This window comes from Panulirus ornatus, chromosome 49 (genome assembly GCF_036320965.1).
Source record: "Panulirus ornatus isolate Po-2019 chromosome 49, ASM3632096v1, whole genome shotgun sequence".
In the NCBI taxonomy this organism is placed as follows: domain Eukaryota; kingdom Metazoa; phylum Arthropoda; class Malacostraca; order Decapoda; family Palinuridae; genus Panulirus; species Panulirus ornatus.
The window spans coordinates 6687204-6831382 of NC_092272.1; the positions used below are offsets into that span (position 1 = coordinate 6687204).

At 38.0% G+C, this 144179-nt stretch overlaps 4 protein-coding genes and 1 long non-coding RNA gene across 12 annotated transcripts; 4 read left to right on the plus strand and 1 right to left on the minus strand.

Annotated features, from left to right (window-relative positions):
• The first annotated feature begins 13189 nt into the window (after positions 1–13189).
• On the plus strand, positions 13190–64972 carry LOC139764370 (uncharacterized). The gene is made up of 13 exons (XM_071690910.1): positions 13190–13731; positions 16086–16204; positions 16842–16937; positions 19573–19740; positions 24447–24571; positions 24703–26186; positions 37039–37170; positions 40391–40472; positions 43314–43423; positions 46682–46816; positions 49160–49371; positions 50181–50326; positions 53885–64972. The coding sequence occupies exons 1-13, from the start codon at positions 13366–13368 to the stop codon at positions 53959–53961; spliced, it is 3252 nt and encodes a 1083-aa protein (XP_071547011.1). The 5' UTR covers positions 13190–13365; the 3' UTR covers positions 53962–64972.
• A 1312-nt stretch (positions 64973–66284) lies between these two features.
• Positions 66285–83548, plus strand: HisRS (histidine--tRNA ligase). 6 transcript variants are annotated; one of them, XM_071690911.1, is made up of 11 exons: positions 66319–66345; positions 67829–68044; positions 73798–73878; positions 75122–75229; positions 75725–75799; positions 76914–77109; positions 78090–78223; positions 78470–78727; positions 79838–80152; positions 82410–82559; positions 83018–83350. In XM_071690911.1, the coding sequence occupies exons 1-11, from the start codon at positions 66334–66336 to the stop codon at positions 83174–83176; spliced, it is 1704 nt and encodes a 567-aa protein (XP_071547012.1). In that variant the 5' UTR covers positions 66319–66333; the 3' UTR covers positions 83177–83350. The 6 variants fall into 6 exon arrangements, with proteins under 6 accessions (XP_071547015.1, XP_071547012.1, XP_071547017.1 ...); XM_071690913.1 differs by lacking the exon at positions 66319–66345 and adding an exon at positions 68452–68675 and having other exon boundaries at positions 67902–68044; XM_071690914.1 differs by lacking the exon at positions 67829–68044 and having other exon boundaries at positions 66285–66345.
• Positions 83549–83751: 203 nt separating this feature from the next.
• On the minus strand, positions 83752–90442 carry LOC139764373 (uncharacterized protein C1orf50 homolog). The gene is made up of 4 exons (XM_071690917.1): positions 90287–90442; positions 88375–88487; positions 87230–87448; positions 83752–85844 (listed from the first exon to the last, which is right to left on the minus strand). The coding sequence occupies exons 1-4, from the start codon at positions 90324–90326 to the stop codon at positions 85680–85682; spliced, it is 537 nt and encodes a 178-aa protein (XP_071547018.1). The 5' UTR covers positions 90327–90442; the 3' UTR covers positions 83752–85679.
• Positions 90443–93101: 2659 nt separating this feature from the next.
• LOC139764266 (uncharacterized) lies at positions 93102–98700 on the plus strand. 2 transcript variants are annotated; one of them, XR_011716335.1, is made up of 3 exons: positions 93102–94015; positions 94362–94416; positions 95627–98700. It is a non-coding gene; the product is annotated as an uncharacterized lncRNA (long non-coding RNA). The 2 variants fall into 2 exon arrangements; XR_011716334.1 differs by lacking the exon at positions 93102–94015 and adding an exon at positions 94061–94097.
• A 13504-nt stretch (positions 98701–112204) lies between these two features.
• On the plus strand, positions 112205–139544 carry LOC139764374 (fatty acid synthase-like). Of its 2 annotated transcripts, none has more exons than XM_071690918.1 (38): positions 112205–112358; positions 112637–112780; positions 114764–114917; positions 116078–116230; positions 116364–116537; positions 116810–117017; positions 118062–118293; positions 118482–118616; positions 118822–118917; positions 119621–120115; positions 120396–120632; positions 121716–121908; positions 122235–122464; positions 123302–123428; positions 124217–124391; positions 125504–125602; positions 125780–125936; positions 126310–126486; positions 126696–126906; positions 127148–127332; positions 127660–127998; positions 128140–128415; positions 128719–128915; positions 129023–129365; positions 129728–129901; positions 130475–130654; positions 130862–131060; positions 131194–131374; positions 131777–132017; positions 132599–132742; positions 133023–133191; positions 133395–133537; positions 133863–134031; positions 134406–134609; positions 134775–135052; positions 135216–135644; positions 136354–136503; positions 136759–139544. In XM_071690918.1, exons 2-38 carry the CDS (start codon positions 112700–112702, stop codon positions 136894–136896), a joined length of 7473 nt encoding a protein of 2490 aa, XP_071547019.1. In that variant the 5' UTR covers positions 112205–112358; positions 112637–112699; the 3' UTR covers positions 136897–139544. The 2 variants fall into 2 exon arrangements, with proteins under 2 accessions (XP_071547019.1, XP_071547020.1); XM_071690919.1 differs by having other exon boundaries at positions 112299–112362.
• The last annotated feature ends 4635 nt before the right edge of the window (positions 139545–144179 follow it).

Sequence of the window (144179 nt, forward strand, 5' to 3'; positions counted from 1 at the left end):
ACCGCCAGGTATCCTAATACAATCACCTCAATCGATAGCTACTTAACCAAGTCAACAATCTTTGACTCCAAAATGCCCTGCATCTGTCCATTAATTTCATAACTTTGCTTCGGCTTTTTCCCAAAAACAAAAGCCAAGTAAAAAAAAGTTTTGTATTGTGAAAATCATGCATAACGAGTGCTTCAACCCACACTATAGTTAACCGGGCATAACGAGTTGTAAATATTTGTTTTCAGTTACAGGAATTTCACTTTTTTTGGAAAAAAAAAGTGTTCGATTTTCCATTACATGCAAAATTTTACTATAGCATTGAACAGACCGGATCCTGAACTGCTTACCATATAATTACAGCAATAACCTTCCCAAAACCATATATGGTTATGTTACAAAACCCATCCGTTACAACAATAACCTGTCCAACTTCAATACTAACCTTTCGAATCATAAGCTCACACATACAACAGTATTCATGTTCCTGTTATGTGAATATATCAGTGATAAAACTTACTTCATTTTATGAAAGAATAAAAATAGAGGAATATGAAAAGGCAATCATGACCAATAAGACCAAGATGAGGAAGATTATGACAGGCTCAAGAACAGTTAGCAACAAATAATTTCTAACAAAAAAATCTCATTGCTATGACATCCTTACTTCGACATTACATTCCCAAATTCACCAATTAACAGCTTTAAACTACGACCTTTGTTCTTTAAAAAAAAAAAATACTCATTACGACTGAAGCAATTAACTGCTACACCTGAGACTTATAATCATATAATGTAAATTGTGCATCAATTAACAATGGTGTAACGAACTGAAGATAAAAAATAGCCCCACTGATACTGCATTAACTTCATACTACAAGCCACATCATTCAACGTTTACAGGATTCAAGAGTTTGCCATTTCTGCAGGTTAAGCTTTCCCAGACCTTCCTGATGGGATGGTATAATCAACAGGCTGCCAATATCAACATGACCATAAACTGATCAATCCCACAGAAGAGCGTGCACGAGACGGATGCACTTACATCTGAGATTTCTGCATCACAACGCTGATCACCTAACTGCAATGGCTGATATATATATATATATATATATATATATATATATATATATATATATATATATATAGAGAGAGAGAGAGAGAGAGAGAGAGAGAGAGAGAGAGAGAGAGAGAGAGCAATCACTTACCTGTAAATGCCGATGTACAGGGAGTTCTAATATCAAAGGGCCCCATATCAATGTGTAAATGATTACTATATGTGCTACTAAACGAAAGTTTTAATGTAACCTTGCATATGTATAATATCTACACTCCTTTATGTATGTGCATACACACATACAAACATACAAATACGTAAGCCTAAGCAAAATACCCATCTATCGACTAACCCAGAGGGTAGGATGAACACCTGGGTAGGTGTGGGACAACTGCCGAGGCTAGGATTCGAACCCATGTGGGCCCGTGCTGACTTACGGCCAATAAATCTCACCAATACACCATGGTGGCCCGTGCTCGTGTGTGTGTGTTCGTACAGTTAGATACATTCAAGTGTTAGCATAGCAAAGATTCCGTCAGTGATATAAATGAAATAACCGGTATCAAAGAAGTTTTATGAAACTTAGGAAGACGCACCTACAGCAAGCTTGCACTTAAATCATATATATCAGCCCGAGGGGTGATAATTTTCTGACCCCTCATGTTGATACTGTTTTCTCTATCGTTATTCACTTAGTAATATTTCATGTATTTCTAGTAAGTGAGGCAAAAGTATCAACCACTTTGCGCTGGAATGTTATCATACCTAAAGATCTGGTTTACTTTGTAAAATACACAAAATCACATACCAAAGCCTCCGCGAGGCAGTTTCACGGATTCGAGTCCCGGACAGGACAGCCAACTCAAAAGCTGTGTTGATGTACACAAGCTGTGTGGCACTAGGAAAGTTAAAAGAAAAAAAAAACTAAAGGTGGTGATGGGGCTAACAGAGTTGGCTTCCCCATGCTATATCCGATACCATCGTTCCCTTGAGTCCCTGATAATTTCACAGGTTTCATCTAAAAATATACACTACGTATGTAACTCAGCAAGACGCATTACAGAATACCATCAAAGTTCTTCAAACATAAAAGAAAAACTAATTTTCTGGCATAAGGTTTTCAAAACTACACACACCTCACGTGCAGCTAAACACACAACCGCCCTACGCTCTCGTAACCAACCAATGCCAATTCATCTTTAAAACAACAAAAACGCGCATTAGCAGTCTTCTTTGTAAATAAACTTTCAAAAGATAGCAATCCTTTTCATGGTGTGTACATACACCAATGTTTTCACATAAAGTTTTATACATTTGACACTGATTCAAAGCAGCAATATAAACCATCTTCCTGCACTTCATACGTCCGCCTACAAGAAAAATCCATCAGTAATCGTTTACCTATAATGGCAACGCATGTCAGTCCCCTAATCATGACATTTCCAAACAACCCAAGTAAGGTCACAACTCTAAGATCTGCATGAAAACATACCAATTCCCAAACTTCACATATGACGAGCAAAGTTCATTTGAGATACATATAGTTTTCCTAAATTACAGATTTCCAAATCCGTAAATGATCCACATGCAAATACAAAAACTAACGCAAGTGCATGATTTGGATACAAGGAATTACTTGGAGCTCCAAGACCTTGTTTCTCAGCGGCCATTGCTGGGTACTCTTGGGAGTAGTGCCCGCCACATCACTCACCAGCGGCCACCCCGATGGAATTAAAGTTTCATCCACCGAGGACCCTGAACGATGCCACTGCAGCAAGGAGGGCATCGAGCCGACTGTGCCATTCGATGACGTGAGTTCAGTCAAAGGTGGATGTTGTGAGGGCGAACTTGGCCAATTGAATGTTTTCTCTATGGTTCATGGATGACGTCCAATAGTTAGGGTACATCAGGTAATCTGCAGAGTGGCTCTAAAATGCTGATAATTTATATGGTGCGAAGGTAATCTTACTAAAAACCATAGCAAAAATCTTATGAAGCCATATTTTACCGGTATAACCAATAATGACTCCACTATGCGTCCTCTCCCATGCAGAACTAAGTTGTACGCAGACAACTCTCTGGGCGGGACATAACAGTTTCGTGTACATTTTATGATCTTTCACTACCCACATCCACACAATTAAAATCTTAACTTATGGAAACGACTGAAAGCACAAAGGCTGTACTAATCAAGAGCACAGACGGGAAAGATGTCATAATTTTCACTCAAAGAATGTAAATATCCACAAGAGCACCTTCACGAATGTGCTTCTTCTTCCTTGTTTCCGTGGCAATATTCAGAAAAGTTCAATCATGTAATAAACAACAATTACTTCAATCTGAGAAGGCAACTCATTCTCAAACGTAAATCTCAAGAGTTCTGTAGAATATACAGGAATTATAATAACAAGTATATCTTAAATTCTCGAGCAGAACCATGGTGCTAAAAAAGCACGTCAACACTTAACCCGCATTACCACTTCAAAGATCGAGCAAGGAGATCGCGTCCTGCTCTGGTGACACGAGCTGATCAAAGCTGGCGTCATATTGCCACACCAAACATTTTCGATACATGACAGCCGGAGTGCAACCGAGCACAGTATAAACAAGGTCACAGTTAAGCCAGTGCATGTGACAAAACATAATTCTTCAACCCCATTTTTGGTATTTAAGCCAAGTAACTTTACTCGAGGGTTGAAGCGCACAATGAACAAAAAACTTTTGAACGAAGGCAAACTTTCAAAAATTTCATAAATCTTCCTTTGACAAATCGGTTTACATAAATTTATACTCTGAAATCTTTATAATTCTATATACAGCTACATTCAATGTAACCATCAAGCTACAGTAAGGGCACTGCGCAAGTCACAAAAGCCACGAACGTTCCCATGTTCATTGATAGCAAGCGTGATAACTTGCAACCGACTCGCCATCGATACATACTACCGCATGTGGCTCGTTGCTCACAGGAATGCAACAATAACCTTCTTGAAGTAAAATGAAAACTGGTTTCCTGACCATATCACTTTTGGATTACCTTTTTCAGCTTTTCATCATCTCGTCTATGTGATATATTAGTGGTAAAATTTAATGTTTTTCGCAAATCATGTATCAACGTTGAAGCAACTTACATTCGTGATCCCTCTACATCTGTAATCCTTTGTTTGGAAACATTGTTCATAGGCACAAGTGGAGCTGCAAAAAAGCGGGAGTTTCCAAATGCCCTTCCAGTTAATATCACATTTTTCTACCACGAAGAGCTTATCACTGGGATACTCAACGCCACACGAGTGCACATTTCTTTTGGCTGATCATCATTAGTTTACCCGCTATCTACATATACAGCCATTCTGCCTGGGTAGGTAAATAATGCCATCATGTCTGCTTCTTTCTGTATCGTATTGTTAAAACAAGTTTCTGTCCCAAGAACTAGTGTATTATCTTCAAAACAAATGACTTTTAGCTCTGAATTCTGTTATCAAGCTTTGCACATTTAGATATATTTAGCTTCGAATTGGGTTATTAAGCAGCTTGGACAATTAAATATGTAGTAATTATTTTTCACGGTTTACTTATAACTGTTTCTAAGTTTTTAATGCCCTTATCTAATGTATAGTCATTACTTCGAGATGTTTTCTCTAGAATCTCATATACCAGTTTTCATAGCCACAAGTGTCTTCAACACCAACAACAAAGAGTGTTTTGAAAATTTGGTGCATCATGTTAAAATTTTCTGACCAGAAAGGCCTTCGGTATAGTGTACTTTTTTCATTGTCTACCTTTCTCCATCCATTTTCATTAATTCCACCATTTCTATGACATCCTATGAGAAGTGGTCTCATGATGAGAGTTTGCCAAAGGTGGGGCTAGCATAAACTGCTTGCAGCAGGAAAATTCAGAAATGCAAAGAACAAGTCGTGTGAGTTATGAGGTGTCAAGTATCAACTGTAAGATAGAATACAATATGTTTGTGGGCCTTGTGGGGAAGGCAGAAAGAAAAGTCTGCTACCTAGGCCAAAGAATAAAACTTGACGGCTACTGAAGTGCTGGCTCACTGTGCAGCCATCACTATCCCTCCCAACATCCACGTGGGTAGTACAGGTAGAATCTCACTGGTTGGCTGCAGCCTTCCACCTACTACCTACCAGTGAAAGGATGGGGAGGAGTGAGAGTATCACACCATTACAGCATCTTTATGCTGTTGTCTCCACTTTTGCCACTGTATTTTAAAACCTATATTCTAATTTATACTTTATACTTCCTTCCATAAAGGCCACTGAGACTAATAATAAGATCACTTATGAAATATCCCTTATGATATTTAATTCTATAAACTTCCTTAAGTATGTGCAACACTGCCAGGAAGTAAGACTGCTTCTAATTTTTCATACAGAAGCTTATACAAAGGTAATGAATATAAAACTTAAAAATGCAAAATTCTCCCCTTTTCATATTAATAAACTAATATCAATTCCATCTAGTGTGGAAATTATAATTTACTTGTAAGTGAAAATACTGACAAAATACTACCTACATGAATATGACTATGTGACAGCAAGTCCACAACTCATCAATCAGGTCCATGAAAGTAAAGTTGAATAGCAATTGTGAGGCAAAATCACATAATCACATTAGTTTGCAGCAACAGTTGTCATGTTTTGCCCACTCTTATAAGCATCACAAAAAAAGGCCTTCACTCTTTATCAAACAGCAGCAAAAATGTTAACTCAAATGGTAAAAATGTAGTTTCTTTTTTCATACTTGTTCATCATTTACCATATTAGCAAAAAAACAGTAGGAACAAAGAAAAGGCCTCAAGAGTACTGCACCAAAACTACAGCTCCCTACCCATAACCGTGCCAACAAAATTTTCTCTGATTTCCCTTGGCAGCTTCAAATACCCCGGTTTAGTTAAATGACAGCACATTGCCCCTTGTATACCACATCACTCTAATTCACTCTATCTCATGCAGGCCTGTCATTGTCCTGCATTGTTCAGGCTCTGTGCACTCAAACTCTTATTCACTCCATCCTTCCATCTCCAATTCAGACTACTCTTTCTTGTCCCCTCTACTTCTGACATATTCATACTCTCTGTCAACCTCTCCTCAATCTTTCTCTCCATATGTTTAAACCATTTCAGGACACCTTCTTCAGCTCTCTTAACTATACTCTTCTTATCACCACACCTCTCTCTTACCCTATCAATTCTTCCTCAATCAACCCTCCTCACATCACATACTGTCCTCAAACATTTAATTTCCACCACATTCACCCTCTTCTGTAAAATTCTCATCTATAGTCATTGCCTCGCATCCATACAATACCATCAGGATTGCTACAGTATACTTTCAAACATAGCCACCTACACCCTTCAAGATAGTGTTATCTCTTTCCATGCATTACTCAATGTTTCAACATCCTTTGCCTACTCATCCACACTGTCTCACCTCAGCTTCCATGGAAGAAAGCAGTTGTAAAAATTATACTACTTAACCTTAATATACCTGAACATTTCCAAAAAAAATGGTTACAACAAGACCAACAAAATCCAGTGTGGCAAGAAGGTGTACAAATATGTCCCACATTCACCAGGACTTGACTCTATGATTAACAATACAAAACTTTGAAGACTTCCATCAACAAGAGAAAGATAGTAACTGGTACTTGAGTCAGAGCTCAAATAACACAGGAAAAACTTGGTTAAAAAGACATTCTCAAGGAAAAAGGATTATTCAAAATATGTATGTAAGCAGATTGACTGAAAATTACTACAAAACATGGTCAAAATGAAACCTATAAGCCAGAGGGTGAGTTCCACAGAATGGCCACAGGATAGTCATCCGTGCATTACACCTAAGTAGATCACTAAGTGCAATACTTAGCTTAAAGATACAAACAACAGATCCAAGAAAACTTGTGGCTCTCACCAAGGAAGGTACACTCATCCATGCTAAAGATATCACATCTCACCTCATCCATACCTGCAATGAACATCACCTGTCCATGTCACAGTTGTTAGTGGTAAGTCACAGGAAGCTGTACCATTTAACTTAGTCACAGCAACCCACAAAAGCAACATGCATCATTGCTAAATTAATAACTGGGTAATGTCTCCTGTGATAGAGAGATGAAAGTGGGATAATGATACAGATTTAACAAAAACCTATAGGAACAAACACAAACAATTACCTCACCACAGCTGTGCCATTAGCTGGGCATGCCGTAGAAAAATGAGTGATGTAAGTGGAAATACAAAATAAATGCCCCTCCAATGCATGGGGTCACAAACAATACAACCAACTGTTTCATTACCTGTACCACCTGGAAATGCTCCAGTAAGAAGATTTTGGAAGATAAAGGCTGAAACATTAAACTGCAAGCAAGAGAACCACATGCACAGAACCTGCCCAGTGCCTTCCCTAATAAGATACCTTGGAACTCCTACTGTGGGGATGGTATACCGTGGATGACATCCAATGGGACTCTCAGGCCTAAAACATAAAAATTCCATTAAAATAAATTCCCATTATCTGAAAGAAAAACTAAATAACCTGAAAAAAAAGATAGTAAAGCACTTAAGCCACCTTCATATGGTTTAATACCCCTCTAATGAAAATCATCTGACCTAGTACCCTAACCTCAAAAACTGAATCAAAAGTAGAAATTTCTGTGGTATAAATTTGTTACAGTGCCAGTGTGGAGGCAGCCATGAAAGCCATTAACTATTCAATCTTGAAACTAAATTTCAACAGCCTGTATCATTACTGCTAGAGCATTCTAGCATGGTTTACTTAAAAAACTACACACTGAAGAAAAACGTGTTAAAAATAATCCCAAATAATTTGAAGGTGGTCTCTCACAATACGAAATAATTCATTTTTCAGTAGTAAGAAAAGCATAAGTTTGATCATTTCTGTAGTTAGGTGTACTATTTGATTAAAAAAATGGAGAAATTCATGGGAAAATCTCTAGTCATATTTGACATCTCACCACAAGTGGTTTTACTCAGTCAAAAAGTTGACTCTTCTGAACAATGTACCACTGGTATAAGTAAAGGCGACCGTTCGTCTATTACTGTAGAGAAATTATACATGCTCATTCTTTGTAACTAGATTTTCCTGAGGTGAATGCTGTGCACTAGTCCTGCCTTTTGGCAAAATGGTAGGAACAAAAGATAATAGTAGTAAGTAGGAACATTATACAGGAGCATTAAGGAGAAACATTACATGGTAGACACATGAAGTAGAAGTAGATGGCAGAAACGTTAGGTAGAAGCCTCTGTAAACACTGTGCAAGAATTATGCTCTTCCAGAGGCCCAATAAGGTTGAGGCACAAAAGGCTCTGGAGGTACTATGAGTTCACCAGTTGTAGCGACTCCTGGCATGGCTATCCCCTTGAAGGAGTTCCCAAAGGATATCGGCATTGGAAATAAAGATATATGGTAGGTGCAAATGTGTTTGTGTGTGTGTGTGTGTGTGTGTGTGTGTGTGTGTATGCAGGTAAAACAACATGGAAATGAAAAATACAGTGTCAAGCACTTTCATCTACCACAGTGACAATGTAATGTATGAAAGCAATTTTCTTGTTTCCTTGTGGTTTTACCTACATATCATGTCAACATATAACTTGTATACATTCTGCACACACGCACATATATATTCATACTTGACTGCTGTTTCCCATGTTAGCAACATATCGTTGAGAACAGATAAAGAAAGACCTCATCCATTTACACCTATTATCTAGTTATGTTTGATGCACCAAAACCATAGCTCCCTATCTTGAACCAGGCCCCACAGACCTTTCCATTGTTTTCCCCTGACACTTCACATCCCCTAGTTCTGTCTACTGGCAGCACATTGATCCCAGTATACCACATCATTCCACTTCGCTCTCTCCCTTGCCTTTCACTATCCTGCATGTTCAATCTCTGATTGCTCAAAACTTTGTCGCTCCATCCTTAATTTCCAATTTTGGCTCCCTATCCTCTTTGTTTCCTCCACCTCTGACATATAAACTCTTTGTTAACCTTTCCTCGCTCATTCTCTCTATATGTCCAAATAATTTCAGTACACCCTCTGCAGCTCTCTCAACCACACTTTTTATTACTACAGATCTCTTACCCTTTCATTAATTACTCTATCAAACCACCTCACACCAAATACTGTCCTCAAACATTTCCTTTCCAACACATCCAACCTCCTCTGCAACGCCTTATCTATAGTCCATGTCTTGCATCCTTATGATACTGTTGGAACTGCTATACTTCAAACACTCCTATTTTTGCCCTCCCAGATAATGTTCTCTTTCCATATATTCTTAGCACCCCTAGAACCTTCATCCCCCATATGACTTGCTTCCACTTCCATGGTTCCATTCACTACCATGTCCAATCCCAGGTTTCTAAAATGCTTCACTTCCTCCAAGTTCTCTTCATTCAGACTCATGCCCCAACCAGCCCCTCCAGTCTGCTAAACCTAATAACCTACCAATGTGTAGGCAAGAAAGAATTCAACGTCCATACTCCATACGTGTTGAACAAGGCAATTAAAGGTGAAAGCTGTAGGGTGGATACCCTCCTTCTTGGGAAGATAGTCAATTGTTGTTCGCCAATGATAAAGCTCTAGTGGCTGATTTGAGTGAGAAACTGCAGAAGCTCGTGACTAAGTTTGAATAAGTGTGAGAAAGGAGAAAGTTGAGAGTAAATGTGAATAAGAGCAAGGTTATTAGGTTCATAGGGTTGAGGGACAAGTTAATTCAAATATATATATATATATATAAATATCATCCCTGGGGATAGGGGACAAAGAATACTTCCCACGTATTCCCTGCGTGTCGTAAAAGGCGACTAAAAGGGGAGGGAGCGGGGGGCTGGAAATCCTCCCCTCTCGTTTTTTTTTTTTTTTTTTTTTTTTTTTTTTTTCCAAAAGAAGGAACAGAGAATTGGGCCAGGTGAGGGTATTCCCTCAAAGGCCCAGTCCTCTGTTCTTAACGCTACCTCGCTAATGCGGGAAATGGCGAACAGTTTGAAAGAAAAGAAAAAGATATATATATATATATATATATATACATATATCATTTATCTTATTTATTATTCTATTTATTTTGCTTTGTCGCTGTCTCCCGCGTTAGCGAGGTAGCGCAAGGAAACAGACGAAAGAATGGCCCAACCCGCCCACATACACATGTATATACATAAACGTCCACACACGCAAATATACATACCTATACATCTCAATGTACACATATATATACACACACACAGACATATACATATATACACATGTACATAATTCATACTGTCTGCCTTTATTTGTTCCCATCGCCACCTCACCACACATGGAATAACAACCCCCTTCCCCCTCATGTGTGCGAGGTAGCGCTAGGAAAAGACACCAAAGGCCCCATTCGTTCACACTCAGTCTCTAGCTGTCATGTAATAATGCACCGAAACCACAGCTCCCTTTCCACATCCAGGCCCCACAGAACTTTCCATGGTTTACCCCAGATGCTTCACATGCCCTGATTCAATCCATTCACAGCAAGTCGACCCCGGTATACCACATCGATCCAATTCACTCTATTCCTTGCCCGCCTTTCACCCTCCTGCATGTTCAGGCCCCGATCACTCAAAATCTTTTTCACTCAATCTTTCCACCTCCAATTTGGTCTCCCACTTCTCCTCGTTCCCTCAACCTCTGACATATATATCCTCTTTGTCCATCTTTCCTCACTCATTCTCTCCATGCACCCTAGCCTGAGACAGGTACCCATTTTATCACACAATCCCTAGGGGTGGATGAACTGCTGGGTTGACTGTGAACCAACTGCCACAACCCAGATTTGAGCCTATGTGCTCGACCCTGGGCAGCCCGTGAATGCATCATGGTCAGGAAAGCTAACCACTACACAATGGATATGTAACGTGGTCTAATGAGAAAATGTACCTTATATACCTCTGGGAAGTGTGGTTTCAGAAAGCCTAGTCGTAGATGTATGTCTGGTGGGATGGTGTTTAAAACTTGAGTTGGGAGGGCAACTGCTTAGTGCTCGTCAAGTCATCTCAGTTCGTACATGATGTGTCAGTGTTCCGTGTTGCGTTTGTTTGGGTTGGGGGGATCTGTGAGTTTAGGTTGCTAAAGGGTAAAGTAGGGGTGAATTCTATGATTTTATATGGGTGTTGGTAGTCAGGTATTGAGTGGCTTGGATTGAAAAGGTCTACTTCTGTTGCTGAGAGTTGAGTGCAAAGCATAATGAGGTAGGATTACATTGGGAGGATCTTTGTTTAATTGTGTAAGTGTTAAGCATTTGTGGCTGCTATGAAGCTACTGATTATTCTGAGTGCTTTGATTTGTGTAGTTTCCAACTCTGTTACATTTGCTGTTGACATTATAGATGATCAGGCAGGTGAGGCATAGTTTAGATTAAATTGAATGGTGTTGGTATAAAATACTAAAGGATTTTTTTTTCTTGCCCAAATGTGCTACCATATAGTGTTCTGCAGGCAGTTAGCTGGCTTAGCAGCCAGCTATGAAATTGGCTAACCTCTTTTTAACATTGCTGTAGAAGGTGCCATAAAGTCTCTTGTGTGAGGACATTACGGGACAATGTCAAATGCTTTGTTGACATTTACACTCTTAGACCTTTTAATACTGTAAGGGATGGGCGGTGTGTCTGGTTGAAACCCACCTAAAATATGTTGTGTGAGGTCTGCGAGTGGTATAGTAGTGGATTTATTAGGTCTCGAGGAATGATGTGCAGGTGAGAATGGGATACTTTAATTCAATTGTGCATCAGTTTTTTGAAGAGTTTGAATGCTGAAGGGTTAGGTGGCAAAGAGTGGTATAAGGTGGGGAGTTGGGAGGTTTGGAGGGCTTTATGATTATATTTTTTGTGTAGTTAGAACTGACTGAAGATATCTGTAGCTAACTGTTAAGAAAAGAGGATGTAACATCTTTGTACTGTATTTTACATCTTTGAATGATCATCAAAGGGGAATACAGCCACTTATAAGTAGACCAGTGTGCTTTCAATGTATTCATCAACGTATGTAAAGGCTGGTAAACACAAGATTAAGAATACGGTTGTGGTATTAAAGCTGATTATACTAATCACAGTCTCACAGTGTTGCAAGACTAGATCCAATGCAAAATGTGTCTAGTGAACGATCAGCATTAAAACACAACTTCAATACAGTGTACCAGTATTTCTTCTCCAATCATTGAAAAAAAGAATTCCTAAATATTTGAAATCCTCAAACCACTTAACTGCTACCTTCTAATTCGGTTAAGAAAATAAACCTTGGTTGCTCAAATCACAAAATCCCTCTTTAGAACATTCCCACGGGTTGAGTTCTGTTTTCCCTCTTAAGTTCTATAGCGACAGAAAATACTAGAAACCCCTACACAAGGGATCAACATATACTGGACTCCTTCACAAACACTTAAATGATACCACAGAATGTAATTTCACACTTAATTCCTTCTTTACCCATATCCAACCTCAAGTATCATCCGATTACAAGGTAAATGTCAAGCTTGTTATTACGACAAAACAGAAAGGTACAACTTCTGTAACAGCCATGACAATCAGTGACAATTCAACCCATGAACATGCACGAAGTATAGGTATTCAAAAGCCAATATATTACAACTTCCAAGAAAACAAACCACAAATCCCGAGAGGAAATACAAAGTCAATTATGTGAACTACTACCCATGGACACTGACGCGAGTCCCAACCAATGTGCGGCGGATTTTAGTATGTCACTTGACGTCATCGCAGATCTTTTCTTGGTGCATCATCTACTCCATCAAACACGCTTAATACTCCGTGGACAAGTTGTAAAACATAGTTTTCAAGACTACTTACCTTCCCCTTGCTGAGTTGTTGTCATTGCCCTCTCGAGCCGCCTTGCTTGCCTGAGGCCTGTTGTTTTTCGCCTTTTTCGCCCGTTTCTTCTTAGCAACGGCTGCAACTGGAAAAAACATGAGATAGTTACCACCTTCAAGGATTTAATTGCTCATATTCACATGCATTTTCATACCATATAAACTACTTACTGCGGCGATTCATTTCGGGCTTGGTACTCATTTTCACTCGCCACTGGCCAAATTCAGCACTGATTAACTTGGCCAACAGATGGCACTGGCGGCCCTACCAGAAGAGGTTATGAATGCGCACCCCTATCCTCTCACCCTTCATAACAAATAAATAATATACCTCTATAATGTTCTTTAAGACCAAATGGTTGAAGCTATGAAGTACCAGAATCATTCTTGTAAACGTTAAGAAGGTTTTCACAGAGAATAAACACATGCTTAGCACACGCTTGATTATTGACGTTCTTCCTCAAATGAAAGAGGTATTATTTTTCATAGGAAGTCTGTTTGTCAATCCCAGATGTCTTGGTATGAAGTTCTTTATTCAGTTTTGTCAGCTGACAGTTATAGTATCCGTGATTTTACATTATCATTGTATTTGGTGTGGCGTCAGCCAACGGCTGGATCAGCTGTTCAACATGACAACAAAAGGAGCGGCGGCGGACAGGGGCAGCAATGAGACAACGGACGACGCCCACGGTTTATTGTTAATAATGCCAAATAGCGGGTATTCCGCGAGAGTTCCTGGTCTTCGACAAAATGGTAGACATCACCTCATGCAAAAATTGCACTTCAGAGAAGTAAGAATACATATGTTGCATAGAATTATGTATAATTCTGTAGCTTCTTCCCCTGTCCCTTTATCTCCCACTCATGGTCACCGCATCCTAACCTCCTCAAATACTGTATTTTTCCAGTTTTCCCCGTGATCGACCGTTGAGATTAATGTGAATTAACTGCTCTGATAAAAAGAATGCTTCCTTTCGTAATTAATGTGAAAGTAAGGCGTATTTTATTTTAAGTCTTTTGAAAGATTGCTTGTAGTATCTGACATCTTTACTGTAGAATTATGATAACTTTATTACATTTCCCTTGGTATATTCAGTGTCACAATCTGCCAGTGGTATAGAATGTAAAACAGAATTTTTTTTATGTGATTCATTATCGTGAAGTTGTATGTTTGTCCTGGAAGCTTGCATCCTACAGTCCTCCATACGTATGCTTAGTAAGATAGATTACTGACCATTGATTTTATGTGGTGGTAAATTTGGCATCAGATGCAAAGAGTGTCATTTAACTGTGCTTTAACTGTTCCTGGAGTTCATAGACTTATCTTGAATGCAGAATGCTTGTATGTTTCAGTATGGCAGTCCCACTTTAATGGAGTTTTGCTGAACCTCAACATTTGAGAGCCATGTAGAAGAATGGTCTTGCTTAACATTGGGCAAAAGAAAACTAGGTATTTGACTAGACTGGACTAACAGATCAAGTAAAAGTGCTGACTCGTTAGAATGATAATCTCTTGTAGTATGAACAACTTTTCCATTATGGATTATATTTCATTCTTATTAAGATGAGGTTGTCATAGGAAATAGTATGGCAGTTCATGATAAGAGTAAGAGCTCACTGTTGAATTTTAATTTTCAGTAGATATGGCAAGGAACCTTCCACCACCCTCCTGAAAGCTTTTATAAGAATATTTTGCAGATATTAACTACCCTTATCATTCCACACGCCCATGATTTCATTTTTAATCATGAGATACATCTCAATCAGTAGTTTTAATTACCAGCCCTCATGTTCTGTTCGAAAGGCATGTGTTCACATACAAGTAGTGACTTTTCTGCTGTTTTTGAGCTGCTGGCACAATACTTAGTGTTTAAAAGCATATAGCCTTCAAGAAAACCTGTCCTTGTTTGGTTGCACGTTAGTCTTAGGGAGGAAGAAGCATGAATGAGGTCTGTAAATGGGTCGATTAAAGCTATTGCAATATTCTTAAATTTCATTGAATCTCATTCAAATGTCTCCTCTGATATTGAAATGAGGAACCTGGGATGGAGATTTTTGGGTTATTACAGGATAAGTAGAACAGTTGGTTGAGTTTGAGTGTTTGTAAAAGACTCACTGACATACAATACATTGGATGGATATATTTGGCATTCTTATATTTCCAGTCTTGTTGAATTGGAAATTATCTTATTAGAAGGTGCAAAAGAAACATAGTGGAGTGCCATTTGAGATGTACTTGGGAAACAAGTTGCATCTCAGAAGGCTCATTCTTAGGGATGCTAGTATATCAAGTCTATGTTAATGAGTCATCAAAAGATCTGGGATCATACTTACAGTTTTTTGGTTGCCTTAAAAACTGTTATAGAAATGGGATTGCGAAGCAGAAAACACCAACCTCAACCTCCGTCACAACTGCCAGCAAGAAAAAGATGAGAAAAATTGTTGTGCATTATGGGGACCATACTGCTGTGGAAGTTTTACAGGAAAGCATGCTCTGGAAAAAGTTCCATATTAATTTAAGAAAATCTGCCTGGTTGCTGGATTCTGAAAAAAGACGTAAGTAATGGTGAACTGGGAATATTTATGTAAAGATCTTTGATTATAAAATGTGCAGGAATCTGATGAAGTCTTTGTAGATACACAGAGAATTTGCAGAAACATATGAGAAGCTGCTTAGATTATTCAGAAAATATGCGGAAAAGGGATTACCGTAGTGCCAAGAGAGTGGAAGTGGGCTAATGTTGTGCCTGTTTTGAAGGAAGGAGATACGGAAAATGCACTGAGCTAACCAGTGCCTTTTATGAATTTAGTCTAAAGCATCAGTAAAGAATATCAGAAAGCATATGGAAGATTACTTGCAAGGCAGCAATGAGAGGAAATATGTCTTGTACATCAGACCTTCTGGATGTCTATGATCTAGTTTGCAGTAGCCTAGATGAAAGAGACTGATTAAGGCATTGACATTATCCCACATAAGAGTAGTAATAGAGTTTTTGATGAATGGAACAAAATGAAGAAACTGTTATAATGAGGCCTATGATTGCAGAATTTGCTTTCAATGATCTTCATATATAGGCATATTTGCGTGTGTCACATCTGCTATTTCCAACATTCACATTGACAAAAGACTATTTTTTCCTCATAGCTTTATGGGGAGACAAGACAAACCCGCACTCGTCCCAGGCAGAGAATGTTCTATCAGTTGCCACACCGCCTGGCTTTCTCCTTGGCTCATGTGGCTCCTCCATCTGCTCTTGCTGCAGGGTAAGTGCCTTATATATCTAGGATTCTTTCTTGGGTTAAGTTTGTTTAGCTTACTGTGTATTGGAAAGTTATTTTTTTTTTTTTTTTTTTTAATACTTTGTCGCTGTCTCCCGCGTTTGCGAGGTAGCGCAAGGAAACAGACGAAAGAAATGTTATGTTGTGGTGTATTATATTTTTGTTGCATAATGAGTTGTTAAAACTTGTGTTCTAATTTTTACAAGTTATACTTCATTGAACTATTATTTTTCATGTTTTGCCAAAGGCTTCATACGGCTTTGTATAATATTATGTTCTTGTTGACTTGAAACAATGCCAGATTTTATACTGTGATACAGTAGAAATGGTTTAGAAACATCACATGTTATCACGATGTATGAAATACTTTCTCTTGTAACTTGTTGATCTATACCTGCAGTTTCAGTGCACTAGATTTCTCCATCAGTACCCTTTTCACTCATGCACTTCCTTAAACAGACCATCCACCTTGTCTCTCTCTTTTTTTTCTCAAGTTTTCACTCGCCTTACTCAACCCTGCTTAGATATGCTGTTTTAGTTGTTATTGCCTTTCCAAAACATTCCAGTCCCCCATAGATTTGTAAGTAATAATCCATAACATTTTGTTCATGTTTCTTAACAGGCATGTCTTCTTGGGGTTTACGAAGTGTGGCCAATTTGTCCTGTCTTACACTCACTCCTGTGACACTGATGACCACACGCTTCAGATGATACATAGGTTGGTAGAGCTGCTTTTCCTCAAAGAGATCATTGATCGTAGTACCTTGCTCGTATTTTCTTTTTTTACGTATAAGTATAGATCAGTAGAAAGCACATTATAGGGTGATTGAGATCCCTTGTGGGAGGAAAGCTGCTAGCAGCAGTGAGAAGTTTACTTTCAAGGATGTAATGCATGTATATGTGAGAAAGAGAGGAGGCTGAATCGTTCCATGTGAACTTGGTCTGTGGCAGGGGTGTGTGATATTACTATGGTTGATTAATGTGTTTATAAATGGGATGGTGAGGGAGGTAAATGAGAGTCATAGAGGGAGAGGGGTAAGTATGCAGTCTGTTGGGGATGATAGGGCCTGAGTGAGTCAGTTGACATTTGCTGATGATACAATACTGGTGGCAGATTCAAGTGAGAAACTGCAGGTATTGATGACTGAGTTTGGAAGAATGTGTGAAAGGAAGAAGCTTAGAGTAAATGTGAACAAAAGCAAGGCTGTTAGTTTTAGCAGGGTTGAGCAACAGGTTAGCTGGGGTGTGAGTTTGAACGGTAAAGACTTGGAGGAAGTGAAGTGTTTTAGATACCTTGGAGTAGACATGGCAGTACATGGAACCATGGAATCATGGAAATGAGTCATAGGGTGGGTGAGGGGGCATAGGTTCTGGGATTGTTGAAGGATGTGTAGAAAGAGAAAATGTTATCTGGGAGGGCAAAAACTGGTATGATTGAAAGTATAGTAGTTCCAAAAATATATGTATGCAAGGCATGGGCTATAGGTAAGACTGTGCAAAGGAGGGTGGATACGTTGAAAATGAAACTTTTGAGGACAATATGTAGTGTGAGGTGGTTTGATTGAGTAAATAGTGAAAGGATAAAAGAGCAGTGTAGTAATAAAAAGAGTTTAGTTGAGAGAGCTTGAAAGGGTTTGCTGAAATGATTTGGCCATATGGAGAGAATGAGTGAGGAAATGTTGATGAAAATTATATATGTGTCAGAGGTGGAGGGAATAAGGAAAAGGGGTGACCAGATTGGGGATGGAAGGATAGAATGAAAACTGCTTTGAGCAGTCAGGGCCTGACCATGCAGGAGGGTGAAAGGCATGCATGGGATAGAGTGAATTGGTATGGTGTAGTACACTAAAGTTGACATGCAGTCAGTGGACTGAACCAGAACTCGTGAGGTGTTCAGGGTAAACCATGAAACGATCTGTGGGGCCTGTCTATTGATAGGGAGCTGTGGTTTCAGTGCACTATACATGACAGTTAGAGAATGTATGTGAGTGGGAAAGTGATCAATTATGTAAAAAAGATTATTATTCAGTGATTGTTGTTATTGTTAAGGATGCTTACTTTCATTATTATTTTCTTATATTTGTTCCATCCTTAATGTGTTAGCAAGGTAAAGCAAACAACAAGACTCTCTGGCTGTCGTCTATAATGCACCCAAACCGGATCCCCCCATCTGCAACTAGGCCACGCTGAACTTTCCATGGTTTCCCATGTCTGCCTCATATTCCCTGGTTCAGCCCATTGACAGTATGTCATCCTGTGTGTGCCACAACACTCCAGCTTGCTCTCTCCAATGCACATCTCACACCCTCCTGCATGTTCAGGCTCCAGGATATCAAAGTCCCTTGCATTCCATCCTTCTACTTCTTCCTCAATTTCCTCCTTTTCCTTGTCCTTTCCACTTCTGACATGTATACCCACTTACTCAGCTACTCCATATGTCCATACCATTTTACCACACCCTCTTCAGCTCTCTCATACATGCTACTCTCAAACCCTATTGTTTTCCATTCAACCATCTATCTTAACACCACATATTGTCCTCATGCATTTGATTTCCAACACATGTACCATGTTCTGTAATTATTTATATATTACCTGCTGTGCTGGGGCCTGCAGCCCCTTCCAACTCAAAACACCAGAGTAGGGGCCCACTGTTATAGGTATGGTCCCACCCATTATAGTTATGATGCTGGTTGCTTAAGATATGGTGTGAGTTCAAGATACAGTTTCTTTTGTTTCTGGCAGTGCTGGTTGTTCTTGAAACAGTGCTTGCTGTTCTAGGCATGGTGCCAGTTATTCTAGATAAGGTGCCAGTTGTTCTTGATATGGTGCCAGTTGTTCCAGTTTTGATGACATGTTCTGTGTCCTTGTTAATTGTGTAAGTAAGGCTTGGAAACCAAGGCCAGGATAACACAAAAATAAGGGATGAACAGTGAGACTTTCAAGTAATAGATGATCCACCAAGAAAGTATCATTTTCATCCATAAACTTTTCTTTAAAGGCCTATTTTTTTTATTGTGGAAACCATGTTGACCTTGAAAATTCATGAACTTTTGCAGCTCATAAAGGAGCATCATAGATTACAAGAACAGTACATTGAATAGAATTATGATTATCCCTGATTTGGTATCCTTATGAAAAACTTGAATATAAAAGGATATTTGTAGTTATGTAAACTTTGAGAGTCAAGAGATTTGATGATCATAGCAGAGATGTCAGATACTGTCTTCTTCATGAGATATTAGACATTTTATAACTTAATTGATCATTGGTAGTAATACTTGATTCATGTTGATATGTCATTTGATGATGTGTAGATTACCATATCATTATTTCTCATGTTTGCTTCACAGATACAGACTACATTGGTGGGTGTTTGTCCCATATGCTCCATTACGGAAGGTTGCTGAAGTAATGCTTTTTGGTGACCAGGATTTACAAGAGAGCTTATATGAGAATATCTTCATCTCTCTGTGTCAGTGGCCAAGAGATTTGTCGAAGATTCTTGTGTATGGGTGTAGGTAAGAACAAAGTATAACTGAATAATAGATATTTTGTAAATTAAATATTCTCAACTAAAATCTTGTCAATAACCAGAAAGATATATGAACTTAGGATCAGGACATGAAAAATATTTCAGGCCATGAACATCTGAAAAATAGTAATTTAGACAGAACACATGATGTAAAGCCTCAAAAATATTATAGCTCAGTACACATGATGTAAAGCCTCAGAAATATTATAGTAATCCTGTTAGTAATTATGAAGTTTAAGGGTATCACCAACTTAACCTATGGAAACAGAAAAAAAGCATATTAATGGACTCTAACTTTTAGTGGGTGTTATAGACTGAGAGCATGATTTTAACCTTTTTCTCTTCTACAGTAAGACAGTAATATGAGAAAGTGATAAAACAGTAAGCAAAACATGGAGAGAATGTACAGAACTTATGAAAACTTCTAACTTTTAGCTGTCAAGATTTACCATATTGTTGATGTTATGAGAGAAATATATGATTATTATGGTCTTGTGTTAACCTGCAGTTTTATTCACTTCCACACACATGCACCCCAGTGCATGCTAAACTTCCAGAAAACATTCTTCCCTATGTTGTTAGATATGAACCCATACAGAGTCTCATCTACATCAACTGCATTAACAGGAACAGGGCAGGGATTGCTTCAGCCATTTCATTATCTTCTAGCTATTTCACAAGTCGCTTCGATGCTATGTAAATCAGAGTGCTTGCTAAACCATTTAAAGCACCCATACTTACTAAGTACCAAAACTTTCCACTTCTAATCCTTTTCCATGTACTTTTAACCTTCTGAATCATCATATTTTGAGGTACATTGTTCTAATTTTCATCTTCATTTCATATAGCCTCTCACTCAGCTTGTTTTGGCTGTGCTTGATGATGTCACATTCTGCATGCTTGCTCTAATCATGTCTTCAATACCTCATATTGTTCTTACAGTCATGGGAGATAAATCAAGTGCTCTCCCAATATCCAATGCTTTTTCACCACTATATAAATATTTCAAAACATTTAATTTCAATTCCTTTGTAATGCTTTTCTTGATTTTTTCACAATATGGTTCGCATTTGTCACATGTTGGGCATTTTAACTTAACATTTGAGGGTTTACAACTGTAAATCACTATATAGATGTGGCTGAGAATGTACTCCACACAGACACAAGCAACACAGGGAGATATAAGGTAAGGGTGACTGCAGTGTAAACAGTGTTATGTGTACATCTCAGTGAAAATACATTAGTTCACTTGGCACCCGATTCAGAGCCGATATCATAACTACATGGTCTTAGGAACTTAAAAGCTGAACTTCACAACTCAGAGCAGATATTTATTCCCTAACTGGTAGTGAGCTTTAAAGCAAAACATTAACCAGAGCAATAATGTATGGGTTCTACCTGTATCTTTAAAGAATATTTCCTCATCGCTTTTACTCTTTTAATTGAAAATTTACATGTATGAATCTCGAAATGGACATCCTAACTGGTACCATGTTGCATTAGTGGTACTCATGAAATATATAGCATACTGTTGTATATGGGCTTCTCATTTAGATTAATGCATTCCTTGTGATTGTAGGGGCATAATAAAACATAACAGTTGAACTGGAAGGAAGTGAAAAAGGAAAGAGGTGGATGTAAGAGTTGAAATATAAGTAAGGAGTAAGGAATGGGTGTTGATGAATCAAAAGGAGTAACTGAAAGGAAAGTGGAAAGAATTTTAAAGAACTGATGAATGTGGGAAATGGCAAGGCAGTATTTATTACATGCATGGATATGGAAAATGAAAGGAAAAGGATGCAAGTGCAGGGGCCTATAGCTATCTATCTATATCTCTGATGTCCATTCCAATTGGAACTCCCTCAGAGGGGTTGCCATGGCAACAGAGTCTCCATGACTAGTGAACTCCAGTGCCACTTTTTAGCCTTTAGAGCTTCACCCATAACAGGCCACTGACAGATGGCAACTCTAGTGCAGTGTTTGCTGAGGCCTGTGGCAAAAAGGGCAATAATGAGGATGAAAGTAGGAGAGGCACTTAGAGTGGATAGGATTATAGCTGAAACGTTGAAGTATGGAGAAGAAAGCGTGGTAGAGTGGATGCACTTGATATGTGATTTTCCATGGAAGCAGAGGGCTGTGCCTGAGGATTGGGTGAACGCTATTATTGTTTCTTTATTCAGTGGCAAAGGTGCTGAGGATCTACATATGTAGCACTTATAGGAGAGTAAGTCTGTTAAGTATACCAGGAAAAATGTATGGAAAAGTGTTGATTGATTGAGTGATGAAAGTGACTGATTGTAGAATAATGGAGGAGCAAGGGGTTTTGGGAAAGGTTAGGAATGTGTGGATCAGATTTTTGTGGTGAAACTGGCTATGAAAAAGTATCTAGTGAAAGGTAAGGTGTTGTATGCAGCTTTTGTGGATTTATGGTGACCAAATATAAGTATTTAAGAGCTGTCTTGGGAAAAGTATTGAGTTTCAGCATCTCAAGGGGATACTCTAGTTTTACTCTAGTTTTGTGTGGATCAGATTTTTGTGGTGAAACTGGCTATGAAAAAGTATCTAGTGAAAGGTAAGATTTTGTATGCAGCTTTTGTGGATTTATGGTGACCAAATATAAGTATTTAAGAGCTGTCTTGGGAAAAGTATTGAGTTTCAGCATCTCAAGGGGATACTCTAGTTTTACTGGAATAGTATGGGCTATAGATAGGGTTATACAGAGGAGGTTAGACATGTTGGAAATGAAATGTTTGAGGACAATATGTGGTGTGAGGTGGTTTGATTAAGTAATGAAAGGGTAAGAGAGATATGTGGAAATAGAAAGAGTGTGGTTGAGAGAGCAGAAGAGGGTGTATTGAAATAGTTTGGACATATGGAGAGCATGAGTGGGGAAAGATTGACAAAGAGGATATATGTGTCAGAGGTGGAGGAACAAGAAGCAGGAGACCAACTTGGAGGTGGAAGGATGAAGTGAAAAATATATTGAGCGATCGGTGCCTTAACATACAGGAGGGTGAAAGGCTTGCAAGAATAGAGTGAATTGGAATGATTTGATATACCAGGGTTGATGTGCTGTCAGTGAACTGAACCAGGGCATGTGAGACGTCTGGGGTAAACCATGGAAAGGTCTGTGGGGCTTGGATATGGACAGGGAGCTGTGGTTTCGGTGCATTACACATGACAGCTAGAGACTGAGTGTGAATGAATGTGGCCTTTTTTGTCAGTTTTCCTGGCACTACCTCGTTGAAGCAGGGGCTAGCGATGCTGTTTCCTGTGGGGATGGATGAGGGCAAGGAAGTAGAATATTTACATGTGTGTGTGTGTATATATATATATATGTGTATGTATATATATATATATATGTGTATGTATATGTGCATGTATGGGTGTTTATGTATATACACCTGTATATGAGTGGATGGGCCAGTCTTCATCTGTTTCCTGGCACTACCTCACTGACGCGGGAAGCAGCGATTAATTATAATGAATAAATATGAATGATATTTTTTTATTATACTTAACCGCCATCTCCCATGTTAGAGAGATGAAAGCAAAACTAGGGAAAAGGGGTGCAGAGATAGAGTGTGGCGGTTAGATATGGTGGCTAGTGGGAAGCCTGCTCACAGATGATACTGTGCTGTTTGCAGAGAGTGAAGAGGAGTTGCGGAATGTTGTAAAAGTGTTTTATTATGTGTGTAAGTGTAGGAGATTGAAGGTAAGTGCAAGTAAAAGTAAAGTAATGGTGTTTGAGAGGAAATTAGTCGAAAGTATAGATTTTGTAAAACCATATAGAATGAAAGAAGAAAGTGTACTAAATTGTGATTTGAATATGGGGGAGGGAGACTGGAAGAAGTAAGGGAATATAAGTATCTGGGAGCTGTCTTGGATAAGTGTGGTGATATGGAAGGAGAGATAAGGGAGAGAGCAGTACAGGGTAGAAGAGTCACTGGGTCCCTTACCAGAATAATCAAGGGTAGAGGTGTAAGTATGGAAGTGAAGAGAGGGTTAAGGGACAGCATAGTCCTCCCAACCCTGATCTGTGGAGCTGAAACATGTAAGTGGAATGAGGTATAGAGGTAAAGAATCCAGGCTGGGGAAATGAGCTATTTGGAAGGAGCATGTGGTGTGACTAGATAGAATGAAGAAAGAAATGGAAGGGTGTATGAAAGAAGTGGTATGGCAAGAAATGCGAAGGAAGTGAATTGTAGAGTAGTAGAATGGGTGAAACATAATACCTTGAGGTGATTTGGGCGTTTGGAAAGAAAGCAAGACTGGGAGTTTACAAGGAGAGCGTACTATAGTACAAATAAAGGGGTTGATGTGAGTGGAAGACCCCCTGTGACATGGGCAAATACAGTGGAGGAATACTGGAGGAAGAGAAACAGGAACAGTGCATGAAATAGTGTATGTAAGGGAGGCATGTAAGGACAGGGGTAAGTTGAGACTTTTGCCATGGCCACCCCTTGATGGAAGTTCCTGAAGGGAACGGGCATCAGATATACAGACAGATAGATGTCTTGGGTAAATTTGATGATGTAGAAGGAGAGATAAGGGAGTGAACAGTACAGGCTAGATAGTCATTGGGAACCTTAACAGAATAATAAAGAGTAGAATTGTATTATTGTTAGTATATAGTTTGTGTAGGATATTTTTTTTCTTACCATCCTTTCCACATGGCTGTGCCATTTACAGTATGATTGAGGGCAGTGATGGAGGCAGTTCCCAAACTCGCAGGTGTTACATCACTATTACTGCAGTTCCCTCCCTTGACAACTGCTCTGCTTGTCATCAGGTGGCTACGTCTTATGAAGAAGAAGGTAGATACTGTATTTGATTTTATATGGTACATTTTGGTAATTATGGTCGGGCCCTTATCTGATTGATGCCTCTGTTGCACTTTATGTGAAGGATTTCTTAAACTGAAAATATAATACCTCTTCTTTTTCAGATCTGGCAGAGCGATGGAATAGCTGTGCGCGATTTAGTTGTCTTAAGCATGGCATTACTGTTCATACCAGTTTTGAGATGGTACCCCCTTTTCCCAAGTTCCTCCCTAGTGTACAAATGAAACGGAAGGGATTTGTGGTACTCAATGCTGGGAACTTTATCCATGTGTTGAATGTCGAACTAGAAAACATGGACAGAAAAATGAAAGAGGTGGAAGCAGACATTTTGGGTGTTAGGTTAAATGGCATGAAAGAAGACGAGGAAGAGGAAAGTGAGGATGATAGAGAACAGTGCAAAGTGAAAACCTCAAGAGTGTCAGGTGATCAATATAATGTGCCTAACCTAAGATCTGGCAAAGAATACAGTATGATGGACAGCTCCAGCAGTGATGTTGATCCTGAAGCTGATGGTCAGAGTAGTTGTGAGGAGGAAGAAGTTAATCAGTCAGGAAAAGATCAAAATAGTACTGAATCATGTACAAGTGGATTAAGAATATCTTTAAATAGTGGTGGTAGGTTTGGATGTGGTAGTTCAGTAACAGACAGGGATAGGGAATGGGAAATTCTGATAGGGAGTGTCCCCCCAAAAATTGAAGGAAGGACTAGAAGTGAAGATGTTAGTAGTGTTCTTGGTGAAAATGGAGGTATTCAGAAAAGTAGCTCTCCTGATGGACAGGGTGTATTTCATCACTGTGACAGTGAAAACTGTGATAATAAAGGCCATGGAAGTCTCTATGGACAGCAGAGTAATGGTGCTGCCATGCGAGGCTTTATTAGTAATCTCACGCTCAAAGAATTTCAGTTGCCTGATGACTCCCCATATCATTTTTATGGTGAGAGTGACTATTTTAATGACAACGACTCTGATGACTCCACAAGGTGCTCGCACATGAGTGAAGATTCACGTTTAGGACGTTCAGATCTCAGGGACGCTACAAGCAGTGGTGATAGATATAAAACTGGGACTGTTTGTAATGATGAGTGTACCTTTAATTCACAGCTTTCACAACAACAGGGTAGAATGTATCTGCGAAGCTCAAGTGAAAGTTCCTATAATGAGAAAACTCCAACAAAGCAAGCTGAAAAGGAATATGAATTTATAGATGAAATTACAGATTCCCGTCATGAAAAGCTGAGTGTGTTTCGTCGCAGACGTCTTGCTGATAAAAAGTATGAATTTTCAGATGAAAATGTGGAAAATGTCCCTCAAAAGTACAGCAGCTTCAGGAGCCAGAGTCGGAGATTTCTGATGAGCCCATCTCGTTCTCCAAGATTCCGCTCAATGGCAGTTCCACTGTCAGAACTCTCTATTGAGTTAGGAGAATCCTCTGGACTTCTGAGATCAGTGTATGAGAAACTTCTTAGTCCTAATTCTGGCAGTGGTTCACCAAATGATGTGCTTCGACCAATCAACCAGAATATCACCAGTCCCATTCTCTCACCTCGGGATGACCGATTGAGAGAAGAGATTGATCGATTAGAAAAGGTAAACCAAAATATCTATATTTGCAACATGCATGTAGTCTTATTTCATTCTTGTGACTTTTCCAGTTCATGTAGTCTTTTAACTTTATTTTTCAAACCATCTTATTGTGTTTGGGAACAGTGATCTTTTTGGAATAAGCAATTTCTCATTTTAGAAGTACATAAAGCTCAATTGAATGTCTTGAATTTTTAAGCCAAAGCCTATACCCCAGTGCATGAACTTGCATAGGTGCACAAAATCCTAAAAACAAGTAACAGCAATTAGAGCTGTAGAATAAATAGATTGGCAGTTAAACCTATGAGAAATCGAACAGGCAAAAATCATAAGGAAATCTCCAAAGCTCTACATCTTTCTAAAGTCATTTTAAGTATAACAAAGAGAATTGAGGCCAACACATTACTTATTCATCCTGAGTGTTCATTTTTCTGCAGTCACAAATCACAGTATCATGTTTTTGCTTCATATTTTAGTTGATTATTCAAAACAAATTTAGGAATGTGTATCATCTGGATCATTCCTATTTTAGTTGACTGCAAGGCAGGATGGTCTTTTCTCACACAGCTGGCATTTCAAGAAAAGGAAGACTGTGTGGAGAAAAACAGATGCACAAAATCAGCCAGTCAATTTATTTTAGATAACTCTCAGTCAACCACAGAGTACTCTCTTCCTTCCAGCTTCAGTCTGCTGATTTGTGACTTGCTTGTGTTGTAGTTAACTGAGAATGATTAATGCAGTAGCTGAATGTTTGAGTAAGTTATAGTGAGGTTGATCAAAACTACCAATGATGAAAATTTTTTATTGTGAACATGAGTTTTAGTATGAAAATAGGGACAGTGAGGAGCGTAAGTTCAGTATGGAATATCCACATTTTGTCGCTTCCTTATGCCAGGAATTATTTCATGTTTAACACCAGAATCAAAATTGGAAAGGCTGTTTATGAACGTCAAGTATGGTGATCCCTTTTACAGTTTTTTTTTTTGTATGAATTATCCATATTTATTTCAAGTTAGTATGGATTCAAAGGAGTATTTAGAGATGCATCCGCTATTTCTTATGTGACAGCTCACAACATATTGTAAATTAGGCAGTTTCCAAGATAAGGTAAAAGTTAAGAATCCTCCCATGGTATGCTCACCCTGCAGTGAGGGCCATCAGTTACAAACTGTCAGTTGGTTAGGCCTCTCACACTTACACTGCTTTACCCCAGCCAAAGTTTGTACCCATATTTTTACTGACAAGATAGAGGATAAACAGCCAGGAGAACTGCATGCCCTCTACTATGAGGTGCCTAGTTTGCAATATCTCTATGACATAAAGCTTTGTTCCTAAGGAACTGTATTTGCCCTTTTACATCTTTTCATTCTCATATCCAGCATAGATGCACGCACAAACCATGCTTACATATTATCCTTTGCAAATGTAACTAGGATAAGTTTGAGGGATATTACAAGTAGAAGACACCAAGAAGCTACAGACAGAAACTGCTGAGTAATATGTTGGCACAGTAAAAGCTAGCATGCTTCATTATTGAGGGTAAATGTCATTTACTTCAATATGAAAAAGAAATATAAATCAGTATGGAATACTTGTCAGAAACAAACACCATCATATTTCACAGGATCATTGTAACAGTCTCAAGAAGCTAACAATATGTGATGACCTCATTTTAAGGGAGCTCAACAGAGCAACTTCTAACTCTTGAAAAAAGATTTTAGGGGCAGGATTTTATGGACCCTCTACACAATGGATGCAAAGCTAACACTGATACTCTTCAAACTACAATACAATTGTGTGCTTACATTACCCTTCATGAAGACAGAATCACTTGAGTTAGAAAACATGCAGAGATCTGTAATAATTATTCTTTGGTGAATAGATAGATTTATCAAGAGAGTATTTGCAGTAAAAGAAAACTTTTTCAAGGAAACCAGGAAGGCATCTTGAATAAAGTATGTGGATAACATCAATCCCAATACCAAGCCAAAAACAGTGGAAGATAATATTGAAGTTGATTGGAAACTATTCCCTCTCCACTTTGCCTTGCCCTAATGAATGAGGCGTTAAAGTAAATGACTTTTCTGTTGTAGCTGACATTCTTGGGGAGTTTCTCATCAGTGTGTAGCATAAGCAGATATAATAGGGAGTTGCAAGATATTGGAAAAAGAGATCTCTCCCTTGTCTGTCTCCTCTCATAATGTAGAGGATTTTAATAAGCCCTTTCATATGAAGGAAATTACATTAGCTTTAGCAGATACTGGATTTGTTGCTCTAGAGAGGAGTGAAATACGCTATATTTTTAAACATTCTTAAAGCCATCATAGAATTCTTGTTGATTTGAGTAACCTAATATGGATGATTAGTGTACTGCCATATTTTCTTTTATGTTGAAGGCTCCAGCCACGGACAAAAGTCCACATCAAGGCCAGGCCTTAATCAAAATAAAGAGAGAACTATGAAGTGGAAATAGGAAAACAAGGGAAAGTATTTATGAATTTTAGGAAGTGAAAGACCTGTCTTTTGAAACGTGCCAGGTCATAGGTATTGGGAAAGACACAAGAAGATAGAGAGTTCCAAAGCTTCTATGTGTAGGGAAAGAAGCAGGTATCAAAACAGCCCACCCTTAAGTTGCCATTGGCCACACAATAATCATGTAATGCAGCAGCTTGCCGAGTATTGCATGGTCTAGCTTGTGGTGGAGGCATACAAGCAGCCAGCTCTCGGGAACAAAAACCAAAGTAAACCTTTGAAAGAGGGAAAGTGATCCAGCATTGTAGTGTAGGGCAAGGGGGTCAATTTTGGAAGTTATTCTGGGACAGTTTATAAGTCGGACCGCTTTCAACCCGACTCTGTCAAGTAAGAGTGCAGAGCTTGAACCACCCCAAATGTGAAAGCAGTGCTCCATGCAAGGACAAATCAATCCCTTGTATAAACGGAGCAACTGTTCTCAAGAGGAGTTTCGACATCTAAACAGGACACCCAGTTTAGAGGTAGGTTTACCTATATCTATAATGTGGGGTTTCCAAGGAAGAGTGGATATTACAGTAATATCAAGTTTGTTGATTGATTCAAGGTGGAATTCTAAACCGTCAAAAGAGAGGCGAGAGTTGTGAGTTTTTGATAGAGAGATGGGTAGAAATTGGGTCTTGGAGGCATTAAACTTAACAAGATTTTGTCTACCCCACTGAGATATCCTGTCCAAGTTTATTGAGGAAGCTGTGTGAAGACGAGATGCAGATCGAGTGAGAGAAGAGGGAGCAGAGTTGAAGGATGTGAATGAATGCAGTGTTGAGTCATCAGCATATGAGTGCATTGGATTATTTGTGAAGGAGAGGAAATCATTGAAAAAGTGTAGGTAATAGGACCGAACCTTGAGAGACACCACCGTTGATGATGAAAAGTGGGGAGGCTGATCCATCAACAACCACAGAGATAGATCGGCTGGAGAGGATGCTAGATATGAAGGAGCAAAGTGAGGATAGAAAGCCAAAAGAGGGGAGCTTAGAGATGAGACCCTGATGCCATACTCTGTCCGAAGCCTTAGATATGTTAAGGGCAACTACACAATTCCCCAAAATCTTTCAGGGATGATGACCAGACATTATTACATAAGATGGAAAAGAATATCACTAGTGGATCAGAGAGAAGATTGTGATTTTCAAGATGTTTAGGGATATCGGAGTTGAGGATGGATTCAAAGACTTTGGAAATGGTAGATATAAAACCAATAGGATGATAGAGGAGTCAGACCGGTCACTGTTCTTAGGGTTAGGATGTATCAATGCATGTTTCCAAGGAGAAGGAAAAGTTTTGGTTTTTAAGCAGAAACGGAACTAACGAGCAAGCTCAGGTGCAAGTTCAGATGCACATTCTTTAAATATATGGGAATGGATGCCATCAGGAACATAATCCTTGCTTGTGTCCAGAGAAAGAAGTGCTTTTTGGACAGTCCAAAAATAGATTACGAGAATAGGCATAGGATTAGTAAGAGAAGCATCAGGGGATGAAGGAATGTTACAGTCATCCAAGGTGGAGTTAGAGGAGAAACTGGTACCAAAGAGAGCTGTTTTGTCAACTGGAGAGAGAGCTATAGTACTGTCAGAAAGGAAAAGTGAAGGAAAGGTAGAGCAACAGAAGTTGTTAGAGATACCCTTAGCTAAGGACCAGATGACGAGGAGAGGTTATTGCACAGATTATTTGCTTGCAGTGATTATGGGCATCGATAAAAGCTTAATGGGAGCCAAAGGAAGGAGAGTTTTCCAAGACCAATATGCCTGAATGGCCTCAGAACAGTAATGGTTGAACCATGGATTGGATGAAGAATTTGTCTTTCAGGAAGAGGAGATAAATTCTTCCATTCTGCAAGAATAACCTCTGCTATTCTCATGCTAAAGCTAAATAAAAATCTTACCATTGTGATGAGCTACATACCAACTTCACTGACTAATATTCTTTGCAGACTAATGGTAAAAATTTTTAATGGTAGATTGGTTTGGAACTTTGAAAGAATTAATTGTATGTCTCCATTCCAACATTTTTTTTGGAAAGTTTTGATCTACCACAAGCCCTGTGATACAAATATTATGACATTCAAAAAGGATTTGTTAAGGATCATACAATAGCAGTGTTCTCTAATTTAGAGAAACCTTATGATACTAACTGGAGTTATGTTATCATAAGGCATTTCCATTGCATAGGCCTTTAAGGCAAACTGTAAAGGTTTGTTGGACAGTTTTTCAAAAACAAAAAAGTAAGGATGAAGGTTGATAAGTATTCAAGAGAATTTCCCCAGGGAAAAAAAAAAAGATATGCCATTAGTAAGTATGTTATTTGTTACCTGCTTCATTTGCTGCCGTTAACCCCATAATGCCTCCATACAGAATGAATTCTAGTTCAGCAACACCTCTAGAGATGTTTACGCACTGAGTTTCATTCCTCAAGGCACAGCTGTGTGCTAAGCCTGGGTGGTGGCTGAGGTGGTTGTTCACAATAATTTATCCCCACAGTCAGTCATCCTCCAGCCGGGCCAAGAAGAATACATTTTTAGAAGTTTTCTAGGAAGGAAATTTGGTGGATTTTAGCTAGACTTAGAGGACCAAGTAGATGGTCTTGAATTATTTGATAATGATGATTTGTCTTTGAATCATGCGGAGTTACTCTTCAGCTTTGAAAGTTGACCAAAACACTGCCAGAAATTTTCTAGCAAACATAGAGATAGCATTGCCAGTGCCCATCAGACCCTGACAGCACTGCATCTGAATGGTGCGCTGCTGTTAATTTTACAAACTTTTATAGTTTTTGAAATATGTTAAAAATATCAATGAATCACATTCATTACAACAAGAAAAGTTCTATTTGATAAGATGAAAACATATTATTAATGATAATCAGTAATCAGTTTTTGGACATGGGGAGAGAATGAGTGAGGGGAGGTTGAGAGAGAGGATATATGTGTCAGAAGTGGAGGGGACAAGGAAAAGGGAAAGAACAAATTGGGGATGGAAGGATGGACTGAAAATGATTTTATATGACTAGGACCTGAACATGCAAGAGAGTGAAAGGTGTGCACAGGATAGAGTGAACTGGAACGATTTGGTGTACGAGGGTTGACATGACATGTTGTCAGTTGACTGAACCAGTAGCTGGGGAAAACCATGGAAAGGTATGTCAGGCTTGGTTGTGGATAGGGGGCTGTGGCTTTGGTGCATTGCATTTGATGAGTAGAGTATAAATGCAACAACAAAAGAAAAAAATTGGTGTAGGTAGAATAAATGGTAAAAACACATGCAGTAGCAACTCACTTGACTCTCAAGTTTTACTCTTGCACTTTTTAGTACATTGTGGTGAAACATGAACTGAGCTTTTACACGTTATTACAGTGAAAGTAGTAGATGAAATATATATCAAGTGATTTTTTTTAATTGTATGGATATCTTTGATATTGTAAACTTGAATAAATTTTTTAAAGAACTTGAAAAATGTGACTTTTGGAGATTGGAGAGGAAAACTCAGTTTGATTTAAGAGGTTAATACAGGTGGGCAACCCAAAATCTAGAATGTAAAAAGAAGAATGGCTGTTTAGGAGTTAAGGTCTAGAGGCCAAAAATACACCAAGAGATGCTTACTAACTGTATTAAACTGTAGTAAATGCTCTCTTTGATCCCAGAAAGCAAAAATATGTAGAATTAATGTTTAAAGAAGGTCTAGAATCAGTGTTGAAATGATGTTAAGATATATTGAGTTTGCAAGTTGATTCTGTTATGGCTTTACAATGTTGATGCAACATTGTATCGATGATGTATCTTTTTTTCAGTAGGTCATTGATATGACTCTCTGTGTACAAAATTGATATGACATATCAGTGTTATTTAGTACAACTATCAGTGTTGTATCACTTGCACATCATTGCTATATACCAATTTGTCGAATCAGTTTGGAGGATGAATACACATTTTACATGACAGCTAAAGCCGAGGAGAATTAACCTACAGCCCCTGCATTATAAGCAGAAGCAACTAATTTGGTGAGTAAATAACAGCCTTTATGTATGTAATTAATTATTTATTTATAATTTCTATACTTGACAGGGCATAGGACCAAAGAATGGAAAATTTTGAAATCCAACGTGGTTTAGGTCCCATTCATAACAGGTTTGGGATATCCTTCCTGTAATGTTGCAGGCAATGTTCCAAGGGATGTTAAGTCATCCCTATTCAATGATGGTTAGGCTATCTGTAGAACATTATCATCTGATGTTGCTATAAGACATTTCTAGGTTGTTCATAAGATCATTGACTGGAGAAATAACTGCATTTTTTATTTCTCTGAACAAAAGACTAGCCTTACATTTTATAACACTAAGAAATCAGCCGTAACACATGCTCTATTGGAAGGCATTTTCATTTCAGTTGAAGAGGAAGCAGAATTTTTATATATGATTTTTAGAAGTTTGACAAGGTAATCCTCATATTACAAACTTTAAAAGTGATGTGACAGAGTTGCCAAACATTTAAAAGTGATGTCTGAGTTTACTACTTTGGGGGAGCTGATAGGAACACCATATCAAGGTTTTGTAATTTAATACACAAATTGAAACCTGGACTGTGGTTACCAGATATATTTGTCAGCCACTGATGACATCCTGAAAATAGTTAACATCCATAATCATTAGAACAAACATTTAGATCTTTTATGTTGAACATGCGTATGCAGAGTCTGGCAAGCTCCCTTTGAAGAACATGTCTTAGAGTATCACTTTAGTTTAAACATGTGTCATGAAACCCTACATATATGTTTTTGCTGTGGAGAGCTGAGAAAGATGACCAACATCCTGATTTCCTTAACCTTATTTAATGTAAGAATAAAATATGGTATTAATGAGAGTGATTTGGACATGAACTTAATTCAAAAAGTAGGCTTCCTTGTTTCCACCCATGGAAGGTTCCTGAAATCAAACTGCTGGAGATGGTTGAATACAACCAAAAGCAGCATTTCTTCTGTTATAACAAAAGAAAATTTCTTCACCTTGATGCTATATATGGAAACAGAATAGAAATATTTACCGATAGCTCAAAATGTGATGACAGTTTAGGTTTTGTTTTTCTTATTAAACCAGAATTCACATAATCAAAACACTAAAAGAATTTTCATTTTTACTGTAGCACTGTATGGTATTAAGGTTGCACTTGCATTAATTGAGCGGTACCCTAAAAGGAAATTTACGGTATACAGCATAACCTCAATTTAACGGACAGATGGGGGAAATGTGAGTCCGTTAATGCTGATTGTCTGTTAAATCTGGATGGTTTATTCTGATGTATAATACACAGTGTTTTAGATATCTGAGAGTGGATTTGGCAGCAGATGGAACCATGGAAGCGGAAGTGAATCATAGGATGGGGAGGGGGCGAAAGTTCTTGGAGCGTTGAAGAATGTGTGGAAGTCAAGAACATTATCTCGAAAAGCAAAAATGGGTATGTTTGAAGGAATAGTGGTTCCAACAATGTTATATGGTTGCGAGGCGAGGGCTATGGATAGAGTTGTGCAGAGGAGGGTGGATGTGCTGGAAATGAGAAGTTTGAGGACAATATGTGGTGTGAGGTGGTTTGATCGAGTAAGTAATAATAGGGTAAGAGAGATGTGTGGAAATAAAAAGAGTGTGGTTGAGAGAGCAGAAGAGGGTGTTTTGAAATGGTTTGGTCACGTGGAGAGAATGAGTGAGGAAAGATTGACCAAGAGGATATATGTGTCAGAGGTGGAGGGAACAAGAAGTGGGAGACCAAATTGGAGGTGGAAAGATGGAGTGAAAAAGATTTTGTGTGATCGGGGCCTGAACATGCAGGAGGGTGAAAGGCATGCAAGGAATAGAGTGAATTGGAACGATGCGGTATACCGGGGTCGACGTGCTGTCAATGGATTGAACCAGGGCATGTGAAGTGTCTGGGGTAATCCATGGAAAGTTCTGTGGGGCCTGGATGTGGAAAGGGAGCTGTGGTTTTGGTGCATTATACATGACAGCTAGAGACTGAGTGTGAACGAATGTGGTCTTCATTGTATTTTCCTAGCGCTACCTCGTGCACATGAGGGGGGAGGGGGTTGTTATTTCATGTGTGGCGGAGTGGCGATGGGAATGAATAAGGGCAGACAGTATGAATTATGTACATGTGTATATATATATTTCTGTGTGTGTATATATATGTATACGTTGAGACGTATAGGTATGTATATGTGCGTGTGTGGACGTGTATGTATATACATGTGTGTGTGTGGGTGGGTTGGGCCATTCTTTCGTCTGTTTCCTTGCGCTACCTCGCTAATGCGGGAGACAGCGACAAAGCAAAATAAATAAATATAAATATAATACACAGTGCAGTAATGACTATATCTTATAGTCACGTGATACACAGACATAAAATGAGCATTGTAAATTATAGTAGATAACATAATTTCAAGTATTGTTGCTTACCAGATGTATTTGATAAATGACTTATATTGCTGGGATAGATATTGGTGACCCAGAATGATTTTTACTGTCTGAGGAGCATTGATGATCTTGGGGCTTATTATTAGTATAGGGCTTTGGAAAGGATCATTGATGCTCCAGTGACCTGTTGCTGGTAGAGGATTATGCTGAAAGAGGATCAACAGCAGAAGCAGGTTTAAAAAATTGAGTTGAGCTTCCAGTCAATATGGACTACTGTAACAGGATTAGCTGACAGCATCCGTTGTTTCCGAAGACCATTGACTTGAGGTCCGTTAAATGGAGGCTTTACTGTACTCCAATTCCCAGTTGTATCAGACTGTTCTGAAGCATTCCGTAGTCCAAAAAGTCCATGATTAGATTGTAATAATCCATTTGAAGCATAAGAGTGCACCATATTGCTGGTGCCCTGGACATTTTGGTGTCAGCAGTAATAGAATAGCAGATGTTGAAGCTAAAGCAGTTATATCAGCAATTCAGACTTGAGCATTATTTTTCACATTGATTTTATGGGCAGAATGAATGATTGTTAGATGTACATGGCAATCTAGATGGTAAACTGAAGCCTGAAATAATGACAAACTACAGAGGATAAAGACTTTGGAATATGGCCTTCCTCTTTCTACAAGAATCACCATATGAGACAATTCTTTGTCAGCTATGTTGACCCACTATCACTGAAAGAGAAGAGACCTGCCCCAGAGTACGACATTTGCAATTATAGTATTCATTTGGAACACATGATAACAGAATGCCATAAGCATAGGAGTAGTCTTAAATTCAAATTTGAACTTCAAGGAACAACTGAAAGCAGAGACTGTTCTCTTGAGCGTAGATGGGAGAGTTTCATGAAAACAAGGCTAGACTTTAATTGAAATATAGAGTTTGATAAAAGGAAAAAAGAAGAGACAAGGAAATGTATTTACAAACTTTGTTGGGAGTGAAAATCCTGTCATTTAAAATGTACCTGGACATAGGTTTTAGGAATGACTTGTGAGGGTAGAGAGGTCCAGAGCTTTGAGGCATAGGGAAAGAAACGGTTATCAAAATGGGCCACCTTTGAGTTGCCAACAACCATACAGTATTTGTGATGCAGGAGCTTGCCACATATTGTGTGGCCTAGCAAGTGGTGAGGGCACACAAGCAGCTGGTTCTCAGAAGCACAAACCATAGTTATACCAATAGAAGAGGGAAAGTGAAACAAACACTTGTGGTGTAGGGCAAGAGGGTTTTAAAGTTAATGTGGGAGAGTTTATAAGTTGAACAACTTTTGACTCAACTCTGTCAAGTATGAATACTGACCTAGAACCACCCCAGATAAAAGAGCAGTAGTCCATACAAGAATGGATCAGTCCTTTTTATTAGACAACAAGGTATGTGCAACCTAGCATTAATATCTTGAGCATGGATAGGTGCATATGAATCTGTGGAGGAAATGGAGTGATATAGCTCATTATTTTTTTTTTTTTGCTCGTTTTATATACTGGTTGCAGTAAGCTGTAAACTCCATAAGAGAAGTGGCATATGAATTTATTGATGGTTGTTACATCTGATACATGTGATAGATATTTTTTCAGTGTACAATTAATGTTATGAGGCAGTGACAGTGACTTACTTTCTCTTTTCTTACAGGGTTGTACCATCAGGTGGTTAATCAGCTCTGAGAGAATTATTCTTGATGTAGTAATTAATTGGGTTACTCACAAACATATACAGTACTATGTATTACTTGCATTAGTATTTGATGCTTTTGCAATGACTTAATATTATTATATGAAAAGATTGTTATTACACATATAGCAAAACCAAAAAATTGTATTTGAAGCACATTTTATGCAGTATATTACATGACTTTTGTAATGAACTCTTCAACAGGCAGAACTGCAGAGATGGAGCTCACGAGAAAGTTTAGGATTGTATGCGCTTAGTCCAGGATGTGTTCAGAAGTCATCTGAAAAGTCATCCAGTATAACACCAAACAATGTTTCTGATGTTACACAGTCATTGGTAAGTTCTCAGGGTATACTGATATTTTAAGGTAGTCATATATTTACATGGTGTATGTTCATTTGTTTATTGTACCTCACCATATTAATGTTATCATATTCATATACATTTCAGTTATATTTGTATATAAAGGAGCATATGATACTACAGAGTGTGATTCACAGTTCATCTAATTTACTTGGGTGAAGAAAAACTGCAGTTTGCTCCCTTTAGAATAAAAAAGATGGAAAGTTGAAATGTGGCTTCCTTTTTAGGTAAAAACCTAGACTGACTGTACGTTAATGACTTAGAGAATGTATATGAAAATATATATATATATATATATATATATTATATTTTTTTTTATTAAAATATAGCAGGGGGCTGGAAATCCTCCCCTCTCATTTTTTTTTTTTTTTTTTTTTTTTTTTCCCAAAAGAAGCAACAGAGAAGGGGGCCATGTGAGGATATTCCCTCAAAGGCCCAGTCCTCTGTTCTGTTCTTAACGCTACCTCGCTAATGCGGGAAATGGCGAATAGTATGAAAAAAAAAAAGAATATATATATATATTTAAGAGTAAATGTGAATAAGAGCAAGGTTATTAGGTACAGTAGGGTTGAGGGTCAAGTCAATTGGGAGGTAAGTTTGAATGGAGAAAAACTGGAGGAAGTAAAGTGTTTTAGATATCTGGAAGTGGATCTGGCAGCGGATGGAACCATGGAAGCGGAAGTGGATCATAGGGTGGGGGAGGGGGCGAAAATTCTGGGGGCCTTGAAGAATGTGTGGAAGTCGAGAACATTATCTCGGAAAGCAAAAATGGGTATGTTTGAAGGAATAGTGGTTCCAACAATGTTGTATGGTTGCGAGGCGTGGGCTATGGATAGAGTTGTGCGCAGGAGGATGGATGTGCTGGAAATGAGATGTTTGAGGACAATGTGTGGTGTGAGGTGGTTTGATCGAGTGAGTAACGTAAGGGTAAGAGAGATGTGTGGAAATAAAAAGAGCGTGGTTGAGAGAGCAGAAGAGGGTGTTTTGAAGTGGTTTGGGCACATGGAGAGAATGAGTGAGGAAAGATTGACCAAGAGGATATATGTGTCGGAGGTGGAGCCTCTTTCTCCACCTCATCCAGGCCCCACAGACCTTTCCATGGTTTACTTCAGATGTTTCACATGCCCTTTTCTGTCCATTTTTTTTTTTTTTTTTTTTTTTTTTTTTTTTTTTTTTTTTTTTTTTTTTTTTTTTTTTTTTTTTTTTTTTTTTTTTTTTTTTTTTTTTTTTTTTTTTTTTTTTTTTTTTTTTTTTTTTTTTTTTTTTTTTTTTTTTTGGGGGGGGGGGGGGGGGGGGGGGGGGGGGGGGGGGGGGGGGGGGGCCCCACAACCCCGAACCTATTGTCCAATCCACATGTTGACCTCTCAAACTTGGGTTTTCCCCAATTTTCAAAATCCATTTACCACCGTTTTTCCCTTTTTCCCGCCTTTTTCCCTCAACCCCGGGCCCATTTTCCTTTTTTTTTACTTTATATCCTTTTTCAAAATATTATCCTCTTTTCCCCATTCCTTTTAAAATTTTTTTCTTCTTTTCACCCCCCAAACTTTTGGGTCACCCAAATCCTTTTTCCCCCTTACCTCTTGGTTTTCCCCTTTTTTTGTCTTCCCTTTGCACATAATCCTCTTTTTCAGTCTCTCTGTTACCTTACCCTCATGCTTCAGGAGACCCTTCTTTCTTGATGCAGTACCTTCAGCATTTAAGAAGCTGGCCACATCCATCAGTCAGGATCACAGGTCATAAAGAGTTGTGATAATGCGTGTGCATCTGTGTGCTCTGTATACAGAAAGTGTAGGGCAATTGAGTAGTAAGTGCTTGGGATATGTTGAAGCAGTGTTTGTTGTGTTGTGGTGATGTGTGGTGTCCAGAGAATGGGCAGGAAAGTGTGACTCATGCTTACCTGGCAAATGTTCGTGATGGGGTTTGGTTGATCTGTGAGTAGAGGTTACTGAAGTGTGAAGCAGGGATAGGCTTTTAATTTCTACTTGGGGTCGGTGATTGGTTATAGAGTGGTCTGGTTAGGAGAGATCTAGTGTTGTGTAGAATTGAGGACTGAGCAAGTTGAGGTGGGACTGTATTGGGAGGATCTTTGTTTCATTTTGAAGGTGGTAAGTGTTTATGGTTGCTAGGCAGTCATTAATTATTTTGAGAGCACTATTTCATATGTCAGAAGTGGAGAAGCAAGGGAAAGGGGGAAGCCAAGAAGGAGATGGAAGGTAGGAGCTAAGAAGGCTTTTAGATATAGAGGCCTAAACACGCAGGAAAGGGAACAATGTGCATGAAAGATAATGAATTAGATAGTTGTGGTATATTTGGTGCAACATATTGCCAATGAGTTTTACCACGGTATGTGAAGCATTCATAGTCAACTATGGATTAGTCCATGGGTGACAGGCACTGTTTCCGGTACATTATACAAGAAAGCCAGAGAGTGCATATGTGCAAATGAAGCAGTTGTACATTTCTATCTAGAGCCGCCTTGCTAAGACAGAAAAAGGCAGTCTGGTGCAAAACGAGACACTTTTAGAATGCCCTCATAATACATCAGAATATCACATTTCTTCATCAAAGTCCTATCGCTGCACCTTATCTGCCATGTTTTGGTAACACTTTCATTATCTGCCAATCTACCAAGGAGCTTTTGTACAGTAGACTTTCTTTTGAATGTTATTGATGTGATATGATTTGTCATAGCAAATTTTGAACTATTGACCTTTCTCACAAATAGAGCTGTTTGCCAGTACTTTAGACAACAGACAAAATTGAGGCCTGCAGTCCAGAATCGTATATCTGTTCTTTTTAAAAGCAAACAAGTTATGTACTGGCTTTAGGAAACTAGCTCTTTCAGGTAATTAGTTCCATGTAGTAAAAGACTTGCAATTGTTAGAAAATAATTTTGATTATGAAAGCATTGGTATGATTTCTTTAGTCTTACCAAATATTCATTGACAGGTGTTTTAAAAACAACCTGAAAGGTGACTTTGCCCTCTCATGGTTACTTTGGTTTACATTTACTGATATAATATTAGTAAACATGCGTTTATTTTATGATCATTTTGTATACTTACTGTTCTCTTATTTTTAGGAAACTTTTTTCCGTACCTCAAGAATATTAGGTGTATAACTTTTAATAGAAATATGTAATCTGTGTATGTAAAGGTAACATTCTAGCTTTTTATTCACTTCATTTTTGCAGACCTTGAATTGTGTAGTTGACTTCAACCGCCGATACATTGAGGTTGACGATGAGCTTGTATCCATCATCACAGACATAGAGGGTAAGGGCATGTCCGAATAGCAGACAAGCATTAACACTACTTAACTATTTACTCTGGAAAAGACTATAGTCTTAAGAAAGTTAATTTTACACCTATCCAGCTTTAGTCCTCGGTTCACTGCTATAAGAGTTTATTTAAATTCTTGATCATCATTTTGGACATTCCAGTTGTCATTGTCATAAATCTAAGTACAGAGATTGAAAATTCTATTATAGACTCCTAAATTACAGTCAGTTTAACTGAAATAGTCATGTCAATTGTATATATTTGCTCATTGTATTTGATAATTTTCCATCCACATAACTATTGTATACAGACTGATAACTTTTTACCGAAACTCCATGGATGTGCTGTATCTTCTGCTGAAGTCCTGTACAAGTTTGTTTTTATTGTTGTTTGTATGTATTTACTGAGAAGGGTGGATGTGTTGGAAATGAAATGTTTGAGGACAGTATGTGGTGTGAGGTGGTTTGATCACATAAGTAATGAAAGGTTGTGGTAATAAAAGACTTGTTGAGATAGCAGAAGAGGGTGTGTAGAAATGGTTTGGACATATGGAGAGAATGAGTGAGGAAAGGTCGACAAAGAGGAAATATGTGTCAGAGGTGGAGGGAACAAAGAGAAGCAGGAGACCAAATTGGAGGTGAGAGGATGAAGAGAAAAGGATTTTGAGTGATTGGGGCCTGAACATACAGGAGGGTGAGAGGCGAGCAATGAATAGAGTGAATTGGAACATTTTCATGTACCGGGGTCGACGTGCTGTCAATGGACTGAACTAGGGCTTGTGAAACATCTGAAGTAAACCATGGAAAGATCTGTGGGGCCTGAATGTGGATGGAGAGATGTGGTTTCAGTGCATTACACATGACAGCTAGAGACTGAGTGTGAACGAACGTGGCCTTTTTTGTCTGTTTTCCTGGCGATGCCCCACTGAAGTGGGGGTTAGCAGTGCTGTTTCCTGTGGGGTGGGGTGACGCTAGGAATGGATAAAGGCGAGCAAGTATGAATATTTACTTATGTATATGTCTGTGTATGTGTATGTATATATGTATATGTACGTATATGGGACATTCTTTCGTCTGTTTCCTTGCACTGCCTCGCTAACGTGGGAGACAGCGACAAAAGTATAATTGATGAATAAATGATATATATGTGCGTGTGTGAGTGGATGGATTGTTTTTCGTCTGTTTCCTGGCGCTAACTCGCTGACACAGGAAACAGGTATCAGGTATGATAAATAGATAAATATGTTGTCTGTATGTCATCCTCAAGTGTACTACTACATGAGTTATAGAACCTTTACACAAAACATCTTTCACATATGTAGATATTTTCAGTTAAATATACCACTCTGACATGTAGATTCCTTCCCTCATTTCTTTTCCTTATGATTTTCCTCACCCACTTTACTCAGTACACTGCATTCCCTTCAGATATGCTCCCTGCATTTAGTATCTCCACATTCCCATTGTACTCAATATCTTTGTCCCTTTTTTCGTGCCATGTGTAAATGTGTGAGTATAATAATCCTGTAACTGTCTGCCTGTCCTTTGATCATAGCCCGTAATTTTTTTTCAGGCAGGCAAGCTTTGTAAACACATGACATGTCATGATAAAGCTTTTTATGAATATCCCCCGTGAATTGTAAGTGAGCTTTAGGTGGCTTCATACCTTATAATTCAGAGGTATATCACATTAAGTTTCTGTTTGACGTAGCCACAATTCAATATACTTTATCAGACATTCAGACCTCAGTGTTACATATCCATTTGGTTTCCACTGTCCCCTTTTCACTTTATCTGTTTCCTAGCCTCTTAGAATTTTCTTAGTTTCTGCATTGTTCCCACTGCCTCTGCTGATACATTCTTTTGTTACATGTATTACACATACATGATTGCATCATTCCCACTCTCTGTACTTAACAGCGTATGGTTTTACCTTTTATTGCTTTAAATCAGAGCAGTTACCTGTTTTTAACACTCACCTCAGGCACCCCAGTCTATTTAGTCATCCTTGCTGATTAAGTTATTTCTAAAACATTTAAATCTTGTAACTTAATCTTCCATTCATCTAGCTATACTTCACACAGACTCCCTATTCCCAGAAACAACTTGTTTGTATTTGCATTCACGTGGATTTTTTTTTGTGTAAACAGTTTAACAGATTTCCAGATTTCCTTGCGCTACCTCGCAAACGCGGGAGACAGCGACAAAGCAAAATAAAATGAAATAAATAAATATAGTTTTCCAGATTAACAATCGCTATTTGTAACTTTTTTGTCATTACTGCAATTACCATAGTAACATCAGTATATAACAGCATCCTAGCACTTTTCTTCCTTACCCATTTTTCTTCATATACTTTGAGGAGCTTGCACCCCTGCCTTGTAGTCCATCCAGTTAGTTCTTGAATATGAATATTGAAGCCTTATAACACAACTCCAAACTTTCTGTGCCCTTAAAAGCATTATGCCCTCATTTGCTGCTACCTCTATAGCTTCTTTCAGTGTTAACTACACACCTTTTACCTCGAGCCGTGACCACACATTGCCCTCATGTTCATTCCATTTTTGATGATTTTTACATACAAGATGCTTACGTGAATTTGTTCTACTTTTAAGTGAATGACATATTCATTGTACATTGAGTGTACCATATTGGGAGGGATACTAGAATAAGCAGATATTTTTCAGTGAAAAGTACTACTTAATGGTTCTTAATTCTTGGAGGTACAGCACAACCTTTACTGATCACTTTTTTATCAGTACAGGTAACATTTAACTGTAATTGTAACGTATGAATGCATTTATGCATCATTACTGATCCATTTTTTTCACAACAGATGATGAATTGGGAACAGCAACTGGCTATCATAATGCATTACCCCTTGAAGTACATGGGTCAGGTTACACTCAGATGCATATGATCTCCAACTCCAAGGCTGAGAAACTGGTCAGTAATTTCCATCTTGATGTATTTTTATTTATTGTACTTTTCTTCATTGGATTTAGTTATGAGTTTATAGCATTATATAATTAGTTGATGGGTTAGTATCAATGTTCTGTTCGTTGAAGGGTCCCCTCCCCACCATTCCTTGAACCTTGTGAACCCAGGATTCCTCATTTAGTCAGTCACATCCACCGACTTGGAACATGACCCATGAAGTTTGATGATGCATGTTTGTCTGGGTAGGGTATGTGAAAAGCAGTTGAGCTCTAGGTATTTAGTGTATTTGGTATAGAAGTTGCACATTAGGCATAGGGTGTCCTGTGACATGTGGAATCAATGTTTATAATGTTGAAAAGATGGATAGTGTCCACTGCACAGATGAGAAAGTGTGATTCTTGTTGGTTTACAGAGTATATTCTCAGATGGTTGCATGTATAATAGACCAGCAAACAAAGCTCTCCTATGCACATCTAAGCCCCACAAGCACTTCCATGGTTTTCCCTCACTGTTTCATTGCACTTGTTCATCCAATTGTCAGCATGTCACCTCATGTAAACTGTCACTCCACTTCACTCTCTCCCATATACAGGCCCTGACCACTAAAAGCATCTTTCACTCCATACTTCCACCTTCTGCTTGTTCATTCCACTCATAGCATGTATACTTTCTTAGTTAGCCTATTTCTTACTCAAACACATCGTCTTATTTCTCTTATACTTACGTTTCTTGTGACTGCATCTATCTTAACCTGCCATTTTTTATTTGATTAACACTTCTCACAACACATATTGTCCTCATTAATTTCAGTTCATCACATCCAGCTTCTTTCTTACTTTTTGAACTAGGGCCCATACCATTCATTCATAGAACATTGATGGGACTACTGTACAATCAAACATTCCAGTCTTTGTCCTTACAAACAGTAACCTTTCTATCCAGACACTCCTGAATGCACCCCGGCCTTTAGCCCATTCACCCACCCCATAGATTACTTCAGCATTCATGTTTCCATTTGCTGCAGTTCCCACTCCTGGGTATCTGAAACAATCCAATTCTAGGTTCTCTCCATTCAAACTCACATGCCAACCATCTTGAGTCTCTCCTTTGCTAGATTTGATCATTTCAGTTTGTTTTCATTAACTCTCAACTCCTTTCTCACTCCCAAACTAACTCCTGCAGATTCACTTGAATTTGCTGCCTGATCTGTGCCAAGCTCAGTAAACATGACTCACCTCCCAGGACCCTCAACCCTCAACAGACTATAGACCTATCCCTCTCTCCAAGACCCTCACATTCATCTCCCTCACCACCCCATCCGTAAACAGATTAGATAGCCATGGTAATATCAAACATCCCTACTTTAAAGCCGCATTTACCTAGAACCACTTACCTTCATATTGTCCCTCTTGCTCACACACCATATTCTTTTGATAAAGACTCTTCACTGCTTGCAGAAGCTTTCGTCTCATACCACATATCCGTAACACCTTCCACAAAGTATCTTTGTCAGTTGTGTCATACACTTTCTCCAAATCCATAAATACCACATACAAGTATGTCTGTTTTTCTTAATGTTTATCAGACTAATTCTTTATAGCAAACACCTGAGCCACATCTTGTGCCTCCTGAAGCTATATTTCCTCCACAATTTGATGCTTTGTACATGCCACCACCCTTTCAATCACCACTTTCCCCTAGATCTTAGGTGCAGTTACAGCCTCTGTAACTTAAACATTCACTTTTGTACCCCTTGCCTTTATACCGTGGCATTAACAGGCATTCTGCCAGTCCTCAGGCACCTTGCCATGAGCCATACTTACATTGAAAATCCCAATTAACCAATCGACAACAAAGTCACCCCCTTTCCTAAAAAATTCAACTATAGTCCCATCTACTCCAGCCACTTTGCTGTGCTTCATCTTACGTAGGCCTCCACCAGCTGCTATCTCTTTACCAAACCACTTGCCATGACTACTACTTTGCAGATGTCCACATCCATAACATCTCACATCTGCCACCATATCATCTAACACCTTCAGCAATACTCCATCTCCTCTCCAGCTCATTTCTGCCTGTTACTCTTCCCCATTTGCCTCCTTCACCAATGTCATCATTTTTTCTCATATTTTTCACCATTAGCTTCCTTTCAAAATGTTCTCATATTGTCCTTGAAGATTGCTGATATTCACCTTAACCTCATTTGCCCTCTTTTATTTAGTTCCTTCATCTTCCTCTTGACTTCTTGCTCCTTTTGTTGTATATCCCCCAATCACTTGCACTCTTTGCCATGGAAACAAAGCCAGTACACATCCTGGTGGCTGTAGCCAGCTTCCTGAACACTGTTGGGGCCCTATGGAAGATAACAGGGCTCCTGGGGCAGGATGGTATGGGTAAAGGTATATTTATCCTTTTGGGATAGGATTGAAAGAATACCTCCCTCATATCTCGTATATGTTGTAGAAGATAGCTGTGAAGGATGGAAGCACGAGGCTTGAAAACTTCTCTTCTTTTATCATCTTTCTATAAAAGAGAAAGAAGGAACAGTGTGAAAATTTTTCCTGAAAGGCTCAGTTCCTGATACCTTGCAGAGGTGGGATAGGCAATCATGTATAGGAAAGAAAATATTATATCATACCCATGTCTTAGTACCACAAAATATGTTGCCTTTTCGAATCCCGTATGCAGCAGTTTCTTCACTCTCTTCTATTATCATTTATCCCAGTGCTGCTTCACTCCTAATGCTTTTTTAAGAATACACATGAACAGCAATGGAAGGTATTGTAAAGTGGACTACATAGATGATGTGGTAGTCCTCTGTTTAAGTGAAAACTTGTTAAGACTGCATTTATTAAATGTAACATTGAGGTGCAACTCCCATGGGTGATTGTAAACCTGTTTATTGCTTAACTTCATGAATGAATATGGTTTAGAAATATTTAGATTAGGATATTAGGGAGTAATCAGTAATCATATACTGTAGAAACATTGTGTGTGTGTGTGATGTTGGTATTGTGACTGAAGACATTAGTCTCACATTATGAGTCAGGTTAGGGTGCAAGATGAGTGATTAAATGTTGAAGTCATGTGATTATCTTTGTTCACTTTAGTAAACAGTGTTTGGGTAGAGGGTGAACTGAAAGTCTGTGTTCACTTCATACATACCATTTACTTGGGAATGAACTGAAAAATGATAGATAGTACCATAATGCTTGTTTTGTTTATAGTTTGAGGTGTAAGATATAAACATTTTCATTCTAACAGATGGCTCCAGGAGTTTTAGTAAGACAAGTCAGCTTGGATGTTGAGCAGTTTTGTCATGAAATGGCTCAAAGATTATGCACTGAATCTGGCAAAAAATATTTCTTTTGCAATGATTACAATGTGGAGATTGTTGATGTAAGTACCTATTATTTCTTCATTTTACTTAGATTTCCATTAGAAAAAGTGTTAAATATTTTAATCACATTTCTTCAAAGCCTCATTATATATGTTTTTTAACTTGCATATTATACAGATAAGTCCTCTTATAGAAGAAGGTTAGAGAGGAAAATAAATGTTCTTTAAGGCTGAAAAAGCTGGGGATTTAGATATAATAATGAGTCAGAGATGAAGGCTGGAGGTGAAACTACTGTTGGGTTGATCTATGGTGTATATAGAAGCTTGGAAAACACATCATGTCTCATTACAAGATGAGGATAGCAATTGTTCCGCCCTTTAAAGTTAAAAGGAGCAAAAGTGATATTAAGAGTTATCAAGTTATGAGTCTTCTTAGCATAGTTGGTTGAATACCTTACCATACTTTCCTGCCTCAGGACCCAATTTTGATAGGGCTACTACAGTGTTTAATAAGCTAACCATGTTACCATGATATGTGTGTGTTTGTGGGTTGAGTGCTTGACAAATGTGGGATGAGTGTTCACTCTAGAAGCTGCATCTTCGACATGACGAGGCCTGTGATATGTTGAGTCAATGTTTGTAATATTGGAGAGATAGTTGGTGTCCAGAATGCAGACGAGAAAGTGTAACTCATGTATGTTTGGGTAATATTGTTCCAGATTGGTGTATGTCAAGTGGAGTATAGTTTGATATTGGGGGAGGGAAGTCATTTACTCCTCCCCATGTTGGAGGCTCCTTTCTTTGACAAAAGTTCAAATCAAGGCCAGGCCTGAATTGAAATGGAAAGGGATAATTAGAAGGAAAAATAAGAAAAGAGGAAAATATTTTGAGGATTTTAGTAGAACTGGAAAACTTGCATTTTAAAAAGGGCTTGGTCATTGTTGATAGGAAAGACATGAAGAGATAGAGAGCAACAAAGGTTGGAAGTGTAAGGAAAGAAATATCTATCAAAACAGTCTTCCGTTGAGTTACTAACACTCACAGTAATTATGAGATGCAGTAACTTGCTGAGAAGTATGTGGTTTAGCTCATGGCAGGGGCTCGCAAGCAGCCATCTTTATCTTTGGGAACTTCCACAAGGGGGTTGCCGTGACAAAAGAGTCTCCATAACTGGTGAACTCAAACATTCAGATTTAGAGGGCGAAACTGAAGTAATACCTATAGACAAAAGGAAAAGTGAATGAGCATTACAACATAGGATAAATGGATCAGGTTGTAAAATTTGAGTGAAAGAGTTGATAGAACTATTAAGACTACCATGTCTAGTATAGTAAATATGTAGAGTAAGAATTTCCACAGATGTGAGACCAGTATTTTGCAGGGATGGTTCAGTCTTTTATATAGATTTATCAACTGCTCAGAAGAGAAAGATTTATAGTATCTAACAGGACTCCCAATATCCTATCAGCAAAATTATCTGTTTGTGTAATGTGAGGTTTTCAAGATAAGTTAGATGTTACAATGATATCAGGTATGTTCATTGTCTTAATTGGTGTTATTGTAAATCCATCAGAAGAGATATGAAAATTGTAAAGAGATTCAGAGAGAGAAATTGAATTGTAGAGGTATTAAACTTGACCAGGCTTCACCTACCCCATTTAAAGATCCTGTTCAAATGTGTTTGTGGAAGAGGGTATGTTAAGATGAGATACAGATTGAACAAGAGAGGACAGAGCAATTTTGGAATTAGTGGATGAATGCTGTGTTCAGTTGTCAGCATATGAGTGTATTTAGTTATCTAATGAAGAAAGGATATTGTTGATGAAAGGGAGGAAGAGTGTAGGAGGGAGAACTTTAAGGGACACTGCTGTTGATAGGAAAGTGAGGAGAGTCAGAGTCAGATCCATCCCTAACATTAGACATAGATGGACCATAGAGGAAGCTAGATATCATGGAACAAAGAAGAGGAGTAGAGCTTGAAGATGAGATCCCAGTATAATACCCTGTCAAGATATCTTGTTATAGCAAGGACTTCTGCATTGGATGACCAGACTTTAGCAAGATAGGAAAAGAATATTACAAGTGGATCTTTCCTTTTTAAGTCATAATGTTATAAATGTTTTTTGAATTTTGTGTTGTCTGGGGATCTGTGAGTATATGTTGAAAATTGGGTGTTTATTTAGACACAACATAAAATGCTTTTTTTTGTCATTATTAGGAGTTTAGCCACATGACTGATATGTTTATCATTATTTTGTCTATTTATGTGCTGTGGAAGCCTTTCTACATTCTCTGCTTGCAGTTTGTTCAGTGTTTATGGCATTATTCACTTTTTGGCTCACTTTTTAAGAGACTTGTTGATTGTAGGTTGTATATAGATCTAATGATTGATATTTCTGTCAGGTGTGTCCAAATAGTGGGGACATCGTGGCCCTGGCATCAGTGCTGGTGCAGGCTGCTACAGTGGTAAAGGGGCTAAGTAAGACAGTTAGATCTCCACTTAGTTCTCTGACTCGTCGTCAGTACAAAACTACAGCAACATTCATCTTTAACATGGATACCAAACAGTATTATCTTGTGGATAAGGAACCACTGCTTGAAGAAGATCCATATAGGTACCTATTTTATTCATGACTAATTACATTTGCTTAAATGTCCATGTAACAGCATATCATCATGATTAGAAAGTTTTAAGTTAAAGTCAATATGTAGCACTTATCTTAATGTTATAGAAATTAAACTGTACCAATTTTATATTTACCACTGAGTGGATAAGAAAAGTATTATTAGTAACCACTAGTATGTCTTTTTCATTTCTTTTACTGTTATCCCTTTCTTATGTGCTCTCCTCACTATAGCCCTTATTTGTTCTCTTGTTGTTGTTGTTAAGATTGTCAGACCTGTTGGTCGGACACGGGCCTTTGCCTGTTGGCAGCCCGTATTTGTTCTCTTATTCTTCTTTCATGAATTATAGCACTTATCTCTCCCTTTTTTTTTTCATCATGGTTTCAGTTACTTTCAGACACCTTAACATGAGCCATGAAGGACAAGTCTTCACCTGACTCTTTTCTCTTTTATTTTTGGAAATTGATGATACAAGAGGGAAGGTTTCAAGCTCCTGCTCGTCTTGTTGCCCCTATGAGTTGTTTCTTATGACAAGCAGGAGATATGTGGGAAGTATTTCTTCTTCTCCACGCTCAAATATATTACTCTGCATTTTTCTGTTCCACCATTAACAAGCCTTATAAGAGTTGTGTTTTACCTCTGATGTACTGAACACTCTGTCATCTCCAGTAGATTGCTTCTGGACTGTTGAATGATTATTTTCTGCTCAAACAGTATATTGTTCACATTCTTCTGACTGGTTCTGTGCTTTATACTGTCCCCAAAAGAATTTTTATCAGATATTATTATGTCTTTGCAGTATTGAGGCTATGGAAGGTGATGTAGGTGATGAACGGTGGTGGCTTAATGCCCGCCAAACAGCCAGACAGTTACGTGCCCAATGGGCCTGCCCAACGGATTACTATTCAAGTGTTAAAGTCATGACAAATGAACCTTTTCTTAAAGGTAAGTGTCTGTGTATGTATACACCATTTCCCCATTGTTCCATTTCCCCATTGTTCATTAGCATCGCCTGTCAAGGTTGTGTGCTAAATCTTACCTTCTGTGATGATATTTCTACATTCATTCCTTATACATTTTCTCTGAGTCGATCTTCTTGTCATACATTCATCTGCTTTAGTTCTATAAATTTTAGTTTACCATCATTTTTGCAACCCTGTACTAGGGACTATAGAAATATGAAGGCAAAAATGGAAGATGAAGGGTAAAATATAAGTTTCAGTGGAATGTAAAGTAATATATAATTATTATTTTTTGCAGAGTACCGAACTATATTATCTGTATCTCTGATGCCTGTTCCATTTGGAACTCCCTCACAGGGCTGGCCATGACAACACAGTCTCCATAACTAAAGAACTCTAGTGCTGTTTCTTATCTTATAGTGCCTTACCCTTAACAGGCCACCAGCAGAGGGCAAGGCTAGTGCTGTATTTGCAGAGGCTCCTCCCTAATGTTTCTAAGGGCTCTTGTACTACTATCTAATGCTCCTACCTCTTATTTCTACCTAATGCTCCTGCCTGAATGTTCCTGCCTCCTGTTTCCATCAACAAACATGCTTTTCATATGTAACACTTTACTCATGCAGCTCATTCTTTATAACTAGATTTTCTGCTGTGAGGACTATGTGCAAGCCCTTCCTTTTGACTGAACTCTACATGTCTTAAGATGATACCACCCCATCACCTTATCATATGATAATCAATATTACTTTGATGTTAAAGATATTTCCTTTTGCATTCATTATAAAAGCTCACTGTGCTCAACTTGTATGTTTGCTTTCAAGTATCTCTGAAAATAGCCTGTTCAAAAGGAAAAATGGTGTTCCTTTGTAATTTACTGCATCATTAATTATTCAGTGGGATTATAGGGATGATAATGGTTACCATGGAGTGTAATCCTTTATTTTTTTTATTTTTATTTTGCTTTGTCGCTGTCTCCCGTGTTTGCGAGGTAGCGCAAGGAAACAGACGAAAGAAATGGCACAACCCACCCCCATACACAATGTACACACACACACACGCCCACACACGCAAATATACATACCTATACATCTCAATGTACACATATATATACACACACAGACACATACATATATACCCATGCACACAATTCACACTGCCTGCCCCTATTCATTCCCATTGCCACCTCGCCACACATGGAATACCATCCCCCTCCCAGCTCATGTGTGCGAGGTAGCACTAGGAAAAGACAACAAAGGCCCCATTCGTTCACACTCAGTCTCCAGCTGTCACGCACTAATGCCCGAAACCACAGCTCCCTTTCCACATCTAGGCCCCACACAATTTTCGATGCTTTACTCCAGACGCTTCACATGCCCTGATTCAATCCATTGACAGCACGGCAACCCCGGTATACCACATCGATCCAATTCACTCTATTCCTTGCCCGCCTTTCACCCTCCTACATGTTCAGGCCCCGATCACTCAAAATTTTTTTTCACTCCATCTTTCCACCTCCAATTTGGTCTCCCACTTCTCCTCGTTCCCTCCACCTCCGACACATATATCCTCTTGGTCAATCTTTCCTCACTCATTCTCTCCATGTGCCCAAACCATTTCAAAACACCCTCTTCTACTCTCTCAACCACGCTCTTTTTATTTCCACACATCTCTCTTACCCTTACATTACTTACTCGATCAAACCACCTCACACCACACATTGTCCTCAAACATCTCATTTCCAGCACATCCACCCTCCTGCGCACAACTCTATCCATAGCCCACGCCTCGCAACCATACAACATTGTTGGAACTACTATTCCTTCAAACATACCCATTTTTGCTTTCCGAGATAATGTTCTCGACTTCCACACATTCTTCAAGGCTCCCAGGATTTTCGCCCCCTCCCCCACCCTATGATTCACTTCCGCTTCCATGGTTCCATCCGCTGCCAGATCCACTCCCAGATATCTAAAACACATTACTTCCTCCAGTTTTTCTCCATTCAAACTTACCTCCCAATTGACTTGACCCTCAACCCTACTGTACCTAATAACCTTGCTCTTATTCACATTTACTCTTAACATTCTTCTTTCACACACTTTACCAAACTCAGTCACCAGCTTCTGCAGTTTCTCACATGAATCAGCCACCAGTGCTGTATCATCAGCGAACAACAACTGACTCACTTCCTAAGCTCTCTCATCCACAACAGACTTCATACTTGCCTCTCTTTCCAAAACTCTTGCATTCACCTCCCTAACAGCCCCATCCATAAACAAATTAAACAACCATGGAGACATCACACACCCCTGCTGCAAACCTACATTCACTGAGAACCAATCACTTTCCTCTCTTCCTACACGTACACATGCCTTACATCCTCGATAAAAACTTTTCACTGCTTCTAACAACTTGCCTCCCACACCATATATTCTTAATACCTTCCACAGAGCATCTCTATCAACTCTGTCACATGCCTTCTCCAGATCCATAAATGCTACATATAAATCCATTTGCTTTTCCAAGTATTTCTCACATACATTCTTCAAAGCAAACACCTGATCCACACATCCTCTACCACTTCTGAAACCACACTGCTCTTCCCCAATCTGATGCTCTGTACATGCCTTCACCCTCTCAATCAATACCCTCCCATATAATTTACCAGGAATACTCAACAAACTTATACCTCTGTAATTTGAGCACTCACTCTTATCCCCTTTGCCTTTGTACAATGGCACTATGCACCATTCCGCCAATCCTCATGCACCTCACTATGAGTCATACATACATTAAATAACCTTACCAACCAGTCAACAATACAGTCACCCCCTTTTTTACTAAATTCCACAGCAATACCATCCAAACCTGCTGCCTTGCTGGCTTTTATCTTCCACAAAGCTTTTACTACCTCTTCTCTGTTTACCAAATACTTTTCCCTAACCCTCTCACTTTGCACACCACCTCGACCAAAACACCCTATATCTGCCACTCTATCATCAAACACATTCAACAAACCTTCAAAATACTCACTCCATCTCCTTCTCACATCACCACTACTTGTTATCACCTCCCCATTTGCGCCCTTCACTGAAGTTCCCATTTGCTCCCTTGTCTTACGCACTTTATTTACCTCCTTCCAGAACATCTTTTTTACCTCAATAATTAATTGTAGTATTGCAAAATTATGATATCAGATGGTAGCTAGGAAATTTAACTCTTTTAGGGTTTAGAATTGTATGGTTCACAGTGAACCACAGTGCAGGGAAATGGTTCCTTTGCTTATAAAGCTTAGTTTTCCATTTCAGTTTCCAGTTCCCTAGACTGGATGAAACTAAAAATTCAATCTAGATTCACTTCTCTCTTTGGAAAAACGACATACAGATATTTAACTCTCCAAGCTAGAAAATACTTGATTTACTCACTAGATGGTATAGAGGCTACGTAGCTCAAACATAGGTTTATAAAAGGTCTGAGGGCTGATTAATATCTCTTTTATCGTATTTTCTTTTATTACCATGTTCTTGAACCTTTCTTTCAGGTAAATCACTGAACCACATAATGGAAGGCCATCACCTAGTAGCACTAGTTTTAGGGCCACATCCACAAGGACTGTAAGAAACAGTTAACAACTTTGTGTAGTGCACTTGTCTGGAAAAATCTTTGAAATTTGCCTCATGCAGGTATTTTGTCCAACAGTTTGCAAATTATATTTTGTTGTGTAAACTATTAATGTTATGAATATGTTTGATGAGCTGTCTGCATACCTCCAAGGTGTATAGGAGATTGGTTATATTGTACATGCAAACATCTTTGCTGTTATGAATGTGGAATGTGAAATGGACAATGCTGATAGTAGGTGGTAAAAAGATATGTTGATTATTGTTCATTATTTTTTGTAGAGTTTACCTGTCTGTTACAGACAAACTGATCATTTTTGTTCCTCTTTGATTGTTTGTGTGAACCATCTCCAAACACATTTATCAAACAAAATTTCTGTTGAATATGGAAGAAATATAACTTGGCAAGATGAAGAAAGAAGACCGAAAATGTATGATAAGACTGCAGCTTATAAGCAAGATTTGGTATTTCAGCTGCCTTTTTTATACTCATGAATACTCAGGACAAGGACAAAATTAATGTTAAAGTGCATTTTTACCACTTACCACAACTTTGTTTGTGCTGTTAAAGAATACTAAAGATGGAGAACTAACAGTTTGTGCAAGATGTATGAATGGATTGATTTTGAGATCTTTTAGCCTGGAGAAAATATTACATTTGTCTCTCTAGAGTGAGTAAATTATGAGTGATACATTGAGATGATTGAATAGGTTAATGCATCCTGTAAGAAGAATTGTATACTAGTAAACAGATTGCAGATGTAGTGCTAGCAGTTGAGATAAATATCCCCAAGAATTTTGTTTAGAGCTAGATTGGATATACTGAACAGTGGAGAAATTGGATCTGAGAATATGAAGGGAATGATTGAAACCGTGGAAGATGGTGAACTGAAAAAAACATCAGAGAAGTTTTTGGGAATAGGTATAGAGGAAAAGCATAGGGAAGGTGGAAGGATAGGGCAAAGAACTCGAGAGTAGAACTAAATTACAGAAACTTCCAAAAGTGCCAAGATTTTTGTTTTTGAAATTTCTTCATTAGCCATTCTGTTGTAGAAGATGAGATTACAAGAGGGGCAAAAACAAGAATATTCTACCTTGATAATATGTATTTGTTACCAGGTGGGTTGTAAAGAAAGGAGACATACCAATAAGTAAGCAGCATCAGAGTTAAAGAGTTGGTTTAGAACTGGCAAATGAAGGATATGCCTAATCTCTGACTGAATACTCTTCACTTATTACTTATATATATATGATATGGGTACTGATTTTCATAACTATGGAGTTCCACCTTAATTTTTACTATCATTTAGCTTTGTAAACCTTTAATGCTTTTTGCTTATAGCTATTTCATGATTTAACTTGTTTCATTAATTAATAATAAAAAATTTCTCATATTTGCATATTTGATGTTTGTGTTCTTGTGGTTGTCTTTACTCCCTCTTTTCTGTCTTTCAGAATAGGCAGTTCAGAGACAGTTTTTCTTTACCTGTAATTCATCTCCTGTATTTGAAGTGCTCTTTTCGTTACCCTACATTAGGCTTATGCAGCAGATTTGTATTATTATCATTATTATTATGTAACTTTTATAGGGCTTCTCCACCTTCAAGGGTGTATTACACTCAGAAGGAGGGTAATTAAGAATTCCTTTGGAGTAAGATTCATGTGTTTCTTCAAGAAAAGTGAAGGTTCACAAGTTTTACCCCCATTACAAAGAGACATAGCACAGAAATCATAATAGGAAAGTCCAACCTCAGTTCTGGCTAAAGTTAGTGAATTTGCAAAGTATACCCCTCTCTTCCATGCCATATATGTGAATACAGTACCTGTTTTCTTGTTAATTTCTTCTCCGTCTTATTAAGTTTAGATATCTCTAATATCCCGTGTTAGTGAGGTAGCACCAGGAAACAGACGAAGAAAGACCCAACCACTCATAAACACATAGATACCTACACATGCATATACATATCCACATCCGCACACACTCATTTTCTAGCTTTCATGTGTACTGCATTAAAACCAGAGCTCTCTATCTACATCCAGGCCCCACAGACTTTTCCATGGTTTACCCTGGGCATTTCACATGCCCTCAGTCCAATGACAGCTCATCGTTCCAGTTCACTCTATACCATTCACACCTTTCGCCCTCGTGCATGTTAAGGCCCAAGTCACTCCAAATATTTTTCTCTCCATCTTTCCATCTCCAAATTGATTTCCCCTTATCCTTTTTCCCATTGCTTGAAATTAGTGAAATAGATTCATGGTGTTAGACAAATGTCTATCAAAAATATGTTTTATAACAGGTCACCCTCTTTTATACGGCTCCTTGTATGACACCTTAAGAAAAGGGCAATCCAAATCAAAAGCCAAGCTGTTGATAAGAGTGGGGTTGTTTGTGAATATCTGCCAAGATTTTGTAAAGGCACACCCCTTTTATGTGGGTATTCTCAATCATGAGTTTAGGACCCAATTTGTTGATAAGGAAAAGATCTTGAGATGATGTGAATATCCATATTTCTAGTGGAGGCAGTACCTTATGAGCATTCATTTATTTTCCAGTCCTTTCCATCCCTTCTACCCTTTTTATGAAGCCATTTAGGGGCTCTTTCCAGCCCTTCTACCCTTTTTATAAAGCCTTTTAGTGAGCCCTCTATAGCAAGAGACCTAAGAAACAGATTCCAATGAGTTTTGAGTGATGACAGTCAGTTGCACCATGTGCAGTCAGCACCATTGATGTCGTGGGACAGGACTTGTTACTGTGTTGTTGTTGTTGGCTGTCTATGAGTGAGCATTAGCCAGCCTCACAAGTAATGTGATGGTCAGAGCAGGTGAAGTTTAAGTAGAAGTATTCTTTTAGCAGCTATGACTTGCCTGTGAGTAGTTGCACCATCTCATGGCCATGAAGCTAGGCCTCCACTAAAGATATTTTTTCATACTTCAAAGCTTACAGAATTTTGCAATCTCATGTTGAAAAGGGTGTGAACTTGTCAGCCACTCACTTATGATAAAATGAAGTACATAACTGAAATTTTGAACATCTCCCCTTTTAATTACAGGGAATCAGTAAGGAAAAGGAAATAGTAAATACATATTTACTGTGAATAAGAAGAGTTTGCCTGATATTCTGCAATTGGTTGCCTTTTTAAAACAGCTAAGTATTATTGTACGTAATGCAGAGTATTACTTGTGTATATTTTATACAAAACTTATTGGTCCCACATTCACTTCTTTCTAGTGCTGCTTGTTGTGCTGTGGATTACAAAGTACTGTAATAGACTGCAGTATTTTATAACTTTGTTAGATACTCATATTGCATTTAGCTGGTATAAAAATTGAGAGCTTTTTGTTTCATTGATTTTGTTGGTGACATAACTGTGTACAGTGGAGGACAATAAGTATAATACTGTATTCACTTTTTTATGCTGAATTAGTGGTATAATATAGATGAAGATTATTAGTATAGGTTCTGTGATGGAAGGACTCACTCAGCACTTGTACCTAACAGCACTGAGTATTGTCTTGTCAGGCAGTTATGCAAGCTAAACCCAGTGCACTCCGCATGTGAGTGCCAAATGCCACACTATTTACTACTATGGCACTTCAAGGCATTACTCTAGTTTATAAGCATTCTTGGTTAATAGCTTATATGAAGCTAGATTTTATATTCTCTTGTATACATGTTTTAGTAGATATGTCACTCATCACCATGTTATATTACTAGTCTTCAACTCTGATCTCTTTTGGAGCATTAGTTTTTCTTCCAGCTTTTGTTCATAGTGTTTGATGCTAAATGACTGTGCCATCAGGTGATTGTTATGAGTTTGATGTGATCATATTGCCCAACATATTCAGAATTTTAACTCCCTAAATGCCAGGTGAATTCAGTATTGCAGTTCACTATAATAACAAAAAAGTAGGTCTTCAAAATTTTTCCCAGTATTCAAATAAGTGAGCTAACACACATTTTATAGCCATGAAATAACCCTAAACTTGGTGTAAAGTTCTGGTGGATGCATTGCACAAGTGATGAAGGTTGAGTGAGTGTGTGTTGGGGGGAGCCTTATAATGCACTTTCAGTAATGACTTTTATCACAGATTATGAAGAAAATACATTAAAATTAAAGAAATTTGACAAGCAAGTCAGCTAGAATAACTTGTATGTGTGCTATGGCTCTAAAGTTATGGTGCGAATATCCCAGCAGAGGTGATGGAGGTAGGGTGAAAGAATGGAGGTACAGTAGGGGGGTTAAGCCTTAAGTTGCAGTCTTTAAATGATTTTAATCACAATTTGTAGTTACTATTTAACTACATTTACACATACCTACATTTATGTGCATGCAGTAAACCCCCTTTACTCCAGACTTCATTGTATCAGAATTCAGCTTCTAGGAGACCTTTTGGACCCAACTGGATTAAATTTAGGACCTGATGGCCGTTTCCATAAAAGTCTGGAGAGTTAAGAACCCCTCAGACTAAGGTTGGGATGTAACAGAATAGTCTGTTAGTCACTGAACAGTCTGCACTGCTTTAAGTCAGGAAAACATGTGACAGCCTGTTGCACATCGCCTCAATGCATATTTACTTTATTACCATACAATGCTCTCTTTTCACACATGCACATAATTCTACATGGATATATTATGATTTAATGGTGCATTAGTATCTTTAGTGCATTTACATCTACAAAGATGATTTAAGTAGAAGTTTCCAGATGAATAAAGACATATGGTCAGTGCCTGTTCGTCTGCAATAAGCTCTTGTTTGGTCAACACACAAACAAACTCCATACCCATGTTTTCATGCTCGTGAAGTGTTTTTTATGGCACAAAGACCAGCTTTATATATACTCATTGCTGCAAAGTTGAAGATTATTGAGCATGGGGAGAATAGCTTGCATCTCATGCAAGCCCCCATTTCTTACCAGTAGGTGACTCAGGTGATCCTGGAGCTATTTCCCTCTGATTCACAGTTATTGCTACTCCCTGAATGCCTCCAGCCTTCAAGGAATATGGTACATATCCATTTCAATTGTGTATATTTATTAATGATCTATGGAGAAATTTGGGATGTTAGCTTCTAATAGTCCGCCTTCCCCCAATCAGCCCATTAGAATGGGGGTTTGCTTTATATATTTATGCTTTAGAATTGCTTCGAGAGAGTGGAGGCCTCTGAAATAAGAACCGATAGCGACTAAGGCAATTCTTGGCAGCCATACAAGTGTCAAAATATTTGTGGGGTGCTCAAAATTAGTCCACGAACATAAGCGTTCATGTAATGACTTCCTGTACCTACTATGTAAATTATCATAGGATGAGTCCTGGCATTTAAGGGTTAAAAAGGCATGAATTATTTTGAAAGTGTGACCATTGCTTTATCATTTTTTTCTAATAATCTAGACAGGTTTGTCACTTTGTATTTTTTAATGGAACAACTTCACACTTTGTTTACATTCCATACAACATTCATTTTTTTTCCAGTGACCTGACAGTATGTCTTGAAGTATTATTATATTTTGATAGCTTTTTTATATTTAAACATTATGTGTGACATGAATAGTATTAAAATCCTTTAAGTACTTTGGATAAGCAGTTTCTGGAATGTGAATATTTAAGAAATAGGGCTACAATTGATATTCATATTATTTTCTGTACTTTGCCTATCAGTCATTGTCATTGGGGTGTCCTTTTGGGATTGTTTTGCATGTATTTTACAAAGGATAGGCAGCATTCTTTAAACTGTCCCAATTAATTATGGGCAGTCTTTGATCATTATATTCTAGCGTTGAAGCAGCCATATTTCAAATGATACTGATTTTTATTTTTTGTGTGTGGTTATCAGAAATTGCCCTTATCTTGGGCCTGAACAGAGGAGAAATATATCCTTGTTTTTTGTTGATTACAAAGCATATCCTTTCAAGTAGTATTTTTATTTCATGATTCTCTAAAGTATTATGGGGTTATTAAGTGTTTTCTTGTCTCCTTATTCTGGTCTGCAGTTATTTCTTAACGTCTTGCATCATGGTAAATTTGTTGACAGTAAATAGGAGATACAAAAAGTAACCTCTGTAATTAGTTGCCATTTCAATAATGTATTATTGTATGAGATAGTTTGGATCTGCTTTTTTACTTCACTTGATTTAAGTTGATCAGAACAGATCATCAATGTCTACATATATAAGCTGTATTTATACTACAAAAGATGCCTGCTTTACCAAAAAAAACATGTAGTGTTCTTTGACATATATTTCATATGTAGCTGTTGGATCTTCAAAACACTTTTATTTTGAAAACAAGTGGCAAAGAAGTGTTGGAGAAGATTCTACATGTCACACTCTTTTTGATGTAAAGGAGGGTAATTTTCATTCTTTATCTTGGGTAAAATTATTTTGATATGTAAATATAACACACGAGGTCAAGCAGTAATATGGTTGTTTTTATTTTATGTCAGTTCATGGCTGGTAAAGTTTCATTTTTACATTATTCTCTCTCAGGGTACATTTACTTTTTTCATTGATGAATCAAAGATGTAATGATTATTCAGTTTTGATGTATATGTGTCTCAATAATTGGAGTAACTGTAACCATTCTTCATTGTCTGATTTGATGAAAGTTTGTGTTTTTTAGTGTTGGTTCAATACTGTTCACTACAGCATACACTTATAAGCTGAATTCCATCTCTTGGTTATTCATTATTGTTGTTTAGAAAATGTTTTCAACTTGTTATCAGTAAATGTTTGATGACTCTTTACACAACATTAGTTTGTGTCTTTGGTTATATATTGAGGGATTTGACAACTGCAGAATTTTGCAGGAATTTTTTTTTCTCAGTGGGTGCTACAGTGAGATTCTACAGTTGATAATACACAATCATGGTTATTTCTGATAAGTTTCCTTTTCAGTGATTATTTTAGAGTGAGATGTCTACAAGTCTTTGTTGTTAATAAAAAATTTTTTATCTCAATGGGCTGTGGAAAACTTTAACCAGATATGTAGCTTAGAAGTAACTATTCTTGACTTTTCATTTTTTGCTATATAGGATGGATGAAGGGGCTAAGGTGCAGGGCACAACATGGAATATTTAGATAGAGAGGTTACTGCCTGTTAGGGTAAAGATGAGTATGTTTGACAGTAAAGTGGTCATGTCGATGTTGTATGGATGCAAGGTATTAGCTCTCAGTGACAAAGTACAAAAGAGGGTGAATGTGTTGAAACTGAAATGTTTTAGAACAATTTGTGGTGTAAGGAGGATTGATTGAATAACAAATGATAGGGTAAAAGAGAGGTGTGGTAGTAAGAGGGATATGTATGAGATTAAGAGGGTATTCTGCAGTGGTTCAAACGTATGGAGAGGTTGACTCAGAGGGCATACATGTTGGAAGTAGTTGGATCAAGGAAATGAGGAAACTAATGAGGTAGGAAGATGGAGTGAAAGAAGATTTGTGTGTTTGGGAATGGAACATACAGGTGGGTGTGAAGCATGCATGAGCAAATTGGAGCAATGTATTATACTGTGGGCAACGTGCTGTCAGTAGGTTAGACTAGGGCATATAAAATGGTCAGGGGAAACCATAGAAAGGCCCATGGGATCTGGTTTTGGATGGGAGCCCTCTATTTTGTTGCATCATAAATGACTGCTAGACTGGATGTAAGTGAATGAGGTTGTTATTCACCTGTTTCTGGCACCAATGGAAGAAATGGCATCTGGGGTAAACCATGGAAAGTTTTGTGGGGCCAGGATGTGGAAAGGGAGCTGTGGTTTTGGTGCATTACACATGACAGCAAGAGACTGAGTGTGAATGAATGTGGCCTTTGTTTTCTTTTCCTAGTGCTACCTTGCACGGAGGGGAGATGGGTGCCATTTTCATTTGGCGGGGTGGCGACAGGAATGGGTGAAGGCAGCAAGTATGGATGGATATGTACGTGTATATATGTATATGTCTGTGTATGTATATGTGTGTATACATTGAAATGTATATGTGTGTGTGTGTGTGGGCATTTAAGTACATACATGTGTATGTGGGTGGGTTGGGCCATTCTTTCATTTGCTTCCTTGCACTACCTCGCTGACATGGGAGACAGTGACTGTGTATGATAGATATAAATGAATAGCTTTTTCTATACTTAACCACCGTCTCCCACGTTCGTGAGGTAGCACAAGGAAACAGACGAGGAATGACCCAGCCCACCCACATACACATGTACAATACATACACGCCCACACACACACACACATATACATACATATGCATTTCAGCATATATATACATATACATACACAGGACATATACATATATGCACATATACATATCCATACTTGCTGCCTTCATCCACATATACATACGGGACTTCATTTTCATTCCAAGCGAGGTATTTTCTGGAATGTATGATTGAGCTTTTTTTTGTAAGATTGAAATAAAGTTTGGTGTGTGGTGCTATCCCATACAAATGTCACTGTTAGTTGTCAGCACAGAAAATATACCTGTGTTTTCATTGTTTAAATGTTGCAGTATAAATACACATGCATGTTTATTTCTCACTGTCATATGAAATATTTACATTATGTATAGATTTATCCATGCTAAAAATCCTGCAAATAGGATATATCAACGTTTTTCATTTAAGAAGAAATCTGCATTGATTCATTCAATCTATCTATCTATCTATCTATTTATGTCTCTGATGCTTGTTCTCAACTAGAACTCCCTCAAGGGAGTGGCCATAGCAAGTGTTCATAACCAGTGAATTCCAGTGCCGCTTCTAAGCCATCTTGAAATATAGGTCTTTACATCTTTTATAGCACCATAATTCAATGCTGTCGTAAGATATACAGCCATAGCTTTATTCCAATAAGATTTCTTGTTTTGAATTAGATATTTATATTATTTCTAAACTCCTTATTTTATGGCCAGCTGAAAAAACATTCAGAAGACAACTTCCATTGTTGGATTCAAAACTATCCACAACAAAAGGCGATCAGGTGTGAGGGTCCTTTAGCTTTTATAGTGTTTTCAACATTTACAGTACCTTCTGATGGCAAGCTAAAATCAGATGTGATTCTCTAAAATTTTTGTTTAAAATACTACATATTCAGTGTGATGTCCTTCATATTGATTACCAATTCTATTTCTGTTCTGATAATTGATTTAATTGATCTTGGATCACATTATGTACTACTTTATAAGATTGCTGTAGCATGAATCTGCCAGTGGAAAGTGATTACACAACTCACTGAAATGTGTATATGTATTCTTTTCTTATATTTTTTCTTTACCCTAATTGCTATTGTTTTACTGAGATAATATCAGTAACACACAAACAATGGCCTTATTTACAGAATCCTAGCATAAGAGACCAATGAACAATGGCCTTATTTCCACACATCCAATATCCAGCTGTCATGTTTAAGTTATATAACATTGGAATAGTACAATCCTTTTAAGATTTTTTGCATTGTGTATATTTTCTTATTTTGACTGACAACTGTCTACTGTCAATAATTCCTTTGCCCTCAGTGTTTTCTTTTTCTTCATGTAAGCTCCCTCCACATAGTCAGTTCATACTTGAAGATAATTGTCCATAGCAGTTGTTGAAATTATACATAACTGGCCAAGATAAGAGGATTATTTAATTACAGAACCTGTGAAATGAAACTGTAATTAACCTTCATGGACAGAGTTAAGAAGATTCTGTAATTACAGAACCTGTGAAGAAATCTTGTAACTATAACTAAAAATCACAACAATTTTTACTTCCTTTTGGGCTCATTCACAAGTATGTCTGGTTCTCAAGCAGTGCAATGTAATTACAGATGTTAGGTCATAAAGCTCAAGTCAGACAGCATCCGCACATCAGCCATATGCTAAAAAGTATTGTGATCCAGGATCACTTTCCTTTCATCTAAGAGATTTCAGAATATGCAGATATAGTATTTGTAACTTTTCCAATCACAGTAATTCATGCAACTCTCAGGGTGTTCTCAGGAAATGTCTAAGGAAGGTTTGTGAATACTGCTAACACAAAGATAGTCTGGGTATTCATGTAATTGTGCCCAAAAGTGAGTAAGAAATATACATTTATTCATTACAAGCAATAAAATGTAGCTTAGAAACCCAGTTATATGCTCAAAATGTATAACCTCTTTCAGTTTTATTGTGCTGTACTTTAAGATGAGAAATTGGAGAACATTGTTGGTAATGGTTGTACAACAGTATCTCTTGGGTGTAAGATCATTAGCATATGCACCATACTTAAAAAGGTATGACAGTTAGTGTGATATGAAATTATTTATTTTCTTATGTTTCAAGACACTTTTTAAAACTTATTTATGGACTACTTAATTACTAGTATCTTAATGTCAAGAGACTGTAGGTTGTGGTTTGACAAGTTTATTTAGTTGACCTGTTTTGTCCATTATGATGTATAGAAGAATGTGATGGAATTGAGGTGTAAAAGTAATTTTAGGTATGTACTCTTCAGTATCATCCTTATTGCCACATGAAAGTGTGGAAAGTGGAGGACTACTGTATTTTGAGGAGACAGCTTATTATAGAATCATTAGACTATGTGATACCAGTTTTCTTTCTGTATATATTCATAGTACAATATTTAATTTTTATATATTATAGGAATTGTAAGAACTTTCAACTTTTTTCAGACAAGGACATCAAACCAGTTATATTTATTTGCATAAACTTTCAGTATTTTACTGCAAACTTTTATTAATGCCATTGGTATGGTGTGAGAGGAAGGGATCATTTCTTCCACATTTCCAAGGTTACTTTTCCTAAGAAGGAAACAAGGTAAAGCATATTGGAACTGCTGATGTTCTAATAGGTTAAACTTGTCATCAGTCAAGTGATTTATTCATTGAAAGGATATAGGGAAAATATTTTTTGTGACAAATAAAAAGTATAGTTTTGTTTGAAAAATGATACAGCTAGTTAATTCTCATGACCTGCATTTGTGTACTTATGTATCTGTTATCTGTGACCAATACAGCAATATTTATTTTAATAGTAATTTGAAATCCTAACCCTCTTCCATGTCAGTGGTAAAAATTAGTGCATAGTTCACTTTTATACTTGCTAGAATCTTCCACCTTAGCAAGGTAGCATCAGGAACAAATGAACAATTGCCTCACTTCCATCAATCCACTCTCTAGTTGTTGTTTTACAGTGTACTGAAACCAGAGTCTATCATCAACAGCCAAGCCTTACAGATTTTTCCATGGTGTATCCTGACCATTTCATAAGACCTGGCATAGACCATTAACAGCCTTTACCCCAACATACCATAATCATCCAGTTCATTCTATTCCATTGATGTCACTTACCTCTTGAATGTTCATGGTTCAATACCCAGAAGCTTTCCACACTTCATCCATCCATTTCCTTCTTGGTCTTCCTCTCTCTTCCTAACACAATTGCAATAGAATCAAGGATAGTATTCATCTGTGAGATATGCACTCAGAATATACTCACAGAACCTGTAAAATTCCCAGAAATAAATAGGTAGTGAAGATGATGAGTTTAGTGATGAAAATGACTGGAGAACTACCAGATTCCAAGTAACTAAAATAATTATAAATGGGGAAGTAGCACAATTGGACAATACATTGAATTTAAATGTTTAATTAGGTATCTGCATATTCATCCTTCAAATGCAATCGAACACAATCTTTACACTCGTCCTATTGAAACGACCATCACAAGAAAGGGTGAATGAGGATAAACTTCATTTTATTTCTGTGTGCTACACATTGCTTGTAATGTAAGTGGACATTACACTGCTCAACTACGGTTTACCTTTCACTTACCATGTAATTGCTTATTAAAGTTGAAGGCAGTATATTCAAGAAGCAAGAAATTGCAAAAAAAAAAAAAAAATAAAATAACCAAAAGCATATGAAAATATGGACATGCTCAGGAAAAAAAAAAATGCACATTAGCAACAGAAAAAAAAAATTTTTGCTAAGCATGAACATAATCAGAACAGTAATAAATAGTAACAAAATCGAAAGAAATCTATACAAAACTATTATGTCATACGTCAGGTCAAAATGCCGAATAGACAACGCATCTATTTTCACCACTGATCGTAGCGATGATTAGTGGTCAGATGCGAACTCATTAGACATCTATATAATGTTCCACTAACTTGCATTACTTATTGGCCGAGAAGTTTATGTGCGTTCATAGTTAAAAATGAAAACGAACAAAATGTAAATTCTTTCATATTAAAGTAAATTGCTTCTTCATAAGATAATTTGAAGTCTACTGCCATGATCTATATCTCATATTATATGTTTTATGAAAATTTTAGAAGACAATATATATTTTCAACATAATCGAAAGTGCTATGACAACAACAGAAGCATGGATGGTCAGGTGAGTGTCACGTTCTTTTCTTCAGTATTATCTTAAAAGTGAAAGTCTTGATATATTTACGTAAAACTTTACCGTTAGGATGCATACAACTATGAACAACACATGACTTCTCATTTTGTTGATTCTTTGTTAAGCTGAACACAGGCGAGCTATCAATATTGTATTTACCGGTAGCATGACAGATTATTTGGATGTTAGGTAAATGTATTGGTTATTTTTCCAGTTACACGGCTGCGTTGGGTCAAGTGATGTTTTCCTAACTAGTTTACCTTCCACTGTGGTACCACTGGGTTACTTCGACGTAGGGTAGGATCCTGTGGGTTGGGTATCCGGTTAGGGAAGGTTAATAGGTTTTGCTGCACTTGATTTTCCTTGTAGGCAACAGTGAGGGGGTCTGACACTATTTTACCGACCAGTTTTCTTTTTGATTTTTATGATTGTGCCACATTGGGGTTATGTACGAGAGGATGATATGAAATGGAATGTAAGTGGCTGTATTTAATAGATATTTGACTTACGCAGTGTCTTTCATTGGAATAAGTATATCCAAATAAAAACATGAATTTAGAAAGCTGGAGCTGAAGCAACATGCATATTTTCGTATAACATGTTAATCACATAAGGTTTTTAGATTCATGAAAATAAAATGAGTATATATATATATATATAGAGAGAGAGAGAGAGAGAGAGAGAGAGAGAGAGAGAGAGTACGTTTGGAATATTTTGTAGTTGTTTTCAAGTTGTTTGTAACTTGGAAAGTAGCACATATACTGATGTTTGAACTGTCCTCATTTTTCACAATGAGAAGGAACACAGCTGGCATAAATGAGATTTGTATATACTGTACTTGTTTCCAGGAGTGGCCCTCGTATCTCTCATTCTGTAGAAAGGGAGATTTTCACTACAGGAGAGTTAGTTGAAATGCAATAAATTAACTGAGCATATTTTGAAAATGATTCTCTGGGAGACTTCTTGTGTGGATTCTTGACTTAACGTAGTTGTAGTTGTTCAGGGCTTGTGTTTCTTTGTAATTTGCTTGTAGTTTGATGCAGTTTCAGGCTTTGTACTATCATATTTCTTGAACAAGTTTTTGTCCTGTGTGTTTAGAATATGGCATGTAACATGGAATTTGAATGATATATTGCTAATCACTTGTGTCAAGCTTTCATATGTTCATATTGATGTTCTTATTATGTGTTGCACTATCTCTCAGGTTTGTTTTGTACTTTTGAACTAGCAAGATGTTTTCATTTCCTTTAAGGTTGACAGAGGAATAGTACAGTTGGCCACCACTTTTTACTAAACTTGCTTTTCATGTATTCTGAAGGGTTTGAATAGAGTTTATGTATGTAATATTATTAAGGATTTGTTTGTTTTGGTATTTCATAACATATAGATTTCCATTCCCAATAATATTGTTCTGAGCTTGTGAGACCTTAAAATTTGCCTTAGTTTTGAATAATATTGTGTTCCTCCTGCACAGGAGCTGCCTCTATTACTACTGGATGTTCATCTGTCACAATACAGCTATGTAGGAGGTTTTCAGCCTTCACAGGCAGACATTGCTGTCTTGAACTCAGGCTGTATTCCTCCCAGTCCCTCTTACACATTACCCAATATGCAACGTTGGGTAGCACACATGGCTACTTTCTCCTCCAGTGAATGCCAGGCATTCCCTCCGTACACTGGTGGTGTCAAGGTGTGGGAATGAAGAAATTGTAGGTTATAAACTGTTTTTAGGGAGAAGCTTTCACCTCGCTGCAGTTCTGATTATAATGATTTTCTTTCTTTTGAGATTGTTTATTTTGCCAAGTATGCCATGAAAACTTGAGTTCATTTAGCATGGACATTTGGAAGTTGCAGTACTGTAATAGTAGGATTTATGTTAACACTTCATTTTGATTGGGTAGGTCTTGGAATTGTTCCTTGATTTGTTACAGTAAGATGAAGTCCCGAAGAAATTGTACTAAGCATTGCTCATTTATCAAGTACTTGAATGTGTATTTTATTTGGTTACCTGATACTTTGAGAATTTCTTTGAAATGAAGTTGTAAGCAATTAGGGATTGAAGTTGAATTATCTGTAGTATTTCCCGTCTCTTCACAGTTCAAGGCTCTGGCTGTATGTACAAGAATCATGGCCCCCCAAAAATAATAATATAAAGGAGTTAGGCTATTAATCCAAGCAACAGAAGACACAAAATGGCCCTCATTGGTTCATTGAGCAGAAGCTTATCTGTGAACCGATTGATGACTGGTAGAGGCATCAACTTTCAAGTGTTTGCCACGCAGCTCTCATCTCTCCCTGGTACACGAGGCTTAGCTTTTAAGGTAGGCCAGGGCTCCGTTGTTGAATGATTTTTGTGTCACTGACTTCTAGTATCTGTATTTTCTTTCATCATTTGCTCAAATGATGTACATGATACTAATGTGCCAGGGAGAGCTCTCTTAGGTATTTTTTGTAATATTGTTGTAACTGTAATTTAGTTGACTTTGCATTTTGTGTCAAGTATGTGATGTAAATAGTAATTTTGTAAATGAAAACTTGATTTTGAAAAGAATATGTTGTGATTTTAGGATGGATATTGTGCAGAGCGGTATCTGTGACTGCTTTAAAAGTGGTGTCTTAAATGGTAGCATGATTGCTCTATTTTATTTTATTGTTTTCATTCTCTAAAGAACTGCAGCTTGGTAGAAAGATTTTTGCGAGAGTGAAATAATGAAAACTGCAAAATTTGATGAAATGTGTATTACGTACAAGAATGCTAATGCATGCTAAGTATTGTATGAAAAGATGCATGACAGTTTTGATATATTGTTTGGATTCATGCATTTTTGCTTCAGCTTCAGGTTAAAGTTGTGGCTGTTTGATGTATATATATCAAGAAAATGCCCTTACTGGTTAATGATTTAAAGCATGAGAATTCATTATTCCATACAGAATAAATATCTTTATTTTATGTAGCAACTTGTGTTTAAGAGGAAATGTTAATTTTTATAGCCAGACACTGACCTGAGGTGCATGTTGCTTCCAGATGCTGTTTAGACATGCTGAGCCTATATTTTTGTATTTCAGTGAGAAAGTCTCTTGAATAGTAGAATAATGTTCACTTCACTGCAAATGGCTATTTAACTAACAACAGTATTAGTACGTATTGCCATTGTTACTTTTATTACCACCGGGTGGTGCCAGCATATTTTGTACCCATAGCATCTGATGCTTAGCCAGGACTGTACATGTAGGCATGGTAGTCAGCTGTTTAGAGTTGTTTATGAAAAGAGGCAGATATAACATTGCTGTGTTCTGTTCTTCATTTATTTTATTTTATTATACTTTGTCGCTGTCTCCCGCGTTTGCGAGGTAGCGCAAGGAAACAGACGAAAGAAATGGCCCAACCCCCCCCCCCCCATACACATGTATATACATACGTCCACACACGCAAATATACACACCTACACAGCTTTCCATGGTTTACCCCAGACGCTTCACATGCCTTGATTCAATCCACTGACAGCACGTCAACCCCGGTATACCACATCGCTCCAATTCACTCTATTCCTTGCCCTCCTTTCACCCTCCTGCATGTTCAGGCCCCGATCACACAAAATCTTTTTCACTCCATCTTTCCACCTCCAATTTGGTCTCCCTCTTCTCCTTGTTCCCTCCACCTCCGACACATATATCCTCTTGGTCAATCTTTCCTCACTCATTCTCTCCATGTGCCCAAACCACTTCAAAACACCCTCTTCTGCTCTCTCAACCAAGCTCTTTTTATTTCCACACATCTCTCTTACCCTTACGTTACTCACTTGATCAAACCACCTCACACCACACATTGTCCTCAAACATCTCATTTCCAGCACATCCATCCTCCTGCGCACAACTCTATCCATAGCCCACGCCTCGCACCCATACAACATGGTTGGAACCACTATTCCTTCAAACATACCCATTTTTGCTTTCCGAGATAATGTTCTCGACTTCCACACATTCTTCAAGGCCCCCAGAATTTTCGCCCCCTCCCCCACCCTATGATCCACTTCCGCTTCCATGGTTCCATCCGCTGCCAGATCCACTCCCAGATATCTAAAACACTTCACTTCCTCCAGTTTTTCTCCATTCAAACTTACCTCCCAATTGACTTGACCCTCAACCCTACTGTACCTAATAACCTTGCTCTTATTCACATTTACTCTTAACTTTCTTCTTCCACACACTTTACCAAACTCAGTCACCAGCTTCTGCAGTTTCTCACATGAATCAGCCACCAGCGCTGTATCATCAGCGAACAACAACTGACTCACTTCCCAAGCTCTCTCATCCCCAACAGACTTCATACTTGCCCCTCTTTCCAAAACTCTTGCATTTACCTCCCTAACAACCCCATCCATAAACAAATTAAACAACCATGGAGACATCACACACCCCTGCCGCAAACCTACATTCACTGAGAACCAATCACTTTCCTCTCTTCCTACACGTACACATGCCTTACATCCTCGATAAAATCTTTTCACTGCTTCTAACAACTTTCCTCCCACACCATATATTCTTAATACCTTCCACAGAGTATCTCTATCAACTCTATCATATGTTCTTCATATGAGAGAAAATAATTATATTTTCTTCTCATAGATCTTGTGTATTTTATTACCGTGTTTTCATATGGCTAGTCATTGTTGGTATAAGTTGTTGTGCAGTTGTAAGTAGGGAATGTGTCTCCAAAATTATTCATGATGACATGATTTTTTATTTGATTATTAGTTTAATGCAGCTGGGCTGCAGGAGCCAAGTGAACCTCAGTTTTCCTTATTAGGTTTAAAAAATTTGGTATCTTTTTATTCTTTTTGATATATAGACACTTATGACCTTGTCTTTATTGGTTATTTGTCTCTATAGTTTTCCACAAATTATAAGCACTGCAGTATCATTTGGTTTTTATTTTTTTATAACTTTTTCTACAAATCCCATGAATGTTATTGAATTGTAGATTAGTTCATTCCTTTTCTTCATAAATGACCAACCTATTCACTCAGATTTCTCAGACATATTATGTCAAGTTATAACCAGTTGCTCACAAATTCCATGAAACTTCGACTTTTAACACTGTACCCCATTCTCCCTCCTCAAACTTAGTGAATCCTCTTTCATATCAAATATGTTTGGAATATTATTGCATTTTTAAACGTAGTCTCATTGAGAAACAATGTAGTGTATGTAATGACTTAATTGAAAGACATACTGGCCCATACTGAGTTCAATAAACCAATTGCTTTTTCAGTAATTGTTATAAAAAAAAAGTGGGTATTTTTATTGATTTTTACATTCATGATAACTTATAGTGGAATATACTATTGCTTTCCAACTCGTACTTATCATGAGACTGCAACCTGTTTTTATATGCCAAATGGGAGAGTAAGGTGTCTACACAGACCAGAAGGTAAAAGAAGAGAAGATAGATGATTGGTATTAACAGGGGACTCTCACAAGAAGACCACATTAGAAAAGTAAAGGAAGTAAGCTCTGCTGTTTACTGTTGAATGTCTTGATTATTACAATTTTAAGTTCTTCAGTGGGTTTGATTTTGTAGGCTGAATAAGGTGAAGTATCTTACAAGGCAGTGAATGTGGAGAACATGAATAGATTCAAGAGATTGTTGGGTAGAACCTTAATAAATAGGTTCCATGAGTATAAAACTCCTTCCCTCCTTGTACAAAAAAGTAAGTTTTACTCACTTGAAGCACAAAGAACTGATAGAGAGCGTCAGTAGGAGGATAAAAGAAAATGCACCAGAATTAAGACAGCTGAATTACAGGAAAACATTAAAGGCCTTAAATTTGTCTATCATGGAACATAGAAAAATAATGGGTGACTTTATTACATCCTCAAACCTGTTTGAAGACGTCACCAGTGAATATTTCTTCAAAAGATGATACGATAGAACGACCACAAGCCATAACATGAAATTAAGCGAGAAAATAATAAGGAAAGATGGAGAGTACTCTTATATAGGAGTATTGGTTCAAAGGAATAAACTGAAAGATGAAAATGTGAATATGGATGGCATACAAAGGTTTAACAAGTTTTATGATTGTAGAACTCCTCCATGTACAGTACAAATAGGTAATTACATACACACACATAAACATGCACACTGTTTTCATATAGGAAGGTACTACAGCCCCAAACACATGAAATGGAAACAGGAGGAGGTCATAGAAAGCAGTGAAATATCTGTAAAAAGAATAAACAAAATACAAAAAAGTTTTGATCCATATAAGGTTTGTGGCTCTGATGAAATTTTTCCGTATATGCAGATGTTTTCAAATACACATTAAAAACCATTTGAAATGTTTGAGAAAGATCATGGGAATGAAAAAAGACAATTGTTGCACTTTTTTTTTCAAAAAGAAAACTGGGAGGATAGGCTGAATTGCAGACTGATCTGGACAAGCGTGATCTATATAGTACTGGAAAATATGATTAGAAAGAAAATGGATGACATGATAAAATACCCAAGTGAGAGGTAACTTGTTTCCAGGGAAAAGATCACATGCAACATACCTCTTAGATTTCTACAAGAGTGAGCTCTGTTTTAGACAAAAGATAAGGCTGGGTGGATTATCTCTATCAGGCCTGCCAAAAAGCATTAGATACTGTATTAAACAGGAGTTTGGTAAAAAGTTGGATCTTCATATGGGAATAAGGGGAAGGTTACTTAGATGGATAGATTATCCTAGTTGAGAAAGGAATGAAAAATGCATGTCATGGAAGCCTTCTCGAGATCGGAGACAAGTTCTTGTGGCAAATAGAATAATATTTTAGTATATGGATAAGAAATATACAGTAAACTGATGGCCTCTGCATTAGGTCATAACTGGAATATGCTTCTTAGATTTGGTCATTGAAGTACAAAGAACTAACAGAGAAGGGTCATTAAAGAGAAACAAAAATTTTACTTCAGTAGAAATTGAGGTGAAGGAAAAGCTTAAATTTTTTGGCATAAAAGAGATAATAGTAATGGGTGACCTGATCACAACATTTAAGGTGGTAAACCGGTTTGATGATGCCAACAGTAAACATTGATTTTAAGAAAGGATAGAACAACCAGAGGCCATATTATGAAATAAAACAAGAAATATGGTAGTAAAGATATAAAGAAGTACTTTTAGAGAGTAAGAGTACTCTATGAAGGGAATAAACCGAATGACGAAACTGTGAACTTGGACGGCATATAAAACTTTAGCAAGTTGTATGACAGTAAAATTTCAAGAGATAGTGCCTGATGAATGTAGAACTCCCACCTGTAAAGTTCAGCTAGGCAGTAACTCACAGAGGAGAGGGGAATGTTGTATGACAGAATTTCATAAACTGAGAATTAGGGTGGATGTGTTGCCTTTGTGGGTCATATGGGATGTTAATGATGATTGATCTTTCTTGTTACATTTGCAGATAGATGAGCAGCTGTCAAACCTTGTTCACAGGAACTTAAAAATGACTGAAGAAGCACAAAAAACAGAGAAAAGGTCCCAAGTTAGTTTTGATTGATTGAGTTGTTTTATACTGATTGATTGTTAACACTTTAGTAATTAGAAAATGTGTCAAGGATATAATGGTGGTTAAATGCAATTCCAGTCATGTGATGTACAGTCTTATAGGTACAGTTAAACTGATATGTTTTACAAATATTTGCTGTTAGACATTCATGTCGAGAATGAAGTTCTTTTTGACACTGGGAACAGGAATATTAGTATATCCCAATTACATTAGTTTCATATTCAGGCTATGAATATTTGTATAAACTTGAACAAAGTTGGAACATCATTAGGTTAAATGCTTCCCCTTCTAAAGACCAAGATTACTTTGACATTTACTTAATTGCTATAAGAAATACTGCATATTTCTACAGTATCATCTTCTAATCCTCCTGATTTCTTATCATCCTCACCATGTATATCCATTGAGCATTAGTATAAGCTCTTCAGTATTATGATCCATATTTCTTTTCACTAATGAGTGTGGCTAGTACAGGAGTAATATGAAGAGCAAACTCATGAAACCCATTCATGTCACTAGAGACACCAAGACATGCACAGAAAATGCCTTAAGTGGCCATGGAGACCTTTTCTACAACAGAGGAGACTGTTCCCGTTTAGATTTTCAGATCCCATTTTGTTAAGCAAGTTATGTTGCTGAAGTAATTTTTAGAGTTAGTAAATCAAAGCACATCTGACTGGCATTGTTTACCTATTTTTATGTGATGTTTTTGAACATCTCTGTTGTAACAAATCTATCTTTAATCAAATTCCAGTTTAGATTTTGACATTTTCATTAAAGCTGAAATAAAAGAAACTTAAATGTCGTATGACTCTCACAAATTGTGATTGATTAGTTTATATAAAGCAACAGAACAAAATAAACATTTTGGTATCCCTAAATTTAGATTTTGATTCCTGCTTCTTTATTATTAATTAGGGCTTGAGAGATTAACATTCTTTTAGCTTTATTACATCATTTTTGTTGTATTATTAAGTAAGCAATTCCATTTATAGTATTCTTTGATTTCATTTAGATGTACATTACTAAGTTATTTCTGAGCACATACGGCACTGAATAAGTTTGTGTTGTGAAACTTGGACTTATGAGTATAGAATGTACGAAGAAGAATCCTCTTACAGCTGTTTGAGGATAGGTCATAGAAGTTAATCATGAATGTTGTATTCTTTTGAATATTTAATTTCTAATTTTCTAATTTTCTAATATTCTAATCCATCAGAATAATAAAGGTGGTGAACATAGCAAAGGAAAACCAGGAAAATTTATCTTGAAAACACCAAAGGGCACTCGGGATTATGGACCATTAGAAATGGCTGTCAGGAGAGAAGTAAGCTTTGAGTAAAGTTTTTCTTTTGCTATTAACCTAGAGTGAAATGTTAAAGTTAGAATTTGTGTCATATGATTTGATAGAAACTATCTGATTTTAATTAATTTCATCATCTACTAGATTAATATATGTACATGTGTATATTTGTATATGGCTGTGTGTGTATATATACGTGTATGTATATATGAGTGGACGAGTCTTTCTTCGTGTTTCCTGGCGCAACCTTGCTGATGAGGGAAACGACAATCAAGTGTAATAGAAATGAAATATATAAAGGATAATACTTTTGCTTTATTTTTTATTTCTGTATATGAGAAAGAGAGAGGGAGAGAAGACTATAAGCCTGTTGTAAATTTTTCCTCATATGGAAAGGGAATGAATTTCAGGATGATTGTTGGAATAGGATACACTGCTTATATCCAGTAATGAATTAATTAAGAATATGATACACAATTTTTGTACTTGCTAATCAATTGTTTATGATTTTCTTCTCAGGTTTTTGACGTAATACATTCTGTATTTCACATGCATGGCGCTGTAGAAATTGAGACACCGGTATTTGAACTTAAGGTTTGTGGATCTGTATGACATTAGATCAGTAAATACGCGAAGACATTTGGTGATTTACAATCGCTATAAAAATGTTTAGCTGTGAGTACATTGATAAGTGCATGTTTAGCAGTGGTTGGGTAATTGTGACCATCTTTAATTGATTCAACATTAATGTTATGGTTATTTTTAACAGTAAATGTTCAATTTTGTTATTGCATATACAAGTAATCATAAATGTAATCAACTAGATTTGAGCTGGGAATGAAAGTCTGAGCATTTGAAAGTTTCTTCATGACTACTCTTGAGATTTTGGTAAATTCTAAGGTTTTTAAGGAAGTGTTCACGTATTTTCGTAAGCTGCAGTTAGTTTTACTCACAAAATAAGAGACAGAATTTTTAGGTCTTTAACTAAAGCATGTGAATTTGTTTACTTATGGAAGCAGCAATTGAGGGAGTTGAACATGCTGGCCACCTTGTCCCCTGGCTTCACTGGCTTTTGTAGAGCACTCATATATTGCTACCAGAAAATTGTTCGACCCTAATCCCAGAAATTTATGATGATGTGAGGTAGTGGTAGATTATCTGTCACATGTGTTGGATCATTATGAAGTAATAGCAGTGTTATCCTGGCTTAAATGATGCCTAAATTGTGAAAGTTCACAAAATGCAAGGATAGAATTTTTGTTTCCCATTGTTTGCGTGAAAGGTAATCATAGGATGGTGTTAGATTATGATCATAATGTGTTATATTATGAAATTCCTTTGATTGCAGTCATAGCTTCAGCAAGTAATTGTTATCATTTACAAGATCATGTAATCCTGCCCAACCCTGGGAAAGTGTATATGGTTAAGGCTGATGATTTGAGGTAGATGGTGTCATACCATGAGTGTAGTAGCATCAAGAACTAGCTCAGGACTTTCTTTTTGCATGATTATGTAGTATTCATGAGGATACTGCACTACTCCAAGGTAGTTGGTTAACATGCAAATGCATTTATAGTTTAAGGTCATTGTTTCTGTGTTTAATGTTTTGTGTAGGGTTAGCTATTTGTCCTAAACTGTCTTAAATGAACTTGTACTCATTCATCTTTGTTTTGAATAATGATGATCAGTGACACCTTTTCCTCAATAGGAAGTGCTTACTGGCAAATATGGAGAAGATTCAAAACTTATATATGACTTAGAGGACCAAGGTGGTGAAATTCTTTCTTTAAGATATGACCTTACAGTACCGTTTGCACGGTATGTGGCCATGAATAAAATAACCAACATCAAGCGGTATCACATAGCTCGAGTCTACCGAAGAGACAACCCAGCTATGACTAGAGGTATGTTGCATTAAAACTGTTCATTTTTTTCATACTTGATTTCCATTTCCTGCTTTAGTGGATTAGTGCCTGGAGCAGACTAAGAAAGGCCACATTTGCTCACATCTATTCACTAATTTTCATGCCACTGAAACCACAGCTTCATATCCACAACCATAAATGTGATTTATAAATTCATAAGTTACCTGTTATCCTTCCGATATATTTTTTGTTATCCTATTTTTTGCTGTACCTGTTTTACTTAGCTTCTCACAGTTATACCCTTACTAACCAGGAGAAAGTATTGTGTGTCTAGATATCATATGTTTCATTTTCTGGTTTAGAGATGGTCAGAAATCAGAGCTTATGTCTAAGGAAGATTACATTTGTGCTTTGCTTCTGTTAGTGGGTTAGAGGATATAATGTGATGAGCAATGTTATGTCTTGGTTAACTTTTTTCACCTTTCTTATTTGTGAACTTACCCAAATCATCTGTTTTGTAGTATCTTAATCTGTAACATCCCTCTGAGGTAAGAAATTTTGTAAAATGGTCTATAATATTGTGTTTCTTAGTGGAGGCTCTTGTTCAAAATGATGTTTAAGGCTATGTAGATTTAAGGAAAGATTATTTATTGTAATTTTTGGTCGTTCATTGTTTGTAAGTTTGGAAAAGATAAGTAGAGACAGAATTTTCACCCAACATCTCAGCGTAATGTAACATAAATAATTGTGAAGTGCTGCAGTAATGTGGGAGACTTTGTTCTGTACTTGTATTGGAACCCAATCTGAGGATATGTGTGAAAGACATGTTATGTGTCCACTTGATCCATCATATGTCATGAAGAACAGATGTAAAGATGGTAGAGATATACATGATTAATTGTAATATAATGGTGGAAATGAGCATAGCATAACTTTTTCTTCAGAAAATCCTAACCTAGATTCATTTCCTTTGCATTATGAGAATACACAAAGAATGTTAGCTCAGTCATGTCTTTCAGGTCGGTACCGAGAGTTTTACCAGTGTGACTTTGATATTGCGGGACATTATGATGCCATGATTCCAGATGCTGAGTGTGTACAACTAATTCATCAAGTATTATCAAGACTAAACCTGGGAAGTTTCACTATTAAGGTTGGAGATTTATTGGTGTTACTTTATATTGTCATAGGTTATGAAGTGATTTAACAGTTTGCTTTTCATCAAAGGGAATGGGTCCCAAACTGCTTCTCAAGGTTTCATGGTGCAACAAGATGAATTGTTATTAAGTTCATAAGAAATGATAGTAGTGATAGATAATGTTTAGATGCAGAAATCTGCAGAAACGCTCTGAAATCAAGCAGTGACCTTTTATTTATAATCATTTAACTTTTTCTTCAGATAAACCATAGAAAAATCCTTGATGGCATATTTGGTGCCTGTGGTGTTCCAGTTGAAAAGTTCCGTCCCATTTGTTCAGCAGTAGATAAACTTGACAAGTCACCATGGGAGGACGTAAGAAAGGAAATGGTTGATGAGAAGGGCTTGGATGGTAGTGTTGCTGATGTTATTGGAGAATACGTTAAGTTATCTGGTCAGGTGGATCTTATAGAAAAGCTAAAGAATGATGAGCGGTTGAAAAATTCAGCTGATGCTCAGGTAAGACAGCATCAAAATTTCTCTGGTAGTAAAGAAAAGTAGTTCAGAAATTGCTAATTATGGTTCATAAATGCTTTTCTTAAGCATGTTTACATATGCCTCTGTGTAATTATACATTTATACATAATGTGTAGGAAGATTTGCTCTGCTCCAGCAGTTGTAACTTCTTTTGCAGTTTTAAATCATTTGAAATTATATCGTCTTGATTTACAGGTTCTTTTATTATGGTTATTATCCATTCCATTATTATATGAGGACCTCTTCACATACCCTTCACATTGTCAAACATTTAGTTTTCAGAAATGTACTTTCAATGATATTTCCTTTATGATTTTGAAGAATTACTCACTGTTGACATTTTCAGACCTGTATAGAATCTTTGAACTTGTAATCATTTCCATACTTTCTTTTCTCTGCCATCATGGGTGGATTCTTATTCAATACTGTCTCCCTGTGACTCATGTCCCTTATTTTAGGTACAGGCTGTTGCTTCTTATTGAACCATCTGTCATATGTGAATTTTACTTTACTTGAGGTGATTAAGCTAGTATATATACTGTCATTCAGGTTTGATATAATCCAGTAAATTTTTTTGTGAAACATTTTATGGGTGCATAATCAGTATTTGATGTTAATCAACAGTTGACATGCATCCCTAACCCTTAAATTTGTTCCTTCTTTGTTAAGTGATGATCCGAAGCTTCCTGCATATTTGAAGTTCTAGTTGGTGTTTGCTTCCACCGGTCATCATAGTTGTCACCATTAGCCTACTCCCAATTGGTGTACCCTTTGATCTTGTTTTTTGTTTCTACATCTTGTCAACCAAAAAAGTACTAACTCTTTTCCTTTCTTGATTGTTGGTTTATAACAACTTAGTGTTCTCCCATTGTAAAACTTGATGAGTTTACTTTCATATACTTTCTTGCTAGTTGAGTGATTCATATGCATTCTGAAGTTTTTTCTTTTGCTGTAGTACCACCTTCGTAGTTTGGGATTCACTGGTTAACACCTTGGGCAATATCAGGAGAGCAATGTGTGTGCATTTTATGCCAGAAATATAGTGAAGGTAGATTTTATGTTAGATCGTCAACTAATGAAAATCTCTCACAGGTTGGACTTACAGACCTTGCTCTTCTGTATGAGTACTGTAAGAGCTTAGGATGTGATGCCCACTTGATGTTTGACATGGGTCTAGCAAGAGGCCTTGACTATTACACTGGAGTTATTTATGAGGCTGTGTTGGTGGCAGGCCAGTCTCCTAAAGAAGAAGGAACTGTGGGAAGTGTAGCTGGAGGTGGGCGGTACGATGGTCTGGTTGGGATGTTTGACCCAAAAAAGAAGAATGTACCTTGTGTTGGTTTAAGCTTTGGTATCGAGAGATTGTTTGCTATTCAAGAACAGAAACAACGAGCTGAAAATTGCAAAGTAAGTGAGGAGATTGATACAATTATCCTGGATGTACTGATGTTAAAATACCTTAAGTTTATTTGTGCTAGAGGTTTTGTATGCCCTCTTATTATGCAAGTGACAAGGCATTAAGTTATATTACACTGATGCACTTGTTTAACTTAATTGTTTACTATTATTTACATAACTCTGTGTACATGAAAGCACATCTTCCATTCATCCATGCTGACACCCCTGTTGCATGCATTCTAGTGGTCCATGCTTGCAGCTTACTGGTACTGTGTTCTTTATAATTATTTCAGATACTTTCTAATGTTTGTCATTTCCTCTTTTCCTAAACACACCTGCTGCTGCTGTCTGCACATTCACTTCCAACAGCCTCTTCTCTGATGCACACATTTCATCTAATGTAATCCAGTAACATCCATAAACCCCCAGCACACGCACATATACATGTACCATTTCTTAAACCATGCATTCCTAATTACTAGCACTCGATCAGCACACAATACAACCTTTTTCCCATTTTCATTCTGACCAGGAACCCCATGCCCTAAGATTATACCCTTATTTACCACATCATCCATTCTTGCATTTAGATTTCTTAGTATTATGATTCAGTTCTTTGTGTTGAAACTGAGTATTTTACTCACTTTCCTCTGTCTTTTTTTACTCCTTTCACTTCATAAGGTTTAAGCACCGACAGTCTTTTTTCTCAGTATATTTTCTTACCCACATCAACCTTGATTTCATTCCATTGCACCCTTCAACAGTCCCACGACTTATTCCACATCAGAAGTGCTACCCCTTTCTTCATTCTTGCCCTCTTATTAAGCTTGGGACTTTTCCTACCCTAAAATATTTACGAATTACTGTACCTCCATACCTTCTACTTACATCTGTATTAAGATTGCATGGTTTCATGTACCAGTCTTAGAAATAGACATCCTTATTATTTTTCTTTTTTAAGTAGTCTGTTATCTTTAGTTTCATTTATGCAGAAGTAAATACCCTTTCTCATTTGTTTGTTGTAGGCTTGAATGGCAGTTTGATCACAAGGTTAGAATGTGCACTAAACACTCAAAAAAGTAATTATGCATATCTTCAGCTGATGTTTGTGATAAGATTGCATTATTATAGTGCTTTAGCATATTCAGTTTGCAAACTGGGTTGATTAATGAGACAAATTTCTCATGACACTGCATTTTCAAATAAGGAATTCCTTCATTGTACATTATCAGCAGTCATTCCCATAGCATCATCATATGAAATACCTGTAGATTTGATGAAGAGTTCATTATGTCCTTCTTTCACGGTATACATTCTTTTTACCTATGGCTAACCTTCCTGTTATTGGCCCAAGATTCTGTATAGCCTTACTTTCTTCATTGCTTTTATCCAAATATCTTAATAATTCCTTCACATCTTCATTCTTCTATTTTACATAAAACCATATAAGTAATCCCCTCTTGTGTACTGCACTAAGATTCAGAAAATATAAGTTAGGGTTATTTCTCTCACTCTGTTATCTTTCTCGACCATTTTTCTTAGATATGTTACTTATTAAATGTCAAGCTTTCATTGAAATTAATTTACAGTGACTGACAATGTCATTAAAAATCTTGAACTTTACCTTTGAATGTACTTTCAAAGTTCCTTTTGTACACTTCACCAAAACAGTCTGCAATTCAAACAAACTGTTCCAAGAAATGGAGCAGCATTATCAATATACAAAGCTGGTATTTTCCATTCTGTTCCATCATAGCATAATCGTCATTCCACCTCGCATAATGCCCCTTATATTGGAATATACAACTACGTTACCATTAAATAACACTGATACACTCCTCATATTTAAAGGAGGATATTTGTGATTTTTTTGTTAAACGAATTTGGTTGATTACTCACTTTAGGGACAAAAGATAAAGTTGATAAGAGGGGCTAGAGGACTTTCAGGAATTGATTGCATTGACGTAAGAGATGTGGGAATTGGTATGGTTAAGGCTTGTAGAGTTCAGAGTTATTGAAGAGGTGAAGGTATTACAAAGGATGCAGCAGGAACATCATTAATGCATCTAGAAAACAGAAGGACAGACTGTAGGTTGGGTGGAAATTGAGATAATGAAGAGTTGATGTTAATCTGCAGCAATGAAGTCATTATGCTCTTACTTTAACCAGTCATGACTCATATGCATATCATTCAGAAACACAGCAGAAGAATGTTCAGGGTTTCTGCGACATAATACGTAAACTTTTTTATTTTTTCTTACAATAGCTTCGATCAACACAAACTGAGGTATTTGTAGCTGCTGCATGTAAAGGAATGGTACACGAGAGATTGAAACTTATTGGACTTCTGCATGAAGCTGGCATTAAGGCTGAGAGTAGCTACAAGAACAACCCCAAGATTCTCAATCAACTACAGGTAAGAGGAGTGACTACTTTTGATTGGTTTACTCCACTTAAGATTAGTCTTAGAGATTTACATTTGTGTGTGGCTGTAAGTTTTGAAATAGGGAAGAGTTTTGTATTCTGATTTTGCTGAGAGCAAAGGTTTTATCATGACTAACTTGTGGAATTCAGAAAAAATCCTCTTTAATGTATCAGGCCAAAGTTCCAGCAAGCATTGAACATGTTTAAGGGTGTGGTACAGTTGTATTTCTGCATGAGAAATCTCAGCTTTAATCTTTTAATATCAAAAACAATTATTGTTTTTCTAAAGCCAACGAGTGCAGAGCTATTGAAAAGAAAAGAATAGGTGGTTTTACAATTAGCACTATTAAAGATAAAAACATGAAAATCAATATATTAATAGAAACCATTGGTAGGAAGAGTTTGTGATCTTATTTTGATAACCATGACAGAATAACCCTTTCCTTTCAGTATGCTGAAGACAATTTGATTCCCTTAGTAGTTCTGATTGGGGAGTCAGAAGTTCAAGAGGGTGTGGTGAAATTACGTGAAACACTCACACGTGAAGAGGTCACAGTCAAGAGGGAGGAAATGGTAGCCACAATCAAGCAGAGGCTTGCAAAAAGCTAAAAGGATCAGGTATTAAAAATGTTCTTTGCAAGCATGGTTTAAAACTAGTAATTTAAGTTTAAAGGCAGTAACAAGCACAACAGTACTCCTGGTCATTACCTGTAATAAGTAACTTTATTATAAATTCTGAGATGTATTCCAGTAGCTCATGAGAAATAAACTTTGGAAAATGAATTTTTACTTAGTTTATTTTTGTGCAACACTTTGGAAAATGAATTTTTTTTTAGTTTATTGATCCCTGGGGATAGGGGCGAAAGAATACTTCCCATGTATTCCCTGCATGTCGTAGAAGGCGACTAAAAGGAGAGAGAGAAGGGGGCTGTAAATCCTCCCCCTTTCGTTTTTTTTTTTTTTTTTTTTTTTTTTTTCTAATTTTCCAAAAGAAGGAACAGAGAAGAGGGCCAGGTGAGGATATTCCTTCAAAGGCCCAGTCCTCTGTTCTTAATGTTACCTCGCTAACGCGGGAAATGGCAAATAGTATGAAAAAAAAAAAATTAGTTTATTGCTGTGAATTAATAAAACAAACTCATTAGTATTAAATAACTTAGAAAGGGTACTCATATCAAAATACTTAATTAATTTTGTATGATTGATTACATTTTATTCATACATGGTCTTACTTAGACTGCAGATACAACATCCAGAAACACAGAAATGTACACATGTACATACAAACACACACATTAATTTGAGATGCAATGTTCCATATCATGCATTTTATAATTTATGTGGCAGATCCTATTATGTGATCATTGTAGTATCTTAATTTATTAAACTATGGACTACATGCCATGTTTTAGGAAAACAAGACTGGATTAATTGCATTAGAAAAGACACTTTTCATATCTTTCTATTAATGTGTATTATTCTTTTTCTTGTATACTTGATCAGTTTCCCACTTATATCCTTTTTGTCATCCTTTTGCCACAGATTCTCTCATTATGTTCAAACCATTTTAACACACCAACCTTCTTTAATGTTGTTGTAATTTTCAATTTGATTCATTCATGTAAAGATCAATTTTGATTACATATGTAATGTTCAATTGTAAAAGGGTTATATCATCAATAATTATGATGGCCTTAGGAAATTCCTGTTTTGATTGTAATGTATAGATGAAGTTGGAATTTACCTATGAAAATTTCAGCTAGATTAAATTTCTATTTTTTCCTTTTAATAGAGATGTGTGGAAATAAGAGTGTAGTTGAGAGAGCAAAAGAGGGTGTGTTGAAATGGTTTGGTACATATGGAGAGAATGAGTGAGGAAAGATTGACAAAGAGTATATGTGTGTCAGAAGTGGAGGGAACAAGAAGCAGGAGGCCAAATTGGAGGTGGAAGGATGGCGTGAAAAATATTTTTGAGTGATTGAAGCCTGCACATGCAGGAGGGTGAGAGGCATACTGGGATCGACATGCTGTCAAAGAACTGAACTAGGGCATGTGAAATGTCTGGGGTAAACCATGGAAAGGTTTGTGGGGCCTGGATGTGGATGGGGAGCTGTGGTTTTGGTGCATTGCACATGACAGCTAGAGACATTGAATGAATGTGGCCATTTTTCTCTTGTCCTGGTGCTACCTCTCTGAAGCACAGGATAGTGATGCTGTTTCCTGTAGGGCAGGGTAGTGCCAGGAATGGATGAAGGCAAGCAAGTATATGTATATGTCTATGTATGTGTATATGTTGATACATATATGTATGTATGTGTGAGTGTATGTATGTATGAGTGGATGGACCATTCTTTGTCTGTTTCCTGGTGCTACCTTGCTGATGTGAGAGACGGCGTTCAAGTATAACAAAAAAATAAATAAATGATATATTTACTATTTTACTTTGTCGCTGTCTCCTGCATTAGCAAGGTAGCGCAAGGAAACAGACGAAAGAATGGCCCAACCCACCTACATACACATGTACATACATACACGTCCACACACACAAATATACATAACTATACATCTTAACATATACATATATATACACACAGACATATACATTTATACACATGTACATAATTCATACTGTCTGCCTTTATTCATTCCCATCGCCACCCCGCCACACATGAAATAACAACCCCCTCCCCCCCCCCACATGTGCACAAGGTAGCGCTAGGAAAAGACAACAAAGGCCACATTCATTCACACTCAGTCTCTAGCTGTCATGTGTAATGAAACGGTGATCAAGTATGAAAAAAAATTTCATGCTTCATCACCACCTTCCGCACCAGCAAAGTAGCACCAGGTACCCATTTTACTAAAGAACCCAAAGGGTAGGATGAACAGCTGGGTTGACCATGGACCAAACACTGGAGCCAGGATTCAAACCTATGTGCTCAATCGCAGATGGCCTGTGAATGTGTCACAGTCAGTAATACTAACTGCTACACCCTAGAGGTCCAGCTTTCATGCGATAATAAAAAATATATACATTACATTTATTTTACACACATCAAAGGTGAGGATTAGGACAATTACATAAATCTAAGTTTAAGGAAAAAAGGTGCAAGTACTATTTCCCCATAGTTATGGACAGCGTATTTGAACAAGTCAGAATCTTGTTTATAATCTGCTGGTCATTGGATCTAGCTTCCATTTTCTCCTCAGGTGTCCAGGACTGATCATGTTCTAGACGGAATGATCCCAAGAACTCATGTGGGCAGGTGGATCCCCACTCCTAAAAATTAACAATAAATTAATTTATAAATCATACAAATTCTTAACATAATTTTCAAGCATTGCTGTTTGGTCTTTAAAAACAAAAGGAGTTAAGTTGGCTACTAACTAAAATACTGAGGAACTTTATGTATCCTGCACATACCTGCAACAAAATTTAATTATGAAAACAAAGCTGTTTCTAGCAAGAAATAAACTGGAAGAATCTGTGTGTGGGAAGCACTATGGAAGTCATCCCTTGCATGTTACCAGCCCACCATCTTTGGAGGACAGTTAAGGAGGCCAAGTGACTACGTACAAATACTGAAAATACATTCAGATTTATGGGTAACAAAATATTCAGGAAGCTGTTAACATCATTCATAAGAAAAACTAAAATATTTTTCAAGTTTAGTCGCTGCACCCAAAAAAGTAAAAAGAGCTTACAGAGAAGGTCCAGAGGAGAACAACAAAGATGGTAGCAAAATCAAAGGAACAGAGTTACAGGGAAAGGCTTGAGGCCTTAAGCTTAACTTGTCCAAGATGGATGACTGTGGGATGATCTCATCACAACCTTCATCACAATTTTCAAGTTTTCAAGACGATGGTAATGTAGACTAAACTTCTTTGAGAGGTATAAGAACGGAATAACCAGAGGACATAATAAACTTAAGAAAGATGTGAGTGCATATTTTTTAGAGTAAGTGGTGGGTATAAGGAATAAACTGACTGAAAATATGGTTATAACAGACAACATACAGAAATTTAAGAAACTATAACAGCAAAGAATGTTCAAGAGATGGGGCCCTACAAGTGTTTCTCCCTCCATGCAGTACCAATAGGTATCTACATTCATTCTCTTTCTTTTGCATTCATAGCCTACAATTTGCATCCATACAATACTATCATGAGCATCATACTTTTAAACATATTCATATCTGCTCTAAAAGACACTGACCTCTCTTCTACACACTTCTAACAGCACCCAAGGATGTAGGCCCTACTTCATCCCTACACTCCATTTTAAGACCCTATAGCTTAGCATGTTGATCTTTGACATTCAAGAAATCCTGAAAATATTTTCCACAAGGCACCTGGAGTACTGCTGTACTTGTCTTGACAGGAATATGGAATTTATTTGCAAACATGCAAATGTTATATTACTGTCACCTAAAGTGATATTTAGCAGGCAAGATGGCCTGGTTGTTTGAGACATGTATAACAGAAAACTTTTCCCTATTTCAAACAGATTAACAATTCATGGTCATTAAACAGCATATCAGATATATATCCAGAGTCGAAAGTTATGATAATATGGCATGCTGCCATATTTTCAGGTAGAATTACTGGAAAAAAGTAATCATAAACATATAAGTACTTGAAATGTCAAAGCAACAAATAACAAACCTGTGGACTGAGAATAGAGAAGTATTTTTGGCCGGAAGGTCTTCGATAAAGGTGATAAACACTACCAGGCTTCTTGACAAAGTTGCAAGGGATGTGATGAAGGTCAGCATTATCTTTGGCTTCCTGTAAGACTCTTCTGGCCTGCTCCTGAAGGAACCTTACTTGTTCTGTGATCACCTGGAGCTTGTTGCTTACATTGGCATGTACAAATGTGTCAGCCTACAACATAAAGTAGATGTAAAAATCTACATATTGCCAAAAGTGAGATGGTACATGTAGAACTTACTCTTAAACCTTTGAAGTACACATTTAAATTTCAGTCTCCTTACTCCATATGCAATACTTCACATGTTCTCTTTAATGTTCAGAAGGGTGATTTACTTTAAAAGTAACAATTTCTTGATTATCATTCATATGAAACATCTCAAAATAAGTGTATAGCGATGTTTTTATTAATAATAGTTTCTAGATATTTCATTGTTTTAAAGAGGTGTAGTGTTAAAAAGTAAAGCCAAATGTCAACAGGAAGATCATTCTTGACCAAATAATCTCTCACTTTTACACATTCGTTATTGCAGAACATGGTGTTTTTTAACAGCACCTACTTACTTACATGTACTTCCCTCAAATCTACATACTGTGTTTCACTGAATTACATATGTTTTGGAATTGCTGCCAAACACTGAATGCACGCTAGACCTAAACATTTCTGAACATTTACTACAAAACAGATGGCATTTATGAAATACTGAATGGCCTAAATCAATTCGAAGTCATCTTCCAGAATGAAAAGTAAATTGCTTACTAAATATTCACAGGGTAAAAACCTCACATAAAGGTTTGTATTATTTTCAAGGACTATCTGTCAACCAGATCTTTTATGTCAGGCTTCTCTCCTGTTTAGACACATGTTAGATGGCACTCTGCATCTTAATCTTGACAATGAAGTTATTAAGAATAAAGTACCTCAAAACTTGATATATAGTAAAATATCTTATGCCTTAAAAGAAGACTGGTGAATTTAACTGTTAAACAGAGATGATTCTTAATCACTGTGAAGCATTTACATTACATTATCAAATATAACCCCTTCATTTCCCCCCTAGACCTGGTAATACATTACAGTACCCAGTAAGTGTACAAACCTTCTGGATTTCCATAGCAAGTTCTACTAAATCCATACTATCAACCTTGTTAGTACGATGGGGATTAACAAGTTCAAACCCTCCAGGAGATGTATTCATTTCCACAAGGTTTGCTGAAAGAAAAGATGTAGCATTAAATCTGACATAAGCTATAAACATAAATTATATATATATATATATATATATATATATATATATGTGTGTGTGTATGTGTATGGGTGGATTGGGCCTCTCCTCGTCTGTTTCCTTGCACTACATCGCTAACGCAGGAGATGGCGATTAAGTATAATGAATGAATAAATAAATTATATATATATATATATATATATATATATATATATATATATATATATATATATATATATATATATATCCTGGGGATAGGGGAGAAAGAATACTTCCCACGTATTCCCTGTGTGTCGTAGAAAGCGATTAAAAGGGAAGGGAGTGGGGACCTGGAAATCCTCCCCTCTCATCTTTTTTTTAATTTTCCAAAAGAAGGAACAGAGAAGGGGGCCAGGTGAGGATATTCCCTCAAAGGCCCAGTCCTCTGTTCTTAACACTACCTCGCTAATGCGGGAAATGGCGAATAGTACGAAAAAAGAAAGAATTATATATATATATACATATATACATGATGACACAGCACAAGTGGCAGATACAAGAAAGTGCACAAGTTAATGACTTGAGTTTCAAAGAATGTGTAAGGAGTAAGATTATGTTTACCAGGATAGAGGATCTGGTTAGGTGGGGTGTGAGTTCAAATAGAGAAAATATGATGGAAGTAAAGTGTTTTAGATACTTGGGGGTGGACAAGGCAGGAAATGGAACCATGGAAGTGGTGAGGGATCAAAGATTCCAAAAGCACTAAAGAATGTGTGAAATGAGAGTGGGTATGTTTGAAGGTAAAGTGGCCCCAGAGGATGTTGCATAGATGTGAGGAATGGGCTATAGATGAAGAGAGTGGATGTATTGAAATTAAATATGTGAGGACAATAAGTATTGAAGTTTTAATTATGTAATAAAATGGTAAGAGAGAAAGGTCAAGTACTAAAAAGTGAGGTTGAGAGAGCTGAAGGTGTGCTAAAATGGTTTGGACATATGGAGAGAATAACTGAGAGGTTGACAAAAAATATATACAAGTCAGGAAAGGAGAACTGGGGAGACCAATGGAAGTATAATGGAAGGAGAGAAAGGAGATGGAAGGTGTGAAAAAGATTTGGAGTGACCAGGGTTTAAATATGCTAGAAGGCGAAAGGCACATATGGTATAGAGTGAACTGGAACAATATGGTAGACATGGGTCAATGTGCTATCAATAGAATGAACCAGAGCACGTGAAGTGGCCGCGGAAAACCATGGAAAGGTTTGCTAAAAAAAAAAAAAAATCACCGTAACCTAATGACAACCAAACCTAACCTCCCTAACAGTCCAGATTTATCATCGTTTTGAATATATTCTAGTCACGTTCACGCCATGCACATGAGGCCACTGTATATCGTCAAACAGACGACACATCGCGATCCCTTGTTGATTTATTTCTATAACCATTAGGTTTTATATCTTGAAAATGTATTTACTTTAGTACTGATTAACCTCATATTTTGCCTGATATAACAACCCTTATCGACTTATTGTCAAATAAAAAAAAATCTTCAAATCATACTGCACATATTTCTATAATGAACATACTAAAGTTCCTAACCCATAAGATAGTATATCCTAGAGTGTTTCCACACGTAGCTTAACTGATAAACTACCACATCCAGAACAAAATCATCCGTACATCCTTCTTGTTAATATCTGCCTTATAACAAACTGATGATGTAACAATCAGTTCTTCATAGCATTCATCCCATTCTCAAGGGATGAGAACTCACAAGGTTCGGCCCTTTAACAAATGTTTCACCTACCTGGTGACTTTGGGGCATCCTGTATTCTATTTAGAGCCATTTTTCTCCAATCCACGAGCTGGACTGCCAAATATAGAGGAACGACAGTTCACTTGTGACAGAATGAGGCTGAGACGTACTTGCTACTCAGTTTTGTTTACATTGTTTTGTAACGTTGGAAAAATATCGTACACAAGATTAACGTACACTATGATTTGTCGTATACATTACATATGTTTGACTGTATCTATACTGCAATTAAAGTTTATCAACGGTGAAAATATATTAATTCAGAATCAATACCATGTGCTAGAACATGCAGAGTACAAATTTTGGGTATTTAGTATAATGAAACATTTTACTAATGTTAGATAAACATTTTTACTTTATGACGATTACCATATCATCAAAGTAAAAAAAATTGGTTTATCTTGTCTCGGCAATTATATTATCATTTATGTAAGACCTCTAAATGAGTTGATTTCTTATCTTAGATAATCTCTAACAAATTATGCTCATTTATTATAGTAACGCCAATTTTATTTCCCTTGATTAAACAAATTGTTGGGAAGATGAATGAGGAGAACAATAATTCATTGTAGGCCCGTAAAAATTGTGCTTGAAGGCTCATCTTAAAAAGTAATGCTCCCTTGAGGAAAATTTTCATTCTGGGTATGTGGCGTTAACTATGAATATTTGAAGAGTTAAATCAAACCCCATGACACAGTGGCTGTATTAGAATTTATAATCTTTATATAGCCACAATTTCTAAGAGTACCATTCATCTCCCTTGGAGGCTTTACGTCCAAACATACTTCATAATCACAGTCTTGTTGTTGAACTTCTGGACAAGAAAATAAGTTTACTTGTTCTCTCTTGGACCACCAATCTATAAAACTTTGCCCTACTAGTTCTCATTCTGCCGGTCCATAGGTATTTCTCGCACCTGCCAACCGTTGGCATCACGACTCAGGCGTAGAGGTGTTTGCCTTGCAGTTCTCCCTTCATTTGCTGTTCTTCGTAACCTTGTATCGGAACAATGATGTGTTCACGCACATTCTTTGACCTTTTGTAACTGCTGCCCAAGTGTGTGTACACCTGCACTTCTCAGTAATAAACGAGCCCTCTAAACAAAAATATGTATAATTTTCCTCCTACTATTATATGGAACAAGTTCAGACGCAGCTGACAATTTGATAAGTTCCTAAGCTAATTCTATTCAAACAAGTCTATTTTAGAATAATCAGATATGAACAGAGCTAAAACTCTAATCTTATCAGGATCTTTCCTTGGTGTATGAGTGTTCCCTGAAATACCTGAGTAATAAAAAGCTTTTCAGCTCATTCTTTTTTCATTTGGTCACCAGGAGCGTGCACGTGTGCATAAAAGATTCCTCAAGACTAAGCACGGCGCTGGTTCTTTGACAGGGTGTATCAGTATGATGAGCACATAGTTATTGAATTGTATGTGTATGTAATATTATTAAGATGTCAGTTGTTTTGTCCTTCATGTGTTATGCCATCAAAGCCTCATGTTTCGTTCTGGATTCTTAAGGACTTCGATGTTCTTATGACATTTTTTGCACTTGAGATTCCTTTATGTCCATTCTATGATATGTTGGTTAATTCATATTGAATGTGTATAGTTCATATGACATAATTTCCTGATAACTTCAATCTTATCTTTTACTGGTCGAGGGATATTTGTTGCCAAGAGTACGATGACGACCACTGGTAAAGGAACGTACTAACGCTTAGCAAGGTAAATGGAAAATATATATCATGACTATTATGAAAAGTTTATATCAATATAGAAAGAAGATTGAGGAAGATTATATTCATTAGGTTGGAATGAAAAATTTCTTATTTTAATTGTTTCCCATAAACAACCGACAAATGATTAAAACAAAGAAGCAATATTTATAATATATGTAAGTATGGCGGACGATAGTGGTGAAATTCCCTTGAGAATGTTAGCCAGGAACGCCAGTATATCATGAGTCGATCAGGTATACAGTGCCACGTCCCGGAGCGAATCTTGTTTGTTGTGGTAACCAAGAGAAACAGGTGACTATCTGTTCCCAACAGTAATCAAGGTCAGCTGAGGCGCTAGTCACCCGTCATGCCACATCTCTCACAGATGTTCCTCAACACGGAGGAAATTGTGATCTTCACACTTCTTTCACACACTGAAAAGGTTAGGGTCAGAAAACAACACAAAATACTCTCAGTTACATGTGTTACGAAGGTTATGAGTTAGATAGATATATGGTTTACTGACCAACGTAAGCACTTCCACAACTTTTGCTATATATCAGAAAGTAGTGGAGGATGGTTTTATTTTTTTGCATTTCCATTTCAAGAGTTTTTAACTCATTCATTTTGCTTACTCTAGTATCATTATCAAAGCTCCTTACCATGTTTTCTGGTACGGAGAGAGAGAGAGAGAGAGAGAGAGAGAGAGAGAGAGAGAGAGAGAGAGAGAGAGAGAGAGAGAGAGAGAGAGAGAGAGAGAGAGAGAGAGATTCCATACATGTGTATGAATAACAGTTTGTACGTATAAAAAGAATTTAACACGCGTTGCCCGTGTACAAACTTAGTTATCTCTGATAGTGTCTTGCAATACTTTGTGTGTGCGTATATGTTAGTATAAGTATGCATCACTTAGTGGCATGCCATTATGAGTGAGAGGTTTAGGGATCTACCTATATATATATATATATATATATATATATATATATATATATATATATATATATATATATATATATATATATATATATATATATATATATATGACCTTTAGAATTATGTTTTTACAGTCGTAAGGCCCGGTCTCGTACTCTTGATTTTCTGTTATCTAGACTTGAATTTACTAATATTGCACAACATTGGGAGGGACTTTTATCCTCGTGCGAATCCATCTTTTGAACTCTCTATTTTACAGTTTTTCAGAATCTAATACCCTTTCAACGTACACAGTTCTATAGCTTATTCCTTTCACCCAATACTCACACCTTAAATGTACTTTCTCATTTTCCTAACGAGATTCTTACTAACATTCTTGTTATGTTACTTCTGGGTGTTTTAGCTTTGTATTTTTGTAAGAACTGTTTATGTTGACATCATGAGACTATTTAGAAATCTGAGGGTTGTGATAAAGATGCCCTTTACTCTTTTTCTTCCATATTGCTCAAATGCGACTCTTTTATCTTATTTCTGATACCTTCTTTGTTGCCTTCTTATGAGACTTTAAGTACGGTGACCAAACTTAAGAATAGCATTTTAGTTTTGAACAAATATGTACTGTGAATAGTTTGTTGGTTATTTCCTGATTCATGAATGAACTGTGAGTTTAATATGAGCCAGCAGCACACAGTCAACTTGAGGTGCAGCTCTAACGACAGATTAGGTAGAATGTTGATTCTCAAAGTCTTTTTCACACAATGACTCCTTTATCTTATTCCCCGTTCGTAACGAGGCCATTTTTCACTGTGTCCCATCCTCATCATGCTGCATTTGCTGAGGTTGAATTTCCTCAACTATATATTGGAACAACATTAGAGATTGTTTTGCTCTCCCTGTAAGTTGTTGAAATCCTCCTCGTTTTTTTATTTCTTTTCATGACCTTGACATCATCGGAGAACAAATTCATGAGACCAGTCCTTCTGGCAGGTGTTCTCCGTTTATCATGGGAGGTGGAACCTGATTGGCCGTGTCCAGGATGTTAGGCTCCTCCCCATGTACTTGGGTACGTATATATAAGCGCCGTTCACACCACTCCTTCAGTCATCCTCTCATACTGTACAAAATATCATATCTACAGTCAGGGGGTACGACGAGTTGTTCCGTTCGTCCAGCTCATGTACATTGCTTCTATAACTGAGATTTTCATGGTATTCAGTTTTTTATTCATTAGTCTGGTGCTGCGCTTCACTGAAGAAAAAAAAGTTTCTTAGAGGCACAAATAGGCTATTTTTCACTATATTGTCAAATTTACATGAAATACATTTTTCATTATTCAATCAAAATGCTAAAGCAGTATGGATGTCGTTACTGAAATGAAGTCTTAACATAATACGTTTGTGTGTCCGCAGAGCCGCCATGATGAAGTTGATGGTTTTCGTCTGTTCCCTGGCGGCTGTGTGTCTGGTAAGTGTTCACCGGTCACAGCTAATCCGTCTGAAACACCAACGTTACTCACTTTACAAGCTTGTTATACACTATACTGTATACATAGTACACCTACTGTATTGATATACATTACACTGAATATATCATACACCTACTGTATTGTTCATATTTTTAGTAATACTGTCCTTCACCTACACTATCTACATAGCAGTCGACGAACGAACTATATTCTCTTATTGTTTACATTCCCAGTACATCGACATTACTTTCCCTCTTCAATATCCCGTCCCAGTGGATCTTCAATATTCCGTCCCAGTAGATCTTCATTATCCCGTCCCAATGGATCTTCAGTATTCCGTCCCAGTAGGTCTTCAATATTCTGTCCTAGTGGATCCTCAATATCCCGTCCCAGTGGATCTTCAGGTCCCAGCAGTCACTCCCATCCTCAAGCCTCCTTCCCCCATTTCTTTATGGTCAACACAAATATTTCACCAAACATCATCTTGATATGCCTTATTGTGGTAAACTTTTACATTTCTCGAACCTCACGTCATTCATACACAGTATCAGATTTATTCTGTAAATCCTCCTTCTGTGCCTTTTAAGACGCCTTTACTCATTCAGCCTTTTAACGACATAGATTTGTTTCTGGAGTAAACTTTATGCATCATTTCCTCTGGAATGAATGATCCTCTATGGTTCACCCATTCACTGCATGATTTGTGAAGTTACAAAACTACCCAGACGATCCGGTAAGCTTTGTGTGTGTGTGTGTGTGTGAGAGAGAGAGAGAGAGAGAGAGAGAGAGAGAGAGAGAGAGAGAGAGAGAGAGAGAGAGAGAGAGAGAGAGAGAATTAGCGTCATGGTGGAATCCTAAATGCAGGAAAATCTATAAAGAACGAATCGTGTGTCATCTGTTGTCAAGTGTGAGCTGGAGAGATTGTGTGTTTGTGGAGTGGAAGCCACCAAACCATGTGAGAGAGAGGCATGAATAAGACAAAGGAACCTTGGCCAAGGAATGGAACTTAGCAGCCACCAAATTGCCGATTAACTGCACAGCTGTCGTTTATCATTCCGATATCTGTCCGAGAGAAAATATTCTTTGCTTAACATTTGTTATCAGCCATTGTGTTGGTAAAACAGTTCCAGTTATTTGTCCACAAACACTAAATCTTGGTCAGAATGATCAGCCAGTCTTGTTTATATAAGATCTTGGTGTGTGACGCAGGTGGAGGCCAGACCAGACAGAACCCCAGGAAGGAAGAACATGAATCTAGATGTTGATATGGACGTCAAGATCCCAGACCGTAAGGTTAAAGGCGATGTTAATGTTAACCTGGATGTTAACATTCGTCAGGGTAAGAATATATACTTTCTTGTGTTAACTTGTTTCATTCTAATGTATAGTGCTTTTAATGATCTTATCATGGAATCCTTAATTATATAATCTAGAATTCTAATGATCTTTCTCAAAATAAATGAGTCAGTTTTATGATCTAGAATACTATTTTTTTGTTTCTCAAAACAAACGAAAACCTGAATTATTTAATATCGAATACTAATAATAGTGGCCAGTGTGTCAACAATGCTGCTTAGTTTTCCCCTTCGTGAGCTTCTGAAGTTTGTGGTGCTCTTGATGTGCTTGTCTGGTGCTGGTGCTGGGGCCAACTGTCCACTCATATACTAAGTGATATGATTAATCCTTGAATTTCCTTGAGGTTTATTTGCAGAAATTAGGTCTTAAATGCCTAGCAAGATGGTCCAGTTCTCTGGATAACGTCACATCAGGTTGAACGATCCGAAGCAGATTGTGAAGCAGATAACAGCATAGGCAAGCCTGCAGTACCAGGACGTGAGATGAACAGTTCAAGAGTCCTGAACCAGTAAGAACCTGGGATCAAAGAACTCCACCTTAACAAGGAATGAAACACGGTCATGAGACTATGGTGATAACATTGCCACACACAACCAATCTCTCATGTGGGGCTCAGTCTTCACACCTGCTACTAGCAACACACCGTTGCTGACGCATCCTACGCCACTGTCCTGTTATGAAGGGGAAATACAGATGTCGTCATGTGAGTCATCATCAGCATGTCCATCCATGGCAGAAGACTTACCTCAACCTTTCCCTTGTGTGACTAATTTTGTTTAGAATTATTTATTCTGTGCAATACTTATTGTCTGACCCATGTGTCTTATTGGTTTTTGTCATTGCTTAGAGTTTTCTGTTTATTGTTTATGTATACATTTGCCTGGATATATTCGAAAGACATAATTATTTCTTGTATCATACAGAATAAAAGTCTATCATAGATTATGAAGCAGTGAATTACTGAACAAGCTAAGCTGAAGCGAATAGATCAGTGTCATTCTAGTGTCTTCCAACAATCATTTCTTCACTTTTTCGTCCCATGTCACTTGAGTTCTCTGTACCAGAATTCAAGAACAACAATCATTCTTCCCAAACTCAGATATGTTAACTAGCCTTCCACTTGTCCATTACACGACATCTAAAAAGATATGGGACGGGGCATGGAAGTTCATCGTCTCGCTTTCTGACATTAACCATCACAAAGCACTCAACAGACCAACCCACCCAACTCTCCAGTCATCACCTGGATGACACAGGATGAAGCTACTTCGCCATTCTTACCAACGAGGTTCAATAGGACCTCTTGAGTCAGTCTGGCTTCACAGTCACAATGAGTCCACACTCTCATTTTCTATGATACTTGTGAACTCACCCTACATGTGCTGTGACATTCGTTCATGTGTAAACAAACATGAAACATCTGTTTTCTCATAATTCACATTTAAAGGTAAAAAGAGACCAGCGAGTTCGGAGTCTCACTCCTTATACATCTGAACCTCAGACAGGTGATCCTGAGTGGATTTCATCCAGTAGCAAACGAATATCTCCAAGTTTCGCTGGAATCGCGTTAAGCTCATCCGTGTTCCCAGTCCAGCTTTATTTTGTGTCCTGACAGTGTCGTTAGGTTGCCTAACTTTCATTCGTCGGCTTCCTACATTCCGAGGACTAAGGTACGTCCGGGTGGATCCCAATCGTAATTTCCTTGATGACTTTTTCATGAAATAAGCAGAAAGTAGAGGGTTATGTGACTTGGCGCCCAGATGATCCTATCGTGAATCCGCCATCCAAGTGTGTTTATATCTAAATATATAATATGTTCCACTGTAATTCCTAAGGTTTTCTGTATTTGTAGTATCAAACTTATGTTTTTGCTATTTTGATTATGAATTACGTGTGAAATAAGTGCTAGGGCCCAGATGGTGACCGTGTGAGTAGGTGTGTCAGTATTGTTGTTATATCTTACCTAAACAATGTATCAAAATTCTAAAGCTTATGAAAAAAAATCTTTTATAGCCTCTGGGAGTACAGAACATAGCACACACCCCTAAGAACAGTAATGTTCCAAATGCATGGAAAATTAACTGAGAATTTGCAATAACGTACGTATCAATATTCTTAACAGTTAGGGCGCAGGTTTGAAGTATCTAAATTGCAAAAATTTTATTTGCCTTGTCTTTCACCGTGACAAATGACCCACTTCATAAGATGCTGTTAGATGATAAATGATCGAGCGCTTAACCAGTTTGGCTACGCAACACTGTTAGTTCCGAGTTCTGAGTGATATAGTTGTGCAGTGCAAGTGTGGTGTTTCAAGAATACAATAAATGTTGCGGGACAAGATTTGTTGCAGCATTGTAGGTGATAGTAGTGAGGGTTATGTATATCAGGGACAGTTTGGGGGCGATCAGTATAAACGTAGGTAATATAGTTGGACAATATCAGCAAAGCCTACGGCAACCCTCAGTTATGAAAATGATAATAGATGAAGTATAGGAACATTAGATTCGTCTGCTGCTGGGGAGTCATAGCCGTTTTTTCGTCACCTGTTTGTAGGTGTTCAGAGGCATGTTGGACGTTACTAAATAAGGGGATGATTAGTGAATTTCTACTAGGTTACCGAACAGTAAGATAAATCTTGACCACTGGGAAGTTCGTTTAGGTTTTCATGGGTTCTGATGATTTTTAGCAAATGCATATCTACTTTTCAACCTTATACTGCTCTTGCTTCATTCAATATCGTCAGTAAGATTTAATGTTTCAAATCATGCTTCACAACTATTAATATGAAACAAAACAGTGATGTGGAGCTAAGCTAGACTTTTAACATAAATTATTTCAGGGGGATACTTTTTGAACAAACTTTGAAGAGATTTCTTGCGATAAGTATGAACACTTGAAAGTTGTCTATTGGAGATTTTCCCATATATTTGTAGTTCTTAGAATCATTTACCACTAATGTTCAAATATTCCACTATTGACCTAAGTAGATTGCATAGTTCAAATACATTTTCAACTCGTTATATATGAATATTTATTACTAGATTTGAACACATAGAATAGTTACCCCCCATTTCCTAGCAATAAACGTTTTCTTTCTCTTTTTTATTAAGAGAAAATGATAATGTCCCTAACTTTACTCTTTTGTGTTATTCAAGTTAACTTCTTTGAGCAAGTAAACAGTAGGTACACTGCTAAATAAAACAACAGTAGAGGTTTATCGTAAAATTTCTGAATCATGGGGATAGATTTTGGTAATCTGATGTAATAAAGAGGATGTGAAAAAATACAACAGTAAATTATACTCTAAATGCTAGCAACGAATTTTAATACACCCTACCGCGATATTCGGTGGTATTCAGCCTCAGAGTTATATATAAAATGCTTGAATCCCCATTCCTGTAATCTACATCAAATGAAGTAAATGAGCATCAATGTATTTTGTATATTCAAAATTTGTGACATACTCATTAGAAGGCTGTACTTCCGAAGAGCAGTTTCTCGCACAGTTGTCCTGACGTCGGGCGGTAATTTCGGTGGTTTGCTTCCACCAAAACTTAAGGAAAATAATGAATGTCTTGAATGTATCATGACCGCTAAGATTTACTCTTGATACAAACCTCTGATACTATCTTAATGCGCAACATTGTTTTATATTCAGGTTACGAAGTTCTGCTTTGTAATCTGTTTGCATGATGGATTCGTGGTCTCTGTCATTATACTTTTTGCCTTTTAAGTACATTCCCTTTTACTGTATGATTCATGTCGAGTACTAGATGACCAGTTTATCCAAGTAGAGATGTATAAGAATGTTTCCAGTTTCAGGGCTATTGTGTGTGACATAGTACTGGATCCATCTTTGATGGTACATCCGATTCTCAGAATCTCTCGTCTTGCAACACATGTTGGCAGACTCACTGAGAGGCGTTGATCCTGGGATAAAATTCCCGGCGCCTTTAAGATGGGAGATGAAATTTAAAAATGATAATAAATGAGTTGATCAAATAACAAAAGATGTTAGAAAAAAAGTAGATTTGATTGAAATGATCATTTGTTGCTGCCTTTCCTGTCACGGGGGAGCCTCCCAGCTCTGTCACCCTGTGTGCCCTTTGCGGGTTATACGCCACTCCTTCCACAGGGCCCGCGTCAGCTCTTTGCGGTCATGTATGTTGATACAGGATCTCCTGTACGTGTTTTTTTGAATCTGTTTTATTCTCAGCAAACCGTCATCACGGATCTTTGGTTATTACTCCAGAGTTACACTCAAAGGAAATCTGCCTTGAGTTAATTTTTTTTCTTAAATCTCTTACTTTCTCTAACTCCTCCCTTGTCCGGTCCATTTCTGTGTACACCCTTATGAGTATCATGCTGTCTACCAGCTTGTAGGTCTGCCTTAACACCTTCTCGCAGTCTCCTCCCTGGCTGAATATATGTATGTCTCCGTATGTTCGTACTTAAGAAAAAAAAAATTTAAGAACAATTGCGTATCATTTTGACCAATAACTCAGGAATTTTTCCGAGTATTAGAATTTTTGTGTTTTTATCTCCCAGTTACTAAGGGAATAGCCAAGGTCAGCTGAAGATTACGATTTTTTTCTTCATGTTCTTGTTACAATGTTGAGCGTCTTCTTGGTTAGTGGGGAACCCTAATCCAGTTGTTGCTATGCAGTTTGATTAGGGAGTACGGCAAGCTTTGCTCTGTAGTAATCAGCCAGAATTATGGGTCATAACATGAGTGTATGTAAGGGTAATTTTCATTAAATGTAATTTTGGTGAATGTTTAGGCAGTGTGATTAAAACACAGCTGACCCCAGTATAAAACAGTCACCGTATGAGAAGTTAAACCCATTATAAAAAAAAGTTTACCCCAGTATAAAAAAAGTTGACCCAGTATAAGGTTAACCCCAGTATGAAAAATAGTTGACCTCAGTATGAGGCAGGTGATTCCAGCATAAAACAAAGTTGACCCCAGTATAAGAGTTCAGTGTCGAACAGTTGACCCCAGTATATAAGCCAGCTGTATTTAACATGGCTGTCCCCGTTATGAAACACTTGACCCCAGAATTCTGTTAGTTTAAGACTCACCTACGCCTGTAGCCTGGCCAGCTGATTTTACTGGAAACTGAAACAGAACTTTTAAAACTTTGGTAGACAACAGCAGGAGACACGGGGATGGTGTGTGTGTGTGGGGGGGGGGGGTGTCAGAGCAGCGTTAGACCTCAGTAGCAACGAGGATGGGTGCCGCTGGGTGGGGTCCCACTGGGCCAGGAGCTGTTGCCTGCTCAGATTCGTCGTCACCTCGCGTCCAAGTGGCCCTTGGTATGGGGTAATCTACGACGCGTCTCGTCTGAGAGAGCTCGACCCCCCTCCCCCACACGGGAGATTAACAACGGCTGACCACAATTCTAGATGATGTCCGCTGTGTTTCTACCTCCTTTTACCACCTCCCTGGCTCTGCTTCTATTACCCTCATCCTCAACTCAACTTAGGACATGAGCGCTGTTGCTGCTGCTGCTGCTGCCCTCCCAAACTGTCGCTGAAGCATTCTCCTCAGTTAGGTAATGTCTGAGGTGAGGATATCCTTCTGCTGAGGTTTTGTAAACAGTCTTGAGTGGTGTAGTACCTGTGGTAACTAGCGGTGGAGGTGAGGTTTTGACCTTAATGGTTTATCGCTTTTAATATTATAGTTTCTCTGTTGAGGTTGTTTTTGATATCGTCTCTGGGTGGATCTTTTCCTGGACGTGGTTCTTCACTAGTACGGTATTATTTTGATGGTGTTGTGTTTATATTTAGTACTGACTTTTGCGATGTGTTACTTACATTCAGTTGTTGGTTTTAGCCTGGCATGGTTTCTGAAGCGGCCACTGTGAGTCTCGTATCAAGACGTTGTGTCAACCAGTGTAACACGCCCCGGCCATGTGGCGGGACCCCGCCAGAAACATTACCTCACCTTGGCTGCGACGTGGATACTCACCTGATGCTTGTCTACCACTTACTCCATATCAGGTAATGTAATAATCTTCGTATGATTATCTCTCAAATTTAAGAGAGGTTACGTTGCCCTTGAATGATAAGCAGTTAAGTGGAGAAATCACGACCGCCTGGTCGACCGTGTCACAGGTCAGACACGACCGCCTGGTCGACCGTGTCACAGGTCAGACACGACCGCCTGGTCGACCGTGTCACAGGTCAGACACGACCGCCTGGTCGACCGTGTCACAGGTCAGACACGACCGCCTGGTCGACCGTGTCACAGGTCAGACACAACCGCTTGGTCGACCGTGTCACAGGTCAGACTACACACACGACCAAATCATTACATTGTCTCATGAAACAAATCAAAACTCGGTCGATTTTTAAAGTTCAATTTCATAAATAGGTTTGTTGGTTTATTGTAACAGCGATTCACGTAATCTTCCTCTTGACGTCATAAATAGAAGCAACTTATGAGTATGAATCATACCTGAAGTTCAGCAAACATGAGGTAAGGTGTTGCTGGTAGTTCAGCAAACATAAGGTTAGGTGTTGCTGGTAGTTCAGCAAACATGAGGTAAGGTGTTGCTGGTAGTTCAGCAAACATAAGGTTAGGTGTTGCTGGTAGTTCAGCAAACATGAGGTTAGGTGTTGCTGGTAGTTCAGCAAACATAAGGTTAGGTGTTGCTGGTAGTTCAGCAAACATGAGGTTAGGTGTTGCTGGTAGTTCAGCAAACATGAGGTTAGGTGTTGCTGGTAGTTCAGCAAACATAAGGTAAGGTGTTGCTGGTAGTTCAGCAAACATAAGGTTAGGTGTTGCTGGTAGTTCAGCAAACATAAGGTTAGGTGTTGCTGGTAGTTCAGCAAACATAAGGTAAGGTGTTGCTGGTAGTTCAGCAAACATAAGGTTAGGTGTTGCTGGTAGTTCAGCAAACATAAGGTAAGGTGTTGCTGGTAGTTCAGCAAACATAAGGTTAGGTGTTGCTGGTAGTTCAGCAAACATAAGGTAAGGTGTTGCTGGTAGTTCAGCAAACATAAGGTTAGGTGTTGCTGGTAGTTCCTCTCGTTCCTCTCCTGAGCGTGAAGAAATATATGAGATCTCCAGGAAGGGATGGTTATTTCAAGGTCATGTTCACGACGTTGGTCCATACCACGAGGGCGACCATCACGTGTGCCCCAGCTGATCACTGAAGACGTAGCTGGGTGACCAAATGACCCAGCCAACAAGAACTCCTGAGGTTATCTGCTGATGACACAATCACTCCCCGGGAGAAGTGGGCTAACCTTATGTCGGGTTCAGTTGACTCTGGCAGTCATTGGGGGAAATTTTGACCCTTGATGAAGGTGGCAATATGGATTAATAATATAACAATAATTAATGTAAAATCTCAGATATAAGACGTATGCATTTAAATCATACATATAAGATATTTATGTAAGAGATTTTTAATATGAGTGAACCACGAGGACATTAACAGTGAATCTATTCCACACAGTCTACAGGAAATGCCTTTAGACCGGAATACGATAAAAAGAAAAACTCACGTTACAAACTTGTTTCCTGAACACGCCCTTCCTGTCACTGACAGGAAACATGGAGTACCTTGGAGTGCATAGAAAACCAGATTATAAAATGCATTTTAGCTTAATACTTGCAGGTATGATATGTGATTCTAAACATGTAGGACGAGATGGAAGAACAAAAGGGTTCTCTTCTCCACCCATTTACTCCAGCAGCAACAACAGAAAGAAAGAAATTGAAGAAAAAAGAAAACATGCATTATGAAAGAAGAAGAAGGACAGACTTTTACGGGAACGAGTGGAATGGAATACTTGTGGCTACTGTCTGTACAACTTCACGTTATTCAAACTGCACTAACGCGCCTTGTCTGTCGTTTTGCCAAGGTTGAAGGAAAACGTTTGTATTTGGAGATTTTGTTTGTTCTCTTCATACAGCAAACACCCAAACAGGAACTATTTGCCCAGAAGTTTTTGAACTGTGTTTATTATTGTCCAGAAGTTTTTGAACTGTTTATATTTGTCCAGAAGTTTTTGAACTGTGTTCATATTTGTCCAAAAGTTGTTGAACTGTGTTTATAATTGTACAGAAGTTGTTGGACTGTGTTTATATTTGTCCAGAAGTTGTTGAAGTGTGTTATAGTCTTTGCATTAACAACGCGTCCTGGTGATGTGTTCAGTCTTCAGCGGTTCTGTTTCGTATCACATCAGTTAACCTTACGTTGGCTCCATTTGCTCTGATCATTGTGTTGCCGTATTTTTCAGAAAGATCATGATATCCTATAAAGAGTAGAATTTAACATTTTAGAAAATTGTAGAACCTTGAACCTTGACCAGGAATGGAATTCAGAATCTAAGTAAAGCTTAAAGCTGGTACCATTTTCCCAAGGGCCTCTTGGTCCAGAGGTTCCTTAAGCTTAGTGGTGTGTAAGCTTTGAGGTAGTTCAGACCTGTTAGTGTAATAACTTCTGACGCAGCTTCAACGTGGAGGTTCCTCTAGCCTGGATTCATCATAGTGTCTGAGGCTTTCATGATCACAACTTCCTCTTCCTTAAAAGTTTCGTGGCCAAGAAAGTTTTCGAGGTGGAGAGATTCTTCACTACAACAGGTTCTACACCAGCTGAGGTGGAGAGATTCTTCACTACAACAGGTTCTACACCAGCTGAGGTGGAGAGATTCCTCACTACAACAGGTTCTACACCAGCTGAGGTGGAGAGATTCTTCACTACAACAGGTTCTACACCAGCTGAGGTGGAGAGATTCCTCACTACAACAGGTTCTACACCAGCTGAGGTGGAGAGATTCTTCACTACCACAGGTTCTACACCAGCTGAGGTGGAGAGATTCTTCACTACAACAGGTTCTACACCAGCTGAGGTGGAGAGATTCCTCACTACAACAGGTTCTACACCAGCTGAGGTGGAGAGATTCCTCACTACCACAGGTTCCACACCAGCTGAGGATGAATTTTCCCGACTTGTGTCGTTAGAATAACACATCATTTTTCTCAGGCATGGAGACGGCCTCATAATTCCTATCTGTAGATACATGTTATATCTGGTAACGTTGTATGGAAAATACGTAGTGGACGTAATCTGGGAAATTCCGCAATTCCCGATCAGATAAGACTGACGTACTTGGAAAGTTGAGTAGTTCCACCTCCACTGAGGTCCCGGATCATCATCAAGGTTTGGTTAGAGACTTACGTCTCCCAGGAAGAACAACAGGATCTCAAAGATGTTGTTGGTAATAATTTCAGATTGGGTTGAAGTACTGTGGAATAAAGCAGCGTCGTCATCCAACGCCTGTGGTAAATACAAAGTAACTTGAGAACCCATCAGAACGTACACAGATCCAAGCCAGTCTAACCCAGAACAGGTTTTGGTGAGATGATCTAACAGGATGATGGACAAAGTCACGAAAGTCTTTGTTTTTCATACATAAAAAAGTGTGAGAAACCGGAAGTTAGGTCTGCTCTGTCATTAGCAGGATGAGACGTGGGACACACGGCACGACACTCCACTCCCTGACCTGAAACATGCAGCAGGTCCTGTGGTCTGACTTGAAACATGCAGCAGGTCCTGTGGTCTGACCTGAAACATGCATCAGGTCTTGTGGTCAGACCTGAAACATGCACTAGGTCCTGTGGTCTGACCTGAAACACACCAGCTCTTGTGCTCTGACCTGAAGTGACATGATTATTTCCGAGACCACTTTACCATACACGGCATCCCAGGAGATGAGTGGTTCGTGACAACTCTACAATTAGAAAGAGAAAAACACAATAAACATTTGAGATAAGTGGCCGTAATATCCACCGACGTAAGTAATGAGATGAGGTAATTCATTCAGATAAGCCATTACATACTTGACAAGAACTGAATACAGGAGTTTTGCTGGTGTATCCAGACGTGCCCACTTGAAGCAAACTGTAACTTATGTGGATAACAGCCTTGAAATCCGTCTCTCCCTTCCTGCACCTCACCTCCTGTATCTTCATGACGTTATTAGCGCCTTGCGACCCACTGTATTATCATAATCCTACGACATGATCATCAGTGTTGCTGCGTGAACCATGAGTGCAAATATACACTGGCTTATACCTGTTCAAGTCGCGTTATTTAAACCCAGTAATTTCTGCATGCGCGTGTTGGCCACTTGCATAAATTCATCATTGGCTCTGACCAGCCATTGCTTTGACTCCCATAGTTTATCTATGATAATCATATATCATTAACTAGCGAGAGGCATATTCCTGTGATCAAATACGACCATACTTTATGTTATTCACGCCACTTGACGCGGCGTCCCTCGGGGACTGGACAAGCAACTTTTCTCCACCAACATTTTAACTGTAAAGTTTTCAATTGTTAACTTGGTCGCTAGCGTCTCCAGTCTCTTGGCGGCAGAACAGGTTAAGCTGTGCGTATTGTGGGTGAATGGACGGATCAGACATATCAAAAGCCTGCAGCAAGAGTTGGCATGAGCCATACTCTTAAGCGAATGAAATGACTTTCCACTTCATCTCATCACGAACGCCCTCACCACTTCTCTCTTGTGGGCTGGAGGTTGTTGACACTCACTCTATGAAAGCGAATGATATAGAAAACGGGAAAAGAAAAAGAAAAAACAAAATGCATCATGGTCCATGGAATTATTGTTGTTATGTAAATATGTTTATAAAGGATGGGAATGTGCAGTTCTACTGCCCTGATAACCCAAACCAGTTTCCAACGTGAGCCAAATTTCTCAAGGAAGGGGAAAGTGCAGCACATTTTGGGTTCGCTGTTTTGTTTTGCATCAGGTGAACCACATTGGTGATCTGACCCACGGAGGGTTGGTAATGGCCCGTGGAGAAATTGTATTTGGCTTCAGAATCCGTGTAGTATGAGGGGGTGAACACGAGTGAACCAATTTATTAGCTATGCATCTCCATTATTTAAATGACATGCACTGAACGAATTACTTTTACTGTCAGTCAGACAGGTAAACATAAACGCACAAAATATGTAAATAACGTCAAGTAGAGACACCTATACAGACATACGCTCTCTTATAAGTTAATGGTTTTCTGTGGTTGTGTCCTCATTAAGAGGCAACAATATGCTTCCTGCGGTGGACTGTTTTGCCAGCAATGTGGAGACGAGCACTTGCGCTGCTCCACAACCTGCTGTGATCCACTCCCTCCCGACTGTGCTGTGCAACGCCAGTTACACAGTTTTGTGTGGAATCTATAATTAGTGAAAAGAGTGTAAGTTTAGCCGTTAAATATATGGATTAAGAGAGTTAATAAACAAATCCAACACCGGAACACCATGTTCGCATGCTTCGTGTGATGAGGATAAACAAGGTAGGAAGCGCCGAATGGGGACAGATTAAATGTGGCGCCAAACCCGCCAATGGGAAACCAGACTTAATTCCGGCGTCTTTGTGCAACCTCTGGCCCTCCTTACGGATGGCTGAGGAGCTGAATGGCCGGCAGTCCTGCCAAAGATGTCGGACACCAGTTTCAAGGCCACGGCTGCACACCATGTTGCTAAGTTTAACTCATGAATCAGGTTTATTATATAAAATCTTCATGCGCTTCGTTCTGATTTATAGTTAGTAATTTGGTGAAATGTGTAGTTATATAACAAAAGTTATCATATGAAAAGCCTGATGATCATTTTGTTCATAGGTTTATACTTAATGCACTCAGCCTTTTTAATTACTCAAATATAACATTTAAACTTGAATTTAACGAATGCCCCTATACTCCTGGCGAGGCTGTGGCAACAAGTGGAAAAAAATCATAGGCGATATGCTCATTAGCAGGTTGTTATCATGGGGATCCACCAGGGTATTGGCCAGCGAAACATTGATGACGTAACACTGCGGTGAGGGTGGCGCGGCGGTCACGTGATATGGAGGCCCCGCGTGCAGCTGTCTTGTAAATTTCTCGCGCAGTTCTCCTCTGGTTTCATAACTAAATATTAAGGTTTAAGCTCAGTCTCGCCAAGCTCTCAGAACATCAGAGTAAAGTAGGTTAAATTCCCCTCTATTCCTTAACACTCCCGGTTCAAGAAAATTGGCGTAAGTTTTTGGCGGAAAATAGAACTATTGTCGTCGTCTTTTATTTATGGCGCCTTGCAGACCAATTGAGATTTACGAGAGAACATTGCTTATAAATCTAACAAGAGTAACCTGCTTAGATGTCTGCTTTGATAAAGCAATGTATACCGTAGATGTATTTTCTATTTAAAGACACTTTTAGCCAGATTGAATGGGAAGAAGGTTTGGGAGTATCAGTTTCACTTTTTAAAACGGGAGTTTACCTTCATCTGTCATGATAGAAAAAAAGATGTAATTGAAGCAGGTCGACAAGAGTGAGGTCGATCAGTTGCTCTCTTTGTATGTACAAAACGAGTTCTCCTTATGGATCGCTCATGCGGCGCCTGATTCGCTCAGCAACACATAATCTAACCCGTGTTACGTAACTGTCGATGTAACTAATACGAAATTACTGCCATTTAAGTTAAGCTTTAGTTGTATCATGTTGTTAGGTGTATAGCACGGTCGAATTCATCGGAAATAAGTTACTGGAAAATATGAGAATGAAATTAACTCAGTTACCCATGACGGTCAATGGTCTGATTCTCTCTCTCTCTCTCTCTCTCTCTCTCTCTCTCTCTCTCTCTCTCTCTCTCTCTCTCTCTCTCTCTCCCGCCAGTGATCCCACCGCGAGATTTGCCCAGATGAAGATGCTGCGATATTGAGAGGGTTCAGCCTTGTTCAAGGTTAGCCGTACAAATGGAAAATCTTCGTACAACGTCTGAATGAGTATCATTGCTGGGCATTTATGAAAGAAAACATGTGCCCACTCATGACGCTGTCCAACTTTCTCAGTACTCCTGGAAGTACTACTTCAGGGTTATTAAGGTAACACACATACTCTTTTTATGCCAACCTCCCCATGTTTTAGCCCAGCTGTCTTCACGCTAAGTATATTTACTTTAATTCTTCAGTCACTGGCAGCAGGAAGCCATAAGAAAAAAAAAAAAAAAAATCGAGACCAGCATAAGGGGACTTCGCTAGATTGAAGACTTCTGAGTTGAAGGGAACAGAAAACACGTTAGAGATGCCTTTGGAAATTTGGTTGCATCTGCCGAGCTTTAGGTCTGCGAACCACCAGGTCTTTAAGGCTGTCATCGTCATGCTACGTCCATCAACTGAAAAAATCTGTAACGCTTTCTCCAGGTGTTAAGATAATACTAAGACCACGTTCACACACGGTACATGTCAACGACGTTCCGTAGGACTGCTGTCCTGGGCCCGCGTCGTTTCTTGGCCTATATAAATGACGCATGAGAAAGATTTGAATCGTTTCCGATTATGTTTGTGGATGTTGTGATGATAAGAGAAATAGGAAGCGTTCGGGATGACGACAACCTATAGGTTCCAACTTTGGTCCGAGAAATTGACGATGAGTTATACGCTACCAAATGCAGTGATTAATATGAGACAATGAAATGGTCTCTTGCTATTACTGTCATGTTGCGGGAGACAACCTGTAGAATTTTGAGATGGACTTGGAGGGGAGGACGGTTGGCATATAGCATTGATCCTGTAAGATAAACACCAAATTTAGAGAATTATTGAGAAGTTATCTATTAGTCAGTATCAACAATACCTTCAGTTACGTAGGAAAATATGTTCAGATTGATAACTCAATAAACCGTTTCGAAGAAATGGTTCTGCCAGAGAATGTCCAAATGTGGGCAACAAGGATCATACCAGGATCAAGGAACATAGCTACACGACACAGGAAGCTGTACCCTCACTAAGATTAAAAAACGAGGCACGAGGAGACTTCTGTATAATGTGCAGGTTTCTGAATGGATCTGACACAATGTGTTTTGAGCAGGTCTTCAAATTTGATAGAGATCATCAATGAAATAACAATAAACATGTCAAAGTATTTGAAGAAATTGATCTGTATCCAAAGATTGGTGTGGTCACATTACACATGGAGGCCATCCGAGCTAGTAGCGCATGCAAGACCAGATTTCTCTCGAGACATAGACGAATGTTCATGTAAGTTTTATATTGATGTTAACTTTGTTCCTCTCCTATTGGCACTCCTGTTTAATCATCTAAATGTCGAGTTAATGAGTATTTATACTAACTTGAGCAAAGAGGGTTTGAGAATAGCTATCCTCTCCTACGACAATTGTAATAAGGGAGATAGACTGTTACATAACTGTCCCTATGCTGGCATCTGCCTTACTGTTGCCGTAGGCTAAATGTTACGCATAGTATGGGGAGGCGGGCCGGGTTAGGAACACCCATTACGTAACACCGTCTTTTCTTTTTTAATCTCTGTAAGTACACCACAGATAATCGTTGCAATTAGCTTAACTTTATTTTACTTAAATTGATTTGTGCTTGAGTCATTAACCATGATAAGGGTTGGCATGTGACTTAGAAGGTTAAGTCAAGGTTACGTAGCAACTCCCGGCGCCTTAACAACAGCGGCAAACGTTGCTCCCACGCTCGCTGTCTACCAATCATCCGAGAATTTTTCATATTGGTAAGTTATATTGATTATAATCCTCAGAGGCATTTAGTTATTGTAAGTACTGTGACTGGTTAAGATTAGTGTTTAATATTATTTTATAGTTTATTAAAAGTGTTTGAATTAAACGGGTTATCACCTCCAGGCAAACTCTCTCACTTGTCCTTCGTTCTTTCCCATTTTGGTTCTGCTATATTGTAATTTTCTTGCTCATTAGACCGCTTCCCTCATTTTGATTCGGTTATTCGATTATCATTAGAAATTAATCTCCACTAATTTTACTTCTAATGATAATGATAATAATCTACAGGCCATCAAGATTATATACAACAATTAGGTGTAAATATTGGTTGTGTTCGACTACTGCTGCCTTTTGCTGTTGCTATAAGTGAGCTCGTATTGGAAACCTTACAGGAGATATTGAATTATAGAACGTCTCTTACCGTAGACACATGATAACATCTTTCCCATTGCTATTTTTATGACTCTCTCCTCCAACCACTTTGTCTCACGACTATTTCCATTTAAATCAACGCTCACGTACTTTCGCTTTTATCTTCTCCAAATTGTACCAGTTTGTTGCATTCAGTATATATATATATATATATATATATATATATATATATATATATATATATATATATATATATATATGTATTGTGTTTACTTTTTCACATCATCCTCTTTTTCATTGAGCAATGTCTGTGGTTCCTCAAATATACCTTTCGTTATGTTTGACCTTCAGTTTCGTTATGTTCCTATGTTCTCTGTTTCTTTACTCTGTTTAGTTCTCTGTAGTGTTCCTTGTTTGTTATTTGCTGCACTAATTTTGCAATTGTTTATAGTCTGTGTTGCACTTATATTTACTGCCACTATTTCGTATCTTTTTAATGTTTTTCATGTTAGCCATTCTCTTACCTTCAGACATTTTTTTTTTATTCCATAATGTTCGTTACTTCTCATAACTCCGTTCCAGTACCCTATTTATAATTTGCATTGTTTTTATTTCATTATTTCCAATTCATCAGCCATTCATGTGTCCATTTATAGCTTTCGTTATCGTATGTATTTATTTCTTTTACTCACCTTTTTGCGTATTTCTTACAGCTAATTTTCCATCGATTTTATTCATTTCTGGTTGTCCCTTCCATCTAAGTTTTGGATGTTGCCGTTTGTAAAATTTTGATTTCTGAAAGTTCTCTTGTTCCTGATCGTGTTTTCAGCATCTCGTACAGGATTTAAGCTTATTCCTCTGCTTTATGTTTTATCTTACTCAGGTATTCCAGTTATCATAAGCTTTCCACAATAATAAGACGTTTAGTAGTGATATAGTTTCATTCGCATGTTTACGTTATTAAATTACATCCGTCTGACTTGTTATTTTGTCTTGCTTATCGTGTTCTACGTTTTCTAAATATTCGTTTTATTCACATATTCATCTTCTTTTTCTTTACTTGAAACATTTAATAACTTTCACTTTATTAGTATATTATTTTCTCGTAATCCTGATGTGGATTTTGTGGCTATTAATCTGCCTCCTGCTCCCAGCACTGACTGTCCCTCCCTTGGTGAAAATGCATTTGAAATTGGTAAAGTCCTCCATTGAATGATGACCTGCGGGGGATCCTCGTTGTGCTAATTAGGAACGTACACACGTGGGAGTCATGAGAGTCATCGTTATCCAGCTGGACGTTCATGGCCCTTGGCTATCACCTGTGTCAGCGATCAATAGCTAGGCTCCTTGCTGAATGCTGCGAATCTTTTCCCCAGCGCATCACGCCATACAAACGCCGCGGCGGCTTCAGCCGCGACCCGCCACCGCATTGGTGGAGGCTGTCGTACGCGGTGACGTCACGGGTTAGCGTGCGTTCATTGGTTGAGGCGACGTGGTCCCACCTCGGCCCAGACCCGCCTGGAAATTGATGTTGAAAGGAAATTATAAAGCCCGAGCGGCACTAGGGATGTCAGTGCACAGGGAGCATTCGTAGGGATTAAACGAAAACCTCACCCGCTGTGTTACTAGAAAACTTGGTGTTCCCTAACGTAAGTACGTTGACTTTACTTGAATAAGAATATAGTAGTGGCTTACAAATCATGTCCAAGGAAACCAGTGTTTACATATTGTAAATCAAGTGAAATTTCGAGGAGAAAATATAAATGTTTGATAGTATACCTTGAAAAGTTGACATTCTTGAAGAACAAAAGATCTGTAATGTTTATTACATGTTAGTAAAATAATACGACAAATTGAGTCATAAGAAATTATAGTGATCAAACTCAGAATATGGTCATGCAAATTGATTGTGTTCTTCCTTTTACAGATTTATTTATACTCTTCCTGTGCACTGCACTTTTACTACCACTGAAAACATCAACCCTCCATCATGCCAGCTTACGCAGACACCTTACCTGAAACCAAACCAACTGACCCACAAGTGATTACCTCACTGTCCACTAATAAAAAGGTTAGTAATTGATCATTATATTAATGGAGTTTACGTCTTGTGAAGATGACGTGTGATTCATGTTCAATTGACAGACAAGCTTTTATACGAGCTTAAGATGAGCGTAATGTTATCCACCAAAGTGACATTTTGTCAGCTCATGAGATCCCGAATGTGGACGATCACTTGCATATCTGAGATGCTGTAGTTTGCTTAAGGATTAGGAGACTCTGACATAAATCATCTTTAATAAATCTTGACTGACAGTGATAGCTAGCGGTTAAGGTGTGAAGGCTGCAGGTGATAGCTGATAGGTGGGGGGAAGACTTGCGGGCGTCAGGTGACACCAGACAGGAAGGAGGAGGGGAACATGTGTGGCTTGTGACATCTGACAGGAGGAAGGGTGTGCTATCGTTAGTTGATGACCAATAGGATGTGAAAGGTGTGCTGTCGTTGGTTGATGACTAATAGGATGTGAAGGTGTGCTGGCATTAGATGACAACTGAGAGTATTTAAGATTTAGACAAATCTTTTGCGTCAATTTCCCTGGGGTAAGGTGTACCGGCGTCAGCTGAGAGGCGAGCGGGGAAGGCCCACGAAAGAAAACGGGTGAGCCAGCATTGACAGTGGTGATGGGTCACTGAGGTATTGGAATATTTTTGCTTGACCGATCCAAAAAATTGTGTATCATTCGCTAGATTTTTAAGTTGGATGGAATACAGATTGACTAAGCTGTTACTATAGAAGTTCCAAAAAAATTCACAGGTGTAGTGTGCAAGGTTAGACATTATAGGGTTTAAGAGGCTCTGGCATGCGGACAGTCGTATTTAGACTTGTTAAGTTCATTATTGACATATCCTCCTCGTTATGTGATTGAGATGTCTCTCTATTTTTTTTTGCTTGAGAATTTAACTAGTCATTCGGTACATGAGTGATATAAACGTGTTATTGCCAGAAAGGCAAGGATAATTACAGTGTGCTAAGGAGTGTGAATGTCCCAGATTTGCGGTAAATTTAAATGTCATGTTTTGTTTCGTTAAAAAACATTTTTATTAGCAACTTAAGTCTTTTCAAAGGAATTATTGCGGTTGGACATGTTGAGGCATCCTGTTTAAGTTTCCGTATATTTGTATAGGCCTGCGTTTCTATGTTTTTTCGTTTACCAGGACTTCGTTTACCTCTGTAAGTTGTCGTAATAAACAGCCTTTGCCACTGAATTGACAAGTGATAGAAAAATGCTGGTGCGTTAACTGTTCAGGTACATGTTCCTGGAGAAATGCCCATAATGAGATATATCTTGATGCACTTGTAAGTTCTAAGAACGAGAAAGTAATTTCAAGTTAGTGAACTCTAAAACCGATTAAGAAAAGAAAACATGGAGCATTGTACTTTAATGTTCGGATATTTGTCAGAATTGAGGTTAAGTAAAACGTGAATTATCAGATGATTAAGATAAGTATCTGCGTCTGGAAATGCATTATTCAACACAAGTTGGAGTCCCTGCTCGTGGGTGTGAGCGTGGGAAACTGAAAAACGTGCGACCGACTCTTGCCTGTGTATCAAGGCAGTAGTGAAACGTCAGAGAAAGTTGATAATCATGTTCATGTTGGTCATTCTTTTTTTTTTTTTTTTTATCAGCAGAGGTCGATGACTTACTAAAACTACCCTGCTTACTGCGTATTAAGTGATCAGAAAGGTTTTGGTTATCTACATGATTTTGTAATAGAACGTGAGATAACTACAATTAAAATATGGTTTATGAATTTATGTAGATATCATATTTTGGGACGTCTTTGCTCTTCACATTTATGTTCTCTATATATTGTCGCATACAAGTAGGGGCACTGAGAGCCTGTACTGGCACCGGGTCAAACCTGTAACGATGACCATGATGCAGCTAGTACAGTGAAGGGACTGTACTGCCGAACTAGATATATTGTTTATATTTGTTTATTATATTTAAGTATATCCTAAGTTTCCTGTTAACACTTTTCAATTATTCAGTCACAGACTTCGGCTGAGGCAAGATGTCGGGAGTCGGTCGTGGTAAGCGGTATGTCCGGCCGCTTCCCGGAAAGCAACAGCGTCGAGGAATTTGCCCAAAATCTGTTCACGGGCGTGGACATGGTGACTGATGATGCCCGGCGTTGGACACCAGGTCAGTGGTTAGACACAATGGTAAAAATCTGCTTTGTAAAGCACAATTGGGAAGTACTTTGCGGGCGCTGACACAACTTGAAGCTTGGTGGCTCGGGAAAGGGAAAATACTTAAATGATTCAAAATACTCTTGTAAGGTTTCAAAGTTGGTTGTTTTCGATATCTTTTGTCCTTAGAGGTTCTAAAGTTATTGAGGCTTGCACTTGTACGTGAATATTAGGTCACATCGTTGCTAACTATTTTCCTTGCCAAATACATAAAGAACCTTTGAAATAATCGTACTTAATGACTGACAGTAAAAGCGTAGCAGAGATGGATGACAGATGGTCATCATTCATTGAATTATTTTCCTGTTTTACTGAATTTTCATTGAAATGAATTATCATCAGATGAAATGTATAGACATGCATAAATGCAGTATGCCTAAGGTATATGTAAATAACTAACTACTTCTTTTTATCACCATCACCGGTATCCTCACCAGATACGTCAGATGGGCAAGTTCCAGTTAACAGTGTTTTAAGCAACTAGGCATTGAAGAGCTTTTTAAAGTAGATGTTTTGTATTAGCAAATAGTACCGTGGATTATAGTGATTACCTGCATTGTTTGCATAGATTGAATGTACATATGGAAAAACTAAGAGTTTTCATTCCCTCTAGAGATATAACATTGTAGACCATGCAGTGAAGCCTCCTTGTGAAATAACATTGTAGACTTTGAAGTGAAGCCTCGTATGTGCTAACTTTCTTGATTGCCATTGAAATGTGTTTTTATACAGTTTTCTATTGTAGTCTGTCAATTTTCCAAGGATAGTGAAACAGGTATGCATCTGATAAATTTGCATAAAATTTCAGGGTTGAGTTACTGAATCCATGTGTTCCAGATAATTTTTTCCTATTGAGAAATTTTCATATACTTGATGTAGATCTATCAAGTTTTAATGTGGCAAACCTACTCGAAGCTTTTCGATACAAAAATTACTAGATATACATTGACCTTATTCTCTGAACATAAAATTGCAATGTATGTTCAATTTTGCAGTAGTCCTTAAAACTGGGAACGTGTATTAGACGTATTGAACTGAGGTGTAAAACCGACACAAGGTCCATCTGACATTCTGAAAATTTGATATAACCGACTTTCTCTTCCCCTCCTGCAGGAGCACATGGCCTCCCGCGACGCTCTGGTAAGCTCCCAGATTTGGCCCACTTCGATAGTGCCTTCTTCAGCGTGTCGCCTCGTCAGGCCCACTCCATGGACCCCCAGTTGCGACTTTTGCTGGAGCTAACCTATGAAGCTATTCTTGATGCTGGTGGGTCCTGTCTCCTTATTGTCATCAGCCCTTTTATGTTATGAAACCTAAATAACATACTTTTGTATTGGTATGCATAGCATTAGATATTTATATTGATGTTCTGAAATTGATACCATGACAATTTTTGCAGGTATGAACCCCAGCGAGCTGCGTGGGCGTCGCGTGGGCGTGTATGTGGGTGTGAGCAGCAGTGAGAGTGAAGAAGCATGGACAGTAGACCCTGCCAACGTGTCTGGCTATGCACTCACTGGCTGTTGTAGAGCCATGTTTGCTAATCGCATATCCTATACTTTTGATTTTAAGGGTAAGTTATGTTGTTGGACAACTGTGTACTCTATGAACAGAAATGTGCTCTTTTTCAGCTTTACATTATCACATTTTGTTCCTGTGTTTTAAAATAAAGTATGCAAAAACACCCTTGATTATAAAAGTCTCAAAAAAAAGCCATATTCATTTTAGTGGAATTTAAAAATTTTCATTTGGAGCCGTCATTTACTCTTCACTGGCAAAGTTTCAGTGGTATTTATTTGCTATATGTCTTGATTTCACTTAAGTGATGCCTTTATTTCTCCTAAGGTCCTAGCTTTGCAATCGACACAGCGTGCTCATCTTCTATGGTGGCACTCCAAACAGCTTGGTTAGCAGTGTCCGAAGGGGAAATAGAGGCAGCAGTGGTAGGGGGCACTAACCTCACCCTCAAGCCCCAGAACTCCATGCAGTTTAATGCTCTCAATATGTTAGCACCAGATGGCAAGTGTAAATCCTTCGATGCATCAGGCAATGGGTTAGTACAATCAGTCAGTAGTCAGTAGATACCCATTTACCCTGATGAAGTACTGGGAATGATCTTTGTATATGATGTATGTACTAAATAAAAGTTTATAACATTTAGGAACATGTAGGTTGGAGCATTAAGTAGAAGTAGTAGGTAGGAACATTAGGTGGAAGCACTAGTTAGGAGTATTCAGTTGGAAAACTAGCTAGAAGCCTCTGCAAACACTGCACTAGAGTTGCCACCTGCCATTGTCCTGTCAAAGGTGAGGCACTTGTGGCTAAGAAGTGGCACTAGAGTTTACTAGTTTGGGAGACTATTGCTGTGACCACTAAGTGTAACCTGCCCAAGAAAGACTGCAATGTCTATGGATGCTGAGAATGGGAAGATAACCGAGTTTGATATGCTCAGGAATGACCAGGGTGTCTATTATTAATGAGAGTGGGAAAAGATCTGTAGAATGAAGTGAGAAGAAAATACTAGATCTCCCTTTGATAACTAAAACAGCATGAAGAAAACCATTATGTAAATTGCCCTGAAGCCTTACCTGCCTGGTTTGTGTAAGTTTGGGCACTATCAGCAATTCACCTTGAGATTTATAGTGATGGGTTGAGTTGATTTGATTTTGGATAATCTTAACATTGTAAATGCTTGTGATGAAATTTTGTCTGTTTTGCCTGAATGTTAGCAAACAGTGTTTGTGAATGACAATTACTGCAAGGATTTTTTTGAGGGCAGTTGCCCCAACCCTTTACCTATTTGCTTATGCACAGTAACATTTGTTGGGGAAGTGAAATGTAAGTGAGGGACAAGGCCGGTTAGACAAGCCTCCTTTTCAATCAAAGTTTAAACAGAACTGTCAGTGAACTCCAATGATTTTTACATGAGGCAGGGTTGACAATGCAAACTGACTTACTTTGTTTACTGATGTTGAATGTTATAGGCAAGTTACTTAGTAATACATTGGAACTGCTTTAGATGTTTTGATATTTTGTATATTTTCAAGGTATTAGTATAATAAGCACTGAAAATTCACTTGACCTGCTTCTACCTCAGATATGTAAGGAGTGAAGCAGCTGTGGTGATTCTGCTACAGCGAGCACCTGAAGCTCGACGGGTATATGCCAACATTGTCCATGCCCGTGCCAACACAGATGGTCACAAGGGTGAGGGTGTCACCTTCCCATCAGGAGCAGTACAGCGGGACCTGCTGCAGGAGGTGTACAATCTTGCTGGGGTCTCTCCCTTAGAAGTATCTTACGTTGAGGCCCATGGGACAGGCACCAAGGTCAGCCAATTAAAAGAAAGTTATTCCTTCATGTACCATTCATGATTTATGAGAAACTTATGTATAGTATTAGAAGTCTTTACAACAAACATTGTATATATTGTTAGTACTCATAATGATTATGGTTTATTCACATTATGCTGTCTTTTGTGTTTTCATCACCAAGTGTCAATATTTTTTTCACACAGGCTGGAGACCCACAGGAGGTTGGGGCCCTTGCGGAGGTGTTCTGCTGTGGACGGTCAACCCCACTTATGATTGGCTCAGTTAAGTCTAACATGGGGCACTCTGAGCCTGCCTCTGGCCTCTGCTCAATGGTCAAGGTCTGTACACTACAGTTTTAAGTGTATTATCTTTGTTGAATTCATATGTGAATGAATTTGTGGTACTGTAATTGTTCTCATGAATGGAGGACTGTTACATACTATTTGCTATGTTTCACTCTTTCCTTATTGTTTTATGTTTTGAGAGAGAAATCTACTTGTTCTTTTCAAGAAATTACTATTGTATACGCATGTTGTTTTGAAGGTGCTGCTAGCCATGCAACGGAAGGAACTACCTGGGAACCTGCACTTCACTGCCCCCAATCCAGAGATCCCAGCACTGGTGGATGGTAGGATTAAGGTACTGTTGACTGGTCCCACTCAAGACCTCTCATTCACTTGTTTCACACAGTTTTAACTATTCCCATGTGTATGTTTATATATCTGTATATTTTCATACTTGATCACCGTTTTCCACGTTAGTGAGGTAGTGCAAAGAAACAGACAAAGAAAGACCTTCACATCCACTCACATACACACACACACACATTTAGATATATATGTGTGTATGTATGCACTCTTGCATATGCATATACAGGGTGATTCGTCAAGATATTTCATAAATGTCAGGGTAAATTCTTGAGGTTATTTTAAGACATCATTACTCTATGAGCAGACTTTGATAAAACAATTGTTTTCACATAATGGCTATGCAAACATATGTTGCTTTTGGTTATACTGAAGGTTTTGTTTGTTGAAGAGACTTTTAATCATGTGGCAATGTATTGAGTGAGAAAGTGGTTTTGTTGTACATAGACAAATACCACATAGCTTTGATATATGAAAAGTACCATTACTGTAATTTATCTTGTGTTTGCTAGTGTCAGAAGCACATATTATTATGTCTGTTAGTTCACTGTAATATTTTTTGTTTTTTATTCTTGAATTCATAAGTGATGACTATGGGTCAAAGTTTCATTTTAGTGTAATGGATTTGCACAAACATTGTAGTTCATTGGTTTTTCCTAGATCCAAGAATGAAATTCTGTCTGTATCCTGTGCAGGTGGTGAATGAGAACACACCTTGGGCTGGGGGATTTGCAGCTGTCAACAGCTTTGGCTTTGGTGGTGCAAATGTCCATGTGCTGCTGCGCTCTCCTGGGGGTCCCAGCCACCCTTTTGCAGCATCCCTGAAACCTGTGCTCATCCCATCAACCCACAGGATAAGTCCATCATCTTCTAATGGTGTAATGCCAGAGGACTGTAGTTTTGCCAATGGTATGGACATCAATTTTGCCAATGCTACAGATTGTGGCTTTGCCAATGGTTCAGATGAGAAGATTCATGAAGACTCTGTGTTGGATAAGGTAATCTCAGATAATGTGCCGAGATTGGTGTTGGCTGCTGGACGTACAGAGGAGACAGTGACAACACTGCTGGAAGGGGTTAAGGAGATAGCTACGCCAGCACTCTGTGGCCTCCTTGATAGACTCTCTGATATGCCTTCTAACAGTCATCCTGCCCGTGGCTATACCCTCATTGAGAAGGATGTTGTGCAGGTAAGAATAAGCTTGTAAACCCAGACTTGCTTAAAGAATTTCTCAGTTGTTTAAGGCCATGTGGCCAGAAATTCAGTATCCATCTCAAGAAGCTTTGTTTTAAAGTTATGACAGCCATGTTTGCCTCTGTTAAAAGATTGATAAACTACAGATATGTGTTTTTCATATCTAACTTAGGATGCTTTGATTGAGTTGTAGTGATACTACAGATTTTGTCCTGGGAAAAAAAGCGCTCTCCAGACACTGTAATGTTAGATAACCACTCCTTCCTTCGGTGCAGGCATCCATGATGTCTCCAAGCCAGCGGCCCCTCTGGCTAGTGTTTTCTGGCATGGGCTCCCAGTGGACTGGATGTGGCCGTGCCCTCCTTAACCTCCCCACCTTCGCAGCCACCATCAGGAGGTGCCATGCAGCCCTTTTGCCACAAGGCCTTGACCTTATCCAGATTCTCACCAGTGAAGATCCCACTATGATGTCCACAACAGCTGCCAGCTTTTCTACCATTGCTGCCATGCAGGTATGATAGTCATGATGCTAAATTATGCTGAAGGTACTCCTGCCTCGCTGTTCTTTTCATGGTTTCTTATTTGTGTAATATGAATATAAGCTTGAAAAATAGTAGGTGTGGGTAGAATTGACCTAACAGACTTTCAGACTAGGTCACATTATGATTGTTCTGCATGGGATTAATGTTGATGGAATTGTACTATATCAATCGATGACATAAAATTCATAGTTACTTTTGAACTTTAATATCCTGTGTAACCATGTAATTTTGATTATTGCTTAATCATACTGTGCTCAGTTTACTGATATTCAAAAGTCCTCCAAACATGTTTCATTGTATATAAATCATGATGTTGTTTAGAAACTAGATTAGCAATGGCATATTGGCTGAGAGTGCTGCATTGTAACTGATGGGTTTAAGTGTGTAAATTAAAATCTGCCTAGTTGTGAATACCTGGCTCATAAGACTAAAGAGGCAGATTCAGTTTGATGTAATGCCAGCCACATTACTTAGTGATGTATTGTTGCTACAAAATAGGTGTGATTTAAATTCAATTGATTTTCAAACAAATTCATTCTCTCAAGAAAAGTGAACCCCATTCACAGCATGAGGTGCCTGCATTAATAATGTTCTGTTTACTGTATTTCCAGAGTTTTACAATCTTATTAATGTATTTTTGAAATGTAATAGCATTAATGAGTACATCATTATCTTATTCTAAACCAAGACTTGTAGATTCTTGAATAGAATGCAGACTTTTACCTTCTTTCATAAATTAAGTCTTATGTTGTATATCATCGTCCTCATAACTAATCACATTTTGCTTTCACTTTTGTATCATAGCATTCATGTAGCCATGATAAAATCATTATACCTATTCTCTCATGTGCATGTTATCTAATGCCCTCCATATATTTTATTATGAAACTTTATACTCTTGTTTTCTTTCATGTCTGCTGTGGATGGGGTCCTTGGTTCGAATTTAATTAACCTAATTAGAAAATGGACAATGAGTAAGATAAAGAACTAGGCAAGGCTGGGATTTGACAGGTCTTACATTAGGCAACCAACTCATTGCCCTAACTATTACAGGTGGCACTTATAGATCTGTTGTGGAGTGTGGGTGTGCATGATGTGGCAGGTTTGGTGGGTCATAGCGTTGGTGAGTTGGGCTGTGCCTATGCCGATGGGGCTTTAACTGTTGAGCAGACAGTGCTTGCAGCATACTGGCGAGGACGAACTGTGCAGGAAGCCACCCTACCCCCAGGGGCCATGGCTGCTGTTGGTAAGTTGACAGCTTGTTAGACTTTCACTCAAAGGGCTGTTTTATATCAACTGTGTTTTGAGTGCAATATTACAAGTTAACTTGTTTGCAAGGTGCTAAGACCAGTGTAGTGAAGAGATGGATCAGTAATACTTTGATACATCTCTAAAGTTTGTCATTTTGATGATACTGGATCTTGATTAAGGGAATGGCAACTCTGATTTCCAAATGTTTAAAGTTGATCCTACACTTTTCTGGGTTTGTTGTTGGGTGAAGAATTATGCATTCACTCAAGTCAGCATTCCTGAGAATTCAAGCTGCCTGTGATGAAACACTGGTCATTTCAGGTCTAAGTGCAGCAGAGGCAAGCAAGTATTGCAAGGATGGTGTAGTTGTGGCTTGCCATAATGCTCATGACTCTGTAACACTCTCGGGCCCTAAAGAAAATATTGGAGCTGTGTTAGAGAAATTGTCAGTTGAAGATATATTCTGTCGTGCCGTGCAGTCAGAAGGTGTAGCCTTCCACCATCCAACCCTCAAGGCTGCTGCTCCACGCCTCTTGGAAGAACTGACAAAAGTAAGTGGAAGTGCCATACAATTAATTACAACATTGTCTGCTTTTGTATTATATTTCTCATTTCATGAATTTAACTTTTATAATATCAGATTAAACACCTTGAGGTAGATTTTTCTTGTACTTTTGTGCTGTTTCATGCATTAGTAGGGATCAGATAAAGAACAGCCACATATATAATGCACTGAAACCAGAACCCCATATCCTGAGCCAAGTTCTACAGACCATTTTATGGTTTTCTGTGATCACTTCATATGCCTCAGTTCAGCCTGTTTGTAGCATGGCTTCCCATAGTATACCATATTGCTCCAACTTGCTGTGCCATGCACCCTTCTGACTCGTCTGCATGTTTAGGCACCAATAACTTAAAATCTCTTTCAATTTTTGCTTCCATCTTCTTGGTCTTCCTCTTTCCATAGCCCTCTACATTTGTTATAGGTATATCCTCTTAGTCATTTGTTCATCCTTCCCACATGTCCAAACCATTTCAGGATACCCTACTTTGCACTTAAAATGATACTCTGCTTATTATTATACCTCTCCTTAACACTGTTCTGTACAACCCTTCTCACAACACATATAAATGAAGATATTTTTGTTTCAAGAATCTGGGGCATATTTTCAGGTAAGTGATAGAACTGTCCTTTATTTCAGCTGATTCCATGTGCTGTAGGAGGTGTGTACATTCTGACCTCTTTATTTAATGCTTTCATTATGTATTTCACATGTATAGATTTATCTGTTCTGGGAAATTACACCCCCTGATGTAGTTAAATGCATCATCATATTAAGATATTGATCAGGTGTTCAGTCAGTTGATTGTATTATCCTGTGTTTCAGCTGATCCCGTGTCCGCGGCAGAGGTCATCACGCTGGGTGAGTTCCTCAGTACCAGAAGCTCGCTGGGCAGCTCCAGGTGTCAACATGGCATCACCAGTTTACCTCGTTAATAACCTCCTTTCTCCAGGTCTGTATCAAGTTTAGCTTTGGTTTTCCTTGTGAATGAAAATTCATGTTATGTTGTCCTGCACTATACAAATGGCAATCATCATGGCGTAAAGTGCAGTTAGTGTGGTGATAACAGCAACTGTTGTTTGACCAGTGTAAATGTTTAACATTAAGATTTTGATAATGGTGGATGTTTTTTGTTTAGATAGAAATAATCATACAAGGGGTTCTGAAGTATAGAATTATGTACAGTAAGTTTTTGCAAAGTAAAACAGGAAGGAAGTATTTGCAGCTCTTCATTCCCACTCCTTTCAGTCACCTTCTGTGACATGTAGGGATTTTTCTTGATACCCTATCTTAGGGTTTACCTTAGACATTTCGCATGCCCTGGTACAGTCCATTGACAGCACATTGACCCCAGTATACCACATCATTTCAATTCACTCTATTCCTTGCACACCTCTCACCTCCTGTACGTTCAGACCTCAGTCGCTCAAAATCTTTTTTCACTCAATTCTTCCACCTCTAGTTTGGTGTCCTGCTTCTCCTTGTTTCCTTCACCTCTGACACATACATCCTCTTTGTCAATCTTTCCTCTCTCATTCTCTCCATATATCCAAACCATTTCAACACATCCTCTTCTGCTCTCTCAACTACATTCTTTTTATTTTCACACATTTCTCTTGCCCCTTCATTGCTTACTTGATCAAACCACCTTGCATCACATATTCATTGATGAAGATGGTAAATAAGCCTTTTGGACATCAGCACAGACTGAATTGCGATTGCATTTCATTGAATTCACAGTGTTGTTTGCGGAAGCTCTAGAGAAGATTCCAGCAGATGCCATAGCAGTGGAAGTGTCACCTCATGGACTCCTTCAGGCCATTCTGAGGAGGTCACTACCCCAGGCTGTACCCATTCCACTCATCAGGAAGGATGCTAAGTGCTCCTTGACTCACTTCTTAACAGCACTTGGCAAGTAAGTGAATGGTCCTGGGTTCTGTCATGGTTTCTTGCATTTAGCTTTTTACCAGTAAACTCTTATTTTCCCAGGAATTGGTATATTTTTTAGTGTCTGGGTGTACTCTGTTAGTTATGTCTATAGAGTATTTTTATGCACACATTTTATATGTCGTATGTTGCTAAGATTATGATAATCACGAGACAGATATCAGATTGAAGGAATTTGATGATTTTCCTATTCATCTTATTATACTTTGTCGATGTCTCCCGCGTTAGCAAGGTAGCACAAGGAAACAGACGAAAGAATGGCCCAACCCACCCACATACACATTTTTATATATAAACGCCCACACATGCACATATACATACCTATACATTTCAATGTATACATACATATACATACACAGACATATACATATATACACATGTACATATTCATACTTGCTGCCTTCATCTATTCCCGTCGCCACCCCGCCACACATGAAATGGCACCCCCCGCCACAGGCATACAAGGTGGCGCTACAAAAAGACAACAAAGGCCACATTCGTTCGCACTCAGTCTCTGTCATGTGTAATTCACTGAAACCACAGCTCCCTTTCCACATCCAGGCCCCAGAAAACTTTCCATGGTTTACCCCATATGCTTCACATGCTCTGGTTCAATCCATTGACAGCACGTCGACATCAGTATACCACATTGTTCCAATTCACTCTATTCCTTGCATGCCTTTCACCTTCCTGTATGTTCAGGCCCTGATCACTCAAAATCTTTTTCACTCCATCCTTCCACCTCCAATTTGGTCTCCCACTTCTTGTTCCCTTCACCTCTGACACATATATCCTCTTTGTGAGTCTTTCCTCACTCATTCTCTCGATGTGACCAAACCATTCCAATACACCCTCTTCTGCTCTCACAGCCACACTCTTTTTATTCCCACACATCTCTCTTACCCTTTCATTACTTACTCGATCAAAATACCTCACAACCACATATTCTCCTCAAACATCTCATTTCCAATACATCCACCCTCCTCCACACAACCGTTATTTGGCTAACAGTAATAAGACCAATAGTCTAAGTGAAAATTTCAGATTTTATTAATTCTGACTGGTTCTGTGTTCTTCCAGGATGTACATGAATGGTGTGAGTGTGGATGTGGGGGCCCTGTACCCTCGGCTTGCAATGCCGGTTCCTCCTTCCACCCCTTCTCTTGCCAGCCTTATCAGGTAATTCTTTTTTCAAGATATTGTCTCATATTTCAGAATGATTATGATATTTGTCATTGCCAAGTTATTGGAAAAAAGTTGGCATTGTTTGTTACTCTATACTGAATAGGTATATATTGCTTGAAAAGGATATTTTTTTGAGTAAAGATCCTCTGATGTTTTCTGATTGATATGCAGATGGGACCACAACCAGGAGTGGGATGTTGCTCGCTTTAGTACATCTCCGGCTGGCTCCGAGTATGAGGTGAAGGTGGATCTTGACTCTGAGGAGCACCGTTACCTGGAAGGTCACACAATTGATGGTCGTGTCATCTTCCCTGCAACTGGTTATTTGGTGGGTTAACCTCTTGAACATGATGCGACCAAACTTGAGCATGATATGACCCTTGGGTATGATGACATGGCCTTTGATTCTGCCCTCAAGGATCAGTCATTGGTTTGTCCTTCATACCCAAGAGTTATTCTGTTGTACCCAAGGGTTCTGCAGTTGTGCTCAATGGATTAAGCACATCACTACAACATTCTTTATTAGTGGTGTGTCCACTCATATTAAACATTTTAGCCAAAACTAAGTTTTGCATGTGAAACATTTTATTTACTGAGCTATTTGTATAACATTTGCAGTGTACTCTGTTGATGCTAGAATCTGGTGATGAGCGATTACTGAACTGTGGTAATTGATACTATCAACCTTTTGTTTAACACAGGTACTGGCATGGCAAGCCCTTTGTCGCCTAAAGGGTTTGCAGTGGGAGGACACCCCTGTTACTTTCAGCAATGTTACCTTACACCAGGCCACTGTTCTGTCCTCCTCCTCTAATACCACTTCAAGCACGACTACTACATTAACAGTCAGGATCTTGCTTGTTAAAGGAGAGTTTGAGGTTCGTTATAAAGTCTATCATCCTTATGTACCTGTTGTTACTGTTATTGTTCAGTCCCTTTTGTATTTGTCTTATTTTTAACCAATAGATTGGATATATTTTTGTTCCTTTATACTTTGACTACTGTACAATGAAATATAGCTTTGGAATGATTTATTTTACTTCTGCTAATGGTCTATATTATTTGATTTTACCTTTTTTTCATACAGGTTGTTGTCAGTGATTCAGTTGCTGCTTCCGGTAATATCCATCTAGGAGCTAGCCAGTCAGTTGAAACCAGGTCTTTGATGGATTACTTGACACCACCTACTGAAGAAGGTGATAAGATTCTGCTGCAGAAGGATGTCTATAAGGAGCTCCGTCTCAGAGGCTACCATTATGGTGGCCTCTTTCAGGGCATTAAGCAGGCAGACCTTAAAGGTAAGGGAAGATTTTTTTTTTAAAGGTAATAGTAATGAAAAAAAATTTCAAAAAGATTTCAAGTTTTGCATGTATCATTCATGATGGCAAAAGTAAGTGCTGATATGTATTTCACTTTCTGGTATTTTGTCCAAAATATTTAATTTCACTTTATGGTATTTTGTCCAAAATATTTAATGTGTTCTTTTTTTATATGATGAAATTATTTGTGTATTTGAACTTAGTTTTGATATCATGTTAGGCACACATGGAGTCCTTATGTGGCAGGACAACTGGGTGTCATTTTTGGACACAATGCTTCAATTTTCATTGATTGGTGCCAAATACAGGGCACTTATGTTGCCCACCAGAATACGCAAGATCTCGGTGGATCCTAACACCCTTCTTCATGACTCTGAACTTGAGGATGGCAAAAGAACTGTCCCTGTAAGTTGGCTTTATATTGTATTTCAGTAGATATTCAGACAGTGATTTTTGTGTTAGGTTGGATTACAATGACCATTTCATATGGGTTTGTATTGTCTGAGCTTATTATGGAATGTTGCATCTTGCCGATTCAGAAGTCAGACTTGGAATTTGTATGGAAATTTTTATTCAATTTTATATTTTTGAGGGCTTTTAGTTCGGTTTATAAATACTGCATACAGGGAGCAATGATTTGTGTTACATCAGTTGATTTAAAGATTTGCCACACCTTGTCATATTAGGGGAATTTTTCTCTGATAGAAATTACATTCTATGACTGACCTTCAGGTTCACCACAACTTGCATCTGGGAGCAACAGCCTGCCATGGAGTAGCCATTCAGGGTTTGAAGGCCACTTTGGCCCCAAGAAGGCCTACTCAAGACAATCCATTGCTTGAGAATTACCAGTTCCTCCCTCTCCAGCTTACTGAAGATCATATGATTTCGTCTCAGTTGACAACAGATGCTTGCCTTGGGATTCTTTTGGACACAGTACTGGAAAACACCTTAGGTTATAAACTGAAGATAGTGGAGAGTGCCTCAAGAGGAACTTCAGTTGGCAGCCCTGTTGACACTTGTGTGGCAGTTACCCTTATGAACCTCCTCAACTCTAAGCCTCAGCTTAAGGTAGACTATCATTACATGTGAGAAAAGATTTAAGTTTAAAATACTGAAGACATGAATAACCTGAGATTCTAATCTTTATTAAAGTATGGTTATGTAATTTTTGGACGTAAATTAGAAAGTAAGAAACGCTTTCCCCTACAGGTAGACTACATACTCCATACCCCAGACAAGCTGAAGGAGGAGGAGCAGGAGCACTTTGCTTCCTCGGGAGTGGTATTGAACACTGACTTTGCTTCTAACATGTCACCCTCTCCACACCTTCTTATACTTCACCAGCACGAGGATGAAATAATTGACAAGCTTAGTGCTAGTTCTTTCATCATGACAGATGCAGAAGATGTAGTAGAGACTATGAAAGGAGCTGGGTACCTTGAGATTGCCTCAGTTTCAAAGATTGGAATGAAACTACTGAGAAAGGTATGGCATGATATGAGAGTGAAGTTTCTAACTATATTGAGATTTTTAGACTAGTTCTGGTGCTTTATATCTGCATTTAAGAAGAAATTTTAGATAATATGCCAATGAGATCTTGTGGATACATCATGGAAACTGACACTGTAAGTTGGGAGAGTTATGTTTATTACTTTTGTGTACCTCCTATGCACTAGAGTTCATTAATGAATAGATTACTAAAAGCTAACTACTTTCAGAAGGTATTTGTATGATATTAGATAGTACTTGTCTCCTTTTATTTTCATGAATAACTTGTTCAACTTTCAGAGTCAGTCCAAGATGCCATACACCACACTTGAAGTCTCCACTGCTGATACACAGTTCTCATGGGTGCCAGTGCTGAAAGAGAGGGTGTTGGGGCCCTCTGAGGATATTGTATGGCTCCTGTCATCTGGAGAGCCTGCATCTGGTATCCTAGGGCTTGTAAATTGCCTCAGGAGGGAACCTGGTGGAGAAAAAATCAGGTAATATTTCAGTGGTGATGGATAAAGTAGTTAGAGGAGTTAAAGATTATCAATGACAAGTTCCTTTATTAAGTTGTACTTATCTCATATTGCTTTTGTTTCTTTAGATGTGTCTTTGTGCCTGAGGGGAAGGCAGTCGTTAAGTCTGACTTACTCAGTCGTGACTTGGCCATCAACGTTTGTCAGAACAGTGTTTGGGGTACGTACAGACACTTACCCCTTAGTCAACTGGCACCACATCCTTCTCGGCATGCCCTTCTGAACGTGGCCATGCGTGGTGACCTTGCCTCCCTCACCTGGTTCCAGATGGGATCACAGGAACCTTCAGATGGTGGTGACCAAAGCATGCTGGCGTGTGATGTCTATTATGCACCATTGAATTTCCGTGATGTGATGTTAGCCACAGGAAAACTCCCACCTGATGCTCTACCAGGAGATCTGGCAATGAAGGTGTGATATAAATCTTGTTTTATCTATCTAAATGTATTTCTGATGCCTGTACCCTTCAGGAAGTCCCTCAAGGGGATGGTCAAGGCAAAAGTCTCCACAACTGGTGAATTCTGATGCTGCTTTTTATCCTTTAGTGCCTCACCCTTAACAGGCCACTGGCAGAGGACATCTTTAGTAAAGTGTTTCTGAGGCTCCTACCCAGTGATCCTTCGGACTACTTCTTCCTAATGTGTCTAATTGTATTATGCTATGATTTTTTATAATCTTTTATCTCTGATGTATCCAGAATGATTAACGCAGTCTTTTGAAATTGTTAAATCTGAAATGTAAACCCATGTTTAATATGAAGCCTTTGTTGGCAGGAGTGCATATTAGGTTTGGAATTTGCTGGCTTCAGTAAGGGGAAGCGTGTGATGGGTCTGGTTGCTGCAGGTGGTTTGGCCACCAGTGTGGAGGCTGACCCATTGCTGACCTGGCCTGTACCTGCCTCCTGGTCACTCAAGGATGCCTCTACTGTCCCTGTTGTGTATGCAACTGTGAGTAGGAAGACTTTCCTGTATCCTTACATTTTTATTGAATATGTACCTCTGTTGGCATAGCGATGTGACTTAGTGCGCAGCATTAGGTTTGTTGTGTAGTTCTTTTGATATGATTGTAAGTGTTAGCACTGACCAAGTAGTGTTACCCTGAGATGAATTCTTTCAGTCTGTGTGGATAGTGTGATTTTTTCTAAATAGTATTCAGGGAACAGAAAAACATATTCAGATATATTCATACATCCATAGGAATCTTTTATGAAACTGCTGCTTTGAGGCAAGAATAGGTTGAATTAGGCTTCTTTAAAATGTGATCCTCAGTGGTGCTGTACTTTCTGTTCACTTTTGATGATGCAGCCTCATTGAAGGTGACTTCTAGATCATGTTGTCAGAACTTGTGGGGGAAGTCAACTAATGTTATGAGATATGGAATGAAATGGCCTACAAATTTTGCCTGTCAGTATATTTTTCAAGTACTGAACTTTATCATGCAAATGACCATTATACTTAGGAAAACTTCTATAAGTTTATACAAATACTTAGTTTGAGCAACAAGTTCATTACCCTCCTTAGGCATACTATGCCTTGGTGGTGCGTGGTGGATTGCGAGCTGGAGAGAGTGTCCTCATCCATGCAGGCTCTGGAGGTGTGGGACAGGCAGCTATAAGCATTGCCTTGGCCCGCTCTTGTACTGTTTACACCACAGTTGGCAGCACACAGAAGAAGGCCTTCTTGCAGAAGCGTTTCCCACAGGTACGGTACATGAGAAGCTGTAGTGTAAGAGTTCATATATTTTTCATGTGTTTAAGACTCCTTTAAAGGCTGCATATTAATGAATTAAGTGATCCATGTACAGTAAATTTGTTTCATTAAACCATAAGTTTAACAAACTTTGTAGAATTGAATATGAATGTTCTTCCCTGGAGAGAGACTCAAAAACTCCGTTTTGACTTATGTTAGCTCAAGGATGAGAACTTTGCCAACTCTCGTGATGGTACCTTTGAGTATGCTGTTCTCGAGCGTACAGGTGGTCATGGAGTAGATGTAGTGCTAAACTCTTTGGCTGGGGACCTCCTGCAGGCCTCTGTCAGGTGCCTCAAGCAACATGGTCGCTTCCTTGAGATTGGCAAGGCTGACTTATCAAACAATACTGCTCTGGGTTGGTATTGTGTTACTTTTAGTTCATTGATATTGATATAATAAAGATAACCTCGTAGATTCTTTCAGTACATGGTATTGTATAGTGTATGATGTTTGTTATTTAAACATGACAAAGGATCTGTGTCTTCCAGGTATGGCTATCTTCTTAAAGAATGTGACATTCCATGGTATCCTTCTGGATTCTCTCTTTGATGCCTCTCCAGAGGAAAGACAACGCATCAATGATCTAGTGTCAGAGGGCCTGAGGACTGGGGTAGTTAGGCCCCTCCCAGCCACACTCTTCATGAGGGAATGTGCCGAGGATGCCTTCAGGTAGGTTTGGTCTCCTTTTGTTTGATGCTGGCTGTATAAGGTAAAAATGAAAAAAATTCATTCTAGTTTACTGCACTTTGCAGCACAGTATGGATTACATTGTTTTGAAGATTATATATAGAGATGCTAGTTTTAAAAAGTATATATAGAGATGTTAGTAGTACTGAGGTTGAATTTTGTGGTTCTTTGTTAGTCCACAAAGGTTTTGATGTTTTGAATACTAGTAGAAACTCCTTTTGAATTAGGGTTTCCAGAAATGTAGTGTGTTTAAAATTAACTTGTAACTTTCATTAATTGAAGAGCATCAAAGTTCACTTTCATTAATTGAAGAGCATCAAAGTTCACAGTTGATATACACAATACAATAAGCAGTTGGTATTGCACTACCATCTTTATGTGCAGGTACATGGCAACAGGCAAACACATTGGCAAGGTTGTGTTAGAGATAAAACCCGAATCTTCAGCTGCCCAAGACCTTGCCCTTGTCCCAGCTGTGCCTCGTGTCACCCCTCATGCCCACATGGTTTATGTCATTACTGGTGGCTTGGGTGGCTTGGGGTTAGAGTTGGCTGGTTGGCTGATTGGCCGTGGGGCCAAGAAGCTGGTGCTTACATCACGTCGAGGGATCACAACAGGTTACCAGGTGCGCAGTGAGAGGCTGGGGTTAGCAGATCATCCCTCTTGAAGGACTGCTAGTTGTTAACTTAACTAAACCTTTTAGGAACACTAGTTGGACTCTTGAACACAAGGGTGTGGCCCATGAATATAAGGGTCAGGTCAGAGGCTAGGCCATCATATCCAGGAATTGTAACATGCTTAAGGGTTGCATTATCATGATGAACTGGTCGACATTAAAATTTGAACCTTCTTTCTAGCAAAAGAAAGAAGTTATGTCATGAATGGGATATATCTTTTTTGATCCAGTTACTGATGATCTTGAATGGAAGCTACCTTACGTTTTCATTATTGTTTTCTGAAGGTTTAGTTAGTTTTTAACAAACATTCCAAATTGATGAGATGTTGATTTTTGTGGACATATAAACACTAGTGTTTTGTATAAGTGGTCTTTGTAATTGTACATAAAATGGGAAGACATCTCTCTATCATGCATTGTAACCTTTTGTTGTTTGTTTGAATATTGATAATATGCGGACAAAATGATGATTACATTAATGTAAAAGGTTTGCATTTTGTTTGTTGAACAACTCTGATGTTTTGCCGCAGGCACTGCGTGTTCGGCGGTGGCGGGAGTCTGGGGTAACTGTACGGGTATTAACACAAGATGCCTCCACCACCACTAGTGCTACTTTACTCCTTCAGATGGCAGCTGAAGATGGACCTGTGGGAGGCATTTTCCACCTTGCTATGGTAAAGCAAAAATTTAAAAAAAAATTTAATCTGGTATTTTATGGATATGACAAATGTTTTGCCTTGAAAACTATATTTGATGCAATTTGAATTTTTTTATCTGTATCTTGTCTCTTTCATTGTTCAGAATCCTAGGTTTTGAAATATATTAGAATGACATCGGTGGAATGTTCAGTATATCCTGTTTGTATAATTTCATTTGCGGAAATAGCAAACATTTCTGATCAGAACAAGACAAATTCATATCAACTGCAGCTACAATTGTTATATGGCCCAACAGGTGTTAAAAGACTCTCTCCTTGAGAACCAGAGTTCAGAGACCTTCCACTTCGTGAATCATGTTAAAGGTAATGGAGCTGTAGCCCTGGACGCTGCTTCTCGTGTCTGCTGCCCCAATCTACACCTCTGGGTGGCCTTCTCCAGTATCGCTTGTGGCAAGGGCAATGCTGGTAAGGGACTAGGGATGTCTACAAATGTTTGGTTAGCTTTGGGTCTTAACTTTGAATCATTTGTCTAATAAGGGAGAAAGATGCACAAAGTTGACCATATGAAATTTGAAAATTTTCAAACCTAACAGTGGACTATCATCAAAGATTATTTGAAGAAGGTATTAGTCATGATCAGACGCTTGAAACTAAATGTGATATTCCAGGTCAGACCAACTACGGCTGGGCAAACTCTGTGTGTGAGCGTGTGGTGGAGGCTCGGGTGAAGGCAGGACTACCAGGTGTGGCCATCCAGTGGGGTGGTGTAGGTGATGTTGGTGTTCTTGCTGACACATTGGGTGATATTGAGGTTTGTTCATAGTATTGACTAAAGTTCTTTGGAGTAATTTGCATGTGTACTTGTTTCATTCATTGTTACAAACTATCTAGTTATTGAAAAATTTCCAGATTTTTGTCAGTCTACATACTTCTTTCATTATGATTCAATACTACTTTTTAATGTAGAAAATGGCACACGTGAAAAAACAGAAGTAAAACTGTACAGAAAAGTGGAATGCAACACTATTTCTGAGATCTGTTATTTATGTATTGTTTGGTTGCTTTGAGTGAAACTTTTGGAAAAGCGAGAAGACTTTTGATTTAGTGTGATTATGGAAAGTTGTGTGTTCCCTCAGGTGGCAGGAACAAAGCCTCAGTCAGTGCGGTCAGTGTTGGAGTGTCTGGACATGCTGCTCCTGGGTGCCACCCCTGTCGTATCCTCTTTATGCCTAGCCACCAAAAAGTCTGGCAAGGCTGATGGTAGCAGTGGTGGATCACTGGTGAAGTCCATTGCGAACGTTTTGGGTTAGTCTTAGATAAAGTATTAAGTTGTATGAAGTGAAAAGCATTTAATGGGAGAAACAATTTTTGTAATTCCTTATTAATTATTGGCAATGGCTAAGACATAATTTTGTACTCTTTTTATTGCTTAGTTTTCTTCCTGTATTGTTAATACTAGTATTAGATTTAAACACATTGTTGTAGATAGACAGATAGGTACCATATTGCCTTGCATCAATTTAGTGTAATGCTCAAGGTTCTTAAGTAATTCAGTAGATAGGGAGTACATTGCCTTGCATCAGTTTATTGTAATACTCAAGGCCATGAAATAATTCAGTTAGGCTATGTTAATCAATTCTGGTAATGGCCGAACTAAATCTCCAGTTTTTATCTTTAAGGAATGAAAGATGTCTCAAAAGCACCTTTGGATGTAACGCTTGGGGACCTAGGTCTTGACTCCCTCATGAGTGTGGAGGTGAAGCAAACACTTGAGCGAGAGGCTGACCTCGTCCTCACTGCTGCTCAAGTCAGAGAGTTGACGCTAAGAACCCTGCAAGACATGGACAAGAAGGGTGGTTCCCTAGCTCAGAACACATCAGAAGGTAATGTAAATTTTCTTGAATGTTTGATTAAGAAATGTTAATTCGAATAGTAAAGCCAATTTGAATGATATCTTGATGAGAATGTAAGACAATGCAATGATTATTGTTGAAAGTAATATGGTTTAGATATACTGATCTTGTAAAGGACCATAATCACGTTTTCAGAAAAATTGTCAGTGAAGCCAGTACTAAAGGAGGCATCTGAGCATATGCAGATGTCTCCTCAACCGTGGCTTACCCTGCCACTACTGCCAGAGGGACGTGTCACTGTGTTGCAGGAAGGAGGCAACAATGCTCCTCTTTTCCTTGCAGCACCCATACAGGGTACTACTGCCCCTCTTGTTGAAGTGACACGAGGGCTTGACCGACCTGTGTATGGCTTACAGTATCCATCAGATGTTCCTCATCACTCTATCACAGAAATGGCACAAACCTTAGTACAGGTAATCAGCTCATTTTGGGTGAAATAATTCCCTTTTGGTTTGCTATATTCAGGATTTCAATAATTTGTAGTGTCACTGCCAAAAGGTTTCCTTTTTTACCAATCCAGAACACAAATTTGTTTTTATTTACAAAAAAATTGGGCTCTTTCTTTCATGGTAACAGGAGCTGCAAAATGTACACCCATCAGGAGACTTTGCCATCGGTGGATACTCCTTTGGTACTGCAGTGGCACTTGAAATGACCCGTTTATTGGAGAAAAATAATCGGATCCCAACCTCTGTCATCCTCCTTGATGGCTCTCAGTCATATGTGACTGATATTGTAGAGGGGTACAAGTCACGGATTGGCTCCACCCCTCACACACAAGAGTCTCAAATGAATAACAGGAAGTTAGAGAAGAGGGATGACAAGGAACAGGTAGAGATCTTGATAGTCTTCGCTATGCAGTTTACTTCAGTGGAGTCTACAACGCTGAAGAAAACATTACTAGGACTAAAGTCATGGGAGGAAAGAGTGAACAAAGTGGCTGAGCTGGTGACTGAAAGTAGAGCAGCTGTAGGGGTCAGCTTGCAACAAAATGAGTGCCAACAGGTAAGACACTCTAGATGCTCTACTGGATACAAAGGTTGAATAATGCACTTTTTTGATCTTTGCTTTACACTTTGTTGCAAGGATAAGTTAGATTAAGGTAACATGAAAGTTCAAGTAATTTTTTGATGGGAACATTATTCAGAACTCATATTTGAACTTGTGCTCATGTAACATTAGTAGTTTTTATTTTAAGATTGTATTGCACTTTGTATCAATTTTATGTGGCTTTGAATAGAAACTTGATATGCAGATGGGTCGTGATATCTTTTGTAAATGTTGCCTACTTGGGGTTGACTAAATAAGTGGATTCAAGGAAATTTTTACAATTTTTTTGATACATCTTTATATTTAAATACCATACTACACTGTGAAGTTTAGTCTTCTGCCAGTAAAATATTTACAGATATTGCAACTTTGACAATTATGGTCAAGCTGTTGAACAGTTTTAAACATAAATATGGTGATTAAATTTTTTTTTATTATGATACTGTTGAACTGGAGGAATTCTGCAGACTCCAGTATCATGCTTCATTGTGAAGTTGAGTTTTCAAGCCTTAAAGTTTGTTGATACTGCAACTTCATGAAACATTGTCATGCTGTTAGTCATAAGATTGTTATTTAATGGTTAATGATTTCTCGATGATGGAACTTAATGTGTGTGGAAGGTTTGAATAAGCTATCAAAACATTATTTTTCTTGTGTGCCATAGGCTGTGAAGGCTGCAGAGATGCTATACCATAGACTCATAGCAGGGAGTATACACAAGCCAGAGGGCTGTGTGCGACGACCCACTCTTCTGGTACGAGCTAGAGACAACCTCCAGGCAGCTACTCTTGGGCATGACTATGGACTCTCAAAGGTAAAGCATACTTAGCTTTTGCCTTCATACCATGAAAGTACACTTAGAGATTGAATTACTGTACAAAATTGGTAAACTTCACAACATGAATTTGAGTATGATGAAAGCTAGAGGTAATTGATTAAAAGTAATTGTTTAAGTAATTTTCTGTATGATTGAGAGTTGTTTTATTGTCATGTAAACAAGTTTTTCCCTGGTGCTATATAACTGACAAGGTGCAATTAGCTTTTTTTTTGACCAATGTCTTGATCACAGATTGTGGAAGGAACCCTAAAAATTGAAGAAGTGGCAGGAACCCACGAGAGCTTTGTACAAGGTGCTAGTGGTCATCAAGTCACCAGCCTCATTCAGACCTTCCTTCGGGAATCATCACCCACCACCAGTCATCAGTAGAAAGGCTGAGAACTGATTGATTGTATCCTTGGTGAAAGAGTAGCCAAGAATGATCTGTGATATAAATTTAGGTGGCAATGGGTGGACGGTATAGTAAATATAAACTCTCTAAAGATAGGCGACTTACTTTAAATGAATGGTAGGAAATTTATTTATTTGTTTTTGAATGTTAGTCATGTCTTACTTCATGTTTGTTTTGGGTTAGAAAGTGCACTTTAGGGTTATATATAAGTATACTGCTTTTACTGGTATACCAAAATATGATTGTACATTAAGATTTATTGTTACTGGAAGTGCAGTCAGAATGGAGCTTTAATTTTTTTTTTTTGTATATATGCCTATGTATGTATGATTTTTACGTAGTCATCTTATGTATCATATAAATAGACCAGTAGGTTCAACCAAAAGCTTACTGATGCTTACATTCTTTTTGAAATACCTCAGAAATTGTGTTGCGATTATCATGGGTTTCATTTTTATGTTAATATCTATATTTTTCTCCCTATTCAGTAGCGCCGGTTGGCTCAGACAAGATAAATCGTGTACAGTATGTGGGAAAAAAAAATTGCATTGGATTTGCTTGCTCTCTCATAGAACTTGAATTATTGTAAGTCAGTTTAATTATGATTCATAAATATTCCAAGTTGTAATTTATTGTATTGCACTTTTATCTTTTCAAGTCATAAATGGAAGTATGACTATGTACGTATATATATGTATATGTCTGTGTATGTATGTATGTTTTTTTTTTTCCAAAAGAAAGAACAGAGAAGGGGGCCAGGTGAGGATATTTCCTCAAAGGCCCAGTCCTCTGTTCTTAATGCTACCTCGCTAATGCGGGAAATGGCGAATAGTATGAAAGGAAAAAAGAAAGGATATATATATATATATATATATATATATATATATATATATATATATATATATATATATATATATATATATATATCCCAGGGGATAGGGGAGAAAGAATACTTCCCACGCATTCCCTGCGTGTCATAGAAGGCGACTAAAAGGGGAGGGAGCGGGGCTGGAAATTCTCCCCTCTTGTTTTTAATTTTCCAAAAGGAGGAACAGAGAGAGGGGCCAAGTGAGTATTTCCCTCAAAGGCTCGGTCCTCTGCTCTTAACACTATCTTGTCAATGTGGGAGATGGCGAATAGTATGAAAACAAACAGAAAATGAATTATATATATATTTTCATACATATTTGCCATTTCCTGTGTTAGCAAGTTGGGTTAAGAGCAGAGGACTGAGCCTTAGAGATAAAATCCCCAGTTGGCCCCCTTCTCCATTCCCTCTTTTGGAAAAGATGGATAGATATGTATATGTGCGTGTATGGACGTGTATGTATATACATGTGTATGTGGATGGGTTGGGCCATTCTTTCGTCCGTTTCCTTCGCTACCTCGCTAACGCAGGAGACAGTGACAAAGTATAATAAATATATATATATGTATATATATATATATATATATATATATATATATATATATATATATATATATATATATATATATATTTTTTTTTTTTTTTTCCAAACTATTCGCCATTTCCCGCGTTAGCGAGGTAGCGTTAAGAACAGAGGACTGGGCCTTTTTTGGAATATCCTATATATATAGGATGAGCCATGGAGGGCTGTGTAGGTATGTGTGTTTGCGTGTGTGGACGTGTGTATGTACGTGTGTATGGGGGTTGGGCCATTTCTTTCGTCTGTTTCCTCGCGCTACCTCGCAAACGCGGGAGACAGCGACAAAGTATAAAAAAAAAAAATAAAAAAAAAATATATATATATATATATATATATATATATATATATATATATATATATATATATATATATATATATCTGTCCTTACACCTTGAACTTTTATCCTAATACTCCATGAAATGTATAATTAGTAGATATCCCTTGTAGATGTGTTATTTATTTACTATCACTTTTGGCATCCAAAATCTTTTGTTCTTCAGTGTTATCATGTTACCGGTAATACATAAAGGTACATGTTGCAGTTGCAGAAAGGATATGGAGATAGTGTTTATTCTGTCTTCATCCTTTTATGTGACTGAGAACAGTTGCAATGCCAGCAATGCAGCATATTAGTGTTTGCTTATAGCAGTTAGACTTTCTTTTACATTACTACAGTAAAGAAAGTTATGTGTATCAGAAAACTTTGCTTAACCTAGGCAAAATATTTTGGAGTCTGAAATTTTGCCAGAATATCTACTTGTTTGGGCTTATTATCATGTTTATCAGAACATGTAGACGTGAACAAATTGGCAAGTTTTGTCTTGATATGGTCTTTGCCCAGTAAGAAAGGCAGTGCTTTTAAACAACTGTGACATATCTGTCCATTCCTTCCTAGTGAAATAAGGTGTTATTTTTTCTATGCAGATTTAACGTCTTGTGGATTTCTATATTTTATACAAAAGTGTTTGTAAAGATGTTCCATAGATATATGTTTTAAAGACAAAAAGTTGGGCATCATTAGAGTTTGCATGCCTTATAGTAGCAGGTTATTGACAAGGAGATAGGTTTGCTGTGTTTGCCAGTAGTTTAAAGAAGTGTACTATTTGAAGATTCCAATGTATTGATTTTGAACTTATTTATTTTGTATAGCAGTGTCCACATAAAGATTATACAAGTAATTTGTGTATTATTGTAATTCCTGATGTAAAACTGATGTCCTATTTTGGGTTGGTTTGGCAACCATGATATATGAAGAGACAGTGTATGTGGTCATCTTTGAATTATTTTTAAGATTTTTAAGGTTTGTAGATATTGTTTGAGTTTGATGGCCTGATGAGCCTGGCATTTGATAAGCCTAAAATCTAAAGATCAACAGTTATTTTTTTTTTTGAGCCACGTTAGGCCCGACAGGCAAGAGAATGCCCTCGCTCATTCTCTTCATCTCTCCAGACCATTTCAACACATCCTCTATGCCCTCTCAACCACACTTTATTTCCACACATCTCTCTTACCCTTTCATTACCTAATCAAACCACCTCACACAACATGGTCTTCAAACATTTCGAACACATCTACCCTCCTCCGTGTAATCCTATCTATAGCTCATGCCTCGCAACCATATGATATTGTTGGAACTACTATTCCTTCAAACTTGCCCAGTTTTGCTCTGAGATAACGTTCTCTCCGCACGTTCCTCATCGCTCCCAAAACCTTTGTCCCTTGCTCCATCCTAAGAAAGCTTGAGCTCTCAGACAAACTCATGTAAGCTAATTTCTTCATACTTTTCATCTTTCCCTTCTAGTTCTATCAAAACTGAAATTGGTCATTTCTTTTCTAAGAATATTTTTAATTATTAAGAGTGCTGAATAGCCTTGAATGCTCCAGTGCTTGGCTTATAAGCTGACATTTTATAATTCAATCCAATCCCCATTCTATGACTCCCTTCTGCTTCCATGGGTCCATTTGCTGCTAAATCCAGATACCTAAAACAGTTCATTTCCTCCAATTTTTCTCCATTCAAACTTGCATCATAACTAATTTGTCCCTTAGTGCTGCTGAACCTAATAACCTTGTTTTTATTCACATTTACTCTCTACTTTGTCCTTTCACACACACTTCCAGACTTAGTCACCAACTTCTGCAATTTCTCAATCGAATCACCATCAGTGCTGTATCATTTGCTAATAATATCTGACTCGCTTCCCAGGCCATTATATTCTCAACAGACTGCATACCTGACCCGCTCTCCAAGACTTGTGCGTTTGTCTTCCACACCATCTTATCCATATATAAATTAAACAACCATGGTGTGACAATTCTGCCGCAGACCGACTTTCCCTTAGAAGCATTAACTCCTCAATTCCTACTCGTACACACGCTTTACACCCTTGATGAAATCTTTTCTCTGCTTTTAGCAGTTTACCTCTCACAATATATTGAGACTTTCCCCAAAGCCTCTTTCTATCTGTCTCAGCTGTTTGTTTTATTGTTACATTGTTAATATATCGGTTCACTTCTCCGAGTTTGATTTCTTAAACGTTGCAGGAGTTTTAAGCTTTATTTAATCAGAATTATTTTCTTACATTTGTGAACTTCCTGGCCTATAGATCAGAGTCGCAGTAGCAGTCTCATGAATTACTTTTTGTCTATTTGTTTTTGTTATTTGGTTAGTGTATTTAATGATATACATTTTCATTTCAATATTCTATGGAAGCAGTAAAATAGAAAAAATATTAAGATTATGTTGGAATTTAATTGTATTATGCAATATACTTAGCGCCCTCGTCTTCACTTCCGGCCTCATTGCTGCATGAGCGGAAGTGTCGAGATTCCTCTGAATAGTTTTGGTTTATTGGTCATCTCTGTTGTGTGGATCACTGCTCGGGTTATGAAGTGCCACAACAACATGAGTTTTACTGTTCAGAGCGCTACATGTCATATAAGTTGCTAGCGGCAAAATGACGGATTTTCTTGTGAATAATGCCAGAATCGGGAGTACAGTGTCACGTCTCTAATGTCTCGTCTGTACACATTCTTTTAAGGTAAGTTTGCAGGCTTCTCTGTAGAGTAAATGTTCTTCGTCCTGTTCAACAGTTACAGGAGTTCTATTTTCATACAGTTCGGTTCACATTCATAAGGCCGCAAGCCAAACAATAGCCAAACTAAATTACGTTGGGTAAACCTCCATTTCTAAGGTAGTTGAGAAATTTAACTGGAAAGCAATTTTATGGTTTTTGTAAATGGATTCTCAAGATGATAACGTTTAGTTAGATCATAATATTGCTGCTGCTGTGGAGAGTGGCATACAGCAATTAACATTGCTAAAGATAGGGCTTCTGTAACTGAACATGAAGATGCAGGATTTTTAAAAAATATTCACCGGTGTTTAATTTCCGTAGTTAAAGGCGGCGCCACACTAGTACGCTGTTCATTTTCTTTTTTGATTTTTCATGAATTCTCGGCTCGATGAGAAATGCGAACTGGTTCGTCGTGATCCGGAAAGGTATCGTCTAATTGTCAAGATTTCTGCTCATTAGTAAATATTTTAAGATATCAAATACTTCTTAGCAATGAAAGATATATTTCGCTATGGACTTCGTATCATTCAACCCAGAGTGGACACGCCAGTTGAGAATTCCTTATTGAATATATAAGTTCCATTGTTGCTAATGGGACATTAGAGATCCAATATACGTAACAAAGTCAGTGCAAAGACGCATTATAATCACTCTGGTGCTCAGGTAAGATCACCCTCAAGTCTCCCAGGTTCCGTTTGTAATATATACTTTGTGTTTCTTTGCACCAACCATGAGCACTCCCAGATGAGCGTTTTAGCATGCCTGGTATTTCTACACAGTGTAAATATAGTCAAGTTAAAGTAACCACAACTTTACAGTCAGCACCATCTTGCATGTTCTTATAAACCAGATGATTGAACTGTTGGTTTTCCTAGCATGTGATAGCACGAAAAAAAAAAAAAAAATGGAAATCAGCAAATTGACACGAACTGCTGGTGTGACGCTGTCGCAAACTGTCTATATATTATTGTCCACTGTAAACGTTTTATGAATTTCAAAAGAGGCTTATACATATTCTGAGTTTGTTATATATGTAAATTGTCGTGTCTTGGTCTTTAACTACAGAGCAGAAGGTAAGTGGTACGGGAATTTAGTTTACAGGTTGAATTAGTTACAACGTAATGCTAGTTTCGAATGTACATGCCTGTTTCTTAGTAAATGTTTCTATAAGTGAATTGAAAGGAACTTTGGTTTAAGTACTCCTTGTTATGTAAATATCAGATAAGAGGAAATTGCCCAACCATCAGGTGTACATTTTAATGTTTTGATTTAACTGGTCTATTACTAATTATGATTCATGTTGCTCTTATGGAATGTTACTGGTAGTGTATGTTTTTCCGTAGATTTCACGGCGCCAGGCTGTAAAATGGGCAAATATATAGCGTGATCAGGATATTCTAACGTAGCCAAACTAAACATTATTTAAGTTGATCAAACACAACCAAGCCAACAATACTAGAACTTCACGGAGGAAATTTCCGTTGCGATTACGCTGAACAACAATCGCCTTGGGCCGGTTTTCATGGCTTAAGCTCTTTCCTTTTTTTTCTTAAGTAGTTAAACGAATATTGAAATAAACGTAGTCATGATTAGGTTAGACTTCGTACTCCGCTCCTGACTGAGGATGGGGAAGGGGGTGGACTGAAGATGGGGAAGGGGGTGTAGTTTAGTTTTATTTAGTTGAAGGCTGTATATGTAACATATGAGTGATCATTATTGACGAAAATTGTTTCCTACCTGCAGTATAGATATTGAGACCATAACATGAATTTCATGGAAAAAAATTATGATCAGCATTACTTAGATAATGTGTAGTCTTCGTGTATTTTCGTATTACTCTAAAACTATATTTGGAACTCAGCATTTAATCATATTCAAGATGAATTGTGAAAAGGCTATTTTTCAGTCTCAAGAATTTAACAGTAAGTAGATGGTAGCTTGCCGATAGTTATCCTAGATAGACTTTTCCCTGATAGGTACTACTTTGTCAGGTATCGTCTGTGTAGAAAATGTTCTACTTTTTACGGGATTATCACAGAATTGAGTCTTGGCTGTTGCTACAATGTGTGAGTTCTTGTAAGAAGCAGTCGATGCTTAGAGAATTATAAGAATAGAGGCGTAATGATAAATTCGGTGCACGGCATCATGTTTTCACCATCTTGTGAAACTAAACAAATCCTTCCTCTGTGACACTCACTCGCGACTAGAGTAAAACTTCGTTTCTGTCGTCCGCTCATCAGTTCTTTTGGAACCCTAGAAGAGAAAGTTGTATCGAGATCAGTAGGAAAAATTCTGTGAATTGTTTCTAAAGAAATAAATGTCGCTAGATTTAGGAGGTGGTAAAATTGTTTCCTCTTTCAGTAGGTTTTTTGTCTGGTTGGTTCAAGTGAATCGTATTAGAATGCAGTTGGTATGGATGTTTCAGTAGTGGTCTCAGGTCACTTCTTATGGAAGGGTTTGAAGTAAGAGGTAATTATTGTTGACCGTTTTCAGCTTGTCATATAACGCCAGTCACGGGCAAAAATCCATATCATGGCCGAACCTTAACTGAAAAACAGAGGTTCATGAAAGGGAAAAAATTAGAGACAAGGGAAGGTACTTAGGGAATTTGGAGGAAGTGAAAAACCTGTCTTTGAAAATGTGCCCCTAATTTTATTCAGACTTAGTTCAGCTTGCTTTGGGATACCGCAGACTATTTCTGTATACAGATGCAACGGAAACATTTTTGAGTTGTGA

Excerpts from the sequence above, each read along its gene's own strand:
- LOC139764370 (XM_071690910.1), top strand. The coding sequence starts at position 13,366 with ATGCTTAGCACACGCTTGATTATTGACGTTCTTCCTCAAATGAAAGAG. Across the intron at positions 49,372-50,180 it reads CTTGAAGAAGATCCATATAG|TATTGAGGCTATGGAAGGTG; the intron begins GTACCTATTTTA and ends ATGTCTTTGCAG. Across the intron at positions 50,327-53,884 it reads AAATGAACCTTTTCTTAAAG|GTAAATCACTGAACCACATA; the intron begins GTAAGTGTCTGT and ends CCTTTCTTTCAG.
- HisRS (XM_071690911.1), top strand. Across the intron at positions 68,045-73,797 it reads CGTACACTGGTGGTGTCAAG|ATAGATGAGCAGCTGTCAAA; the intron begins GTGTGGGAATGA and ends TTACATTTGCAG. Across the intron at positions 82,560-83,017 it reads AGATTCTCAATCAACTACAG|TATGCTGAAGACAATTTGAT; the intron begins GTAAGAGGAGTG and ends CTTTCCTTTCAG.
- LOC139764373 (XM_071690917.1), bottom strand. The coding sequence starts at position 90,326 with ATGGCTCTAAATAGAATACAGGATGCCCCAAAGTCACCAG. Across the intron at positions 88,488-90,286 it reads GGATGCCCCAAAGTCACCAG|CAAACCTTGTGGAAATGAAT; the intron begins GTAGGTGAAACA and ends CTTTTCTTTCAG. Across the intron at positions 87,449-88,374 it reads TTGCTATGGAAATCCAGAAG|GCTGACACATTTGTACATGC; the intron begins GTTTGTACACTT and ends TTTATGTTGTAG.
- LOC139764374 (XM_071690918.1), top strand. The coding sequence starts at position 112,700 with ATGCCAGCTTACGCAGACACCTTACCTGAAACCAAACCAACTGACCCA. Across the intron at positions 116,231-116,363 it reads TGAAGCTATTCTTGATGCTG|GTATGAACCCCAGCGAGCTG; the intron begins GTGGGTCCTGTC and ends CAATTTTTGCAG. Across the intron at positions 131,061-131,193 it reads ATCAAACAATACTGCTCTGG|GTATGGCTATCTTCTTAAAG; the intron begins GTTGGTATTGTG and ends TGTGTCTTCCAG.